The sequence below is a fragment of the Hyperoodon ampullatus genome, assembly GCF_949752795.1.
Source record: "Hyperoodon ampullatus genome assembly, chromosome: 2".
NCBI lineage: Eukaryota > Metazoa > Chordata > Mammalia > Artiodactyla > Ziphiidae > Hyperoodon > Hyperoodon ampullatus.
Genome location: NC_136915.1, coordinates 106474979 through 106619157, shown reverse-complemented (window position 1 = coordinate 106619157; position 144179 = coordinate 106474979). Strand labels below are relative to the sequence as shown.

The 144179-nt window shown below is 38.7% G+C and overlaps 1 protein-coding gene across 4 annotated transcripts; it reads left to right on the top strand.

Moving 5' to 3' along the window:
* Positions 1–49144: 49144 nt before the first annotated feature.
* WARS2 (tryptophanyl tRNA synthetase 2, mitochondrial) lies at positions 49145–132144 on the top strand (the record flags this gene model as incomplete). 4 transcript variants are annotated; one of them, XM_079697627.1, is made up of 6 exons in its annotated part: positions 49145–49234; positions 88918–89004; positions 113308–113388; positions 117063–117148; positions 129998–130116; positions 131696–132144. In XM_079697627.1, 6 exons carry the CDS (start codon positions 49145–49147, stop codon positions 132142–132144), a joined length of 912 nt encoding a protein of 303 aa, XP_079553753.1. The 4 variants fall into 4 exon arrangements, with proteins under 4 accessions (XP_079553753.1, XP_079553752.1, XP_079553754.1 ...); XM_079697626.1 differs by having other exon boundaries at positions 88918–89175; XM_079697628.1 differs by lacking the exon at positions 88918–89004.
* Positions 132145–144179: the final 12035 nt, after the last annotated feature.

The window sequence follows — 144179 nt, the reverse complement described above, 5'->3', positions numbered from 1 at the left end:
AGCCTGTGCTCCGCAACGGGAGAGGCCACACCAGTGAGAGGCCCGCGTACAGCAAAAAAAAAAAAAAAAAAAAAAAAGAAATTACCTTGAGGTGTTTTAAGGTGAAAGTATTATACCAATCTAAACCATATGCTTGTTTACATCCAATCTAAGAGATTGGATATAAACAATCCAAGAGACAATTATTAAAAAATTGTACCTAAGAGAGTCTACTTTTACAAAGCCAACGAGTGGTTCAAATAGTGAAGTGTGCAGTTTATTAAAGGCCAAATTAAGTAAAATCACACATTAATACAATGTGGACTCCTTCCCTTCTTTATCACTATTTTTGAGATGAACAACTCTGAATGGTTGAAAGAAATCAGGTCACTTTTGCCTTAAACCCTCCTTTATCTTAGCTCTCCCATAACTTGGGTAATTCGGAAAGAAGGTTTAAGAAGTCTAAGATTGAAGAAGCCTTTTTTCAAACAACAGTTTAAGATATTGCGCCAGTTTCTATAGCAGAAGAAATCACCATAGGGACGTCCCTGGTGGTACAGTGGTTAAGAATCCGCCCGTCAATGTAGGGGACACTGGTTCGATCCTGGGTCCGGGAAGATCCCACATGCCGTGGAACAACTAAGCCCATGCACCACAACTACTGAGCCTGTGCACTACAGCCCACGAGCCACAACTGCTGAGCCCATGCACTGCAACTACTGAAGTCCGTGCACCTAGAGCCTGTGCACCGCAACAAGAGAAGCCACCACAATGAGAAGCCCACGCACCGTGATGAAGAGTAGCCCCTGCTCGCCACAACTAGAGGAAGCCCATGCACAGCAAGGAAGACCCAACGCAGCCAAAAAATAAATTTAAAAAAAAAGTAAGAAGACAATAACATTTACTTATATATATAAAAAAAGAAATCACCATAAGTTCTCCATTTCTAGGCAATTGGAGAACTGATCATTAGGATTTGGGGCTGGATTTTGAATCTGAAGACAGACTGGCAGAGGTAACAACACAGCATCTTAAGCAGAAGTCAGAGGAAACCACTCAGAAATTAATTAGTTCACTCCATTAATATTTACTCAGTGCCAAATATGGACAGGCGATATATTTGGCACTGAGGATACGACAGCAAACCAGAGAGACATGCGTTTTCAAAGAAATTGGATGACTAGAGATTTGTTCGGTTTGATAGTAACAAATACTGATTCTGGGACCTTTTAGTGGCATGTTTTATATTTTCAGAGAAAGGAAACATGGAAGTACAAATACCCACTGATGAATCTTCACTCTTAGTCCTGAGATATTCAGTCAATGTTTTACATACCCATAGTGCTTTCCTTATCTGGGATCCAATAACCTCATTTATAGCAAATATGATTCACTCAAATTTCCACTGACCTACTCCCTCCTAACTTGTCTTTGCCTCCTACTTCACCATGAAAATTAAAGTCATTAAACTTGTACTCTCCTGACTCTTCACTTTGCTACCTTCGAATTTGTCTAGATCATACATTTTTAATGCAATCCCAATAAATAACATATATAATATATCAGAAGAAACTTGAAAATGATATTAAAGTTCAAGTCTAAAAATAACATGTGTGGATACTCAAGGAAATCTTGAAAATAAAAAGAAATAATTAGCTCTACTAGATAATGCAATATATTTTGAAACTTCAACAAGTAAAAAGGTTTGCTATTCCATAAAATGGAAAATCAAAGGGACAGAATAAAGAGTTCAGAAACGGACTCAAGTATCTATGAAAGTTTGGCTTATGATAAAGGTGACATTTCCAACTGGGTGAGGAGCGAAGGGAAGAATTCAAAATATGATTTTGGGCAACTGGCTAACCATTGGAAAAAATATTAAAACTATATTTCTCTCAATAAAAAAATAAATTCCAGATGGATTAAAGATATAAATGCATAAAGCAAAAGATTTGGAAGAAAGCATGAGAAATAACAGAGACTTTACCTTATCTCCTGAAACACTGAAAAAAAAAAAAGACAAATATAGGAAGCAATGATTTTAAAACATTGGCTATCAGGCAACAAAAGACAGCAGTCTCTGAGATGGAAACAAATGAGTCCCAAGATTGCCCCAGCTCACTGCATGGAGAGAGTTTCAAGGCTGCAGAATAGGGAAGGGGAAGCCAGTTATAGTCCAGTGATCTCTCTGAATTGAAAAGATGCAGCTGGGAGTCCAGGGAGGCCAAGGTAGTTAGAGTTTAAGGGTGGAGTACTACAGAGAAAAGAGCTGCACAGTGACAGCTCTGGAGATCTTCAGAGGGTCCCCTTGCAGGTAGAGACCTAGAAATCATAAAAAGACACAAATCAAATTTCTAGGGGTGAAAACTACTACACACATCACATCTTCTTTATCCATTCATCTGTTGAAGGACACTTAGCTTGCTTCCATTACCTTGGCTATTGTAAATAATGCTGCTATGAACATTAGGATGCATATATCTTTTCTAATCAGTGTTTTCACTTTCTTTGGTTATATACCCAGGAGTGTAATTGCTGGATCACGTGGTAGTTCTATACGCAATTTATTGAGGAACCTCCATACTGTTTTCCATAATAGCTGCACCAGTTTACATTCCCACCAACAGTGTTCTAGGGTTCCCTTGTCATGTACCAGTTGGCCATCTGTATGTCTTCTTTGGAAACATGTCTATTCAGGAATATTGTAAATCAACTATACTTCAATCAAAAAAAAAAGTTAAAAAAACCCAGAGAACAAAACAAAAATATCTATTCAGGTCTTTTGCCCATTTTTAATCAGGTGATTTGTTTTTTTATATTAAGTTATATGAGCTGATTAGATATTTGGGATATTAACCCCTTATCAGACATATCATTTGCAAATATTTTCTCTCATTTAGTAGGTTGTCATTTTGTTTTGTCAATGTTTTTCTCCTTTGCTGTGCAAAGGTTTTTAAGTTTAATTAGGTCCTATTTGTTTATTTTTGCTTTATTTCCCTTTGCCTAAGGAGACAGATCCAAAAAAAAAAAAAACCAAAACGCTATGACTTATGTCAGAATGTTTTGCTTATGTTTTATTCTAGGAGTTTTATCACTTCTGGTCTAACATTTAGGTCTTTAGTCCATTTTGAGTTATTTTTGTATTTAGTGTGGGAAATGTTCTAATTTCATTCTTTTACAGAGAGCTGTTCAGTTTCCCAAGCACCACTTATTGAAAAGACTATCTTTTCCCCATTGTATATTTTTGTCTCCTTTGTCCTAGATTAATTGATCATATGTGTGTGGGTTTATGTCTGGGCTCTCTATTCTGTTCCCTTGATCTATGGGTTAGTTTCTGTACCAGTACCATGCTGTTTTGACTGTTGTAGGTTTGTAGTATAGTCTGAAGTGAGGCAAGGTGATACCTCCAGCTTTGTTCTTTTTTATCAAGATTGCTATGGCTACTCGGGGTCTTCTGTGGCTCCATATAAACTTTAGGATTGTTTGTTCTAGTGAAAAGTGTCATGGGTATTTTGATAGGGATTGCAGTAAATCTGCTGATTGCTTTGGGTAGTATGAATATTTTAACAATATTAATTCTTCCAATCCATGAACATGGGATATCTTTCCATTTATTTGTATCACCTTCAACTGCCTTCTAGTTTTCATAGTATAGGTCTTTTACCTCCTTGGTTAAGTTTATTACTAGGTATTTTATTCTTTTTGATACAATTTTAAACAGGATTGTTTTTTTGCCTTCTCTTTCTGAGAGTTCATTATTAGTGTACAAAAAAGCAACAGATATCTGTTTCCCCCTTCCTCTTCTGTGTCCCCTGCTAGAGGTGCAATCCCAACCTGACTGCTCTCCTCTTTTCCCACTTGACTCCATGTGAATCTTTCTTTACAGCCTTGGTTATAGAAGAGCCTTTCTGCCAAACTTCAGTTTGTTTTCAGCAAGTGTTGCTCCACATGTAGATGTATTTTTGATGTGTTTGTGGGGGGAGGTGAGTTCAGCATCCTTCTACTGCATCATCTTGATTTCTCCTCTGAAGAAAAAATTTTAAAAACACATAACAGAATGTGTTGAAAATACACACAATATATTTAAGAATTAAAGGGTTAGCCTAAAATGATAAAGTTTCTTAATATCAGTAAGGAAAAAAAATGAGCAATTTATGGAAAAATTGGGGGAAAATGTTATATTAGTTATACATTGCTGTACTACAGATTACCCCAAAATTTAGCAGCTTAAAACAACCTACAAACATCTACTATCTCACAACTTCTCTGGGTTGGGGACCTGGAGTGCCTTATCTGGGAGGTTCCAGCTCTGTGTTTCTTGTGAAGTTGCAGTCAGGCTGTCCGCAGGACCACAGTCTCTGTAGGCCTGACTGAGGGAGGATCTGCTTCAAGCTCACTCATAGCATCGTTGTTAGGCCTTAGTTCCTTGGTGGCTGCTGGCCAGAGACCTCTTCCCATATGGGCCTCTCTCTAAGCTGCCTGGGTAGTTCCTTGGTGGCTGCTGGCCAGAGACCTCTTCCCATATGGGCCTCTCTCTAAGCTGCCTGGGTGTCCTCATGACATGGAAGCTTCTCCCAACGTGAGTGATGAGGGAGAGACAGACAGAGAGACAGAGAAAGAGAGAGAGAGATCTCAAGATAAAAGCCACAATGTGTTTTTTAACCTAATCTTGGAAGTGACACACCATTACTTCCACCATATTCTTTCTTTTAGTAACACACACCTATCCTGGTACATGTGGGAAGTACTATACAAGGGTCTGAATACTAGGAGTTGAGGATCTTGGGGCCATTTTAGAAGCTGCATACCACAAATATGAACACATAGTTCATAGACCAAGAAATATAACCGGCCAATAAACATATTAAAAGCTGCCTAATCTCACACATCATTAAAGAAGTATGGATCAAAACAACAATAAAGATATTTTTCATATATTAGACTGACAAGGATTAAAAAGTCTGGTTTTAACAGTGTTCAAAGGATGTGAAGAAATAGGCATATGGATACACTCACTCTAAGATAGGAGTATAAACTTTGGAGGGGTAATTACTGATAGCTTTCACCTAGATATTCAACCTCTAAAATTTTATCCTATGCATATATTTGTACAAGTACACATACACACAGTAATGTTCATTACAGTATTATTTGTAAAAGCAAATAACTGGACACGGCTTCAATGCCTCTTCCTTGAGTACTAGACTCAAATGAATTATGATAACCCATTCATTGACACATTAGCCAGCTATTAAAAGAGAATTCTAAGATATATTATTAGGTTAGAAAATCAAGGTATAAATTGTAAGAATGGCATGCTGCCATATATACTATATATACACACACATACATACATATACACATTCAGCTCTGCTTTTTTCTGTCTTTACAGGGTCAACTTCTCCACCTTTTCTCCTCATTCCACAAACTCATTCCCCCTTTGGACTCTAATCCCTAATTACCTACTCTACTGTGTCATTTCTTTTTCTCTTCTGGCCATTTTCATCTACCTACAAATGTGCTCATCCAAAAGTACTGCCCTCCTTCCTGTCCCCACCCTGTCATCCCAAGCTGTTGACTTACTGCTTTCTTTTCCACCACTTCACTTCTTGATGGAATGATAATAGCTACAGCCAATTGAACACTCACTGTGTGCCAGGCAGTAGTTTAAGTTCTTAATGTATAAGTCACTTAACCCTCAAAACAACTCGATGAGATAGATACTATTATCATATTTTATAGATATGGAGACTGAGGAAAAGCGAGGTTAAGTCCCTTTTAAATCTAAGATCACAGAGTTAGTAAACAACGGAGCTGGGATGCTAATGTTAGCAGTCTTATTCTAGGGTCTGTGCTTTTAACTACTGCTTCCCCTAAATAGGTTTTTATTTGTCCCCCACTTCTTCCCATTAATTTCTCAGACTTTGCAATCTGGCTTCTACTCTCTAGCTCAATCAACAAAATAGTACAAAAGTTTGTTTTCAAACTTTAGCCTACTAAATCTCTTTGTGGCCTTAATTCTGATAACTCCCTCCCTCTTAAAGTGCTTTCATTTATTTTTATAAGACACTCTTCTGTTTCTCTTCCCACTTCTTTTACTAGCCTTTTATAATTTCCTTTGCAGATTCTTCTTTCTTCAATCACCCTTTCCAAAGGGTTGTTCCTGAAGATTCCATCAGTGATCCTCTTCTCCATCTCCATGCCCCTCCTGAAGTGAGGCCCCATTCCATGCCACTCATCTCTAACCCTGCTTATTCTGTGAACTCTAGGTTTATACTCTCTTCAGTGGATATCTACAAAGGGGTGTTTCCTGGTCACCGAACCAGTAACTCCAAAAATCTCAAACCATATCCATCTTCCAGCTCCTCTTTTTGTCTTCCTTATACTTGTATTTTTATCAATTAGGTCGCTCAAATAGAAACTGCAGAGTCATCTTTTAATATCATTCTCCTCCTTCTTACCCATTTGCTTTAGTCCAGGTTGTCTGACTATACAACTGTACTATGACAGTACCTTCATGATTATCTTCCAGTCTGTCTCACTTCCAAGATATACTTCACACTGGTACTAGAATATTCTAAAAAAAATGTGTTCCCTCTATTTCCATATTTAAAGTCCCTTGATGTCTATTCATAGTTAACAACGACAATAAAAAGCCAACCTCCCTAGCTTATCATTCAAAGAATTAAATTATCTGCTTCTACATACCTTTCCAGCCTCATCTCCCATCAGTCCCTCTCACCTGCCCTAAGCTGCAGGTTCTTAGAACTACTTCCTTGTCGCCAATCACATGTCCCCATGTTTTCACACCACTAGGCTCTTGCACTTGTTATTCCCTCTGCCATGAGTTGCTTCCATTCTTTTCATGGTTGGAAAATTCCTGATAATATTAAGACTGGGTCAAATGGTGCTTCCCTCATGAAGACTTATTTAGATTTACTCGTCATTTTATTCTTTCATGTCAACCTGACATTATATACATTTATCTATTATAACATTTGTTATAGTTTACTTAAATTACCTGTTTACATGTCCATCTCCCCACTAAACTCTGGACCCATTGTTGCTAGGCCCCATATCTTATTTAGTTTTATATTCTCAGAACCAGGCACACAAACTTTTTTCTGTTATTTTGCAGAAATGGTAAATATATTTGGAAAATATTCTAATTGCATCTTAGGTATGTTTGCTAAAATATGGGCTCAAGTCATACTCTATCCAATTTGTAAAAACACACAACCAAAACCTATTCATCTCCTAGAAGTGAGAGATCCATAAGTTCGTTGGATTTTGAGTGAGATTTTTCCTCAGTTCCTATTTTATCTGGATCACTTTACTCAATAACCCACACTAACAAGCAAGTAATAAGCAATAAACTTGGCTTTGTCGATCAACAGGTTATTTTAGGTAGTCTTTGCAGGGAGGTAAAATTGGCAAAGGTTTAACGATAGATTAAACACAGCTGAAGAGAGTATTACAATGAAATAGAATCAGGGTCAGCAAATCTTTTGAATAAAAGGCCAGATAGTAAATATTTTAGGTTTTGCAGGTTCAGGCTTCTTCATAAGTAGTATTCAACTCTGCTGATGTAGCTCAAAAAGAGCCATGGACAATACAAACACAAGTGAGTGTGGCTATGTACTAATAAAATCTTTATTTATAGGTGCTAAAATTTGAATTCTATGTATTTTTCATGCATCACAAAACATTATCTTCTTAAAAGTTTTTTCAACCATTTAAAAATATAAAAGTCAGTCTTCATTCATGGGCTATAAAGAAAGAGGCAGTGATTCAGGTTTGGCCATTGGGCCATAGTTCACTGACTCCTGAACTAGAAAAAAAAATGGTTCTGTGCACAATTATCTAGAAATACAAATGGAGAGACAAAATGATGAAAAAATACACAAGAGATGGTAAGATACATAGAGAATATAGTGAGAAGGTCCAAAAGATGTTAATTGTGAGGCCCATAGGAAAGGAAAGAGATGACTGAGATTTTTCTAGAATTGATAAAAACACCATCCACAGGTTCAAGAAGTCCAACACTTCCTTAATGAAATAAGTTTTAAATTTATATATAATGTTGATATATCATACTGGAACTCCGGACCATCAAAAAATAATGAAAAAATCATTAAAGCACCAGAGAAAGACTTAGACTTACAGCTGATATTTCAACAGCAATAACAGAAACCAGAAAACAGTGAACTGATAACTTTAATAGGAGAAAACCAAATAACTGCCCACCTAAAATTATTTAGCCCTAAAATCCATCCTTTGAGAATGAAAAATAAATGAATTTTTAGACAAAACCAGAGTCTATCACAAGTTTTATATTTATATAAAACTATAAAGAAAAACAAGGAGGGGGAGGATTGTGATGAGAAAGGTATACACTGTTCTGCAGGCTGGTAATGTGCTATTTCTTAATCTGAGCAGAGGTTACCCATTATGTGCTTATTTTTATACAATACATTTAAGTTTTGTACATGGTTCTATACGTGTGTGGCATTCCAAAACTTGAAAAGGACTTTAACAAAAAATAAATAAGTCCAGCTAAATAAAACTACCACTAAATTCTGCTTCACTTCATAAAAACATGATTCAGAACAAATTTTGCCCCTTTGCATCATATATTATTCTATAGACAACACTGAATTCCATAGACAGGAATCACCCACAAACCTGACTAATAAGGCCCAGACTATTTAGATTCTCAAAGAGTCTACATCCAATAAATAAGAAATGATAGGAACGGATGTGTCCTACAAAAATATCTGACTTTCAATAGTATCAAGCCAGTCTTTTCAACCTGTTTTCCAATATTTCAATCAATACTTTAAATTTTGTAATAGATGATTTAGATTAATTTTAGTCTTAATTTTTCAGATAAAGAACCTGTATTCACATAATAATAATGAAGATAATAGCTATTACATACTGAGTGCTTGAGTTTTTAGTGAGAGTTTTAAAATGCATTGTGTTCTTGCTATGTTCTTGTTGCATCATATATGTGATCTCATCTAACCGCCACTGCAACCCTACAATGTAATATTCATAACTGTTTTGTGAATGACATTTACAGAGATTAGGTAACTTGCATATATAGCTAATAATCTAATGACTCTTAACTAGGATTTGAATACATATCTTTTATATTTCACTCTGTCACGAACCCAGCACAAATGTACATATTGTAGAAAATGTAAAAATGGCACAACACAGTTGAGAGTGTTAAGAGGGTGCCAGACGTGATACCATGCCTTGAGGAACATGTCAATATCCCTTCAAGCCTGAGATGCTATGACTCAAGCCAGTGGAGAAGATGGTGATCACACCGCTGAACAGCTAGAGAACATGCCAGACACCATACAATGAAAATCGAAGGTGTGTGATACAGAAGCAATGGATTCCGCCTCCTTCTCTTTATTATTTTTAATTTTTTTTTTCTGGCTGCACCACACAGCTTGTGGGATTTTAGTTCCTCGACCAGGGATCGAACCCGGGCCCTCGGGAGTGAGAGCACAGAGTCCTAACCACTGGACCGCAAGGAATTCCCTACTTTTAACTTTTAAATTCATGAGATTTGTATCTGTGACTGACTTCCACATGTAGCTTGGCCATGAACTATGAATAATCATCACTTCCATGGCTACCTCTAGGCATTGTTTGTTCTTATAACAGAACATTGGGCTTTAGTTATTCCCACTGTTGTGATTAGACCCAATAGTGTCTAACAGAGCAGTGGGTTGGGAGCAGGTGGAAATAATGAAGACCTTCCTTGGCTTATGGACTAAAACAATGCTTCTTAATCAGAGGCAACCAGTAGAGGTAAGGAATGCTGCTAAACATCCTACAATGCACAGGACAAGACCTCCATCCCCACCTCCCCACCACCACAGCAATGAGAATTATCTGGCTCAAAATGCCAATAATGCAGAGAGGAGAAAACCTGGCCAAGAAGAACCTCTGAGAGAAACTCAGACAGAAGAGAATTTGGGAATGTGCCTGGTGATTACAAAATTAATCAGCAGAAAGCAAAAGCACATACACACACAATTGGTTAGAAGAGATGATAAAAGATCTCAATTTATAGTGGCAACCAAAAAGATAAAAAATTACCAAGAAATGGGAACAATGTTTTTTGGGGTTTTTTTGGTTTTTTTGTGTTTTTTTTTTTTTTTTTTGCGGTACACGGGCCTCTCACTGCTGCGGCCTCTCCTGTTGCGGAGCACAGCCTCCGGAGGCGCAGGCTCAGCGGCCATGGCTCACAGGCCCAGCCACTCCATGGCATGTGGGATCTTCCTGGACCGGGGCACGAACCCACATCCCCCGCATCGGCAGGCAGACTCTCAACCACTGTGCCACCAGGGAAGCCCGAAATGGGCACAATTTATAAAAATAAAGCTTTAAAGTCCTACTGAGAAACACACACACAATGAAAAAGTATATCATGCTCTTGGAAAGGAGCAAGCAATATCGTAAGCATGCCTACTTTACCTAAATTAATCTATAAATTTAACATGCCCCTGATTTCTTAAATGCCAAAATGATTTTTTTAACAACTTTATTGGAGCATAATTGCTTTACAATGGTGTGTTAGTTTCTGTTTTATAACAAAGTGAATCAGCTATACATATACATATATCCCCCTATCTCTTCCCTCTTGCATCTCCCTCCCACCCTCCCTATCTCACCCCTCTAGGTAGTCACAAAGCAACAAGCTGATTTCCCTATGCTATGCGGCTGCTTTCCACTAGCTATCTATTTCACATTTGGTAGCATATATAACTCCATGCCACTCTCTCACTTTGTCTCAGCTTGCCCTTCCCCCTCCCCTGTCCTCAAGTCCATTCTCTACATCTGCCTGTTTATTCCTGGCCTCCCCCTAGGTTCTTCACAACCATTTTTTTTTTCAGATTCCATATATGTGTGTTAGCATATGGTATTTATTTTTCTCTTTCTGACTTACTTCACTCTGTATGACAGTCTCTAGGTCCATCCACCTCACTACAAATAACTCAATTTCGTTTCTTTTTATGGCTGAGTAATATGCCATTGTATATATGTGCCACATTTTCTTTATCCATTCATCTGTCGATGGACACTTAGGTTGCTTCCATGTCATGGCTATTGTAAATAGAGCTGCAATGAACATTGTGGTATATGACTCTTTCTGAATTATGGATTTCTCAGGGTATGCTCAGTGGAGGGATTGCTGGGTCGTATGGTAGTTCTATTTGTAGTTTTTTAAGGAATCTCCTGTTTTCCATAGTGGCTCTATCAATTTACATTCTCACCAACAGTGCAAGAGGGTTCCCTTTTCTTCACACCCTCTCCAGCATTTATTGTTTGTAGATTTTTTGATGATGGCCATTCTGACTGGTGTGAGGTGATACCTCATTGTAGTTTTGATTTGCATTTCTCTAATGATTAGTGATGTTGAGCATCCTTTCATGTGTTTGTTGGCAATCTGTATATCTTCTGTGGAGAAATATCTATTTAGGACTTCTGCTCATTTTTGCATTGGGTTGTTTGCTTTTTAATATTGAGCTGCATGAGCTGCTTGTAAGCTGCATGAGTTGCTTGTAAATTTTGGAGATTAATCCTCTGTCAGTTGCTTCATTTGCAAATATTTTCTCCCATTCTGAGAATTGTCTTTTTGTCTTCTTTATGGTTTCCTTTGCTGTGCAAAAGCTTTTAAGGTTCATTAGGTCCCATTTGTTTATTTTTGTTTTTATTGCCTTTTCTCTCGGAGGCGGGTCAAAAAGGATCTTGCTGTGATGTATGTCATAGAGTGTTCTGCCTATGTTTTCCTCTAAGAATTTCATAGTGTCTGGCCTTAAATTTAGGTCTTTAATCTATTTTGAGTTTATTTTCCTATATGGTGTTAGGGAGTGTTCTAATTTCATTCTTTTACATGTAGCTGTCCAGTTTTCCCAGGAACACTTATTGAAGAGGCTGTCCTTTCTCCATTGTATATTCTTGCCTCCTTAATCGAAAATAAGGTGACCATATGTGTGTGGGCTTATCCCTGGGCTTTCTAGCCTGTTCTATTCATCTGTATTTCTGTTTTTGTGCCAGTACCATACTGTCCTGATTACTGTAGCTTTGTAGTATAGTCAGAAGTCCAGGAGCCCAATTCCTCCAGCTCCGTTTTTCTTTCGCAAGATTGCTTTCGCTATTTGGGGTCTTTTGTGTTTCCATACAAATTGTGAAATTTTTTGTTCTAGTTCTGTGAAAAATGCCAGTGGTAGTTTGATGTGGATTGCACTGAATCTGTAGATTGCTTTGGGTAGTATAGTCATTTTCACAATGTTGATTCTTCCAATCCAAGAATATGATATATCTCTCCATCTGTATGCATCATCTTTAATTTTTTTCATCAGTGTCTTATAATGTTCTCCATACAGGTCTTTTGTCTCCTTAGGTAGGTTCATTCCTAGTTATTTTATTCTTTTTGTTGCAGTGGTAAATGGGAGTGTTTCCTTAATTTCTGTTTCAGATTTTTCACCGTTAGTGTATAGGAATGCAAGAGATTTCTGTGCATTAATTTTGTATCCTGCTACATAACCACATTCATTGATTAGCTCTAATAGCTTTCTGGTGGCATCTTTAGGATTCTCTATGTATAGTATCATGTCATCTGCAAACACTAACAGCTTTACTTCTTCTTCTTTGATTTGGATTCATTATATTTCTTTTTCTTCTCTGATTGCTGGGGCTAAAACTTCCAAAACTATGTTGAATAATACTGGTGAGAGTGGGCAACCATGTCTTGTTCCTGATCTTAGAGGAAATGGTTTCAGTTCTTCACCATTGAGAATGATGTTGGCTGTGGGTTCATCATATATGGCCTTTATTATGTTGAGGTAAGTTCCCTCTATGCCTACTTTCTGGAGGGTTTTTATCATAAATGGGTGTTGAATTTTGTTGAAAGCTTTTTCTGCATCTATTGAGATGATCATATGGTTTTTCTCCTTCAGTTTGTTAATATGGTTTATCACATTGATTGATTTGTGTATATTGAAGAATCCTTGCATTCCTGGGATAAACTCCAATTGATCATGGTGTATGACCCTTCTAATATGCTGTTGGATTTTATTTGCTAGTATTTTGTTGAGGATTTTTGCATCTATGTTCACCAGTGATATTGGCCTGAAGTTCTCTTTCTTTGTGACATCTTTCTCTGGTTTTGGTATCAGGGTGATGGTGGCCTTGTAGAATGAGTTTGGGAGTGTTCCTCCCTCTGCTATATTTTGGAAGAGTTTGAGAAGGATAGGTGTTAGTTCTTCTCTAAATGTTTGATAGAATTCGCCTGTGAAGCCCTCTCGTCCTGGGCTTTTGTTTGTTGGAAGATTTTTAATCACAGTCTCAATTTCAGTGCTTGTGATTGGCTTGCTTATATTTTCTATCTCTTCCTGGTTCAGTCTTGGAAGGTTGTGCTTTTCTAAGAATTTGTCCATTTCTTCCAGGTTGTCCATTTTATTGGCATATAGTTGCTTGTAGTAATCTCTCATGATCCTTCATATTTCTGCAGAGTCAGTTATTACTTCTCCTTTTTCATTTCTAATTCTGTTGATTTGAGTCTTCTCCCTTTTTTTCATGAGTCTGGCTAATGGTTTATCAATTTTTTTATCTTCTCAAAGAAGCAGCTTTTAGTTTTATTGATCTTTGCCATTATTTCCTTCACTTCTTTTTCATTTATTTCTGATCTGATCTTTATGATTTCTTTCCTTCTGCTAACTTTGTGGGGGTTTTTGTTCTTCTTTCTCTAATTGCTTTAGGTGTAAGGTTAGGTTGTTTATTTGAGATGTTTCTTGAGGCAGGACTTATTGCTATAAACTTCCCTCTTAGAACTGCTTTTGCTGCATCTCATAGGTTTTGAGTCATCATGTTTTGTCATTTGTTTCTAGGTATTTTTTAATTTCCTCTTTGATTTCTTCAGTGATCTCCTGGTTATTAGCTAGTGTATTGTTTAGCCTCCATGTGTTTCTATTTTTTACAGATTTTTTCCTGTAATTGATATGTATGTAGTCTCATAGCATTGTGGTCAGAAAGGACACGTGATATGATTTCAATTTTCTTAAATTTACCAAGGCTTGATTTGTGACCCAAGATATGATCTATCCTGGAGAATGTTCCATGAGCACTTGAGAAGAATGTGTATTCTGTTGTTTTTGGATGGAAAGTCCTATAAATATCAATTAAGTCCATCTTGTTTAATGTATCATTTAAATCTTGTGTTTCCTTATTTATTTTCATTTTGGATGATCTGTCTACTGGTGAAAGTGGGGTGTTAAAGTGCCCTACTATGACTGTGTTACTGTTGATTTCCCCGTTTATGGCTGTTAGCATTTGCCTTATGTACTGACGTGCTCCTATGTTCGGTGTATAAATATTTACAATTGTTATATCTTCTTCTTGGATTGATCCCTTGATTATTATGTAGTGTCTTTCTTTGTCTCTTGTAATAGTCTTTAAAGTCTATTTTGTCTGATATGAGAATTGCTACTCCAGCTTTCTTTTGATTTCTATTTGCATGGAATATCTTTTCCATCTCCTCCCTTTCAGTCTGTATGTGTCCCTAGGTCTGAAATGGGTCTCTTGTAAACAGCATATATATGGGTCTTGTTTTTGTATCCATTCAGCCAGTCTATGTCTTTTGGTTGGAGCATTTAATCCATTTACATTTAAGGTAATTATCAATATGTATGTTCCTATTACCATTTTCTTAATTGTTTTGGGTTTGTTATTGTAGGTCTTTTCCTTCTCTTGTTGTTTCTTGCCTAGAGAAGTTCCTGTAGCATTTGTTGTAAAGCTGGTTTGGTGGTGCTGAATTCTCTTAGCTTTTGCTTATCTTTAAAGGTTTTAATTTCTCCATCAAATCTGAATGAGATCCTTGCTGCATAGAGTAATATTGGTTGTAGATTTTTCCCTTTCATCACTTTAAATATGTCTTGCCACTCCCTTCTGGCTTGCAGAGTTTCTGTTGAAAGATCAGCTGTTAACCTTATGCGGATTCCCTTGTATATTATTTGTTGTTTTCCCCTTGCTGCTTTTAATATTTTTCTTTGTATTTAATTTTTGATAGTTTGATTAATATGTCTTGGCGTGTTTCTCCTTGGATTTATCCTGTATGGGAATCTCTGCACTTCCTGGACTTGATTATTTCCGTGCCCATATTAAGGAAGTTTTAAACTATAATCTCTTCAAATATTTTCTCAGTTCCTTTCTTTTTCTCTTCTTCTCCTGGGACCCCTATAATTCGAATGTTGGTGCATTTGAAGTTGTCCCAGAGGTCTCTAAAACTGTCCTCAGTTCTTTGCATTCTTCTGTCTTTATTCTGCTCTGCTGTAGTTATTTCCACTATTTTATTTTCCAGGTCACTTATCTGTTATTCTGCCTCAGTTATTCTGCTATTGATTCCTTCTAGTGAATTTTTAATTTCATTTATTGTGCTGTTCATCATTGTTCGTTTGCTCTTTAGTTTTTCTAGGTCCTTGTTAAACGTTTCTTGTATTTTCTCCCTTCTATTGCCAAGATTTTGGATCACCTCTCCTATCATAACTCTGAATTCTTTTTCAGGTAGACTGCCTATTTCATCTTCATTTGTTTGGTCTGGTGGGTTTTTACCTTGCTTCTTCACTGCTGTATGTTTCTCTGTCTTCTCATTTTGCTTAACTTACTGTGTTTGGAGTCTCCTTTTCAAAGGCTGCAGGTTTGTAGTCCCCGTTTTTTTTGGTGTCTGGCCCCAGTGGCTAAGGTTGGTTCAGTGGGTTGTGTAGGCTTCCTGGTGGAGGGGACTAGTTCCTGTGTTCTGGTGGATGAGGCTGGATTTTGTCTTTCTCATGGGCAGGACCGTTTCCAGTGGTGTGTTTTGGGGTGTCTGTGACCTTATTATGATTTTAGGCAGCCTCTCTGTTAATGGGTGGGGTTGTGTTCCTGTCTTGCTAGTTGTTTGGCATAGGGTGTCCAGCACTGTAGCTTGCTGGTTGTTGAGTGGAGGTGGGTCTTAGCATTGAGATGGAGATCTCTTGGAGAGCTTTCCCTGTTTGATATTACATGGAGCTTGGAGGTCTTGGGTGGAACAATGTCCTGAACTCGGTTCTCCCACCTCAGAGGGACAGGCTTGACACCCGGCCAGAGCACCATGACCCTGTCAGCCACATGGCTTTTGGGAAGTCTGAGGTCTTCTGCCAGCATTCAGTAAGTGTTCTGTGGGAGTTGCTCCACATGTAGATGTATTTCTGATGTATTTGTGGGGAGAAAGGTGATCTGCACATTTTACTCCTCTGCCATCTTGAAGGTCTCCTCTGATATTTTTTTTTGAAATAGACAACCTGATTCTAAAATTCATATAAAAAACCAACAAGGAAAACAGGAAAATATCTATTTCTATTAGATAATAAAACAATTTTTTAAAGCTACAGATAATTAAAATAATGTGATACTGGCATGACAAATGGTACGGACTAGGAATATCAAAAAGAGGCACCAATGCCATGGAGATTTTATATATCATAAAAGTAACATTCAAATCTGTGAATAAAAGATATCTATTCATAATGGTAAATTTTCTATGTGCCCTTGAAAATAATGGTATATGTAGTTTGGGATATAGTGTTTTATATATGTCAATTAACTAAAGTGTGCTACATAAGTTTAAATACTCTCTTTTTCTAGATTTTTGTCTACTTACTCTTTCAGTTATAAAGAGATGTATATTAAAATTTTTCACACTAAAAAAAAAAAAGATATGCATTCCATAAACAACGTTGGGACAACTGGGTAGCCATCTGGAAAAACAAAGTTTGATTTACTTGTCATTTATATGAATACCAGAAGAAACCATGGAATTTCTTAAAAACAATATCAAAGTGGGAAAAGCTTATGTAAGTATGTCACAAAACCAAAACCCAGAAATCATGAAATAAAAGGTGAATATATTAATATATGTAAATAGAAAAGAATGGCAAATAGGAAAATATATTTGAAAATTATGTCACATGGATCTAATCTCCCTAATTTATAAAGGAAATTCAAATAGCTCTTAAATTTGTGAAAAGAAACCAACCTCACTTGCAATAAGGGAAATACACAAAAATGATTTACCTTTCCTGCCATCAGATTGTCAAAGTTCTAAAATTTCTGTATTTATGTGGGTATGGAAAAACGGGATTTATGTGGGTATGGAAAAACACCCATTTATAGTGATGGGTGTATAAACTGACAAATCGGCCAGCTTTGAGCTAGACAGCCTGATGCACGTACCTTTTAACCAGGGAAGTTCACTCTACGTATCTACTCCCACATGTGTAAAACGTTTTAAGTTATTCAGTGAGTCACTGTCGGTAATTTAAAAGAATGGTAAGATCCCTAAATGTTCATTGATAGTAACCATAAAAAATCAGAGAGAATATAAATGTTCATTAATTGTGGTCTACAAAATTAGAGCACATTAAAGATACTTTGTAGCCATAAAAAGTACTTAAGGAGCTATTCATGTGTGAATATGGACCAATCTCCAAATCTCCAAGATATACTGTTAAGAAAACGCAAAGAGGAGAGCAATGTGTGTAGTATATCACCATTTGTCTAAAAATGGAGGTGGAGAGATACATGGACACACAGATATAAATATATATTTGATCGCGTACATACAATATCTCTGGAATTATACGTATAGAAACAAATAACTTTGTTTGTTTCTTCAGGGTTGGTGACTCGGTAACAGGAATAGGAGCAATACTTTCCATTCATTTTATATACTTTTATATCTTCTAGATTCTGAACCAAATGTGACTATCACTTATAAACAATCAACCAACTAATCAGTCAGTCAATAAGAAAATTTAAAAACAAACCCAGCACTATCAGCATGGTCTTCCGCTGTGGCCACCAAAGTTTCTTGCCCCTTTTTCCTACCTCCCCTGGCCTTTTCCAGGCTGTCACTGCTGAGGAAAACTGGGAATAGAGAGTTTAAAACATGGGCTTATCTTTCCTCTGTATGCACCAAACCCAGGCTAGAACTCTGCATGGGTTTGCAACAGCCTGCTTTTAAATCCACAGGGGTGGAGAATTTAGCTTATTTTTAAATTGGGTGGAATTCAGAAAAGAACTGCCAAAATGATTAAATAGACTGGAGAGACTGGTTCATAAAGAAAGATGAAAAGACCTAAATGTGTGTAATTTGGCTAAAGGACAGCAGGGCCAGGCCGTGGTTAGAGCATACAAGTATTCAAAGTGTTCAATCACCAAGAAAGGAGAGGAATAGTTGAGGATGTTAATAGGAGAAAGACGAAAATATGAAAAGAAAAACAAAGTGTCTCCATCTTTCTGTGTATCTCCAGAGCAGCCTCTCCAGGAAAGCCATGGATGTTCCTTGGATAACATCCTAGGAAAGCTTTTCCTTTGCAGAGTTACAGGCCCACACCAGCTCCCAGACCAGAGCGTGAGATGTCACCGCAGAAGCCTTTTATCTCTACCTAAGCTCCCCTTCCCCACTACCCATCTCCTTGAACCACTGCTGTCCTGGATCCAAGTGGGCACTTTGCTTGCTTTTTCTCTCTTCCCCATGCATACTCAATGAGGGTCAGTCTTTGGGGTGGGGGGGTTTGTGAAAAGTATATTAATCATTCATTCGTATTTCAAAATCTTGCTGGGTGCCTATAATTAGGCTGGAGAACAAGATTGCTGTTCCTTGCTACTCTCAGGGAGTTCACGACAGCTTATGAGAATTCTGCCATCAAGAACTGACCAGTGAGATAACCAGGTTGACACAGACCAGCTTAGCAACAGCACTGGGCTGTGCATTAAGCCCATCTCCCTAATCAGCCTCTTACTAAGCCTATCGTTGGAGCATATACAAAATTTACTTTACTGCAGTGCCATTAAAAATAAGTTCCATGGGGGTTGCTTTGCTCTTTTGTCACCTCCCTGCCTACCCTTTTTAGCTGCTATATCTACTCCATTCCTTACTTTTCCTATTAACTAAACTTCAATCCATATTCCTTTGAGCTTGTGTATCAATGTGCCAAGTGTATGTTTAAGGGTGTATATATTGATGAAGGAGCATATACAAGCATCTATGTGTGCATGTATACTCATGCACCAGTCTGTGTGTGCATTTCTGGGTTCATATTCATGTATTGCTGTGTACCTAAGAAAATGCACATATGGGTAGGAAGAGCCAAAAATAAGATGAGTCAAAAATAAAATTTAAGAAGCACTCTGGTAGAGATCCCAAAACTAATACCTAAGAGGATATTTTAAAACCACTTGTGGTTTATATTTATTTTAAATGTTCCCCATTTATCAGATGAAGGAATTGAGCTGTGGCCGAAATGTGAGCTCAATGTGCTTATTACTGGCAGAAGCAGGTGAGGCCACACCCCTGTGGGCAGAAAGTAGGGTCTGGGGGAATAACCATTATAACTCAATTATCCTAGGAAAGAGGCAGCTTCTGCATCAGGATATGAAAAATTGGCAGTTGGGCCCTTCACTGTGGGTAAGGAGTTCTCTCTGGGCTCTGGTTCTCTTGGGAAGAGGCTCTGAAAAGTCTAGAAGTGCTGAAGCGTGTTCCTAAACAATGGAGAGAAACTGGACTCTGCCATATGCAACCAGGTCAGCAGCTAAGCAGCCTCGTAGCAAGGGAGGAAGCAGGCTCATTACTGCTGTGCCATGATTAGGGTTGCCTGTAGATTACAGAAAACCCAAACACACACGAAGAAGTACAGAACTAATTATTCCAAGGATTCTGTGGTGACTTCACCAAGTAACTGGTGACTCCACCTCCTTCTCTCTGCTCTACCATCCTCAGCATTTGCTTCCAGCCTCAAGACCACCTCATGTTCCAAAATGACTGCTATCAATTCTGTCCTCACATACTCAATTTCAGGTTCAGGAAAGGCAAAAAGGAAGCATCTCCTAGTTGTATCAGCTCCAGCAAGAAGCCTTCCCAGAATTCCACCTCTGTTTCATTAGCTAGAACTTAGTCTTGTGACCATACCTAGCTGCAAGAGAGGCTGGGAAAGATATCCTTTTAGTCTGGTTCATCACCATCTCAAATGAAATTGTTTTTCTACAGTGAAAGAAGAGGAGAGAGTGGATATTGGATGGAGTTTTTCTGCAGTAGCTGGGCAGAAATGTGGCCTATAGCAAACTGCATGAGGATGTATAGTTGCCAGCTAAAGGATGCTTTTGGTGTATGCTTCCTTTTGGTTATACCTGAGCCTGTACAAAAAAAAGTAATATTAAGTTCTGTTCTTGGCTGCTCTGTGGGGTGTTAAAGAGAGTTTCTGTGTCCACTCTTGGGCAGAGGAGAGAGCAGCACTCAGAGGCTTTGGTGGTGGCTGCAGTGGCCACAGAGAGCTTTCTGGAGCAGCAGAGCCACTTCACACTCAGAGACAATGTGTCTATGCTGTTACTACTGATGGCAGTGGGGGGGGTGGGGGTGGTAGACACAAGCTAGACATCTTCTGGAGACTCCCTGAGACATACCAGAGGGTATACCACCTCAGAAGTCAGCTGGGGTCCTACTGTCCCACAGGTGAGGGTTACCTGGTCAATGAACTTTGTGCTGAACCACATATGTGACCTCATTTATAACCATGAGCAGGTGAGACCTGGAGGATATTTGCGTGACTTGAAGTAAAAGACATATTTCAAAATCATATGTTTTGTAAAGAAGGAATTGGTTAACAAAATGTGGAGGCATGCATTTTAGACTAAGTTCCACCTTTTTAAAGTGAGTGCTAGTTGGTGTTCACTTTGGTGACTGGTAAACTTGGTGATTTTCAAAGCACATTTCATGGAACTCTTGTTTCATGGAGTACCTCAGAGGCCAGAGTGAGGCCAAATGAGCTAGGTATTGGTCCCCAACTCCTACCGCTTACATGATATTCATATTTTTGCATTCCACATAACTTTGTATTTGAAAAACAATTTCCAGTGCTCAAAAAATTAGAAACTACTGGCTTAAGTATTAAACTTATTAATAGTGATCACCAGTAAAGCTGGTCTAATTATCTTAAACGCAGCAGTATTGCAGAAAAACTGAATAAAAGGACATGAATATACCTACCCTTCTAAGAAAAAAACCCCAGCCTATAGCAACATTAACTGAGATAAGCAATACCAGTCACCATGATTTAAGTACTAAAATAGGTTCTGAACATCATCAACTAAAATATTTAGAAGGAGAGAAAGGGATTCTCCATGAATTCAAGTTTTGAAAATTCCTGTTTATCCATCTGGGAAGATGAAAGTGGTGGTGGGGGGAATGGACAGATGAGTGGAATATATAATAGAAATCTGATTAAAGTTTTCCAAGTCATGAAGGATATAGAAATGGGGAACCAGAGATTCTTTAACCAAATCCTGGAATACGAGAACTTGATGAAACTCCTTGAGTTTGAAAGAAGCAGATACACTACAAACAAGAAGAAGTACTACCCTATGAAGCAGGTGGTGAATTTATGAATCGTATTATTTTGAGTGAGCATACAAGGTGAAAATAGAAATTGGATACAGAAAAGATTTAGATACACGATGGGCCACATCAGTTCTTCAGGTCCTGACTTCAGTGAATTGATCTTGGAAACCTGAAATAGGAATTTGAGATAAGCTAGAAATGTCTTGAAGTCTATTTTAAACTTTTGGGGCCAGTATTTTGTAGGGTAATCATTACTTTACACACAATCCCATAATGCTACTTTCAGACTCAGATACTGGTCTGGGTGGACCACAGACTGACATGGATTCTTATGAGTGTTTATATAATGGGAAGTACTGGCATTTCCTCCATAGCCAAGTTTTGCTAAAGCAATGGGGTATAACATCAATCAAAAACACAATTTATAATATACTGCTGTTACTCTCAGTGTAAGAATATATGCCTGCTTTGCTTGATTGGCTTTGTGTTTTGTTTATCATAACATGGATAATAATTATGACAAGCAAGTATTTATGTCACACTATGTTAATAAGAGCACTTTATCACCATAGGCAGGTCATTCCTCCTGATTAAAAGTGAAATGTCACTGAATGCTGGCTTTGTACAATGAATTAAAATATTATAGCTATATACATATAGTTTTTATCAAAACTACTTTTGTTACTGAAATTCCAGCAAGAAAAAAATTAATTTTGTTACTGCAAATCCAAGCCTCTATCTTCTAGCACTGCATTTCCTTCTGAAATAATGATATTTGGGACACACGAGGTTACTTAAGAATATAATTATTGCATGACAACAGAGCTGCCTGCAGTTGAGACTTGTAGTAGGTAGCATATCATAATCAGCAGCAAGAGATAATGATTCATGAAAGAGAAGAGCAGGCTGTGATTCAGGATACTCTGGAGAGACATGAGTAAATCCCCTTAAGACGGACTTTGCTCCAACACTGTGAGACGTGTGGCCCTTCACAGAAAAGAAGGGGATGGCTGCTGAATTTAAAAGCTGCAAGTGACCTTCCAAGGTCATCTAGTTCATCCCCTTCAGGCAGAAACCCTTAGATTCCATAGTAATTCGAGGATAAGGCAGCCTGAGAGAGAGAGGGCGCCTGCATTCCAGAATCACTCCAACATTAAGAACTTCACTGCCAAGAAATTCCTCTTGGGTTTAAACATAATTTTTCATTTCTATGGCTAATTTGTTTTTGTTTTTGTTTTCTCTTTTCTTCTCCTGAGAGACAAATAAGCTGGTCAAGTAAGACTAAAGAACCAAAGAAGGCCAACCTGCCTAGAGATGGTGAATTCAAAACTAAAGAACTCATTATGTATCCATTCTTTCCCTCAGGTCTGAAGAACAGCAGATGCTTTTCTTGGCAGGCAGAGGGTACTGGCAGGGGGCAGCTGGTCTACCTGTTTCTAGATAACTAAAATTCTTTAAGGCTCAGGGAACAACACACCAGGGAATCATTTGCTAGTGCCTACCAAAAAGAAAAAGAAAGAAAAGAAGACAAAAGGAGAAGGAGAGCAGCAATGTAAAAGTCTATAAAAATACTGAGCTCCATGGGTCTGAGCCTGGTGCTTGAGCATGGGGGTGAGCAGGAGGTCTCTTTTTCACCCAGGTAATGACTGTATGAGCCCCATAAGGAGATGGTTAAACCAAACACTGAGATGACTGCTCTTAAGAGGGGAAAAATATGTCAATCACACTTTGCCTTTGACACAAGGAAATTCCTTGAAACTGAGAATGGAGAGTGGAAGGGAGGGAGAATGTCTCCTGATGTGGGTGGCCAGGAAACCAGGGGCCAGGAAAGCATGAGAGGAGAGAGGGAGAGAGAGAGACAGAGAGGGGAAAAAAACACAAGATTGGATTCTAATCAAAATGCTATGAGGCGTTCACACCAGGCCTTGAGAGAATATTAACAAGGTTACCCGAGGGGGGGCCTTTAGCCCCAGGAATTATTAGTGAATATGGAATTATATTTGCACAAACATTACCAGATGCAAGGAGCTAAATGTCCTGCAGATGTGGAAGGAGCCAGCGTATGTTCCAAATAGGCAGCAACTTTATTTGCTTTACCCTTCTTACGAGAGCCTGGGCAGCACATTTCTGAGGGGTTACATTTCTGGAATGACCACCACGCCACTAGGCCCTGTTTTCTAATGGCTGCTTGCAGCAGCCTTGAAAATACCTCTGCCTGGGACCATGTGGAGTGGCCCTGAGGTACAGCATGCCTCCACCACCTCCACGTATCACAGTGCTCCAAGGGGGTCATGGGGCTCTAAGAACGGATTTTCTGAAAGAGGGCAGAGTTCAGAGTCAGGTAAATCACAGCAATTTCAAAGAGGAGCTTTGAAATCAAATGTAACCAGCTGACGCTGGGGTGAAAAAACAGCAAAATTCAAGAGAAACAAAGAGCTCCTTCTGATGTGCCACCATCAGATCCTCAAGACTCTATTTAATTTAGATTCCCCATTGCTGAAGGGGACACATCCCACCTCTGTGGTTGGACAAGTTGTTGCCTTCAGGGAGTCTCCTGAATTTGTTACCCCAAATCCCCACCACCATCTTGCTCACTTCGAGGAAGACTTGCCAGTAGGGAGGACAGAATTATTCTGCACGTCGCTATCACATGCAGGGGAAGTTGACCACGAGGTTAATGGCATGAGACCCTTCCAAGGCCCTGCTAGGGGCTCTATCAGTGTGTGGGCATGGTTATATGTTTTTTATAAAGTTTACAAAATTAAGGTAGTTAACACCAACTAGTTAATACTGCTCTGACGTCCCCTCTGTCACACTTGCTTTTGTGTAAGTTGGCTTCAGAGTTGAGTTGAAGATACACTCAGCTTGAGTAGAGTGGGATGTATTATGTGTGATACACATCACTTCTGTGTATAATTGACCCTAGCCACCCAGTTGTAGGAGTGGAGTCCAGAAACACTCCTACCATTGTCTGTTCACTCAAGGAGCTGAGACCAAGGTATGTCATGCCGAGGTGTGAATGCATCCTGTAATGAGCAGCCTCCAAATTAGGAGGATAATGGAGGAGAAACAAGATTTGACATATATAGTCAGAAGCTAGTCCAGGAAGACTAAATCTTACAACACTTTCATGAAAAACCTTTGTAAAAGTTTTCCCAAATTTGACAACAACCGTAAAATTTTGCAGGACAGTAGAAGCAACAAGTTGTGCTGAAAAAACTCTTCCTAAACTATCAGTAGTTAAAAACAAATTTTGATGAATCATATTAGAGGTAAGTTGAAATGTTTCCATTCTCTCTATACAACGTATTACAAACTTTTTGTCATATGAAGAGGCCATCAGAATATATACATAGACATACACACACACACACACAGCAAATAGAGATATTTCAGGTAGTTAATAAGTTAAAACATCATGATGTAATGTTTGTGGATTCTGTGATATCCGTGGTATTTATTGGTTTGTTGGGGTTTTTAAAAGTGTGATTTCTTTTCTCATTCTAAATAAATATTTGCTTTAATTTGATAACCAGAATTGTGTATTCTTTTTCTTAAAGAAGGCCTCCAATATTGTAAAAGCTTCAGACTCAGTATAACCCAGATTTGCCTCTCGTGCCATGTACCACGTAAACATACTTTCTTTTATTTCACTCATCAACTTATAAGGTAGTCATTGTTCGTACCATTTTAAAAAGGAGGAACCGGAGACTTTTAGTCATGCAGCTTCTAAATAGATTTGAATCCAAGGTCTGTCTTATGCCAAAGGAAGTAATGAATGCTAGTCCTAACCATATTCCCCACCCGGGGGCACACTGCTTCCTGAAGTCACCATTCTGGGCTTTATCTAGTCTAGTTTAAATGGGCTCTACTGACGCCTCCCCTGCCACCCTAACCATCTGCCCCTGAACTACCTCATTGTTAATAGATCTGAAAGATCTCACTGTCAGAAAACGTTTCTTCATTTCCTTTCCATTACTCTGAAACGTGCCCTTGTGGACCCCTCAGTCGATTCCTCCTTCTTGTGATATTTGACAATTTTTTGGTAGTGTTTATGCTCCTTGGAAAGAGACAAGAAAGATATTTCAAAGCTTCTGGGCTGAAGGGCATACTGTCTTTGAAATCTTTTTTTTTAATTGAAATTCAAAACACCCCCCCCTCCAGGAAGCCCACCAGATTAATTCCAGGCAGCAAAATTCCCCTGCTAACCTCTCGCAGTCCCTTTATAACTTGCTATTGGCTAAACGCAACCACACTGGACGTGTTTGCTTATATTTTTTCTTATTAGAAAACTCAAGATTAGCAATGCCTTACAATCTTTACTACTTAAACTTAAATGCATATTTGGATTCCAAATTTTTTGTAGGAACTCAGTAAAATGTTCACACTATATTAGGTAAGGAAGTAAAGCCTGTTTTTTTCTTCAGCACACCTCAGTATCCATCGTGTTGCTTTCAAAATGAAAAATATGCAAATTCGTTTTGTGTAAAAACAGAAAACCTCACTTCTATGGTGGAACAAAAGTTCATCAAACTCGCAGTCTGGTTTTCCTAAATTCTAATGCATGGCTTTAGCTCCTTCAGTGTGTACTAGTGGCACTAGTGCTTCAGTATCTCTCTCTGTAAAATAAGAATTGTGTTATTTCTTTCCCATTTACTTCACAAAAGTCTCATGGGGAACAAGAGTTAAATGATTAATGACCGAAAGCTCTTGGACAAACACAAAATGCTTAATAAAAATAATCCCTCATTGCCACAGTGATAGGCACCCATGACCTGATGCTAAGCCTTGACCGAGATTGAAGGCAACTCGGATAAACTGTGGGCCCTGCCCATGAATCCAGGTTCCTTTTCCCCTTGTGAGGACACTCTGGGCTCATGTTCTTTGATCTCCTCTGCCAACGGGCCCCTGTTCATGACCCTCCCAGGCTCAAACCCAACCCCCAAGTAACATGAAATCTGGCTTCCTGGTCGTGGAGAAGTAACATGTGGGGAACTGTAAAATGCACCATTGTGAGGGCAATATAATTTTATCCTCCCTTTCTCAGGGAACACACCTGCTCAGCCCACACCACAATATTATTAGGAAAACGATTTGAGATCAGAACTCAATTTTTTGTCTAGTTTAGGCCCTTCCTGAGAGAAGCCTTTGCGTAGCTACGGAAAGAGTCTCTAGGTGAAACAGTGTTCCCTGTTGTGACTGAAAGAACTGGGGTGTGCTTGAAGAGTAAATACATCTCTATGGGTAGAAACTGCAAAGGTTATTTTACAAGGGAACTAAGGGATTCTGGCATATTCTTAGTTTATTGTCTTGAATGAACGTAATCTATTCCTGGTCTGCAGGGGTAATACAGCCATGTGAAATTGCCCTGGACTCAAATCTGATCCCTGAGAAATTCAGAAAACTCAAGATGCATACTTACTCAACTGCCTTGTCCTAAAACGACTTTCTTTTTATTCCCTTCCGTAAGAGAATGAAAGAAAAATAAGACAGTTCCTGTTAGAGAAATGAACCACTAAGCTTCGTTATGCATTATGAAACAGCATAAGTAATATGAAGTAATACAAGGAGCTTTGGCTTTGGAATCAGATAGAACTGAGTTTGGAATCTCAATAGTGTCAGTTACTAGCCGTGGGATCCTGAACAAGTTATTTACACTCCCCTGAATCCATTTCCTTGTCTATAAAGAGAGACTAAAAATCTCTCTATCACAGAGCAATAGTGAAGACTGGATTAGATATTATATAAAGTGCCTGGCAGAGAGCCTAACGTAGAGTAGACAGTTAATACACAATAGCTAGTCATAATCATAACAGTGAAAATAATACTATATTCCTGTACTACCAACAAATCCACTATAACAATTCAACAAATGATTTGGAAGATCTATGTGCCGGGCACTACGGGGGAGGAAATAAAATGACTCACACACTACCCTCAAGGGTCTGACCAGTTAGTTTCAGTTTTGAAAATGTTAGTAAAAACATATCTTTTTGTATTTTCTGCTTTTGCTTAAGGTATATGCCAACCATAGCATATGTCCTTAAATTGTATAGGTTATAACTGTTATACTACAATATACTCATTCCTCAGAAACACTGTATACCATAAAATTGCAGGTTAAAATAGAAGGGAAATAGAGAAATAACATATTCAACTTTGTAACTAACAAAAACAGTAATAGTCCTGTGGGAGATAACTTGAACAGCTCAGGAAAAGCCGATCAGCTGGAGGTTGCCTCAGGGGAAATTTTTAAATGCACACGATGCATACAAACTTCTCCTGCTTCTGCCAAGATGGAGTGTCAGGGACTAGGTTTACTCTGCTGTGTAAACAACAACAACAACAATAACAACAAAAGGCTTGGACAAATATATGAATCAAACAATAGCTCTCAAGATATTGGAAATAAGCAATGAAGGTCAGTGATCTCTGAGAAAGCCCTATGATTGCCTAGCTTACCGTCTGAACAGAGTTTCCAGTCTGTGATGCAGAGAGAAGAGTTGAGGAGATGGAGCTGGGAGTTCAGGTAAGCCAATGTGGCTAGAATTCTCAGAGTAGAGAACTAGAGAGGAGAGAATTGCACAGAGAACTGAGAACTACAGTGTCCCTTTCGAGGTTTCAGTAGGTAACTGATTAAACATGTCAGTGAGTAAACTATCTGAGACTAGGAAATGAACCGCCTTATGAAATAAGAGCAAGCTATTCAGGGGTTCATACAGGGTCAGGAGAGTGGCCATTCCCATCATCCAGAGTGGAAAATTTCATAATTCGTGAAGCTGAGGTTAGTAATAAGATTCTTGACTCAGGAGTGGGCAAGAATTAACCCTAGGCTAAATATTGTTCTGGTCCCACCAAACAAAGCCTAGAAGCAAGACCCAAAAGTATCAACTGTTTCCAAATAACTTAACCATATCCCAGAACAAAGAAAGATAAATACCGTATGCTAACACATATATATGGAATCTAAGGAAAAAAAAAAAAAAAAAGGTCACGAAGAACCTAGGGTGGGGGGCTTCCCTGGTGGCGCAGTGGTTGAGAGTCCGCCTGCCGATGCAGGGGATACGGGTTCGTGTCCCGGTCCGGGAAGATCCCACATGCCACGGAGCGGCTGGGCCCGTGAGCCATGGCCGCTGAGCCTGTGCGTCCAGAGCCTGTGCTCCGCAACGGGAGAGGCCACAGCAGTGAGAGGCCTGTGTACTGCAAAAAAAAAAAAAGAAAGAAAAAAAAAAAAAGAACCTAGGGGTAAGACGGGAATAAAGACACAGACCTACTAGAGAATGGACCTGAGGATATGGGGAGGGGGAAGGGTAAGCTGTGACAAAGTGAGAGAGTGGCATGGACATATATACACTACCAAACGTAAAATAGATAGCTAGTGGGAAGCAGCTGCATAGCACAGGGAGATCAGCTCGCTGCTTTGTGACCACTTAGAGGGGTGGGATAGGGAGGGTGGGAGGGAGGGAGACACAAGAGAGAAGAGATATGGGAACATACGTATATGTATAACTGATTCACTTTGTTATAAAGCAGAAACTAACACACCATTGTAAAACAATTATACTCCGATAAAGATGTTAAAAAAATATATATAAAAATATCCGACATCATGCAAGATAAAATTCATAATGTTGATCATCTAATCAAAAATGTCCGGACATGCAAAAAATCAGAAAAATAAAATCCATAATTAAGAGGAAAAACCAATCAATCAAAATATACTACAAAATGACATAGATGATAGCACTAATAAATAAGGACAGTAAAACAGTTATAACTGTATTCCATATGTTCAAAAAAACTTAAAGAAAGATTGAACATATTAAAGACATGGAAGTTTTTTTAAATCGAATTTCTACAGATGAAAACTAAAATGTCTAAAATGAAAAATACCCTGGATGGGATTAACAGCAGATTAGACATCATGGAAGGAAATTAAGTGGACTTGGAAACATAGCAATAGAAACTATCTAAAACGAAGCACAGAATTTTTTTTTTTAAAGAACAAAAAAATAAACCATGGGACAACTTCAAAAAGCCAACTATGTGTGAAATTGGAGTTATTAAAGGAAAGAAGGCAAGGAGGAAATACAAAATATCTGAAAAAGTAATGTCTAACGTATTTTTAACTTCGATGAAAAATATAAACCCATAGTTCCAGGAAACTCAATGGACTTCAAACACAAGAAACATGAAGAAAACTATACCAAGGCACATAATCAAATGGTTAAAACTAGTGATAAAGGGAAAATGTTAAAAGAATCCTGAGAAAAATGATTCTTTACATTCAGAGAAACAGCAGTAAGGATGAAATAGATTTTTAGATAATGTAGAGCATCTTTAAAGTATTCAAAGGAAAAAAAAACCTGTTAAACTAGAATTCTGTAGTCCATAAAAATTCCTTTAAAAACTAAAGTAAAATACTTTTTCAGACATATAGAGGCAAAAAAAAAAAAAAAAAGACTAAAAAATGATCTATTGGGGCTTCCCTGGTGGCCCAGTGGTTGAGAATCTGCCTGCCAATGCAGGGGACACGGGTTCGAGCCCTGGTCTGGGAAGATCCCACATGCCGCGGAGCAACTGGGCCCGTGAGCCACAACTACTGAGCCTGTGCATCTGGAGCCTGTGCTCCTCGACAAGAGAAGCCATGATAGTGAGAGGCCCGCGCACAGCCATGAACAGTGGCCCCTGCTCGCCGCATCTAGAGAAAGCCCACGCACAGAAATGAAGACCCAACACAGTCAAAAATAAATAAATAAATAAATAAATAAACAAACAAACAAATAAATAAATTTTAAAAAGATTAGGAATCTGAGCTAATGTTTTTTAAAAAAATGATCTATGATTATCTCAAAAGACAGAGGGAAAAAACATTTCACAAAATCCAACATCCATTACTGATCAAAAAAAAAAGTTTCAGTAAACTAGAAGAAAACTTTCTCAACTTGATAAATAGCATCCACAAAAACCTACAGCTAATATCATACTTAGTGTTGAAAGACTAAATACGATTCCTCTAAAATCAGTAAAAAAGTCAAAGATGTCTGGGCCATCACTTCTATTCAGCATCATACTGGAGGTTCTAACTAGTACCATAGGGAGGGAAGGAAGGGAGGGAGGGAGGGAGGAAGGAAGGAAGGAAGGAAGGAAGGAAGGAGGGACGGAGGGGGGTTCCCTTGGGAAGAAGTAAAACTGCCTTTATTCACAGATGACATGATCATCTATATATAAAATCCTAGGGAAGCTACAAGAAAGCTACTAGAACAAATGAGTTTAGTAAACTTGCAAGATACAAGATCAATACACAAAAATCAATTGTACTTCTATGTACTAGCAACAATTAGAAATTTTAAAATACCATTTAATATAAATACAAAATAGTGATAAACCTGACAAACGATGTTTAATATTTATATACTGCAAACTACAAAATATTGCTGAGAGAAAATTTAAAAGACCTAAATAAATGGAGCAATACACAGAATTCACGGTCACAAGATTCAATATTGTCACGATGTCAAACAACAAGGTCCTACTGTATAACACAGAGAACTATACTTGATATCCTGTGATAAATAATGGAAAATAATATTTTTTAAAAAAAGAATGTATAACTGAATCACTTTGCTGCACAGCAGTAATTAACACAACATTGTAAATCAACTATATTTCAATTTTAAAAATGTAGGAAAAAATGTCATTTCTATGCAAATTGATCTATAGATTCAATGCTTTCCCAATCAAAATACCCACAGGCTTTTTTGTAGAAGTTGATAAGCTGATTACAAAATTTATGTGAAGTTGTACACCTGAAACTAACATAATATTGTAAATCAACTATACTTAAATAAAAAATATAATAAAAGTTAGGTGAAATGACAAGGCTGTAGAATACTTAAAACACTTGGAAAGGTAGAACAAAGTTGGAGAACTTATGCTACCTGACTTTAAGACATCTTGCAAAGCTGTAGTAACCAAGACAGCGTGGTACTGGTGTCAAGGAGGATAAATAGGTCTATGCAACAAAATAGAAAGGCCAGAAATAGACCTACACGCATATGGTCCACTGATCTTTGACAAAGGTACAAAGGTAATTAAGCATAGAAAGACAGTCTTTCCATAAAAGCTGCTGAAACACTTTTATAATCACATGCAAAAAAGTGAACCTCAATCCATAACTCACACCATATACTAAAAAATAACTCAGTATGGATTATACATCTAAATGTAAAACATAAAATTATAAAACTGCAAGAGGTTATTTATTCGCTGAACCATTTAAGTTACAGATACAAATCATGACAATCCAACCCTAAGTACTTCAGCAGGTATCAGAGAAATTAGGTGATTATTCTATGGGTTGGCCAAAAGTTCGTGCAGGTTTTCTACATTAAAGAAAAACCCGAACGACCTTTTTGGCCAACCCAATATCTTTCCATGTTGTTATCACACCAATAAAATTAACCCTGACACAATAATATTATCTAATATACAGCCCATATTTAAGTTTCCTTAATTGACCTAATAATGTCTTTTTCTTGCTATTTTTTTTCAATCTAGGAAATCTAGGGTTTCAAATCAAGTCTTATGCACTGTATTTAGTTTTCATTTAGTTTTCATCTCCTATGATCTGAAAGAGTCCCCCTCCCCCAAGTCTTTAAAAATTTTTATGGCACTGACCTTTTTCAACAATCCATGCCAGTATCTTGAAGGATATTCAACAATCCGGATTTGACTGACTGGTTCCTCAAGTTTGTATACAGGTTGGATATTTTTGGCATGTATCCTACATAGGTGATATACACTTCCCACTATAGCATGGTAGATATACCTAATGTCATTTGTCCCATTGAGGATGATAAGTTTAATCATTTGGTTAAGAGGTATTTGCTGAATTTCTTCACTGTTAAGATATCTTTTTCCCTTTGTAATTCATAAGCAATCTGTGATGTAATATTTTGAGTTGTATGGATACTCTGCTCTCCAATAACAGTTTACCACTGGTGATCTTTTTTTGTCTATTTTTAAAATTGAGATATAACTGACATACAACATTATATTAGTTTCTGAGGTACAAAACAATGATTTGATGTATGTATATATACCGAAATGATCCTCACAATAAGTCTAGTTAACATCCACCATTGATGAGCTTCGCCTGATTCAATTATTGCACTGATGGTTGCAAAATGATAAATTTGTACTTTTATCATCCCTTCTACATAACTTTCCTCCCACTTCCTGCCTTGCTTTTTTGTAGTATCACTATGGACATAGGCTTTTTAAAAATTCAATGTGTTACATTATTATATTAATGTTTGTATGTTATTCTTTGGGATGCTCAAATTGTCTCAACTGTGGCCATTAGCAGTCTCTTCAAGACCTCGTCTGTGTCCATCAGACATGTAATTTTTAGTCTTTGAGCACTCCCTTGATTTCTGGTACTATATATTCTGGGGTTATCTTATGCTTTCCCTGCTCCAAACCTAGACCTGACCATCTGCCCAAGAAGCCTTGTTGTTTTTTGATGAATGGTATTTAGAAACTAAGACCTAATTTCTAGGTGTGCTAGACAGAGTTCATAACGGTGTCCTCCAATTTCAGGGTTCTTTCTTATCTTTCTTCACTGCATATTTCGAGTTCCCAAGTATCTCTACACATTTTTTTTCTTGCTCTGTCCTACAATGCAAATAAAATTATTTCAGTACTCCAATACCAATGCTAACAACAAACCTACTAAGTTCCAGATTTCCTTACAGATCTTTTGATCTTTAGACTGCATCCCATTCAGGTTACTGTGTTCAAAAGTTACCTTAATTCTTTTTAGCTGCATGGTTATGTTTATCAACTTGATAAACAGTTAGGTTTATTTTTTTCTGATGGTATTCAATTTTAGGGTTAACTTCTTTCAAGCTTTTCTTTTTTTTATTAATTTTTATTGGAGTACAGTTGTTTTACAATGTTGTATTAGCCTCCACTGCCTGACAAAATGAATCAGCCATACACATACAGATGTCCCCTCCATTTTGGACTTCCCTCCTACTTAGGTTAGTACAGTGCATTAGGTAGAGTTCCCTGTGCTATACAGTATGTTCCCATCAGTTGTCTATTTTATACATAGTATCAATAATGTATAGGTGTCAATCCCAGTCTCTCAATTCCTCCCACCCCTCCCCCTTTACCCCCTTGGTATCCATATATCTATTCTCTACATTTGTGTCTCTATTTCTGCCTTGCAAATAAGACTTTCGATCTTTTCAAATTAATTTATTTTTGAATTTGTAAAACACCTATGTAATTCAAAATTCAAACTACATGAAATATATACTCAGGGATATCACACTCCCCATCCCTATCTTATTGAGCTCATTACCTATCCCTTACCCTATATCAAGTACCACTGCCATTTTTAAAAATCTTTCCTCTGTGTCTATTTTGTGCAAAAATAAGCAAATACACATATTTTTATTTCTCCTTTCTTCTAACACAAAACGCAATATACTACATATACTCAGATACACCTTGATTTTTTTGTTCGTTTCACTTAAGAGTATATCCTGGAAATCACTTCATACCAGTTCACAGAGGTCTTCCTCACTGTCCTTTATGGCTGCATCATACTCCATTGTATGGATATACCATACCTTACCCGTCTCTTGTGGAAGGAAATTATGATGTTTCCATTTTTTTTTTGCTATCATAATTATCACAATGAATAATTTTAATTATATATTGTTTCTTTTTTTGTGGCAGTATATCTCCAGAGTATACATCCAAGAGTGTATTAATTTGCTAGGGCTGCCATAAAAAAATACTACAGACTAGGTAGCTTAAACAACAGAAATTAATTTTTTCACAGTTCTGGAGGATAGAAATCCAACATCAAGGTTTCCATAAGCTTGGTTTCTTCTGAGGCCTCTCTCCTTGGCTTGCAGATAGCCACTTTCTTGCTGTGTGTTCACATGGTTTTTCCTCTTTCTGTTTGTTGTCTGTGTCCTAATCTCCTCTTCTTACAAAGATACCAGTTGTATCGGATTGGGGTGCACCTATAGAACCTCATTTTGCCTTAATTACCTCTTTAAAGGTCTTTTCTGCAAATACAGTCACATTCTGAAGTACTGGGGGTAAGAACATTAATATATGAATTTGGGAGGGGACACTATTTGGCCCAAAATCAAGACTAAATGCTAGGTACTGTTAAATTCCACTTCATTGGTTTATACAATTTTGTACTACCACCAGCAATCAAGCACTTATTTTTAAATTTCTTAAAATACAGCTGAAAGAACTATTGCTTAGCAGTAGCCACACTAAAAATTTTTCCTTTCATCCTGAAGGTTATAATTTTATTCCAGCTATTCTAGCTCTCCTTGCCTAGGAAAATCAAGTTTGAGTTCTACAAATTCCACGTTATTTTCTTATTTACCAATTGCATATGAGATACTTGATGTTGTAGAAACATCTTTGGTAGCAGACCAGATTGGGCTTTAAATTGTTATGATTCAGATATTTTACCCTGAATCTGGATACTGTTTTACAAAGAAATCTTGCCCTGAAAAAAAAAAAAAAACTCTTCTACTACAGTAATGATTCTGAGAGTGGGGCATGTGGATTTTCTAAACTAAAGAAAATTTGTAAAGCTGGGGATAGATCCAAGTTTTCCAGTCTATGTGAGGAAAAGAGGAACTGAGCAGACTCTATTCCCCAAAAAACTTAAAATGAGAAGCATAGATTGTATTGTCCTTAGACTTGTCCTTTGCATTATAGGTGTAGCTTGTAAAAATAAGCCCTCATTCCAGGGATTATGACCTCGTGGGAAGATAGTAACATTTCAAGAGATTTACAGCTATCTCTGGGCTCCTACATCTTGATACCACAGAGTTACGACCTCTAGTTCTCACAGGTGAGTAGCCTATAAGGTATATTCCCTTCCCCTCCATCAGCCTGCTCGTATCAAACAGAACTCTGCCTCTGACTGCTCCCTCCCATGGTCTTCTTTTGAGAATGGTCTCATATTCTGGGCTTTACTTTACAAGTGAAATTTTATCGCCAAACAGTTACAACCAAGTGTTCTGAATCTTTAATCTTTTTTAATTACAAAAGAAGACATCATCACTGTATCAAATTTACATAGTACAGATGTCTATGAAAGCAAAAAGTAAAGGTCCTTTCTTGAATCCCAGATGTAACCTATGATAGTGTTTATATGTTGTTATTTCTAAAAACAAATTTCTAGTAATGAGAGCAGGTGGGAAATGCACTCTCATGCACTGTTGCTGTGTGTACATATAGGTTAACATCTTTGGAGATAAATGAGGAGATAGTTTTCAAGATGCAAATACACATAATCTCAGAATTCACTTTTGGAAATTAACCCTGTAGATATTAGATTTATTTTGTCATGTGTACAAATACTTATTTACAAAAGTGTTCACTGAAGTAATGTTTGCAATGGAAATGACCTAAAAGCAATCCAAAATGTCTACCAAAAAGAGATCGTATAAACAAATAACGATACTCTCATTTAATGGAATACTATGAAGCATATCATTTTCTTTAAAACTGAGTTATAAACGTTTACTGATACGTTAAGATGCTCATGACACAATAAGGGAAAAAATGAAGTTGTAGAGCTTGTAAGGAAGAAAAGCATGAGGGTTTTGTGACATCTTTGTCATATGCACAGAATACTTCCAGAAGGATGCATAACAAATAACTAACAGTTCTTCTTTGGGCAGCAGGATTCAGGATCTGGGACAGGATATTGGAGAAGAGAATTTTTACTTCTTGTTTTGTATTTTCCTTATAATTTGAATTATTTTTGTTTACCATGTGCATGCATTCCTTTTTAAATTGAAAAAAAAAGATATTTTCAAGAAGCCATTTCCATGTTCTTGTGCATGACTCTTACCCACAGTTCTCTGTTACGTAGATCATGATGCATTTGTTTCTCACTGTTTCCTGAAAGTTTTCTTTTTCTACATCTTTCCTTTTCAGTAGCCATTCTACATAATGGAAGAAAATGGCTGAGTTTTGTCTAAATTATAGTAGGACTGGAAGGGAAAAGAAAAGCAAGTTGGGCTTTGTCTCATGTAATTTTTTTGTGTTATAATAAAACATCTAAACTCCCAGGCAACACACCAAGATAAGCTTACGCAAAAAGTAAAAAAGAGCGAGAAATCTGAGGTGGAGAGCTTGGGATGGAGATGCACAGAATGTCTGCCTCCCCGACCATGATTCTAACATTCCTAATTGTTTGTTATATGTTTACTTTCTATACCCTGGAGACCAGGAAATAGTTTTCTCATACCAAAAATTACATTACAATTGTAAAATGTGCTTAGTTATTTTGTTATTGGAGAAGATTTGACGATTGAGAAAGATTAAGAATTACTAGAACTCACTAGAATAAGGCTTTATGAAATAATATCTGACCATCTTGGACCTATAAAATTTTTTACAGCCATACAGAAAGATAAATATTGGTTAACCCGCACACTAGCCAAGGTGAAAATCGGACAGCACTGGACACAGGACCATCAGCATCTTATTCTGAGAACTCACAGCTGTATTTCAGAGCTGAAACATATGACGGTTGGCCATGTCATTCCACAGTACTGACATCTTCTAAAAGTACTGGATGGCATATGTAAATTAAAATAAAATGAATATTTAATTTCATTTTTAGAATATTTAAAAGTATTTTGCAATTCCCCTGGAGAACTGCAGGCTCTCTGGACTGTTGCAAAGCCAGGGCTAGCGATCCCTGCCAGGGAAGACAACTGGCGCCAGCTGCTTCGGAGAAGTCAGGGATGGTATGAAATGGCACCAAGACGTGTCACTGTCACTTGCTTGATTGGAATTTAAAAAAACGAATCAAGCAGTTGACCTCTCCAAGTAGGTACCTGAACAGTGTTATTGTTCAAAGATTTCTTGAAAGCCTGCATTGCCAATTCAGTGAAACCATGCCTAAGCGCTTCCCCCACCATCCCTGACCAATTCTAGCAATGGAAAACCATCTGCATCCTGGCTAAGCCCAGAACAATTGAATTCTCTGTGCAAAAAGTAACCATTCCTTCCACCATTCCTGTGTCCCATCCAAACACTGATGTCTGCTTCAGTCTGCAAGGGACTGAGGGCATAGGCAGTTTCTGCTTTAGTTGTGTGAAAACATAAACTAACATCTGCAACTCACTTTAGAGTTTTCAAAGCATTTTTCCCTCATATATCCTATGTTTTTTCTTTACACACAGCCAAAAGTTAGAGGGCAATTAAAATATAATTTTTATTATGTACGCAACCTACATTCCCTCCTCAGCCTCTCAAATCAGGTTGAAAATGTCACTGGTGAATATTAATTTGAGAATTGTGCGAACATTTTTGTTTTCTTAGAAATAATAAATTAAAATTGAAAATGATTTTTCAGCCTTCCAAAATGAGAGTTTGACTTCAGATGTTTCAAAATTTGCCCAAACTAGCACCTACACTGTATTCAGTGCAATTAAGCAATTATTTATTGAACACTCCCTGTGTGCAGGGCATGTGCCATACAACCTCAGGCAAGACTGGTGGATGCTCTAGAAGGATCTTAGGAGTCCCTAGGAGAACACAGACAGTCATGGGATTGGGGTAGGGTATGAGAGACTGTATAAAATATGGGCGCACATGGTGCTGAAGGGAGCACCAGGAAGGGTGCTAACTCCATCTTGGGAGAAAAACATGTCTCGTGTGGCTTTCCAATAGATAGCCACCACATCTTCACGGTATGTTAAGGAGAAAACATACTGTTTGGATTATGGAAAGTGGTGTGAAAGCATCTTGTTTGGGGAAAGCAAATGAAAACATGCATATTTCCCCCTTGGCTTTGTCCACGTTCATCATGTTTTCTTCCAAGTCCCTCCCTTATCTCACCATGAGCTGTGACTCCTCTTGAGCTGTACAGGGTGCTGGCTCTAAACATATTCATGGGAAAGGGCCTGAAAATGCCTGTGTCATGCCAGGGCATGGGAGGCAGTGAGTGAAGGGACCAGGCAGGGAGAGCAGGACAGTGGGGAGAAGGCATTCACAAAACAGCTGGCTCTGGTTAGCAAAACACCCGATGCCAGGGATAGGCAAACCTTGATAAGGAAGCAACTACTCAACTGAGATATTACTTTTGGGATTCTCTACTCACCACCCCTCCACTGCAACGCTGTCCTCCAGGGAGGGTTAGATTCCCCACTCTGGGCCTCCACCGAAACCCTGCTTCCCTCCCTGGTGACATTTGCTTGAGGTGGGGCAATCTGATTCTCTGTTCACTTGTCACCCCTATAAAACAGTAAGTGTGTGTAGTTCAAGACTTTTCTTTTATCTCCAGTATCTACCACAGTGTATGGCTCAGAGTATCTCTCAGAAAATATTCTTTTCTATCTTTTAAATTAAAAAACACTAGAAATCCCCAAAGTAAAATTCCATGGCTTAAAAAACACTACATAGAGATGTAAAAGTTACCCTTTCTTTTTCTTCTGCTAAAACAGATCTATCAATATATATAGTAAATATTGGTTGAGTGAATTAATAAATGAGTGAATAAATAAATCTAAGAGTTGAAGAGGCTGAGGGAAGGAATGTCAGAAGTTAAGCCAACAATCCAAAGGATCTCCCCATCTCAAGATCCTTAACTTCATCACATCTGCAAAGTCCCTTTTGCCATATGTTTCTGGGCTTTAGGATGTAGACATCTCTGGAGCCCATTATTCTGTCTACCATAGAGTCTGTGGAACAGAGAGACAGAAGATCTAAGTCTTACTAAGTCCAGACTCTCCTTCTAAGGAGAACTTTGACCTCATTCACTTTCTTTCTTTGGATCTTAGTTTCCTAATCCACAAACTGGAGAAATTCATTTAGCAAGTATGTTATTAGTCATGCACTTTCTAAATTTTAGATACAGAATAAAACAGACAAAAGTCCCTGCTTTATGATGCTTACATTCTAGAGAATGAGAAAGTAAATTAAGTAAAATATGTTAGATGGTGATAAGCATTGAGGGCTGGTGAGGAGACCAGAGTGTCCAGAGCAGAGCAAGGTAAAAGGAAGGCAATAGGCAAAGAAGTCAGAAAGGGAGGCTGGGATGGAGAATACAGATCATCTGGGCCTTATAGGTCTTGGTAAGGACTTGGGAAGCCACTGGAGGGTTTGAGCAGAGGAGTGACCATGATTTACAATAACACACTTTTTTTTTTTTTTTTTTGCGGTTCGCGGACCTCTCACTATTGTGGCCTCTCCCGTTGCGGAGCACAGGCTCCGGACGGGATGCGCAGGCTCAGCGGCCATGGCTCACGGGCCCAGCCACTCCGCGGCATGTGGGATCCTCCCGGACTGGGGCACGAACCCGTGTCCCCTGCATCGGCAGGTGGACTCTCAACCACTGTGCCACCAGGGAAGCCCAATAACACACATTTTAATGGGTTGCTCTGGCTGCTGGTTGAGAATAAACTGAAGGGGACAAGAACGGATGCAGGGAGACGTGTTAATACCTTATTCCCCTATCTTCACTCCTCTGTACGCCTTCCTATTTGCATATCCATGCTTCCTTCACGCGTGTAGTTCTCGCTCTTAAGAGCATCCTGCTCCTCTTTCCAATTTGAAATTCCATTCACCAGTCAGCTCAGTGCTCCTCTCAGAGCTGTCAGGGCACTTGGGGAACTTGGTATCTTTGGGTGAGGAAAGCGGGGCAAATACCCTTCGGAAGCCTGTCCATGGTCATCCAAATAGTAAATAGTGGATCCAGGACTGTCCCTAAAGTGTGATTTGTAGGAAATTAAAAGATCTTCTTGCTATAAAGACACCTTCCCTGTAACAGTTTGTGTTTGCAGTTTCCCTCATGAAATTGTGATCTGGAAGAGCACAGATAGTATCTTATTCGGCTTTGTGTACTTAGTGCTTAGCGTGGTGGCTGGCACGGGATAGATACCCAGTAAGTTTTTGCCAGATGAGTAAATAACAGAATGTCAAGCCCTGAAGAGTGTGTGTTATTAGCATCATGTTGTCAAACTTCACCCCACCGCCTCCTGGTGTTGAGTGTCAGACAAACGGAAATGTCTAAGAATCTATGAGACCTAGGCTGAGCGTTCTAGGAAAAGAGACATTATTTAACAAACGGAGCTGCAACAGGATTGGAGAGGGATCCTCCTAACCCAGAAAAGATCAGAGCCAGAGACCCCCTTCTTTACCTTCCCTCGATTCCCTAGTGGTTCTAAGACAAGAGGGATAAAGTAAGTTCTAAAGGGGTGTTATTCTTTGAGGAGGAACCACAGTCCTATTTTGTGTGACCTGTGCCCTAGGCATGTGGATTTTGTTTTTATTTAGGTGACTACAGTGACAATAGAATTGACAGGTGTAGCCGGGGCTGGTGTGGGAGCTGTGCATGTCGACCAGAAGGGATGTCCCAAGAAGTGCATCCTTGATCTGTCAGGGGCTTTGTGGACTCATAGTGAGTGTGATCTGGTTGCCATTTTTTAGAAATTGGGGGACCTGAGTTTACACTACCATGTCCATGCTCTAGAATGGCACCTATACTGTTGTATTTTAGCAAGTTTATAAGAAATCTTCCCTGCAATACTCAAGCTTCTCCATGGTGGAATCCATGTCTTTATCCTCCATGGTTCCCCAGTACCTTAGACAGTCTCAGGTTAACAGTTGGTGGTCAATAAGTGTGGGAAGAAGGTAGGAAGGAAGGGTGGGAGAGAGGCAGGGAAAAATGCTGGCTTTCCAAGTCCTCTGTCTCTGAGGTTTCAGAGTGGGAACTAAGAAACTAGAGCCAAGAAAAGAAGGCGGTACATGTGATAACATAGAAGCATCATCGCATGGTACCTGTAGTGATACAAAGATTACATTTTTAGTCCTTCAGTTTCATGGGCATGCAGTAAGCATACGTTAAATGATTTTTGAATGAGTGAATAGTATGAATCAATAAAAGTACAGCACATTTGCTGGACAACCTTTACAGTTAAATGATCTCCCATCTCCTCCAGTTCTTACTCTGCCTCTAGGTTCTCTCCCTGATACCAGCTTCCAAACGCCATCTCCCCCTACTCCAATGCATGTGATAATAACAGAAGACTCATTTTTCCACCTTTGTTTTGGATTTATTATCTAATGATTTTCTCACTAACAACACTCTTCAAGTTAGTCACAGTTTGGTTCGATTCCTCCAACACGCTACTCAAGACACAGTTTCTGGATCTTTCACAGATTTTTAATGAAATGATTAAGGAGTCACTGAGGTCCCAGCGGGACCATCTGTCAAAATGTGAAGATAGTTCAGCCTATCAGCCTGTAGATGTATTTCCAAAGTACTGGGAGATCTTTGGGTTAAACATGTAACACCTGCTTGAGTGTAAGCTTATATAGTTAAGGGCAGGAAGGAACCTTGAACATCATCTGCTTCAACCACCTCCATTTTTTCAGATAAAAAGCAAGCTGAGAGGTTAAGGACTTTTCAGTGTCACTTTGCAAGTTATGGCAGAGCTGGGAATAAAGTTCAGTACACCCATTGCCTCTTGGGACACAATCTCTTCTCACACAATCTCTCCTCTCTTGCTTCCGGTTGCTTCAACCCTCCTGACGGAAGTTTATCCTCTGAGATGCAAAACCGATATGGACAAATCCTTAAAAAGAGATGCCGGCAAAGAGAGAACTTGATGATAAATAGGGAGATGATGCAAGCACAAGGACTGAATCCAGAAATAAATCATATCTTCACATAGTGTTTACTGAAGTTGCATTTTGAATAATTTCCATAGAAATTATTTTACCCACCACAGGAATGTTACTCCCTCCCACAGGGATTTGACCAAACAGAAAGAGAAGCAGAAGGGAAGAAGAGCAGTAATTTAGATTTATATATAAAACATTAGCTGGAACCTAAGTAATAAGCCTCAACTAATCAGAATATTTTATGCATTCTGCCTGTTAATGGAAAAAGCAAACCACAAGAAAGCAAGCATATATCAGAGATTTAAAAAAATGCTTCTAGGGCTTATTTTAGGCTTTACATTTTTTTCCTAATTCCCTGCACTATCTTTAAAATATCCCACTGCACACCTCCCTCCTTCTCCTCACGTGTTCATTTGTTCATTTAATCTATCTGCCAATATTTATTGAGCCCTTTTCTGATGTCGCAAGTACTCTGCTAAGTTAGAGATGAAAACATGGTTTTCCATCAAGTTTAATGCCTGCTTAAAAGTTTTCCTAGGGCTTCCCTGGTGGCGCAGTGGTTGAGAGTCCACCTGCCGATGCAGGGGACACAGGTTCGTGCCCTGGTCCAGGAAGATCCCACATGCCGCGGAGCGGCTGGGCCCGTAAGCCATGGCCGCTGAGCCTGTGCATCCGGAGCCTGTGCTCTGCAACGGGAGAGGCCACAACAGTGAGAGGCCCGCGTACCGCAAAAAAAAAAAAAAAAAAAAGTTTTCCTAAAAAAAAAAAGTTATCCTAAGAAGACTGGGAGTTTTTTCACTTTTTTTTTTACAGTTATATTTCTAGTTCTATAAATGGATAGTTCTGTACTGAATATTACCATTTGGCCGTCCAGATGCACGTGTACCATTTTGCAACCTGTCGTGTACTTCTTGGGGAGTAGAGGTAAGGACTGACCTTTATGGAGCAGATAAATCATGTTCCTTTGCCCTAGAGTTCAGCAAAAGTGAGGAACCAACAGGTCAGAAGATCAGAGTGTGGGAGGAGAGACAGGCAGGGCTATTCCCATTCCCCACACCTGCCAAGCTGTGGATGGACAGTGGCTACATTCCTCTCCTAAAGATCACAGCATCTGTTAGGTAACCCTCCCTAAAACTCTTGGATTAGCAACTGTCCTATAAATCATTGTGACTGACAATTACAAAATAATGAGTATATTTCTGAGAAACAACAAAAAGCAGTGTAGTTGGGAGCTAAGCAAACTGCTACCTAAAGTAGCTACAGAGGATGAAAACAGGTCAAGATACACTTCCCACCTACCCTTTGTCTTTTTTTTTTTTTTTTTTTGCGGTACGCGGGCCTCTCACTGTTGTGGCCTCTCCTGTTGCAGAGCACAGGCTCCGGACGTGCAGGCTCAGCGGCCATGGCTCACGGGCCTAGCCGCTCCGCAGCATGTGGGATCTTCCTGGACTGGGGCACGAACCCGTGTCCCCTGCATCGGCAGGCGGACTCTCAACCACTGCGCCACCAGGGAAGCCCCCACCTACCCTTTGAAAAGTGATCTTCGAAAAGCCACTCATGTTCACAGTTGGGTGAGAAAAGGTTCATATTCTCTGTTTTTCATAAACCTAACCCTGCCATGCCAGGATGACAAGTAGGTCCAATTTTATTCGGTTGAGAGTAGCTGCCTGGGGCACAGTCTTGAAAAACTTGTGAGGCCTGTTCTCAACATCTGTATGTCAGTATCTGCCAGGGACATGGGTCAGGGCATATGCTTGAAATATGGATCCTGACTCTAATACCCATCTCTATACTTCTAAATGAGTCTGATTTGGGACAGTTAGATTCTGGGACAGAAACTAATTTCTAGAATCACAAGAGTTACAATTTATGGCATTTAGCCCTCCTACTTTTTACTCATTTTACACAAGGAAAAGAGACACATGAAGATTAAACAGTTCACTGAGATCAGTAATGGAACCACCATACAAATTTTCTCCAAATTCATGCTCGGTTCTACTTATTAAGGACAAAAAGTTAAAAAAAAAAATCGCTGATTGCAACTGTCAGTTGAGTTTTGGAAAGTCCAACAGAATCTAACTGGTTAGAGATGGGATTTGACGGAGACAGTGAGGGTAACACCCTCCCTGTTTTTAGAGAGATTAAGGTATCTTTTGGTGTTGTTTTTAGAAAGATCAAGACCTAAGGATTATGTCTGACTTTCAGTGGTCACAGCTAGGATCCTAGAATCACACCAGACAGGTACAGAGTGGGCAGGAATCTGATTACATAGACAAAATAGAAAAGAGCTTATCTAAAGACAGTCCAGGAAGCTTTTTGGAGACCTTGCTATAGTTCTTTTTGTAAAACATAAATCCAGAAGAGGGGAGCCTACTCACCCTAGTTTTGAAGTAGCTGAAAGCAAAGGGTGGTAATTTAAAAATAGCATGAGTGTGCAGATAACATATGGATCTTGTCTTTAGGGCCATACCACCTGGAAAAGGTATGGCATGCAAAGAGAGATAACAAAGTAAGATGTTCCTTCAAAACTTTAATTTGCTCATTGCTAAGCTCCATTTCCTCCATGGAACATTATGTCCTAAGACTGTGGGTAGACAGTGGGGATGGGGAACATTGAAAAAAATCTCTTACATTACTCCAAAATTATGCTTTCCATTCTAGATCCATACTTAAATAAGGCAGCAATTCTCTGTCTTCTTTGAAGATCTGTATTCTAATGTTGAAAAGCAGTTTGAAAAAGAGTATGGAGAGAAAACATGAAAAATGAACAGGAATCCCAGGGCCTGCAACACTCCCATATAATCAGTCTTCTTCCTGGTACTGCACACGACGGATTCTACAAGTAATGGAGTCAGTTGTCTGAAGATCAATAACTGTAAATTATTCACTTATGTCTGCTCTGGCTCTCCCCATCCTCACCACCTTCTCCCAACCCTGATCAAAATGTCTTCATTGTTATGGAGTCGGAAAGAGGCCTTAAGGTAAGAAGGTGAATCTAGAAAAGACTATGGCATTGGCCCTTAATTTTAAGAAAAAGGTACTCCGAGAAAAATTCTACTTTGCTATCCACATCACCCAGCCTCTCCCCTGATTTTACTTTTTTACCTTCCAGGAAAAAAGTGATAGTAATGCCACCCTTCAAGCACCTAAGTAGCCTTCCCAAAGACCAGATAAGCCTCCTGATTACCACCCTCATACAAAGAAGATGCTACAATTTGCACTTCCCCAAAAATTACTAGGGAAAAACAGCATCTTTTAATGTTAGGGGTGGAGAAATGAGAGCATCAACGCTTTAAAACTCAGCCATTTAGTTGCTCTGACTTTGAAGCATGACAAGGATGTGCCCTTCGGTGAAACTGTTCCTTGCTTGGACCAGCCCCAGCCTCAGCTCCTTCAGCGTTACAGTGGTGTCACTTAAAGTAGAGCACTCACCTGGAGGTCAAAGTTCTTCCCATTCCTGCACTTATTTGTTGTGTGGTTTTTCATTAAGGTACTTAATATCTCTGGACCAGTTTCATCAAATATAAAATGAGGAGTAGAACTAGAATTAAGCCAAAGGTGTAAAAGAACAATCTCCACATCATTATTATTGTTTCCCATGTATTTTAGTGACTCTTGGAAACTATTTCACTCTAAGGGAGACTCTGCCTCAGTTTAATTTAGGTCACAATGAGTCCAGCATAAGACAGTATGGCCAGAGAACTGTGGTTGTACCCCAGATTATGAAGCAAAAGGTTTGCCTTCATTGTGGAATCTCTCCCTCTGTATTTGAAAAACATATTCAATATAAATGAAAGGTCAGAGGTGAATGGATTGTGCTTCAAGTAAGTTTTGAACATAGATGCCATCTAGTCTTTGCATTCTGCAAAATTCTTCTTTAAGTGAATAAATGTGTAGGGTAACTCTCCATTACCTTGATCAGCATCTAATACCAACCTGACACTTAGAATTAAATTAGAGAAACAAAATTGGATACTTTGAGACTGGAGGGCTGATTATACTACCACAGTTAAGAGTGGATTTAAACTCTTTCCTTATCCCATTTAAATCTAACTAGATATAAACTCTCCATTACTGAGGAACAGAGGTGTGTCTGCAGAGGTGGAGGTTCCCCTTGATGTTCTTGGTCAAGGAAACCTAATCCTTTCTTCTGACACACATGGTTGCAATAGAAAGCGTTCCCAACTGCCAGTCTGGTTTTAATCTATTGTTTCAAGTAAGATGGGATTTTCAGGGAATGTTAAGGAAAGAGCAAAATTACTAGAACTTACTATAAAATAAAACTGTTGATGAGAAATCAAATTTTAAACAAGTGTTCAAAATTCTAAGCATGAACATATGTAGACATACAGTGCATGCTACAAGTATACGAAAATAAAAGGTTTTAATTATAAGTATATCTAAAGTCTGCTTTCAATACAACATTTATATCTCATTTTACTAAAGCTCTTTGGCTTACCAAATGATAGCCATGGTAAAACACTGCCAATAAATACAGTGGTGCTTCATTTAAACAACACTGTTGGACAATGAAATATTCCATAAGTGAACTTCCCATGTAATCAAACTAACCCTGCGTTATACAAACCTTTAAAACGTTAACCATTTTATATGGAAACTTCTCAAAAGTTAAAAATTTTTTCTTTAAAAGGTACACTGAAGAACATCTTTTCCTGAAGATTCAGGATTAACATTTACAATACTCATTAAAATATGCTGAATATACTGCACTTCTTAGAAGACCAGAAGATGGTGAGCTTAGATGATGGTGAGCTTTTTTGTGATACTTTTGCCAACACCAAAAGGTTTCAGACCGCCATTGTAAAAAAGTGCAAAAGCAGACAAAACTAGCTTGCTTTTAATAGGTCTAGCGTCTTTTCTGCTGTCAGCTGTCCCTTCTGGCTAAAAGCATACCAACCTGTCAATTAATCGCTTACTTCGTCAAAATAAAATTTAGATTTAAAAGATGTGCCTACTTTGTGCAAGGTACTATACCAGGTGCTAGGGAAATGTTAAGAAACGCAAAAGAAATCATCATGCTGGCTGAGTGACACTCAAGAGTCACCAGGTCACCACTGTGGTGGGAAACACAATTTATTCTAAGTTTGAAAATAACTTTTTTTTTTAAGTACAGTTGATTTACAATGTTGTGCTAGTTCCAGGTGTACAGCAAAGTGATTCAGTGTTATATATACACACTTATATATACACATTTTCAGATTTTTTCCCTTATAGGTTATTAAAAATATTGAGTATAGTTCCCTGTGCTATACAGTAGGTCCCTGTGAAAATAACTTACTTTTAAAAATATGGATATTGAAGTGATTACACACAGCTGTCCTGATATACCTCCTTCAATGGGAATGTCTTGGAAATATCTCTCATGAAAATATTATCAGTCATGTATGTGAGTCTTCGGAGATAAAAGACTAAACTTACTGCTTGAGGAAATAAAGTGGGCAGGCCCTGTGACAGCTTTCTGCCGAAACCCTCATATCATTGCTAGGCTTTATCTTATAATCCAGGTGGCTGAGGATGTCAGAAGTCTAATCTTGCTAATTCCTAGGGTCATCAAATCTAATTAATATATCTGTAAAAAACTGTATTTTAATGCTTTGCTGTATATATGAGTACAAAACATTTAGGCATTTATAAAACTGCATGTTTACAAGAGATACCTTGTATCTTTATAAAGATCAATCATCACTTCCACTGACAGGGTCTCTTTCCTGGATTTCAGTAATACCTCATTTTGGGGGCTTTTAAACATTATTTGACTACTCCTTTCAATTTCCATCATCCGACTACTTTTATTCCACAAACTGTACCTTGTAGTCTCAAAGATTTCATTGGATTTAGTTACCATCTGTTTTGTAGCTCAGACCTCTCTCCTGAGGTCCAGACTTATCTAATTGGTGTCATATTTGGAAATACTACAAGAACCTCAAATTTAAAAGAGACAAAACCAAACTGATTAGTTTTGTTGAAGAATGGCATTTGATTTCCTTAGTTTTATCCTTAGTTTTGTCCTCATTCCTACAATTCCTTCCCTGCTTATTTCTGTATTACATCACTTATGCTTGAACTTCACCAGTACTATGTGCCACTCTTAAGAGATTTTTACTGTATGTTTTTAATTGATAAACTGATAAGTTTTGTCTTACCTTGTTAGATTTCAGTTCCATTAAGAGTATCAGCATCCTTACTGCATTTATCTCCTACCTCTTCCTAATGAATAAATACAACAAAACACATAAAGGAATTCTGACGAATCTCTCCCAATTATATTTTTACTGATAGATTTTTGGGTGCACTAACAGAAGCAGGAGTACCATGTTAACTCTTCTCATAATTTAAGGCAAAACTCAGAACAATTTCTTCTATCAAGTGTCATCTTCTTTCTGAAGCCTCCCTTGGACCAGGCTGAAGCACCACAGTCATAACCACCCCACCTCCCCAATCTCGGCATTTGCTTCTTTAACACCTCAAACAGTGCATCATTTATTTATCTGCTACCCCATTAGCCCGTACACAACTTGAAGGCAAGATATATCTTTCTTTGAACCTTCAGTACCTAGCCGATGGCAGGGTTCAACAAACGCTTGCATATCGAATGCATTAATGAGGCCACATAGGTCTCAAAAGACCACTTACTGCCCTCTAACAGGACCGGGGAGGTCCCACTCCTAGAGAAACTTCTTAAAAGCTTGCCTCAGGACGGCCAGGATACAAAAGGCAACTCACTTGACTTCCTTCCAGTTTAAAAAACACTGCTACTAACATCCACGTAGGAGACTGTCCCTTCACGAAACCTGCGCAAACATTAGGTCTCCAGGGCAAATGCTAAAGCCAAGCCCCACCCCGTTCCTGACCCCGCGACCTGCTCTGCGAAGACCGGACGCCGTCAGGCACCGGCACAAAGGCCCGCCCCGAGGTCAAGTGCGCATGCGCAACAAGCAAAAACGCTGCGAATCTTGGACTTCCTCTCTGAGCAGATGTCACTCAAGACTAGACGGCTCCGCCCCTCTCAAGATGGCGCTGCACTCAATGCGGAAGGCGCGTGAGTGCTGGAACTTCATCCGGGCACTTCATCAAGGACCCGAAGCTGCTCCCGCTCCCCAGGTAACCGAAGCTGGCCCTTCTTCCACTAGTTTCCCATCCCGCTAGGTCCTTCTCATCCCTCTTTCCTCCCTCCGTTTGCTTCTCCCTTCCCGTTTCCTCTGGAGAGTACCAAACCCTTCCGCTCCTAAGGTCGATTTGCCTAAGACTGCCTTCCTACTCGGAGCGTAGCGACGTTGCAAGGATTTGCGGTGACGTAACGCGCCCCTGGTGGGAGGAACGCGCCGCCGCTTACCCACTTAGTCTCGGCCCCTCCCCCTCAGCACCCTGAGAGCGCCGTACCTCCGCTGTTGCCCGGCAACGCGGGAAGCCCAGCAATGTGTGAAGTTATAGGATACCAGAGGTCCGGTCCCTCCGGCACTGCACACCTTGTTTTGATCCCGTTGCTGCTTTTACTCTGCTTTCCCTAATAGCAAGCCAAGGGTCCAGCGGAGAAATTAGAGAAGATGTCTTGTTAGGAATCGACCCGTTTAAGTAGGTGCACCCTCTTGACGTCCTCCCTCAGGCAGTGCGGTACTTGAGCAAGTGTCAGTGCATCTTCCACTCTGATTTCTCCTCATTGCCGCGAAGTAGACCTGTATCTAGGAGGTTCTATGAAAGAATTTCAGCAAGCTGCCAAAGGCGTCGTCCTGTCCTGGCAGCACTCCTGTTACCATTACTCTGTAGTGTTGAGAGCATGGACACGGCCTTCAACCCGTCCCGTCAGTATTTAGAATTTTACCCTCATAGCAAAAGGGAAAAACAAACAAACAAACAAAAAATATATATATACACACTCTTTCACTTATTCAGATATTGACTTCACCCAGACATTTACTAAACGTCTTGCAAGTGCAATCTCAGTGGTAGACACTTTGCCATACATCTCTTGGGAGATAGCTCTTGGGAACTAGGGAGATCTTAGAGATTCTGTGACTGTTAGGTGATTTCCTGGCATCCTTGCATATTCATTGTCATAATGTGTAAGTGTGAGGAGCATTTTGTATGGTAACTGGTGTATTAGAGCACTAGACTGAAAGTTAGGAAACTAGAAGTCAAGGGATTTGTCTGCCACTTGCTAGCTGTGTGGCATGACAAGTTATTTAATCTCGCTGGACTTATTTTCTTTAGCAAAATGGGTGGAGGAAGGGTTGGACTGATTGACAGTGTTCCTTCAAGCTTTGGAAAATCTATGGCTCCATGATTATGAAGCCAAAGTAAAGCAGTGAGATTAATTATGAAAAACAAGATTTAAGTTCAACTTGTTATTTTAATTATCCCATAAATTACTTAACTTTCTGTACCTAAGTGTTCTTCACTGATATGGGCCTCACAAGATTCTTGTAAGGATAGAGGATATTACGCTGGAAAGTTATTTGTCAAAACAACTATTTAAATGTTGTTTGAAATTTCAGGCAGCATTGTTAGGTAAAAATTGATTCAAATTTAGATAGATACATCAAATACTCCTCTCTTTGAAGTTTGAGGTTTGATTCTACAGAACCAGAATTGGTTATTGTATTTATGGCTAATAGTAGCATATTAGAACCTGTGGATTCAGAGTAACTAAGTCTTACTTTTTTTTTTATTGGAGTGTAATTGCTTTACAATGTTGTGTTAGTTTCTGCTGTAGAACAAAGTGAATCAACTCTATGTATGTATGTATATATATATCCCCTCTTTCTTGAGTCCCGCCCCACAAAGTAACTAAGTCTTAGACCCAAACTTCCTCTTGTAACAAACTCAAGAGTTGAGGATGTCATAAGAAGAAAACAAACAAACTACAAAACCCACTAATGCTTGTCCTAGGGAGTTTAGGGCATTAAATCATTATAAATGCTAAAGAATAGAATTCTTAAATCTCTACTATTGTTTCAGCAGCATTTATGAATACAGTTATCTTAATCAACTGTTAATCTAGATGGTCTCAAGATGTAGAATTTCCAGAACAGATTAGTGTTTCAAAACCTTTAATTTAGCTTTGAGTAGAATATGAATTAAATGTAAGCAAGAGCACTTCTTAAAGCATAGTTCTACATATAAATTAAAATTTTTTTTTATTGAAGTGTAGTTGATTTACAATGTTGTGTTAGTTTCTGGTGTACAGCAAAGTGATTCAGTTATATATGTATATATATTCTTTTCATATTCTTTTCCCTTATAGGTTATTAGAAAATATTGAGTATAGTGCTGTGTGCTACACAATAGGACCTTGTTGTTTATCTATTTTATATATAGTAGTTCGTATCTGAAATCCCAAACTCCTAATTTATCCCTCCCACACCCCCTATAATTTTCAGTCATTAAAAATGATGGTTTGAAAGACTAGTGCAGTCTTTTGAAAGACCAATTGAGAAAAGATATAAAATTGCATTCATAATGTAATTATAATATTATATTTGCAAATAAATATTTATATAAATATATGTACAAGAGAAAAAAAGACTGGAAGGAAACAACTATTCTTAACTTTTTTTGTTTCTCTTTGGTTTTCCTAAATAGTGGATTAAAAGTGATTTAAGTTTTCTTCTTTAAGCTTGCTGTATTTTTCACATGTTCTAAGTTGAAGATATATCACTTTCAGACCCAGAATAAAGTTTTAAAACATAAATCTTCAGATAAATGTATAATCATTATATCATCTGTGATGTTGTAGTTCTCTGAGAGAGATATTTACTTGTCCCACAGTGCTGTTATTAAAATGGCCTTAGAAAAGTTATTAAAATGGCTTTGGAAAACTAAAAATTTATGGCCATTTTTCCTGTATGTATCTTCTTTTTCTCTTGAAATGCTTCCTTTGAAGTCAAAGAGATTTTGTGAACAGATGCAGAAATATGTGAAGGAAGAATTGGATCCTTAAACCAGATGCATTAGACATTTTTATGATATCTCATAACCTTTGTAGAAAACAAAAATTATTTTGCAGGGGTGGAGAGAAATGTATATTTATCACATGAGTGATTCTGTCAAAAACTAACAAATAGCAATTTGCTTGTTATTAGTTTTGGCTGCACCAGTTACTCCCTGAGGTGAAAAGCAAAAGCGTATGAGCCACAGGAGTACTTTGCTAGAGTAATGCAATTCCTAGGTTGTTTTAATGTTTCCTTAAAAAAGCAAAATCTTGGGTAATAAGCTTGGCATTGGGGACCTTTAGTTATCTCAAGAGCAGGCTTTTGCCCCTCAAGGCTAAATGTAGAATCAAGTTTAAAATAAAAACTAGAGAGAAAACAGAAATAAAAGTGTATCAAGGCATACTCATTATGAGATGTCTACAACTTATATGAAAGTGATTTATTTTGCCAGGTGTTACCTCACAGAAAACCGATGAAGTCTGACAAGACAAGAGTAGTCACAGAGTCAGAGGAATGAAGATCTGACATGTTATGTTTAAACGATGATGGCGTTAGGTAAATTTAAGCCTGTCATCATTGACCAAACACAGAATCCAGACTTCTTTAAGCACTAACTCATGACTGTATTGTGCAAAGAGTGAAATATTGATGATTAGAAGACTTGTGCAAGAATATTTGTAATCATTCAGGTGCAGTGTAAAGTGTCCACATTTTTATCACAGTTGGACAACACACTTCATTATTAGCTGTCCCAACCTGGGTTTGGCCAGTATTAACATACTGTTTCTACTGTTTATGGCTGCTAAATGTAGCCATTCAATGAAGGAATTGTACCTGCAAAAAAATAGGCAATGTATTAAATTTTTTATCTTGTATTTAGTTCTCATAACAAGGCTTTTTAAAAAATTGCTCTCTTTTTTTTAGCATTTTTTAAATTTTAAAATAATTTGAGATACACAAAGTTGCAAAATTAGTACAGAGTATTCCTATATACCCTTCACCAAGCAGCTTCTTCTTGCACAATATAATACAATTATCAAAGCCAAGAAATTAAATTGAGACAATTTAAAATTTCACCAGTTTTTCCACTAGTCTCCTGGTTTATGATGAAATCTGGGATCCCATATTGCATTTAGTTGTAATGTCTCCTCCAATCTATGGCAATTCCTCAGTCTTTCATGACCTTGGCCTTTTTGAAGAGAATTGGTCAATTATTTTATAGAATGTCTCTCAATTTGGGTTTGTCTGATGTTTTCTCATGATTAGACTGAGGTTATGGATTTTGGCAAGAATACTCCAGCAGAGATATTGTTCACAACAAGGCTTTAAGGCAGGTATTAAGACCTTATTTTAAACATACGGAAAAAAAGTAAAAGACCTTATTTTAAACATATGGAAAAAAAGTAAAAACATATTTTACTTTTTAGTTAAGTAAAAGCTAATTAATTATGGAATTAGGATGGTAAAATTTACTGTTGGCATTTCACTCCATATTTTGCAATTATAATGTGTTATTATAGGTTTCTATGGTCTTAATGGCATTAAATTGGGGTAATGTTCCCAGTGACTTTTCCCTTAGCTTTTCTCTGCCTTGTATTGTTCATCCAACATGCAACATGAGCCACTCAGCTTGGAAAGCTATCAGGAGCTGCTATGGCCATCTGGGAATTTTACTAGTTGCTAACTGTGCCAGTTTGATCAGGCTACCTCATCTCTCTGTGCTTTTCTTAAATAAGGTTGTTGCGTGGATCCACTCTAAAGCTCCTTTTAAGCTTAGTCTATGAGTCCATTTGTTTAAAATGCTTTTTAGGTTGATTTTCCTTGTGAACTGACTTAGCTCATTCAAAACAAGAATTATTTCAATTTGGAAATCTCTTTGCGTAGCTGATGGAAACAACTGATGGTAACTGCTAAAAATATAGAGGAGGAACAGTTGATAAATGCTGAGCATTTATGCTAGCAAGTCTTATGGCAGCCACAGCCAGGAAATTATGAAGAGGGTGAGGCTGCTGACCCCCAGATCCTTTCTCAGTATACCTGTTGCATGGCTGCGGGTTACAGAACTGTCCACGGAGGCTTACGCATATATATAAGATATATATATTTGTATATTTAAGCCTGTATGCACGCATATCCCAGTGTCTTTCAGAGAAGGAACTAACATTTAGCTAAGGCTTGTTATGTGCTAAGGCTTCTTGCTATGTACTATACATGCTTTATCTTATTTACTTCTCACAAAGATCCTGTGAATATTATTCTATCCATTGTATAAAACAGGAAACAAAGGCTCTGAGAGATTATTTAGTAATTATAAATTATTCTGGTAATTTTCCCAAGTCAGAGAGCTAGTAAATGGCAGTGCCAGGATTCACTCTCAGCCTTGCCTGTGCTTTTCCCACTCGACCAGTAGTAGTCTCTTATCAAATAAAATCTTATGTGAATCCCTCTTAGATAAAACAGATAAAAGTAGAGCTTTTCTGATTTAAGGAATAGAAAAGTAGCTACAGCCCTGCTTGCTTGGCCCCTCCCAGCCCCGCCTACCACCTTCCCTCCACATACAACCAGGGACCACCGAGATAGTGCCACCACGGTGTTGGACTTCTTAAGATGAAGTTTGAAAAATACTTCAGCTTCCTTAAACATCCTAGTGAGTTTGTTGGCTTAGGACCACATATGATGGATGGATTATTTTTAAGGAGCTACTCTGTAAATTAGTACTTTGGGAGTACTTACTTTGGTATATATGTATTTTATCAATAAAATGCAACCTTTCTTCGTTTATCTTAAGCTATGAGAGAACTTGAGATAATAGCAATCAGTTTTCTTTCCTTCCTTCCTTCCTTTCTAACTTCTTTCTTTCATTCCAAACACAGCTTACTTCTGCATAATATGCTGATGTTTGTGCACAAAGATGATGCTATGGACCACTCCGTCATTGTGACGAACCTGGCCTCAAGTCTCCTCCCAGAGAGCACTTACTCCAGTTCTGCTCTTGATTCTGTTTTACCACCACCAATCAGGGGTTCAGGAATTTCTCTTCTAGAGACTGCAGCATGAGGCCTAAGCCTTCTTCCTGAATTTCCACCAGAGAAATGTACTCACTTAGCATAGAAGTTGCTCTGGCCATGTGAGACACTAGAGGCAGAGAGTTAATTTATAGGCACAAAGATGATACACTGACTCCAGCTTGACTGAATTTAACTCTGCTCAGCCATTTACAGTTTTCTCTCTATATCATTTCTTAGCAATACCCTATCTTTTATTCCCAGTCAAAGGCTTAACACTTTTTCTTAACTTCCCTGCTTACTGAACAAAGTAAGGTCATACCTAGGTTCGTACCACCCCATCACCTGACTTCTAATGGTCCTGTAATCATTTACCAAAATTCGTCTACAACTCTCTTTTTTCTTGGCACTCAGCCTTCCTTGCACTGAACCTACTTCTGATTGGCTAAGAACTGCCTTTTTTGTTTGTTTTGTTTTATTTTGTTTTTGTTTTATTGGAGTATAGTTGCTTTATAATGTTGTGTTAATTTCTGCTGTACAGCAAAGTGAATCAGCTATACATATACATATATCCCCTCTTTTTTGGATTTCCTTCTCGTTTAGGTCACCAAAGAGCACTGAGTAGAGTTCCCTGTGCTACACAGTAGGTTCTTATCAGTTATCTGTTTTATGCATAGTAGTGTATATATGTCAATCCCAATCTCCCAATTCATCCCACCCCCCTTTCCCCCATGGTATCCATACGTTTGTTCTCTACATCTGTGTCTCTATTTCTGCTTTGCAAATAGGTTCATCTGTACCATTTTTCTAGATTCTACATATATATGTTAATATACGACATTTGTTTTTCTTTTTCTGACTTACTTCACTCTGTATAACAGTCTCTATGTCCATCCATGTCTCTGCAAATGGCACAGTTTCGTTCCTTTTTATGGCTGAGTAATATTCCATTGTATGTGTGTACCATATCTTCTTTATCTCTTCCTCTGTCGATGGGCATTTAGGAGAACTGCCTTTTTGATTGCCCTTTTGTCTCTTCAAAAGCACAGTCGAGGGCTTCCCTGGTGGCGCAAGTGGTTGAGAGTCCACCTGCCGATGCAGGGGACACGGGTTCGTGCCCCAGTCTGGGAGGATCCCACATGCCGCGGAGCGGCTGCGCCCGTGAGCCATGGCCGCTGAGCCTGCGCGTCCGGAGCCTGTGCGCCGCAACGGGAGAGGCCACAACAGTGAGAAGCTCGTGTACCGCAAAAAAAAAAAAAAAAAAAAAAAAAAAAAAAAAAGCACTGTCGAACTACCCTGATTTCTAACCCACAGAGGTTCTCACAACTTCCACTTTTACATTCCCTGCCCTCTAGGCTGGGACACCAACCTGGGGACAGACAGAGATGTCAGTTTCTCCTTCACATTCCTGTCCTGGTGTTCTGGCTGTGACTCTATAGTGCCAGGCAACTCCATCATGGATGGAGCCCTGAATGACCTTGTTTAAGGTTCTTGGGATAATAGTTGTAGATTTTTCATCAAGGCATTCAAAAACATAAAATAAAATAACAAATCTCACCTTGTAAAACATTTTCAAGTGGAATCTATTATTTCCACTAATAATAATATTCTGTTCTAATACAACACTTTGTAGTTTTCAGAATGCTTCACATATTCTCATTTAATCCTGAGGACACAGTGTTTCACTATTTAGCCATCTAAAACTTTTACTCATTGATTAAGTTTTCATTATATCTTCCCATTTTTTTACCAGTTTTATAGTGATGATTAATCTAAATAAGTAAATATCAGTATTCTTTAAAGTTTTAGTTCAGTGGATATTATTTTCTTATTTGTACTAAAATTGAATTAACATTTAATTCATTTTGGGGCCCTGGTCTGATAGGACTGTGATAATTTCAGTTATTACTAAATATGATGATGGCAGGGGGAGATGGTACCAGCACATATTTATAGGATGCTTACCATGTACCAAGCACGGTTTGAAGCCCTTGACATGCATTAGCTTATTTAATCCTAACAACCCAATGAGGTGAGTGTTAATATTAGCCCCATTTTATAGATGAGGATACTGAGAGGTTAAATAACTCACCCAAGGTCACATAGCAAGTATTAGAGCCAAGATGTAACCCCAGGTAGTCTGATTCCAAACTCTGTGTATTAAGTGTAATAAAATACGTTAAATTCTGAAACAAATTACCCATGTTAATATGCTGATAACTGCCATGCAAACTTTCAAATCTGTTCCATGAAAGCCATTTATATATCTTGCCATGGTGACATGCAGAGTAGAAATTACAAATCATCCTTTGTTGTTGCTGTTCCTACAGTCTTGTTTGGCTCAATGAATTATGAGAAAGGAGCAAAGCTGCCTTGTAAATTTATCTCCGTGTCTCTATTTGGCTACTGCCACTAGGATTACCCTGTGTAAAATCAGGGCTTTTAACACATAAGTCCCAAGGTGCATGCAGGAAGTTGTATTTATACACAGTCTATAGCTAAAAGGTCAACCTGTCCGCCGCCTTGCAGGCAGAGGGAAGGTGGTGAGTGCTGAAGCTTACGGATGGCCAGGGGACCACTATCTAGGGTCTAGTTGGGATTTATAGCTAGAGTATTTTCTTCAAAAGTAACAGAGGTACAAAGTGAGAAGATGGGAAAGATTAAAGTAATTAGTGTTATGGGCCATTTCAACAAGGGATAAGTAAGAATTTTATTCTAAAAGATTCTCATTCCAAAAGTTCTTAGAGGAGTCTGTAATTAATTGAGTTAAAGTGAATTATTACCAATTAGTACATTAATTGGGATGCTGTTGAGCCTTTACAATTAGCAACAATGAACACTGAGTTTATTTTATACTCCAGACAAAGGGCTTCTCATGAACATTTTCTATACTCCCATGAACATTTCCTATACTCCCATGAACATTTCCTATACTCCCATGAACTTTGCATGGACCATTCTATTTTATATTCATTCAGCCTCACTCTTACTATATTACTTTGGGCCCCTTTTGGGAAAATAGGAGAATGTAATTGTGAAGGGAAATGGAGCTGTTTACTTAAATCCCTGATTTGGATTCCTGTCCTCCCATGGGGAGAATGGTCTGAGCAGCCAGTTAATAAATTTACTGGAAGAGAGAAGAGCCTCTTGGGCTGGGGTAAGTATGTAGCATGAAGGTGGAGTCCCAGGGGAGATGTTAAGGACCAGACTACATGGAGCCCTTGCCAAATCCGGGGAGACAGCCAGGTTGGCCCCCCGTGGTTACTGGTTACCTGGCCATCTTTGTTGTGAAGGGAAGTACTTCTGTGCAGGCAACGTTGGCTTCTCCCATGGCTGGCATGTTTCCAGAAACCCCCATGCCACCAAGCTGTGAAACTCAGTAACCCAGAGAAGCAAGCGTCTAAAGGATCAACAGTCACATGAACATCATACTTGTCTTTTTTTTTAAATTTAATTTATTTAATTTAATTTATTTATTTATTTTGGCTATGTTGGGTCCTCGTTGCTGCGCGCGGGCTTTCGCTAGTTGCGGTGAGCGGGGGCTACTGTTCGTTGCATTGCGTGGGCTTCTCACTGCGGTGGCTTCTCTTGTTGCGGAGCATGGGCTCTAGGCACGCGGGCTTCAGTAGTTGTGGCATGCGGGCTCAGTAGTTGTGGCACATGGGCTAAATTGCTCCGCGGCATGTGGAATCTTCCCAGACCAGGGCTTGAACCCGTGTCCCCTGCGTTGGCAGGCGGGTTCTTAACCACTGTGCCACCAGGGAAGCCCTGTACTTGTCATCTTAAAGTTGACTGACTTCTTACTAAGAGAAAGTGTGGTAAAGCAGAAGGGGCATGGCTTTTGGGATCAGTCAGGTCTGGCTCCACTACATGATAACTGTGTGATGTCAGGCAAGTTACTCAACCTCACTACGCCTCAGTTTTCTCGTCTGCACAGTATTAATAGTAATACTCACATGGTAAGAACTTTATGTGGATTTGAGATTCTGCCATATGTATAAAGGCCCTTGGCCAGTGCACAGCACCTAGTGGGTCCTCTGTGCTTGATGATGATTATTTCTTCAATAATATATAATTCTCCTCAGCAGCCTTTCTCTCCTCTACCCTTATCAATCTTAATAGCCTTTGATTCCTCCCATCCCCACACTATCCTCCCCCTACCCTGCAAAATAAAATCAGTCTGACCAGATTAACCTCCCAAAAGCAGTGTGCTAATTATGTTGTTCCCTTGCTCAGAACCTTTGGGAGCTTCTCATAAAGCTTAGACTCCTTATACCCCCACCTTCAAGACCTTCCACAGCCCAGATCCAAAATACTTCTCTAGGCCATTGCTGTCCTACATGGATCCTATGCCCTGGAGTTAAGAGAATTTCCAAGTTTGCTCAGAGCTGTTTCCTTTTGCTTCTTTGTTAATGTCACTGTCTCTTCTTGGAAAGACCTTTCTTCCCATTCTAATTTGTCTGTATGCCACCATTCTTTAAAATAAAAAACAAGCAAACAACAAAAACAAAACTCATAGATAGGTTCCAGAAAACTTTGTTCTTAAGCTGGAAATGATTGCTCCCATTTTGAAATTTTACAGGACTTTGTACCTTTCTTATAGAAATTAACAAATCCTGCCTTATATTCTCTCTGTTTATAGACATTTGCTTTAGCACAGATGGAGAGCCTGGGTTTTTTTTGTTTTGTTTTGTTTTTTTGTTTTTGTTTTTTATTTAGACCTTTTGTGAACACTCCAGCAGGAAATAGTTTATGATACATACGTTGTTCCACAGGTGCAGCCTCAGGCTGCCACTCAGCAGGCCAACCTCACCAGGGGAGTGTTCCTGGAGGCCTCCCCCAGTTGTGAAAGACGGAACAGGAAGAATTCTTCCTGTTGAGCCCTGGCTATGATAACTAAATGTGAGAGAAAATGAGTTATTACTTAAACCTTTGGCATAATAATTCCTGTAACAGAAAGAGGTCAATAAGTATCTTTTGAGTGAATGAATTCAGTGAAAAATAAATCTAATAAGGCATGAGAAAGTTCATACCATTGGCATTTAGCCTATTGTTAATTTAAACCACACACTTTTATGTATATTTTTATGTATTGAAATACAGAAGATTTTCAATGTTCACTGCAGTTAATAAGTGATCTTATTATTGCCTAAAGTATGCAGATGTTTATAAGTGACTGGGAGATAATACTGGTTTCATTTCAATAATTTTCCAAGTAGGCTGTGAATTTCCAACTTGTTGCTATAACTGACTTTTACTGTCACTCTGGCCCTAATTGTATTTTTCATAGGTGTATCTAACTATACTGGGGTTTGCTACGTCTATATATTATACTAAAGATTGTAGACTGAGGATTAAGATGAGAAGTTTTTATTTTGAGCTTAGTTTTGCCTCAAGAGGCTGTCTGGTTCAATAAATGTGCATATTATCTATACAACAACCGACATTGTGCTTTATCAAGAGTATGCTTTCAACTCATGAAGGAAGTAAAAGGCTCATTTATTGTGGCAACATTGCCTTTTTTCTTAGTTGTTCATTTTAAGTCCCTTTAAAGCAACCTGTGAAGGCATGCCTAGGACCTTTACTCTATAGATTTTGGTATGCTCTGCAAAGGTATAGAAAACAGCCCTAAGTCTCACTGCACTGTTCTACTGTGTAGACAGGCCATTTGTAAGCTTCCCATCTAGTGCTATTTCATTTTTCTTTGCACCATGATAAGAGTAGAGTAGTATGATTCAAGAATTTATGTCTACAGTACAAAGAACTTACATTTTTTTCTTTTAAAGTGGCCTAGTGGCATTTTAGTAGTTAAGGAAAATTTATTGTCATGCTTGCTTACCAATTTATCATTTACATGTTTAATAAAACCGGAAATCAACCTAGCCTAATCATAGAACGGTTATAGAATGTCATGTCTGTTAGACGGGGTTTGATTGCAGCATCTTCCTGATAAGTCCGTGACTATAGGGGCCAAACATCTTGTTAAACCCAGAACCAGTTGTACCCATCAATCTTTAAAATGTCTTGGAAATTCCAATGTTTCAGCATCCACATGACATCTCCCACATTGTTTTTCACATTCTAAAATGGAACAGAAATTCTTTAGCAGACCATGTGTCCTTAATTTTGATTGAGAATATATTAACATATCTATGACTCAAAAGTAGAGACACAGCTTATCCCTTCATCTTATTTTTCTGTCTAAATAGCAGACTTTTGGTCAGTCTTCCATGACTCCTGTCTTCCTGAGAGTCAAATGCCTGCCTTTACACGGACTGTGGAGGTAGGGTCATCCAGCTTCCATGTGGACCACATGTTAGAAGGGATGGGGAGAGAGAGGAGTGGCTCTTCAAAAAAAAAGTAACAAAGCCAAGACCACTGAGGGGATTACTGTCAGCTGAGTAGCACTTAAATTTATGTCTTTAGAGAGATCATCAAGAAAAGCCTGTAAAGTGGGAAAATTTTTTAAAAATCAGGGGGTTTTAACCCTTTGTAGTCTCAAATTGAGAGAGAGACCAGTGTTGAAAAATCCAACAAAGAGAGAGATGAGTGAAGAATCATTAGTGTGGATCTAAGGATCAAAGGGCTAGAGAATTTCAAAGAGAAAATGAAGAGCAAGATAGTGCTATTGGGGGGGGGGTGATGAACTGGGAGATTGGGATTCACATATATACACTAATATGTATAAAATGGATAATGAATAAGAACCTGCTATATAAAAAAATAAATAAAATTCAAAAAAAGATAGTGCTATAATATTATAAAGACTAAAAATTATCCCTTAGAGTTTATAATTGGTGTATCACTAATGATATTAACAACAACAGCTTTAGAGGAGTTATTGGTGCAGATTAATGATGGTGAGATGAGAGGTGAGGAGGTTTGAGGAGCCTGAATGAGAAGGAGGTGCCAAGAGAGGGAGAAGGGAGCTTTAAAGAATGGCCTGACCAAGAGAATTTTTTGGAGGTAGGATCTTTTAGGATGGATCAAACTTGAGCATGATTATAGGAGCCAGTGAAGATGGAGAGACTGAAGATACAGGAAGAGATGGAAAGAAATGGAATCCAGAGCAAATGATTGAACACTAGGCGAGACAGATCAACTCTGAGACTAGGAGAAATAGCTGTGGGTCTAGATGAGTTTGCTGGGAATGGGATGGGAAATTCAGGAACTCTAAAACCTGATGGATATAATTCTCTCAGGAGGCTTCAGTCCTGAGATGATGGAATAAGTTAGTGCTTTAGTAGATGGGTACTGAAGTCAGACTGCCTGGGTTCAAAGTCAGGTTCTTCTACTTGGTTACTGGAAGTCATTGGGCAAGTTACTGAACATCTCTACCTCATTTTCTTCATCTTTAAGATGAGTTAAAAGCTTGACCTCTATAGGCAGACTGCCAGATTTGGAGCTAGTAAGCTCCCCCACTAGCTAGCAATATGGCCTTGGCAAGTCACTTAACCTTTCTGTGCCTTAATTTCTTCATCTGTAAAACGGAGACAATAATAGTGTCTACCTCACAGAATTACTGTGAGCATTAAATGAGTTAATATTTATAAGTGTCTAGAACAGTACCAGACACATTGTGAGTACTATAAGTTTTTAAAAATTGTTCAATAAGCAGTGTTGAGAGTTGAGGGCCTAAGGAACTATAACTTAAATTTATAGGTAGATTCTGCATTGTTTTAAGATTTTTCACCTAAAGTGCTCAGCTACCAAAGTATATAAGTGAAGAATGAACTTTCTAGACTTGATCCAGGATTGGAGTTTTTTCATGGCTGTCAAGACATTATTTATGGCAAGGGGAGTTGAGGTTGCTAATGAGAGCATAGTCCACGTGATTGACCTTGGGGCCAGGCTGGGTAGGGAAGAAGAGAGATCAGATAGGGACCGCTGCACCAGGAGAGAATGGAAAAATCAAAGGCTCTGATTTCTAAGTGAGCTTGGAGAGCAAGTATAGTGGGAATAAAAGCATGAAAGAGTTGAACGGCGGAAGGTCATAGACTGAGTAGAATATTGACATTTATGATTTCAAAAACAGAGGAATTCTGGGTGATGACAAGGTCCAGGGTGTGACCATGGGACCAGGTAGTTGAGGTTGAAGAGTTCAAACATGTTTTGAATGCTAGAATATTGGATGGGTAATCTCCCTGATAATTGAACTCTTTCAGATAATGGAAGTTAGGGTAGAAAGAGAGCCAGCTTGCTAAGCCTTTAATCAATTTAGGAGGTGGGGAGAATACAACAAAGTGCTGAGTAAGTGTAAACATCTATTCTCCCATTTATATAGTCATGTCAGACATTTTGGACCATTTGTACCAGTGTTTCCTGAACTATTAAAAGATTCTGTTCAGTATATTATTTGGATATGTCACTTGGTGAAGTATGTCCTCATTTCTAATTCATGGGAGTAATAAGGTCATGAATATTGTACATATATTGATATATTAACAAATATTGAGCACTTACTATGTGCTAAGTGTTGGAGATAAACCAATGAAGAACACAGACAAAATCTTACACTCCAGAGAGAGAGACAAGTAATTAAAATATATAGTATGTTAGATGATAATGACTGATATGGAGAAAACTAAAGCAGGGGCAGGAGATGGTAACTGCCACAGGGTATTACAGTTTTAAATTGGGAAGTCAGCAAAGGCTTCTAAGAAGGTGAGATCTGAGAAAAGACCTGAAGGTGGTGAGAACATATACAAGGTAGATATCTGCGGGAAGATGGTGCCAGGCAGAGGAAACAAAAATGGAAAGGCCATGAGGTGGGAGACTTACCTGGCATGTTTGAAGACCAGCAAGGAGGCCAGTGTGGCTTGAGAAGAATGAGCATCTTCTTTATTTTACAAATACTATATAGTACTAACTATGTTGGACAATTTTCTAATTACTTCGTACATATTAACTCATATAATGCTCAGAACAACCCTATAAAGCAGTGCTATTATTGGCCCCATTTTACAGATGACGATCTGTAAAAAGATGTTAAGTAACTTGTCACACTGACAACAAAATGCAGATAGTTAAAAAGGGAAAGGAGCCAGGGTCTTAACCTCAGGTTGGTTTTGCATTATGCTGTCCATTATAGTAGTAGGACATGAAGTCACATGGCTCATAGGAAGGTGGAAGTAGAGAAGTCAATTGTATAGAATCTTAGAAGCAACTGTAAAGACTTTATCTTTTACTAGGATTGAGTTGCAAAGCCATTGGAAGTCTTTGTTTGGAGAAAGAACGTGGGCTGACACAAGTTTTTAAACTTCACCCTGGCTGTTATGTTAAAAATAGAAGAGCATGATAGAAGCAACGTCTTGTAGTTAGACGTTAGCACAAGATCCGAGAAAGGGATGATAGTGGCTTGGACAAGGATGAGTAGTAAAGATGGTTTCATCAAAGATGAGAAGTGGTCACATTCTTGATATTTATTTTAAAGAATATAGAGCCAATGAGATTTTTTTTTTTTACTGATTAGATGTAGGATGGGAGGAAAGAGTCAAGATTGATTCCAAGGTTTTTGGCTAGAGCAACTGGAAGAATGAATTTGCCACTTACAAAGATGGTAAAAACATCAAGAGGAGTAAGACTTTGGGGGTGGGAGGGAAGATCAGGAGTTGAGTTTTAGACGTGTGGAGTTTAGATGCCTAGTGAACATTTAAGTGGAGAAGTCAGGTAGGCAGTTGGATGTATGAGACCAAACCTCAAGAGATGTCTAGATAGAGATATAAATTAGTAAGTCTTCAGACTGCTTAAAGCTATGAGATTTGGTGTGATCATTTAGGCAGTGTTTTTGGAAAGAAAAAAGATGTCCAAGTACTGAGCCTTGAGCATTTCAACATTAAGAGATTGGGATGATGAGAATAACCAGCCAAGATAGTAGTAGCCAGGTAGGTAGGAGTCCAGTTCACACACACACGTGCTTGCAGGTGCATACATGCACACCATATATCATATATGAAGATAGAATGATCAGGAGTACCAGCTACTTTTCTTTACTGATTACTTGCAGGAAAATTTAATTTTTTTACATGCAGGAAAATTTAATTGGGAAGCCACATTATTAAATAAGGTAGCTTGATGGGTGTGGAATCAGAACAAAGTGTGGGAGGGTGTTCATTGGATCACCTCATTGGCTAGTGTAATTAAGCTACGATAACTCAAAGCTCCATCCCCATTTTGGAACATACATGCCCCTTGGGCAATATATTCCTGACAGTTGTCATAGCACCATTTCCCTTGGACATCGCTTGAAAACACATGGCCAAAGTTCTCCCAAGAGAGCTGCTTTTTCTAAGCTTCCACCCCTCCAGGAGGCATATTCTTTCTTTAGATATGTTAATATACCTCATCTTGTTTTCATTAAGTCTTGTCCTCAGAGTTCTTCTACTTTTGGGGGGGCATCACTATTTCCTTTCATTAAAATATGGACCTTCTACCTAGCAAAATATGTACATAAATTCTCAAAACTTTGTGTACAGTTTTACAAGTCCATGAACCCAGGTTAAGAACTCCTACTTTAAGTTGACCTATCTGTTTTATTGACTCATGGAAGGTAAACTTACTCTCTTCTTTCAAAGCCCGCTTCCTTATTGTCTCCTCTACCACTTACTAATTACAAAGCTGGTCTTATGATCTACACCATAGGACTTTTGTGTGAAATTGTTTCATAGTGAAGTATTTCTGGTACTTCAGCAAGTGAAATCTCTTGTCTGAAGAGGGAGGTACACTGTCATACCATATGCCTCTGTGTTCAAATGGCTTCATAGTGAAGTTCTAGTGTATGCTTATACAATAACACAAATGTGTAAGGCTCATGATAGCCAATTCTGAAATTCAGCCTTTAGTGGAGGGTGTGTGAATCTTACTATAAAATGCTGCTGCTTAAACATTTAAGTATATATATATATGTATTATTAAAGTTTGAAGGAAATAGAGGAAGATTGAAAATATTTGCTTGAAAGGTAAAAAAAAAAAAAACTGTCTAGAATATTAAGAGCAACACCCATCTGAACTTCACAGAAAGTGTCATGAGAGTGCCAGTGATTAGAACTGATCAGATATTTGGCTGTCCTTTTCAACCAGAAGATGGATTTAAACCAGATTACCACATCCACGGTTTAGTTTTGAAGAGAGGAAAAAAAAAAAAAAGCCAATTATTTGTCTCTTTTTTCAAAGGCCTTTTTTGTATTGTAGATCCCTGAGAAGCTGGTAGAGAAGCCAGGCTTTCACATCCATTAAGGTTAGCTCTGAAACTGTTGAATTTGATCTCTTCCATTTGCCATCTGGATACAGTAGAGAAAAAGCTATTCTGCACTGGGTTGCTGGACACCATCCAGAAAATAATATGTCAGGGGCATCAAAGGCTTGAGGCACTTGGTCCAGTCTGTCTAATGATCACAGGCAGGATCTGCTCTCCAGTTTTGTAGTATGTTTTATTTTTGCAGTGACAATATATATCCCAGTAAGATAGATCACAAGGATTACTGCCAACTTGTCAAAGCTAGGATTCTTCCATCAGACACTTCAAAAAAAGGGCCAGTTTTAACTGGGCAAAGCTTGATTCCCAAAACTGAGGAAGCTCCATCTCATCACAACCTATACCCTTTCTTATGGAGAGCACTTAATGCAAGGAGGATTTTAATTCCTAGATTGTTTCATCTCACACCCAAATGCCAAATTTAAAGTCTCCTTAAAATTGACCTCATTTAAAGTCATATTCCTTACCCTTTTTATATGTGGGCTCAGTATCTGGCCAGCTAATGACCATGCTGGCAGCTTTCCAGGATTCTGACAACCACATCTCATTATTCACACCAACTGGAGCCAATTGTGGCTGGATTTTTTTTTTCTTCTTTTTATTCTGTTATTTAAAAATGTGGATAGGAAGCAACAGCAAGCAATGGCATGTCGTTTGGTCTCCTCTGGGATTGGGGAGGAGTCTTGCATAATAGGACCTGTAATATCAGGGAGCATATGGCTGTGTTTTAAGGTAGCTGGAGGCCATCTAGCTCTAAGCTCTGATACAGCAAGCTTAGTTTGGGTCTTTGCAGGATGTACTTAGGGATGAATTTATAGCTTCTGCAGTAGGTAAAATCGTAGGGCAATTGCCGTTTTGCCTCTTACGCCAGGAAGGGGTGGCAGGAGGAGTTTCAGAGCCCTAACCATGGACATTACTTTTCTTTGCGGACAGGAATGGTCGACAAGCTGACCCTAAATACTAGGGCCACTCCCAAGTCTCCCACGCTGACCTAGGAAGCTGGTGAATCCCTGTCTGGGTTCTAGCCAGCTACTAAAGGGAGTGTCGTGGACAGCAACACTCTGGTTGTGTGCCTTGTGCCAAAGTTATTATTTATTCTGCTCCAAACTAGTACTGTCCGCATGCTCATCTTATCATCCAGGGACTTTACTCTCAGAATTTTCCTGTTCTTCTTTTCTCTCTTCAGATATGGTATTGAGAACAACAAATAGTTCTCCTACACTAAGAACCACAGATGAAATCTCCAAACCATACATCAAGCAAAGCAGTGTTGATGACTCTTAGCAGCATTATCCCTGCTAAGCTTTGTGCACAGGCTCACAACTTCTCAGCTTACATTTGGTCACTCCCAGGCTGGACTGTCCCTTTCTGTAGTTGGCGAGTTGTTTTTCCTATAGTTTTTGCCTGCTCTGAGATCCCCTCCCTGGCTTAAAAACAAAATAAGGGAAAGGCTGTGATGTCAAGTCATTATTAGAGCCAGACTTCTGGCTCTAATAATGACTTGACATCACAGTTATTTACCCCCTCTGTGCCTTAGTCACCTTACCTGTAAAATGGGACTAGTCATAGCACCTACTATTTTGTTGTTAAAAGTTTGTTGTGACAGTTAAGCAAGGAATGTGAATAAAAGAGCCTGGCACAGCAGAGTGCTCAATATACATTTACTACTGTCGTTGTTATTGTTATTATTATATGATGTACTTTAGTATGAATGGATTTCATCATTTTTACCTCAACCAAGTATTTAACATTTTGAGCCCTTTGTTATTTATTGAACATGAAAAGATTTTTGAGTTCTGCCAAAAGAATTTCAGGGATTTGCAAGCAGGACAGATTGGAGCAAGGGAGGTCCTTCAGGTCACATTATTGCCCTGGTGGCTTTAAAGCTGCAGCAGGGCATAGTGTGTTGGAGGAGCTGAGTGGCCCCATACCCTGCTGGAAGGTAAGCTCCAGGGTGCAGGGATTACATCTTTTCCTTCACCGTTGTCTTACCAGCATCTAGAATAGTGCCTGATCTCAGCTCAGGCCCTCACAGACTCCTGTGATTTTTTTTTAAAGATATTTATTTATTTTTGTCCTTAAAAAAATTTTTTCACTACCATTATCCGTCTGGACCCCTTCTTAGTTTTAAAGAATCCCCTCTGAGTGAGCTTTGGTGGATATGGTGGCCTATGAGAATTAAAATACTGTTTTATTATCAACTTAGCATGGGCCTGATACCCCAGTGTGTAGCTCTGGTAGACTTGATTAGGCCCGAGACTCTTTACCTAAATCCAAACCCAAAAGTTGGGATGTGAGTTACCAGCTGCCTGTGATAGAGGGTGCAAAAGATCAACTTGATCTACCGAATGAGGGAAGAGAGAGTCTGGGGAGCCAGATCTGGCCCCCAGGCAGGCTTATAGGGATGACAGAAAGGGCAGGATTCATCTGGTAACAAACATGACCCAGGCACAGTCCTTGAAGCTGATCAATTCAATGAGCCGTTCTTTGACCCAAGTAGAGAACAAGAACAGTGGAAGAAGGGAGGCTCTCCTTTCAGTGAGCATTACCTGTCATAGCAGAAATAAGTTGAAACCTGCTGCTATGTGGTAGGACCCCATTTAGCAGGTAAGAATAGAAAATCAGGAACCAACAGAGATAAAATTGGAGATACCAGATAGGCTAAAATATAAGCAACACTGTAGTTTTGTGGAAATCAAGGAGTGTTTTTTTTTGTTTGTTGGGTTTTTTTTTTTTGCGGTACGCGGGCCTCTCACTGCTGTGGCCTCTCCCGTTGTGGAGCACAGGCTCCGGACACGCAGGCCCAGCGGCCATGGCTCACGGGCCCAGCTGCTCCGCGGCATGTGGGATCTTCCCCGACCGGGGCACGAACCCGTGTCCCCTGCATCGGCAGGTGGACTCTCAACCACTGCACCACCAGGGAAGCCCTCAAGGAGTGTTTTTAAAGTATGATAATAAAGAGTGTCAGTTGGTAGATTCAAAGAGATCATTGAAGAACAACAAGACGGAAGGGGCTGTTGGACTGAAAGATTAAGGGACCGTTACTGGTTTTAGAAAAGCTTTAGTAACTTGGTGGGTGAGAAACCAGATTATGGGGAGTTAAAGTGGTGGTGGCAACAGGGTTCTCATGGCAATATTGGGGAAGAGTAGGGAACGGAGAAATAACTCCAGATAGGGCTAGACCTCTTTTTATATTTCTACATGATAGAAAGTGTTCTTGTTCTCTACTTGGGTCAAAGAATGGCTCATTGAATTGATCAGCTTCAAGGACTGTGCCTGGGTCATGTTTGTTACCAGATGAATCCTGCCCTTTCTGTCATCCCTATAAGCCTGCCTGGGGGCCAGATCTGGCTCCCCAGACTCTCTCTTCCCTCATTCGGTAGACCAAGTTGATCTTTTGCACCCTCTATCACGGGCAGCTGGTAACTCACATCCCAACTTTTGGGTTTGGATTTAGGTAAAGAGTCTCGGGCCTAATCAAGTCTACCAGAGCTACACACTGGGGTATCAGGCCCATGCTAAGTTGATAAGAGATAAAGATTTAAGATGGAAGAAAGCAAAAGAAAACTGGATGGAGAAATAGTCTTAAGAACACAAGAAGGGATAAAATCAGCACAGTGGGAAAAGGTTAATCTTAGAGGGATTTTCCTCTCTAAAACAAAAGAGAGGAGAAGATGGTTATCTACATGGAAATATTTGGCAGTACAGAGTAGAGAAGATGATGCCACATATTGAACTCAGTAAAGAAGAACAGGAGTCATCTGATAAAAGGAAGGAAGCTCCTGGGGCTTAAGTAGACTAGAGGTTTAAAATCAGTTATAAATAAAATGGACCAGTGAATTGCTAGGCATGGGATGATAGTCATTTTACTGCAGAATTCTCAAGGGCAGGGATTGTATTTTATTACTCTTGTATCCCCACTGCATAGCACAATGTTTAGTTCATGGTTAGTGCTCAGTAAATATTTGAATGGATGGGTGCAAGGATGGATGGATGGATGGATGGTTGGCAGGAAGGAAGGAAGGAGAGATGGTTTGTTATCTAGATGTGCTTATTGAAAGTTTATTTTAATTGAATTTAAACTACTCTTGACCCCTAATGAGGGCCTAGATGAAATTAAATATAATCATTAGACTAAGCCCATAACAGTTTGCAGTTTGGAAACAGGACTGAATAGACGGAACCTTTTCTCTAAGCCACCAGTTTTTTGTGTTGGTTTTCCTTAGGATGAGGGATGGCAGTGGTATTTTGTTTTGGCAATGCTGGCTGATAGGGTGAGTTGCTAGATCTAGCACACATTATTCTGCTGCTTGTAGCTTCTGGTCCAAGTTCAGAAATGTCATATTTGGGCCCATATTTGCAGTTTCAGTGGCCCCCAAGGAACCTGCACCTTCCTGCTTTTGCCTCCTCATCCAAGTTGCTAAATTCTGGTAACTTAGATAGTTCAGATGTCCTTACTTAAAACTGAATGACTAGCATGTGTGTTAGGGAGGCTTGGAACCCATGTTAGGAATCTTGTATCAGATGTAATAAGGGAAGATCCAGATTTCACATTTAATGGCTTGTGCCTTTCCTTCAGTAGAAAACTGAAGGGAAAGGAAGACAGGGACAGACAGCACTTGAAAAAGAAAAGAAAAAAGACTTCCAGTCTTTTCTTTTTCTAAGAGAATAAGAAAGAAACTGGTGATGACATTCTCATGTAGTCAGTAATTATATATGGAGCACCTGTGGTATGCAGAGGCCGCCTCCTTCAGATGAGGCTAGTAAAAGGTAACTTGTTCACTGGGAAAATTGTTTTATAAAAAGTAGCATGGGCTTGTTTTGATTTTAAATCAGTGAACTAATATTCCAAATTGATTATTTCCTAATAAAGGGAGGTTGAAATGATTCTGATACTGAAACATAACATTTCTCCTCAACTTGCCAGTTAACATTAGGAGTTTGCTATTTCATTACTACCAGGGACACTAGTAGGACCAAAGCATTTTTCTCCATGTTGCTTTTGGTTGTTCAGAAGTATCACAGTGGATACTGGCCCCTTGAACCATAGCAGCAGCAGGTCAGCAAAGGAGGAACTAGGTTTCAAAATATTTTGTTTTAAGAGGTTATTTGTCGTGTTGAAGTCATCATACAACATCTGATGTTGATTTAGAGATTGTTAATTTATCCTTTTTAAAGATTCAGATTAAAAAACATAGCCACATTTCCACTCAGTTTTCCCATAAATCCCATCCCCTTATTCAACTCAAAACATCCTGATCCTGCAGCGTTCTGCTGTGTTTGTGCCCCTGCTGGATTAGGTGTGCTCCTGGGTGCCTGGTGGGGTGCACACAGTGCTTGTCTTCCAGAAAAAGGAAATAGTGCTGTATTATAGGTTAGACACACTCTACCTAAGGGCAGAACTAGTCAAAAATCAAATTGAATTTACACTATGAACTTCCTGTATGCTTGTGAATGCCTTCTAACTGCACCTTGTTAGAATAAAATGTCAGGAAATTATCACATAAAATCCACTCTCAACCTTAAGGTAAGATTGCTCGCATTCTGAAGAGAGTTGAACAACTTTATAAGGGGTTCATAAAAATAGTTTTATCACCACATTTTATTCTAATAGTATTTTATTATAGATTAAACTAAAATTACAATATGTTAAGAATTTGGAAAGGTGTTCTGATAGTTGTAGGTATTGTTGACTAAAAGATGCCTGGCATTTACACAGGTAACCTGGGAGGGGATAATTTGAAAATGCCCTGCTAGTCTTGTAAATATCCTTTCCTCATCCTCTTCTTCCCTGGGGCTACTGAGTGCCAGGGAAGGTGAGACCAGACTTCCAGCTCCTGCATTCTATAAGTGGCATATAGTTCGTATTCATTTCTACCTCATTTGTATACATGTATAAAACCTCCACCCTGTTGATGTTAAGAATGTTAGGAAACATGGATCTTGCCCTTGAGGATCTCACTGACTGGTGAGGGTCGTAGACTTGCAGGAAAAGTAAATTACAGTACAACCACATGCTGTAATAGAGGGAGAACAAAGCACTGTAGGTACTTATAGGAACAAGTAACTCAGCTTACCTTGGGAAGATGGGGAAGACTTCATAAATGTGGTGACATCTGAACTGGGTCTTAAAAGATAAATTGAAATTTGGCAGGTGGAGAAAGGCACACCAGGCAGAGAGGAGTGAATGGGCAAAGGGTTAGAGGTTAGAAAGAATATGGCTTCTTCAGGTAACTAAAAGAAGTATACAATTCATGGAGTAGATCCGTGGAAGAAAAAGGCTGAAAAAGTACACTTGGGTCTTATTAACTCAGCAGAGCTGATGGGATAGGGACCAGCAAAAAAGGCAAAATTGCTCGAAACATGAGAGAACTTGCAAAATACTGTTATGTAAATCATCTGATAGGTCATTGGGCTATTTTTTCTGCAACAGTACTTTAAAAAAAAAAAATTGTTGGGCTTCCCTGGCAGCGCAGTGGTTAAGAATCTGCCTGCCAATGTAGGGGACACGGGTTCGAGTCCTGGGCCGGGAAGATCCCACATGCCACAGAGCAACTAAGCCTGTGCACCACGACTGCTGAGCCTGCACTCTAGAGCCTGCGAGCCACAACTACTGAGCCCATATGCCACAGCTACTGAGGCCCGTGCACCTGGAGCCCGTGCTCCACAACAAGAGAGGCCATCGCAATGAGAAGCCCATGCACCTCAAGGAGGAGTAGTCCCCGCTCTCTGCAACTAGAGAAAGCCCGCATGCAGCAATGAAGACCCATTGCAGCCAAAAATAAATAAATTAATAAATTTATTTTAAAAAATTGTCATCAAGATGGAAAATAAAAAAAGAAAATCATATATATATATATATATATATATATATATATAATACTTTACTATAACTCAACTGATGACATTTCAATAGCATCATTTTTACGCAGTTGGAGTTCTGCCTGTCTACACAAAACATCTGTTTCACTTGGTACATACATTTCTTGCTCTTCTTCATTACTTGATGGTTAAGACACAGCATTTGCAATTACTTTCTCAGTAACTATGATTATTTAATAGTAATATCAAAAAATAAGTCAGTGTTATTTTTCACAAAAATGTCCAAGAGTTGAGGCAAGCAATAATGTCACTTGTGGTAGCAAGTATTTTATCATTAATCATTATTCAATATATAGTAATTTGTCATCTAAGTAGTTGAAAAATAGTGTACTACTTTCAAGATGTACTTTCAAGCCATATGATTGAAATTGTTGAAGGTAAGAGCAATACTCTGTTATTTACACTAATTATCTTACCTACTAATATTTAGTCATAAAGGAGAATTATGTACAACATAAAAAATTTCCAATTGGAGAGGAAAAAGGAGTCTCAAAAATGCAGAGGTAAAGTGCATTTAAAATCATTACCGTTTGCATGTAAGTGCTGATTTTGTGGTGAAGTTGTTGAAAATTTTTCATTTTTGACTCAAGGCATGTTTATCAAAATAGAATATACCCATATAAAGAGATAAAATATATAAAAATAAAATCAGACTTGAAAGTTTATTGGAAAACAGTGTTTACTGAAAAAGGGACATTATAAATATTCATTGGTGGATAAAGGCAGGTTTTTGGAATTGGAAATCGAACTAAAATATAAAATAGAATAATTATTTTGGTTTATATATTCACAACTTGATCAACACAAAAAAGCACAAATTCCAAATGAAACAATTGGAATTAGAGAAATGAAACTGTGATGAGGCTTTACCTTATAAATGAGATAACTGTTTCTTCAGCTTATTCAACAATAAATGATGAGACAATTTAAAGCAGAATCAAAAAATGTCATCAATTTGTATAAACAAATCAGAAAAAGCAAGGCTCCCTTAATTAAAGAAATATTCTTGAATTTTGTTATGCACAATAGGAAAACTGACTAAGGAATGTAGAATTATTTTGTACATGTATACACACACACACACACAGTGAGTGCAAATCAGAACTATGACGTTTCCATTAAACATGAATAGAAAATTGAATGTGGGGTGGTGAAGTTTTAGAGGAAGAGCTAAGTACTCGACTGTGCAAAATTCTAAGATTTATTAACAAGTGTGAGGAATTGGAAACTCTGAAATGACCCCCATACTGACACTTCTTTGACAACAATCTCTGCATCTACATAAGTTACCAGTCTTTTCAGAACTTATATAAGAGGCCCAAAGATGTGACAGGCAGAAAACTGTATGGCATGTCAAAAATATGTTGGACTGTTTGTTCTCTGACATTGTGGGCTATCATCTATAACTTCCAGAGATCTTTCAAATATAAAGAGGGATGGTGAATTAATGATTGGCTGACACTGGTTTCCCAATGTGAATTTTTCCCTTTTTTTCCCCAAGCTTATTTCACACAAAGCATTATAAGAATTCTTTCTAGGGAATTCCCTGGCAGTCCAGTGGTTCAGACTCTGCGCTTTCACTGCCAAGGGCCTGGGTTCAATCCCTGGTCGGGGAACTGAGATCCCACAAGCCGTGCAGCACAGCCCGCCCCCCGCCGAAAAAATTCTTTCTAAAGAGCTTCAAAGAAAAATTATAGACACGTTTTCTTGGTTTTTAAAATAAATAGTTCACTGTTTATTATCTAAGAAAACCTATATCTCAAAACCATTTGGACTGGGGTAATTATGCCAAAAAATAATCTCTTAAGGTTTCAAAGAAAAAAAAGTCCTTTCAGAGGAGAACAACAATAGACCACGGCAGTTCAAATAGTGTGTATCATACTACATCATCAGAAAAATTGCTTAGTAAGTCCCCTACGTAGGAACGGATCCCATTCTGAGAGCATGCTAAGTCCAATTTGTTTTTAAGTCCAACGAAGTTAGCCTAGGTACCGAACTAACACAATCAGCTACATAGTACTGTATTGTAGTAGGTTTATAATACTTTTCACACAAATAATACATAAAAAACAGACACACAAAATAAAGAAAACATTTTAAATCTTACAGTACAATACCTTGAAAAGTACAGTAGTACCAGCTCTATCACAGCTGCTTTTACGCTTGCTTCCAGACATCCTGGGCTTGAAATAAAGATACTGTACAGTACTGTACAGTTAAGTACACAAAAGCACAACCACTTGTAGAGGATGCACGCACGTGACTGCTCCAGACACACAAACTAACTTACGTGATTGGACATGCAAACGCACGTTCACATCTTTGAAAGTTCACAACTTGAAGGTTCGTATGTAGGGGACTTACTGTATTTCATTCTTATAATAATCCTATGAAATAGTACTATTAAAATGTTGATTTCTGATGAAGAAACTGAAGCACAAATACTTGCCAAAGATCACAAATCTAGTGATTGAAGGAGGCAGGATTTTAACTCACAGAATCTGGTGAGGGAAAGGAAAGAATCTGGGGTGACTCCTACAGTTGGGAGACTTGAGTAGATGGTTCTCTCATTAGCCAGGATTGAAAATACAGACCAGCAGTTTTGTGGGGAGCAGACTGGAAGGTTATGAGTCAATAGATTTGGTTTTGGATATAGTATTAAGTTTGAAGAGCTGCTGGTGGGAAATCCAAATGGATATGCCTTGTAAGTAGTTAATAATAAGTACTAGAAATAATATTTAGTGTTAAAATTCATCTTTTCTCAAAAAGAAAATACTGTGTTTTAATGTATACATTGTGCAGCTGCGGTAAAACGTGAAAAATTGGTGATACGATCTCCGAACTCTAAAAAACTAAATGAGTGCTTTTATCCGGGTGAAAAATCTTTTTGGGTGTGTTCTCATGTCCTTTTTACATTGTTAGGTAAGTAAATAGCTATTTTACCTGGAATTTTATGGCATTTTTCAGCCAAGCAGAAGGAGGAGAGGAATTCATTCGTTATGATTTGTACCCACCTATCACAAGTGAATTTACTTCATTACAAACTCCCCTTACCCTCTCACCCTTTGCTCCACACATTCCACCAAATACACCCCTGCCTGCTCTAACCACGGGATATTCCAGTTCAAACCCAGCAGTTTATGGGAACTGCTTTTGTTGAAATCATTAAAGAAAGAAAGGCCTGTGAGTTCTCCTTCCGAAGCACTGCCTGTTTTCTGTGTCATTTCAGTCTCATTAATCAGCGTTGCAGCAAGGTAGACATTGTGCTGTGTATTTTACTGTCCCCAGCACAGCAGCTCCTGCGTCTCTGCCCCCAGGCCGACGCATTGGGGAAAAAGAGAGAGGGAAACCATCAATCTTCCCAGTTGCACATGTCAGCAGTGATTCTTTCCGCCTTCCTGTTGGCTGTCTCTCTCACCACCTGTGTTTAGAATTAGCACTGAAGCTGATGCCCAGATGAATAAGAACCACTGTCCCTGTCACCTGCCCTGTATGGGCTACCACTTCTAAATGAAAACAAGAAGTACACAGGGCAATTATCTTTACTGTGAATGGTGCAAGAGGAAGAATCACACGTCTCCTTCGAAGTTCATTATAACATAAAATTAAAGCAGATTTGAGGTCGTACATTCTAGGAGGTAGCATCATTTATTAGATCAGAGGGGTAAAAGCAAATAATTTCTTGAGTGCCTTGCTGTATTCTCATAGTCTCCCTCTGAAGTATCTACAGAGAGTCTGGCCTCGAGGGGAGGCTGGGTGCTGGCTCCAGGCTTCCACTCTGTCCTGCAGTGGATCACTCGCCTTCACTCACCCACACCAGCTCTCTGGACCAAATGAAGTATATACAGCTGAATTTGATCTATTTATGTTCGAGTCCTGACCCCACTATTTATTAGCCATGCACTACTCACTGAACCCCTCTGTGCCTCAGTTTCCTCATCTATAAAGCAGAATTGATGATACTACCTACCTTATAAGGCTTTTTGTGAGGATTAAATGAGATAACGCATTCATAGGTCTTGCTAGAGTACTTTGTACATAGTAAGCACTCAATAAATATTAGCCATTACTATTGTTAACCTCATTGTTCAAATAATAAAACTGAGGTTCAGAGAGATTAAATAATTTGTGCAAGGTGCTAGGAGATGTAGAAGGAATTTGAACCTAGCACTGTCTGATCCTCAAAACGGATGTCTTTCCTATTACACTATATTGTTTCCATTCTAGTTCCATCTTACAAATAACTTCATGTGTGAGCTTAATAAATCACTTCACTTTATTCATGTCTTTATTTCCCATTATGTAAAATGAAAATGATAATAACTGACTGACATTCCTGCTGGTATGAGACTCTTGTAATTATATGTCAATTAATTATCATCAAGTCATATGCAGTAAAACTAGGCATATTTTTTAAGTTTGGCTGCAAAAAATGTTCATGCCCTTAAAAAAAAGTTAAATAGTACAAAAGTGTCGAAAAGGTAGTCATTATGTATTCCCATTCCTCGGGGTAATCACTGTTAAGTTAAATGTGTATTCTTCTTCCTTGTCAACAGTCATCTGTTTAACAAATGTTTATATAGAACAACTGTGGGCTAAGCATTGTTCTCAGGCCTTGAGGAGGGTGCTATTATTATACCCATTTTACAGATAAGGAGGTTCTGTGACTTGCACAAGGAAACACAGCTAGTACGTGCAGAGCTAGTATTGGACTTGGTGCTCTGACTCCAGAGTTGGGACTCTTCACCTCCACTCTGCTCTCACTACTTACAGTCTTCTTATCTGCTGCATGGTATTCCATCATATAAAAAATAAAATTGCTATTTATTTTATATGTTCCCTACTAATGGACATTTAGTTGCTTGTAGTTCTTTTGTTATTAAAGAGTCATATGGGTTGTGCCAGGTGTCCTTACATTCTAGTATGATTATTTCTGTAGGACAGATTTCTGTATGTTGGATGGTTGGGTCACAATATTTAAGCACTTAAAATTTTGACCTCCATAAATGATCAGATAACTTATGGAGAACTTACTACATGCCAGGCACTAAGCACTTTACATGAATAAACTCATCACAATACCCCCCATCTACCCTGTGAGATTGGTATATTATTATCCCCATTTTGTAGATGCTCAAAAACATATAAGTAGGGCTTCCATGGTGGCGCAGTGGTTGAGAGTCCACCTGCCTATGCAGGGGACACGGGTTCATGCCCTGGTCCGGGAAGATCCCACATGCCGCGGAGCGGCTGGACCCGTGAACCATGGCCGCGGAGCCTGTGCGTCCGGAGCCTGTGCTCCGCAACAGGAGAGGCCACAACAGTGATAGGCCCACGTACCGCAAAAAAAAAAAAAAAAAAAAAAAAGAAGAAGAACATATAAGTAATAGAGCCAGGACTTCAACCCAGGCAACCTGGTGCTAAATCCTGCTGCTTAACCATGGTAAATAACGAGACAAGTTATCACAGTCATATTTTACCGCTTGACTTTGTCATTTTTCTAACTTATTCTAAAGTTGACTTAACAATATGAGCTGACAGGAGGGTCTGAACAGAAGCAAATGCTTCAGTTGAAACAACCCTGGGGATTGTGTCAGTCTACAGGTTGCGTGATGAGAAAGGGAGCCATGGTTCACTGGAAAATGAGACTTCTTTCTCCTAGTAGTGGTCAGAATAGTCAGCAAGATTTTTTTGGTGAAATATCTTTATGCCTGGAAAATAACTTTAGAATCCTTTTCTCTGTTTGTAGTATTAGTACCTTGTAAGAAATTCACACTGTCTCTCAAAGGATCAGAACACTTGAGAAGTCATGGAGTTATTTCATTTATTGGGTATAAAAATTTCTGGCAGGGCTTCCCTGGTGGCGCAGTGGTTGAGAGTCCGCCTGCCGATGCAAGGGATGCGGGTTCGTGCCCCGGTCCAGGAAGATCCCATATGCCGCGGAGTGGCTGGGCCCGTGAGCCATGGCCACTGAGCCTGCGCGTCTGGAGCCTGTGCTCCGCAACGGGAGAGGCCACAGGCCACAACAGTGAGAGGCCTGCGTACCTCCAAAAAAAAAAATTTCTGGCATCTTGGCTTTGCTTAGCCAAGGCCACCAGTTGTTAGTCCAGGTTTTCCTCAACCAGCTGAGCTGACCATGAGACCTGCCTACAGCTGCTTGAGTGTTGAATTTAGACTCTCTGTAGGGATTGGAGGGAGTCAGAGAGTTTGCCACACAGGGAGATGGGTAGAAAAGAGCATCCTATGCAGAGAGAATTTTGTATTTTATCCATGACAATTCTGATGTCAGAACCTTCTTAGTGGGATCATTTTCTTAGTGCTGTCTGGGCTACCCATGCTTCTTAAATCCCTGAGCCATAAGGATTTATGGAACTGGGCATTGTTAAGTCAATTTACCTAACGGTGGAAGATGGTGTGCTTACTTGTCACAGTGTCTTTTCTCACCAGTGTAGACACACTAGCCACATCTTTATAAGCTGTTGACCATAATAATCTGCTGACCTTCAGGTGATACTAGAGCTGCCTGAAGCCAAAGGGGCCTCTGACCATGCATTAATACATAAATGCTCAGGGATTTTATTACCTTGAAATGTAAATTATAAACAAGTGAACTTTTCAAATTTTTACAGTCTATTTGTGTGTTTGTGTGTTTGTGTGTGTGTGTGTTCCCATGTTTCCAGTCAGATTGGCAGTTTTGGAGAATAATTATGTAGTAGTTGGCTTGGAACAGTGGTTTTTCAATCCTGGACACACAAGAAATCCCAGTGCTCACGCCAAATCCCAAACTGATTAAATCAGAATCTCTGAGGATGGGACCCAGGCATTGGTATTTTTTAAAGCTCCCAGGTGATCGCTGTGCAGATAAGATTGAGAACTGGTGGCTTAGAAGGTATCTTCTATTTTTTATTCATAGTGTTTTCATCTGTACCTCATTTTATATAGTTGAAGTGAACTTTAAGACTAGATATTGGTGCCCCAAAGCCTGTCTCAAACTGGAGCAGGCATCAGAATCCCCTGGAAGGCTTGTCAAAGGACAGATTGCAAAACTCTTATCATTTCTTTTCCTGGGATAAGTCCACCCATAGAATTTCTGAGTCAGTAGGTCTGGGTTGGGGCCCAGGAATCTGCATTCCTAACAAGGTCCTTGTTCGGATGATGTTGCAGGTACGGAGACACACTGTGGGAACCCCTGCTGTAATGCCTTCCTTCCACCTTCCTTCTGCGCCTTTCTTGCCAACAATGGCGGCCAGGGCAGCCGCCTCCAGGACAGTCCATATACACACAATTCAGTGTTAGGAATGCTAATAATGCTGAAGGAAGTGCCCACATGTTGCCCCAGCTCCAGATTATCATACATCTAATTTTAAAAGTCTGTATGCAAATACAAGCTGCTCTTCCTACCAGATTGCTCCCCTTAAGCACTTTCGGCTTTAAAATCAGAGCCACCACAGGGTAGGTAATTCTCTAGTGTCCCAAAATAGAACTTGGATTTCACTTTCCCACAGAAACAATTTTATGAATGGTGTTTAGGTGCAGCTGAAATGGTGCTGTTAAAACCATTCTTCAGAAATACTGTGGGTTCAATGAGGCTTCGATGGGCGGCCTTCCAAGACCGTAACTGCCATTTAAAGAATTGAGTGTCTGAGTTTCAGAAAACCAATTTTCAAACGAGCTCTTAGAACCTAACTTGTTTAGGAACTGCCTATAACTGGAACATCTGGTTCATTTTGTGTGTAGTTATTTCGCCCTTTATATGGAGCCAAAGTGGGGAGTAGGGGTGGGAGATTTGTCATTTATTCCACTAACATTTATTAGATCCTCACAATGTACCTGACACTGCTATATACTGGGGATATAAAGATGAAAAAGGCAGCCCCAGCCCTAGAGAGCTCATATTCTAGGTGGGAAAATATTTACTAAGCAAATAAGAAAATATTTACCAAGTTACCCGTGTGATATGTGCAATGATGAAGAACCGATGAAAGAGGGATCTGTTCTGCTTGGAGAGAGAGACTGACTCAGTATATGTGTGTGTGTGTGTGTGTGCGCGCGCATGTGCGTGCGTGCGTGTGTGTATGCATGCGTGCGTGTGTGTGTGTGTGTGTGTTTGGTAGGGAGAAGGTATGTTTAAGAGGTTTAGAATCAAGGAGAGATTGTTAGGCCTTGAAGACCACGGGGAGTTCTCCAGGCAGAGAAGTGGGCGAAGGACATCCAGGATGAGGGAACAGTCCGAGTGCAGAGGGGAATGAGCGATACAAGAACGGCAAGTAACTAGGTCAGCTTCTCATGGAGGATGATGGAGGACAGCTGGGAAGGGGATTAACTGCCACATAAACTTTGAACCCTAACCCAGAGGAAGAAATGAGAAGACTTAATGCATAGAGCTAAGTCTGTGTGTGTGGTATGTGCATTTTTGTCCCAGACTTTTTTTTTGAGAACTTTCTTCTGTATATTTCCCACTACCCGGAGGAAGAACTTTTTTTTTTCAACAAACTATTAATATTTTTTAAATGTCCTGAATCAAGTTGTTTTCAAACCTGTGCTCCAGGAAGCCCCTCAGAGGCTGGCAGGGGTAAGAGCGGACAAGCCCGCAGGGGGCTGCCTACTGGGGCTTCCTCACTGACTCTCCTGTTATCCATACACCAAGCATTTCTTTGGGCTCTTCTACATATTAGACATGTCTGGTAAGAATATTACATTTGAAAATGGGCATGTAACTAAAAAAGAGACATCTTAAAACCACACATTTAGTAACAGTCTGAGGACTTAGGTGTGGAGAGCCAAATCTCTCAGCGGCTATAAAAGGATAAATGTTCTCAGGTAGTCAGCTGAAGATGGGACCACCAGACAGGCATGGATCTGTGACCAAAGATAATGGGTAGGATATACCTTTATTTGGCCACAAAAGGCAATGATAAAATCATATCTTTCCAGCATGATCTCTCTAACACTTTAAGATCAATGTTCAAATTTTCTTATGAGGAAAAACTAGTATTTTCGTAAGCATTTCAGATCATTCTTTATACTTTAAAAATTTTAGTACTTCTTGATCTCTTGCCTGTATTTACTGTTCCATCCAATATAAAAATAAATTATGTAGTGGTGGTTAAGATGTTTATGTCAAGAATTTGACCCTGGCTGGTTTGGTTTAGGAAGCAGTATTGTCATTAAAAATTAAAAGTGTTTCTCACTACATATCATATTATAATTATTTATGTTGTGTTTAGATAATATATTAATCTAGTTTTAGTCACTTTTCCAATAAAAACTAAAAGGACTTGCCAGTTTATTCTGTACCTACATATAAGTTTTGCATTTAAACATAACTTAGCTGCCCTGAGGTGACAATGCAGTCTTTCCTAGGAGGCAAAGTCCCCAGATTTTATATTTCATCATCTCTGTGTGATGGGGAGACATTCACTGAGGTGCTATTTGACAAGTAAGAAAGAAAACAGAAAAAGAAGGCCTGAAGAAAATAAGCCCAAAGAGATGCTGAGTTACAAAAGAAATAGCTGCAGAAGAAAAGAACGTGATAAATATGCAAAAGCGTCATGTGGTCTGGTGAGCAGAGCTCTGGAGGTCTGGATTCTGGTCCCAGGTGTGCCACCAGCTGTGCGCCTGGGCCTTTCAGGAAACGACTCTGTGGCATACCTTCCCTTTCTGAGAGCATATGTGTGTGGAGGGGAGGTGCGGGTGGGAGTGAAGATACTTAAAGGCCAGACCAACCATGAAGTCAAGAAGTTCTAAACTGGATGCAGCCCTGTGCACATGAAGGGGACAGAGCTCGGTGTCCAGGGCTGAGAGCTGGGTTCCAAATCTAACCACCTGCCTGTGATCTTGTGAGGGTTACTTAACCATGCAGTGTCCTTCCCTGGAAAGTAAGGCCAGTAATTCCTACCTCCTTCACATCCGATGAGGTCCATGCAAGTGCCAGGGAATGTTTCTGATAGCTAAAGTTCAGCACAAGAAAGAAAATCCATCTGCAAAAGCATTCTACTGCATGATAGAAGGATAGCTCAGTGCACTGAGGGAAAATAGATGCACAGCTCTTAAAATCTGGAAGTGGCTTAAATAAGTCTGTAAAAAACTTTTTTAAAAAACCAAGTTTATTCCTTTCAAACTATTTCACTGACCTAATAATACGTTGCTAAGTGCTTCTCATCTATGCCTTTATGGAACTCACAGTCTAGTGAATTAGTCACTCCTTTATCCTTTTTTCTTTTTAAAAATAATTTTTTCCTGCAGTTTTAATTGTTGGCCAACATATTGCTTCTTGTTTGAGGGTGACATAAGACCTGCTTTCTCTTACATTGAATTAATATTTACTATGTTGATTCCTAGGTCTGAGCATCTGGTTTCATTTCTAAGCAGAAATGAACCCAGTTTTTTTTTTTCTTGGTGCTGAGTCAGCATTTTCTCACCAGACCCAGAGCCCTCTGTACTTTCTGGAAGAAAGAGCTGACTGTGGCAGAACAATGCTGAGCTGTGGCCAAAGAAAGCTTCAGAGAAGCACCTGAATCCTCCCAGCCAGGACCGAAGTGCTATTTTTCTATGCCGGGTCTCCTATGTTTCAGCTCTTATATCACTAATTGGTGATGTAGACATTTTCAAGAAAGTGTTGAACACATATGCAAGGGGCCTAGGATTGAAATAGTAGGGTGGCATACATGATAGAATTGAGAAGCACCAACAGAGCTTCTTAAGCTGTATTTTTTATTTAGAAGAATAAATAGACTTACAAAAAGAAATTTTCAACCAAATTAGTTGATAATGTTGTTGATTCCTTTTTTATCGCAATCCATGATAACATGCCTTTCATGGAACCAATTAGACATAGTGCTTGCTCAGCCAAGTTTTTGGTCTGCCATCGACTATAGTTAAAACAGGTGTGATGAATGCACAAGTGATGCTACAGCTGGACACAAGCAGGACTTTGTAATAAGAATCTTGAAATCTTTAGTTGAAGTCTTTGGTTCCCACCACCATACCAAAGTTGAAAGTGTTTCAAAGCTAGTAGGCAGCCTTCTTTTGATGTATTTTATTCACTTGGGATTAAAATCAGAAGCTCTCTTTAGTTAATCACAAAAAATATCTTTTGCCATGATTAGCAGCTTGGGATTTTTTTAATTGCTTTTGGGTGCAATAATTGAAATTATGATAATTATGAACTTGGGATATGCTCAGTACCTTATGACAGGAATGCTTTTAGCTACATCTGTCAGATTGATAAGTTTGTTCTCTCTTTGATTCAAACTCCCACCCTGTCTTCTGGAACATATCAAATCCTGGGGCTGAAGCTGCCCATTGGTAATGCTGATTCTGTTACAAATTGAGCCAATGCATGTATTGATTGGAAGTGGCGTTTGCTAAGGAAATACACCTGAAATAAAAATGAAGACCTATTTTGTAAAATGCGCCTTTTTTTATTCTCTGTGCATTGCGATGGGATTGCAGGTTGATGCTCTAGACTTCCCCATGAGCGAATGCCTGTGGGCTAGTCTTGAAGCTGTTTTCTTTGTGGTTTGCCTCCTGTCCACTGGGAAGCCCATGCTCTTTTCATTTTCATTCTTTTCCAACTCTAGTGCTTTTGAACACAGAACCCCCATCCTCCCACCACCCAAACTCCACATTCCAGCCCCATGATTTCATGGTACCAGGCATATCTCCCCTGCCATGCTGTCAGGCTGCCTGCTGACTCTTGCAGGGGGAACAGACGGGAACATAAACTCACCGCAGAAGTGCAAGACACTCTCTGTATATTTTTAAGACCAGGAATCCAGTTCTCATTTAGATCCTGTATTTTTTTAATAGCTCCTTGAAAATTGAACAAAACATTTCTTGTTGCTCTTACTTCTTGATAACATCATTCCCTCTGCCTGGATATATAGAATCACAGAAACTAGAGAATGAAAAGGATGTATTAGATCATGTCTAGTTCATTCCCACTGGTCACAATTCTTTTTTCTCATAGTCTGTCCTCTAGTGCTTTTCTCTTCTAGTTTTCCCAAGGATTAGTTTCTCCATCTCTCAGGGAATAATTTCTTAGTTTGAACATGGAGGAATTTGTGTGGAAATATTCTTTTTTTTTTCAGCTTGATATTACTGGTCCTTATAATCCTTTATATGACCATAAACAGTCCCCTTTCATCCTAGGTCAAGCATTTCTGGATGGCATTTTTTTTCCTCTTCATTTATTAAGTTCAGAGCTTGTTTTTCTGCTTTGCTTTCTCTCTTCATCAATCAGTCCCTAAAGCCCATTAATCATTTTTTACCTCACTGAAAGCTCCTTTGCTTATTCCCATATCAGGAATCCAGGGCTGGTTAAGGTCCTAAGGTACTGAAGGAAGCCTCACTGATATGTACTTATTCTCTGCTAACTCTTCTCTCTCCCTTTCTTTCTCTTTCTCTCTCTCTCTCTCTCCCTCAGCCTCAGTTCTCAGCTACAAACTATTTTTAAAGTAATGTCTCTAAATTATGATTTGGGGAGTCAGTCATTTGACAGCCTCATGTGTGTGTATGTACATGTGTATGATTTTAAGTGGTAATATTATATTTGTTCTCAGTTACTTAAAAGGTATTTTTCATATTCTCAGAGCTACAAACCTCTTAGGTCTCCTGAGTACTTATATCAAGTACAATTCTAGATCATGGAACTATGATGTAGCATTCTATTTTAGGGCTGTTATCTCAGGAATAGAGAGGAAAATAAGCAGATATAGGAAAATAGACTGTAGGATTTGAAATTCTTGGGAAAAGGGAAGAGCAAAATATAAGTAGTCTTGGCACTCACATATCTAAAGTAGATTAGCTCTTAGGAGCTTATATTAGATATAAAGATAAAGACTTTTTAAATGTTACATTCTTTTTTAAAAAAATTCAACTTTATTGATGTATAATCGACAAATAAATTGTAAGATATTTAAAGTGTACATATACCATGGTGATTTGATATACATTGTGAAAAGATCCCCCCCACCTAGTTAATTATTAACACAACCAACACCTCACATATTTGTCTTTGTGTGTGTGAGAGAGCATTTGAGTTCTACTCTCTTAGCAAATTTCAATTATACAATGCAGTGTTATCCACTATAGTCATCGTGTTTTACCTTAGATCCTCATAAACTATATGGTTTTCTAGATGAGAGGACCCAGTATTATAAAGATGTCAGTTCTCCCCAAAGCAATCTATGGACTCAATGTAATCCCAATCAAAAACCCCAACAGGTTGCTTTTTTTTTTTCTCTTGGAACTTGGCAAGATGACTGTAAAATGTATTGAGAAGTATAAAGGACCAAGGGTGGGTTAGATACTCTTGAAGAAGAAGAAGATCGAAAGACTTGCTCCACCAGGTCCCAAGACTTATTAAAAAGGCAGCTGCGGTACTGGTGCAGACATAGACAAATAGACCATGGACCACTGAGACAGAATAGAAAGACCAGATACAGACTCAGACATATAGAGATACTTGGTTTATGCTGAAGTGACATTCCAGAGAGCAGTGGGGAAAGGATCTTTTCAATAAATGGCGATGGAACAATTAGGTATCCATATAGGGGGAAAAAAAGGAGAGAAAATAAAGTAGATGTCTACCTCACACCATATGCAAAAAACTCCAAATGGATACAGACTTAAATGTGAAAGATAAAACTTTAAAGCATGCACATACATATGCTTTATATATGTATGTATGTATATACACACACACATCTTCATGAACTCAGGATATTAAAAGATTTCTTCTCTGACAAAAATCTGGTCAAAAATTATATATTTGAAGAACATCTCTTCATCAAAAGATAACATGAAGGCAAATAGCCACATAATGAGAGAATATATTGGCCACACATGTAACTGACAAAATATTAGGATCCAGAATATACAAAAATTCTTAAATCAATGAAAAGATAATCCAAGCTGAGAAAAATAGGCAAAATAACTTGAATAGCCTCTCCACAGAAGAGGAAATAAAAATACCAAAAACCATGAGTTCTCAACTTCTCTAATAAATAATCAGAGAAATGCAGTTAAACCATAATGAGATTCTACCCTATATCATCAGTTAGCTAAAAATAGAACTACTGGCAAAGTGTTGGTGAGGATGTGGAACAATAGGAATTGGTGGTAGAAACTGCAAATTGTTATGTACTGATACTTAGGAATAGTTTAGCACACTGTAGTACAATTGAAGGTACATATGCATACCTTATGATCCAGCAATTCAACTCCTAGCTACGTACACTGGAGAGACTTGGCACTTAATACACAAATACACGTGTAGAGAATATTCTTTTTCTTCCCCCATGACTTTTTTTTTTTGCAACAGAAAGGTTGCAAAATAATGCAATGAATGTAATGAAGTCTTAATAGGTGGTGTTTAAGCAAAACATGGTAGCTAGTGGAAGGAGCGTACATGAGCTTTGAAGTCAGTAATACCTGACTTGAAATTTCAGTTCCACCTATTAGGTGTGTGGCCATAGGCAATCTATTAATATTTGTGAGCCTCAGTTTTCTCATCTGTAAATTAAAAGTAATCATATGCCTACCATATTATATATTATAAGGAATAAATACATTAATGCATATAAAGCACTGAGCATAAATGCCTGAAACATAGTAGCTGTACAGTAAATTATGGTTGTTATTAGTAATTTTTTATTATTGTTAAAAATGATAATGGTGTATTTTATCATTTATCTGTATTAAGGACAGAAAATATTTTTTAAAAAGTTGTTGCACTCAAAAGCTTACAAATACAGCGGCACATTTTTTTCTTCTCATTTCCTATTATAACTTCAATAATAGACAGTATACACCAATGGGATAGCATGACCATGTCAAAAATGATTTTATAATTTTAAAAATTATGCAGAATTAAAAACTTCATTTGAAGAAATAAAAAACCAACTATAACTTTATCAAAAGTAAATGGATACTGAAGCGTGAAAAAGTTAAATAACTTTATCAAGAAGCAATATCAGAAATAGAGTATAGGTTTCCTAATTTTTAGCCCAGATCCTGCACATTAAATTATAATATCAGCAATTATTTTTATTTTTTTATTTTATATTGGAGTACAGTTGATTTACAATGTTGTGTTAGTTTCAGGTGTACAGCATAGTGATTCAGTTATACATATACATGTATCTATTCTTTTTTCAAATTCTCTTATTTTTAAAGAAAACTGAATTAAGTAAGAGTAGCCTTTAGCCCTAATGCTAAGGCCTTCATTGCCTTAACTGCAAAATGAATGAAGTCACGTGAAAAACCCCTGGAGCCCCTTTAATCTCCAGTGAAATTTGATTCTATGTCTGAAGTCTCTGTAACTGACCACCAGAACCACAGTCATCTTTTCCTCTTGGGAACTCTTGCCTGTACCCTACTATTTACCTTTCCAAACCAGTCACAATTGTGTTGTCATACTGTACTGTTATTTTATTTTCATAAGCATATCCTCTATCTCCAGTTAGATTGGAGATACAGACCTTTTCTTATGTGCCTTTGTGTTTGTAAGCTTTTGAGTGCCAAAAAAGATTTTTTTTAATATCATTTCTGTCTCCTAATAGCACCTAACATAGTGCTTTACAAAATAAATGCATTTAAGGATGATGACTGTCAGATTGCAGTTAAAAAAATTGCGTAGCCATCAAACATGGGCATAGGATTCATAGATTCTGCTTCAAAAACAATTTTGTTTGTTTTCCTTTGTTCCAGAAAGATTCCGTGAAGCGAATATTTTCTGGCATTCAGCCTACAGGAATCCCCCACCTCGGCAATTACCTGGGAGCCATTGAGAGCTGGGTGAGATTACAGGACGAGCATGACTCCGTGCTGTACAGCATCGTTGACCTACATTCCATCACTGTCCCCCAAGACCCAGCCGTCCTCCGGCAGAGCATCTTGGACATGACGGCTGCTCTTCTCGCCTGCGGCATAAACCCAGAGAAGAGCATCCTGTTCCAGCAATCTCAGGTCAGTTTCTCAGATTAGAACCGAGAAAACATTTATTTTCAGATTGAGGAAAAAATCGAATGGTTTATATAGCTCCTGTTTTTGATTTTTTTTTTTGACCCTTCAAGTGTGACTTCATCAAATGCAACTGTTTTGTTTTCATGTTTTCCCTATATTCATATCATTGAGTATTATTATAATGCAATAGTATTTTCAACTTTCCCTCCACTGTACTAGGTAAGTTTATAATGCTTCATAAACCAAAAAGTTGTATCCCATTAGTACTTCTAACCCTGGAATTGTTTTTCTGTACTGGGTTGCATTCAGACAGATGAATTCATGCTGTTGACTAGTCTCCTGGTGATGAGGGATAGAATTTAGTGACCAATGGTTTTACATAACTACAATGTTGCTTTATTGGGTATTGCATTTGGAAGGTCTATTGGATAATTCCCATTGTTCATTCTTCGTATAATAATTTTTGAGAAGATTTGAGAGAACTAGCTGGGAAATTGGAAGACAATGTCCAGTGTCTTGAGTCCAAGCCAAGAAAGGCTTTAGAACAAAGCCAAAATATTTGACTCATATCTTTACTATCGATGAATCAGTTTTCTCTTGGACAGGCAGATAACCTGGACTAGAGACAAGGCACTTAAGAGACTCCCTAGCAAAGAAGATGAAAATTTTAACTGGATCATGCCCTTATTACATGTCTGCTTTAACCTGGTAACAAAGCCCCAGCCAAGGAATGGTATGTTATACATGTTTTGGCACATGTTGACATGTATGCATGTGTGGAACATGTTATACATGTGTACAACTCCTTTCTTGATCATAAACTTCTGACAATCATTATTTTTGTATATATTTAATCACCCACAGAACTTAATGTAATGATTCACACAGAGCAACCATTTAAAAATATGTAATCAATGAAAAAAGTATCTTCAAAAAATAAATGCAGTTATCAACTTAAACTTGTTACCAGCTTAGAGATAATGTGATAGAATAATAGAATCTAATCATTAAAATGACCATAAAGGCAATTTACCTCAATTTCCTTTTATACAGTTGGTCAGGAAGCCTTTCCTTACGTATACTTTTCAGATTCAATCTTGGACAGATGTAATTGTTATCAAGTACTTGCTTATATTGAGCAAACACCCGCCTCCCTGTAACTTCTAGCCACTCATTTAACTTCTCGCTAAAAATACATAATAAATCAACTCTGTCTTCCACATGACTACTCTTCCAAACTTGGAGACATTAATTGTGCACCATCCTTACCCTCCAGGTCCTTGTTCCATAGGCCTTACCTTCTTCAAACTAGCTTACCCTAGATCTCTCACCCTCTTGGTTGTCCTACCTCAGAAGCACTCCTACCTTCTCTCTGAAAGGAAGGTGCCTCTCATATTTCATGAAACAATGTTTATCTAAACTCTTCACATCCACCTCTGACATTATAATGCTGGTCATCATTAGAGCCAGTTTTGGAGTCACCCAATGCATTTTCCAAAGCATACCATCTTCACTCCATCTTAGCTGTTTTTGATACAAGCTCTCTTTTAATCCTCATGTGATATTCTTTTTAAAAATTGTATTCTCAGTACTTATTTCCATACTTCTTGTAGGTGAAAATGTCTAATCTCCACAAAGTAACCACTTGTCAGTTGCTTTTTAAAGTGACCTTTAAAATTAAAGGCTTATTTACAATCACATCCAGTACTTGCACTTTGAGCTCATAGCCCCAGAAATGATTACCATATTCTAAAAATGTTCTCCTTTGTAAAGGATTTTTGGCAGTGACCTCCATAAATGTATAAAATTTGCAGTAATTGAGGTATCTTCTTCCACATGGACATGGTACATTGTTGTTCAAAATAGCAATTGAAAGAGTAACACACAATATGGGAGACTTTGTAAGAACGTTCTCATAAGTGAGGGATAAAAAAAATCACCTTCCCTTTGGTGTTTTTATGTTACATAATGAGCTCACTGGTTCCCAAACTAGTGAGCTCATTATGTGGGTCTAGGTCAGAGAGTGGAGGCAACTGGTGTTGCCTGTTTCCTCAGTGGCCTCTAAATTGGCTCCCAGTTCCCCCTCCTACCATCCCTGACTTCAGCTCCCTTGGGGGAATTTCAATAGTTTGCCAGGAAAATTTGAAAGAAGTACTCATCAGCCCACATTCCACAATTTGTCCCACAAAGACAGTATTAAAGACTTCCTCAGGTGTCTTTCTGTCCTCAAGACATGCTTGGTCTGGGCCATTTCCTTCTTTAACTCGGGCAACCAACCTTATTACAACTCAATGGATGGACTGGATATTTTATCAGATTTTCTTTCCTTTTTAAAATATTTAATAAAGAAAACTTTAAATATATGCAGAAGAGTAGAGAGAAGAGTATACTCTACCCCCATCATTTACTAACATTTTGTGATTTGTCTCACCAATGTTGTTTTCTTTGTTGAAGTATTTTATAACAGATACCACACATCATGACATTTCATGCCCTAAATATTTCAGCATGCCTCTCTATAAACTAAGGAAATTTTCTTACATAACCACAATACTGTCATCACACCTAACAATTTAATGATAATTCCATATTATCATCTAATACCCAGTCCATGTTCAAATTATGCTGATTCTCCCAAAATGTCTTCCAAAATGTTGTCTTGTTGGAATGATGATCCAACCAAGGTCTATGCATCACATTTGATTATGGATCTTAAAGTCTCTTTTTATTTCATGCCTTTTGATTGGTTGATCAAGTTTTATTTCCTGTAAAGTTAATCCTTCTGCACTTAAAAAAAATTTTTAAACTTTGGTTTTGATGCTCCCACTTTTTTCTTTTTTTTTTTTTTCCTTATGTGGTATGTATTTTTTTAATTGAAGTATAGTTGATTTACAGTGTTGTGTTAATTTCTGCTATACAGCAAAGTGATTCATTTAACATTCTTTTTTATATTCTTTTCCATTATGGTTTATTACATAAATATTGAATATAGTTCCCTGTGCTGTACAGTAGCACCTTGTTGTTTAAGCATTCTATATATACTAGTTTGCATCTGCTAACTCCAAACTCTCACTCCAACCCTCCCCCACTCCCCTTCCCCATTGGCAACCACAAGTCTGTTCTCTGTGTCTGTGAGTCTGTCTCTGTTTTGTAGATAAGTTCATTTGTATGCTCCCACTTTTTTCATGCCTTTGATATGTTAATCAGGTTTTCATTTATTTGCTATAAAATTAGCTCTTTTGGACATAAAAATAAACCTTAATTTTTTGTGCTTCCTCTTTTCACTAATCTGTGTTAGCTGATGTTTAATGGCTATAAACTGCCATCCTACATAGTTGCTTATCACCATTTATAATAGTTTGACTAGAAACGATGCTTACTTAGTGCCTATGGAGTGCCTAGAAAGGAGTGCCTAGATATCAGTTCCTCTAGAATGCTGTAAAGCTTCAAGCTGTTCATAGAGGATGATGGGAAGTTCTTCCTGATGCTTTATCTTGAAACTGTGAAGGTGTGTATTGGGTTTTGCTTCTTAGGACCATTCTCAAGTAGAATTATTTTAACTAAGCTAGTCACCTTGAAACAATTATTATTTTAAAGACCTGGCCCCATATTTGCCATGTTCTAGTAGGTGAAAGAATCATCATGGTGTTTGTATTTTATGTCTTGCTATCCAAAAGTCAATTAATTAACAACTGTCTTTATCAACCTGTGGAGTTTTCAGTAGAGGGGGATTGAAAAGAAAATAGAGCATCTTTAAACATGTAAGATTTACCAGCCGTTTCATGTATATGACCTCTCTTTTAATCTCCAAAACAGTGCATGAGTTAGGCTTTACTGTTTTGTCACAGATGAATAAATTAAGGTATAAAGAGATTAAGTAATTAGAAAATCCCTGAGAGGTGCCTGGTACTTAGTAAATGCTTAATAATATCTTCTTAATTAGCTACCTGAGATCATAACAGCTTGTAGGTGGCAAATCCAGGACTCTTTTTTTCTTCCTAAGACACTACTTTTGGAAGCTATATAGACAGTTTCTGACTTACAGTGGTTCAACTTATGATGGTTTGAAAGCAATATGCATTCAGTAGAAACTGTACTTTGAATTTTGGATGTTGATCTTTTTCCAGGCTGGCAATATGTAGTACGATATTCTCTTGTGGTACTGGGCAGCAGCAGGGAGCTGCAGCTCCAGGTCAGCTGCGAGATCACAAAGGTAAACAACCGAGACACTTACAACCATTCTGTTTTTCACTTTCAGTACAGTATTCAATAAATTACATGAGATATTCAACACTTTATTATAATATAGGCTTTGTGCTGGATGATTTTGCCCAACTATAGGGCTAATGTAAGTGTTCTGAGCACGGTGAAGCTATGATGTTCGGTAGGTTAGGTGTATTTATATGCATTTTCAACTTAGAATATTTTCAGCTTAACCATGTTTTTATCAAGACGTAACCCCATTGTAAGTTGAGGAAGATCTGTACTCATGGGGAGAGAACATTTTTCTGTCTCCCACCATGCCTTTGCCTCAGGAGCTGATGGCAGAGGGGCAGTGCAGAGCCAGAGCTGACCTGAAGACCCTGGACTACTAAATTACCCTCTCACTCCTGCTTCAGTCTCACAAATCGATGGTCCATTCCCCACACTGTAGCCATGGTCATCTTTCTACTTAAAATACATCAGCACCTCTCTCCCACCCTCAAGGTAAAAATTTAAACTCAGTTTCTAGAAAGCCCTTAAGCATGAGGCCCCTGAGAACATCAGGTCAGTGTTTCTTCCACTCCACCACTTTTTATCACAGGTTATTTTGTGTTCAAATGACCTGATTAACTTTTACCAATAATTCTTTAAAGCAGAAGTTAGAGTATTTTCTTCTGGGTTTTTTGTTTGTTTGTTTGTTTTTATAAATTTATTTATTTTATTTATTTATTTTTGGCTGTGTTGGGTCTTCATTGCTGCGCGTGGGCTTTCTCTAGTTGCGGCGAGCAGGGGCTACTCTTCGTTGCGGTGCGCGGGCTTCTCATTGCAGTGGCTTCTCTTGTTGCGGAGCATGGGCTCTAGGTGCATGGGCTTAGTTGCTCCGCGGCATGTGAGATCTTCCCGAACCAGGGCTCGAACCTGTGTCCCCTGAATTGGCAGGCAGATTCCTAACCACTGCGCCACCAGGGAAGCCCCTCTTCTGGTTTTATTTTGAGAAAATTTGATAAATCAATTCTTAACTTATAAAACATAAATTAGAGATTATTTGTGTAATTTTAACAAGGTTTTTATTGTTAGTTTCTTTATATTGGGAATTTTGCAGTACATTTAAGCATTTAGTTGATCACTGAATATGATAGGAATTTAGAAAATAATTAGAATTAAAGTGTTGGGAGCCAATACCAGTTAAAATTAGTTATAACTACATCTCCTCACAGACAATTATTTCCAAGTAAAATGAAGAATTTTTGAAATTGTGAGTTAGAGAAAAATATTTTTTATATTATGTAAGGGCTCTTTTCATGTATATCCATTGTGTTAAGCAAAGTACTTACAGATAAATATAAAGACTAGTTCCCCAGGTACCATTGTTGGACAACAGAGTAAGTTCTAGTAATTATTTGAAATAGGGAAAGAGTTTAGCTATGTTATAATGCTGATTTTACCAATAATTTTTATCTCCAGTCCTTTGCATTCTTTCTCAGCGGTCTGACTGGAACGATTTAGACTTACTGAAGATTTTTCTCATTATTTTCTTTTTCTTTCTTTCCCACCGGCCTCTAGTCATGGTGCTTCCCCTACAATATGTTTGCCATATGTGGGGAATTTTACAGAGCCTCTCCTCTGAAAGGTGTGTGTGTGCACGTGCGCATGTGTGTGTGTGTGTGCATGCGCGCATGTGTGTGTGTGTGAGTGAGAGAGAGAGAGTGGGAGGGAGAGGGAGAGGGATCGCCTGCTTATGTGTGTGTTTGGCAGAGGTTTCCATGCCAATGCCAAAGTCAGTGGTCTCTTATTTCTAGCAGGCCCGAGTGCAGATCCAATCTGATTCCCACAGCTGCCTCTGAGGTGCATGTTTCCACATCTTTAGTTGTTACTTTGCTTGGGATTGAATCACCCTGCAGATGGAAGATAAAAGCTGGAGTTCATAGCTTTAGGCACTGGCTTTCTGCCAAGGCTGGGAGAAAAGGACAGTTTCGACCATCAGACATCATGTTACAGAGGGTCCAAAACAGTCCAGGGAAGAGTCCAGGGAGAAGAATGGAATCTGCAGCTTTGGAATGTGGCCTCATTCTCTAATTAGAGGTAGGTTTTGTTTCCCAGGAAACTAAAATCAATAATAATAATAAAGGAAAGGGGGCTATGGAGGAACCAATTTCTGAATAAGGGCCAAAGGAACTGACTACATGAATCTTGGCTCACTGAATACAAACAAAAGTTGTACCTGACCCATTCATTGTCCCTTATCTTAGAGGTAAAAAGCCAAAGCCTAAACTAGGACAGAGGATCTTTTGTGTTTTCACTTATCCTAGTAATTTTGGAAGCATATTTGAGTACATACTTGTATTTGTTAAACTCTCAAGTTGTTAGGCTACCAACAACAGGTGTACATTCAACTCGTAATAGGAAGGAAGCAAACAAACCTCTATATAGGTTAATGGTCTTGAGGAATCTATTGGTAAAATTGGTGTTACTTCCAAAGTTTCCAGGGAGAGACAAAAGTTCTAAGTGGCCCATGGCATAAATAATAAAGAGAAGTTAGGAAAATTATTATATAACTCAAACTCCTCATGTTATTTCCTTCTCTAAAAAGTTTCCACTAGTACCACTTCCTTGCCTAGATCTATACTCATGTGTGACTTGATGAGAAGCTGTAGTATTTGTGCTGCTTGCATCCTGGACAACAGGGTTAGGTCATATCTTAATGACACCTCCAAGAAGAGTTATTTTTTACTATCAGGGCAGTAGTGGAAAGAGTGTGGGCTTTGAAGCCAGATACAGTTTGAATCTCACTGTGATCTCTTCTTGTAGTGACACACTGGGCAAGTTACTGAAGCTCTCTGAACCCCCTTTTTAATGTCTATAACAGGGATATTTAAATAATATGATGTATAATTCCTGGCAGATGTTAACTTTCTCTCTCACCCTACATCACCACACACATACTGTCCCCACCCCAGGCTCCTTGATTTGTTTAAGGGTAGAGTGGATTTGGAAGGTGGAGATCAAATTAATGACAGTGCCTGTCTTTATACTCAATAACAAAATATTTTCACAGGAGTTTGTTATCAAAGCTTTTTCAGGACTTTTTAAGAAATATTTCAGACATTCAGAAAAGTATGAAGGCAAATGGCTGCTTTTTGAAATGCTAACCTTTTGGCATACTTGCTGCATGTAGTTTCTGGGGTTTTTTTAAATTAATTGTTATTGGAGTACAGTTGCTTTACAATGTTGTGTTAGTTTCTACTGTATAGCAAAGTGAATCAGCTATATGTATACGTATATCCCCTCTATTTTGGATTTCCTTCCCATTTAGGTCACCACAGAGCACTGAGTAGAGTTCCCTGTGCTATACAGTAGGTTCTCATTAGTTATCTGTTTTATGCATAGTGTCAATAGTGTATATGTGTCTATCAAATGTTACAAGTGCAGTCGAAACTTTCTGTTTAGCTCTCTCTAATCCCATTCTGTTTCCTGCCTCCCCAGAGGTAACCACTATACTGAATTTAATACTCATCATTCCCATATATGTGTTTCTATTTGTATTGCATATAATTTGGCCATAACAATCCATATCATTTATTTTGTATGTTTTAAAACTTTATGTAAATAGCATCATGCTGCACATATCTTCTTACATTTATATTTTTGTGTGCAACATTAGTTATGTGTTTGAGATTTATTCATTTTGACTGCTCTACAATATTCCATTGTCTGGCTCTATCACAATTTATTTATCTATTTTCCTGGCAAAGGATATTTAGATTTTTTCCAACTTTTTTGTTACTGCAAATAATACCACAGTAGGCATACTTCTGTATGCTTTTTGTGTACATCTGAAAGGCTTTTCTAGGTGTACATACATAAGAGTGGAATCATGAGGATATTTGACATGTATATATATCATCAGTGTTAGTGGATATTGCTAGATTGCTCTCCAAATTGGTATTCCAATTTACATTCCCAACAAGTGAAGAGTTCCTTTTGGTCTATGGCAATATTTGGTATAATTAGACATTTTATTTTTGCCATTATGAAGGATAGAATATGCTATCTCGTTGTTTTAATTTGCATTTTTGGTTTTGTGAGCCTCTCTAACATATCTTTCTTTTCTATTTCATTAGTTTCATTGTTTCCTCTCTTGCTTCTGTTTTCTTTGAAATTACTTTGTTGTTATTTTTCTAACTTCTTAAGTGGACCTCATTAATTTTTAGCCATTCTTCTTTTCTAATATAATTATAAATACTCACTTCCTTCTAAGTACTGTTTTATCAGCATCTACAAAGTTGTGATATATAGTATTTTCACTATAACTCATTTGTAAATGATTTCTAATTTCTATTATTTCTTGTTTGATCTGTGATTTATTTAGAAATATGTGTTTTAATTTCCAAATACATGACTCTTTTTCTAAAAACCATTTTACCCACTCGAATGACTAAAATTAAAAATACTGATAGTGCTAAGTTTTGGTAAGGATGTGGAACAACATGAACTCATACATTGCTGTTAAGAGTATAAAATAACAATTTCTTATAAAATTAAACATATACTTACCAAGTGACACAGCAATTTCACTCCTAGGTATTTACCAAAGAGAAATGCAAACATTGTCTGCAAAATGACTTGTACGTAAATGTTCATAGTGTTTTTGCTCACAATAGTTCCAAACTAAAAACAACCCAAATGTCCATCAATGAATGAATAAATAATTGTAGAATATTCAATTAATGGAATATTATTAAACAGTGAAAAGGAGTCTGTAACAACATGAAGGAATAGCAGAAACATTATGCTGAAAGAAGCCAAGAACAGAAGAATTCATATTATATACTAACATTTATATGATATTCTAGAATAGGCAGAACTAATCCATAATAACAAAAAACAGATCAGTGGTTTCCAGGAGCAGGGGTGAAGGAAGGGTGAGGAATTAACTGTAAAGCTGTGTGAGGGAACTTTGGGGGGACATTGAACTGTTCTATATCTTGACTGGTGTGATGGTTACACATGTAAAGATTTGTCAGAACTCCTTGGACTGAGCAGCTAAAATGGGTCCATCTTATTGTTTGTACATTATGCCTCACTAAAGTTGATTTAGTATTAAAAAAATTTTTTTAATGAGTAGGCACTTGGGATGTATAAGTCAAAAGAAAAGAAGAACCCACAGAACTGTGTGAGAACACTTCAGGTAGTTCAATATAGCTGTCATTCCAACATTTAAAATGACAAAGGCAAAATAGATATGGCATAAAAATTTCATCTGAGCTTTGAGTCACCCATTCACAATGAAACCAAGAAACAACCTGCTCACAAGTTTAGTCAGTAAACTAATTATTTTGTTTGCTGTTGTAACATGTTTCCTAAACTTCTTGTAAAACCAGCAAAAAGCCGCATGAAACCAAGTGTTGCAACTGTTGACCCCACTCCAAGGAAAGTATTAAAAGAGAGTAGCTCTGGGACTTCCCTGGTGGCACAGTGGTTAAGAATCTGCCTGCCAATTCAGGGGACATGGGTTTGAGTCCTGGTCCGGGAAGATCCCACATGCCACGGAACAACTAAGCCCGTGCGCCACAACTACTGAGCCCATGTGCCACAACTACTGAAGCCCACGCGCCTAGAGCCCATGCTCCACAACAAGAGAAGCCACCACAATGAGAAGCCTGCGCACCACAATGAAGAGTAGCCCCCGCTCACCACAACTAGAGAAACCCCGTGCACAGCAATGAAGACCCAACGCAGCTAAAAATAAAAGTAAATTAATAAATTAATTTTTTAAATAAAGAGAGCAGCTTTGCCAAGGATAGTGCTTTGAATTAGACTGAAGGGATCTTTACTGCCAAGAATTTTAGGGAATTTTAGTCAAGAGTTATAAAGAGTTTAAAATAAGAATATGAAAATCATCTTATGATTTAAGACTTTCATCATTTTTGTTTGTTTTTAATTCATGTTTTTCCTTGTTTAAACATTATTTATCCAAATCAAAACAACAACAAATATATGTAGGGAGAGACATCATTTACAAACATATTTTGTACTTATTTGTTATATACTACAGGATAAAGAACACAACCCAGGGTTGTGTTTTTTTTTTTTTTTTAATGAAGCACAATGTGACCTCTAATTTACCTGTACTTAGTCTTTTCTTCTTATACTTCTTTATTACTCTGATTCATTGATATATTAACTGCTCATTCCTTTTAATTTCCAGAATTCTGTCCTGAGGTAGCTAGGTAGATAGATAAGTAGATAGACAGATAGACAGGTACATAGATAGATACATAGATAGATCTATTCCATATATATATATTTTTTTTTTCTGCCCTCTTGAAGTCTCATCTACTTCTATAACTTTCAGCCATTTTCTCTCAAATCTTGTCTCTATCCCTAACCTTTCTTCCTAGTTTTTTGTGTTTCTAGCAATCTTCTAGACTTCTCTCTCTGGATATCTTTCCAAAATCTCAATTTCAACATATCTGAAACCAGATCTTTCCTTTTTACCTCTAACCAGCCCTCCACTTGAATTTTTAAAATAATTTGGGATGAAATTCACATAACATAAAATTAACTACTTTTTCCCAACCTTAGATATATGTTTATATTTTTTCTTTACACAGACTTTTTTTAAAACTGAGGTAAAATACATGAATATAAAATGTACCATCTTAACCATTTTTTAAGTGTACAGTTCAGTAGTGTTAAATATATTCATGTTACCGTGCAACCAATCTCCAGAACTGTTTCATCTTGCAAAACTGAAATTCTGTACCCATTAAACAGCAATTTCCTCCCCTCCCCCCAACCTCCAGACCCTGGCAACCACCATTCTGCTTTCTGTCTCTATGAGTCTGACTGTTCTAGATAATTCATATAAGTAAAATCATACAGTATTTGTCTTTTTGTGACTGGACTCATTTCACCTAACATACTGTCCTCAAGGTTCATCTATGCTATAGCATGTGTCTTAATTGCCTTCCTTTTTAAAGCTGGATAATATTCCATTGTGTGTATATATCACATTTTGTTTATCCATTCATTCATCTGTCAGTGGGTATTTGGGTTGTTTCCCCCTTTTGGCTATGTTTAATCATGCTGTTGTGAACATGAGTATACAAATAGCTCTTTAAGATCCTGCTTTGTATTCTTTTTTTTTTTAAATCAAAGTATAGTTGATTTACACTATTGTGTTAGTTTCAGGTGTACAGCAAAGTGATTCGATTATATTAATTCTTTTCCATTATAGTTTATTACAAGATATTGAATATAGTTCCCTGTGCTATACAGTGAATTCTTGTTGTTTCTTTTGTGTATAAACCCACAAGTGATATTGCTGGATCACATGGTAATCTATTTTTAATTTTTTTAGGAATCACCATACTGTTTTCCATAGCAGTTGGACCATTTTATGTTCTGACCAACAGTGCACAAGGGTTCCAATTTCTCCATCCTCATCAACAGTTGTTATTTTCTTTTTTGTATGTGTGGGTTTTCTTGGGTTTTGTGGGGTTTCTGTAATAGTAGCCTTCCTAATGGTATGAGGCCATATCTCATTTTATAGTTTTAATTTGCATTTCCCTAATGTCTAGTGATGTTGAGCATCTTTTCATATGCTTGTTGACCATTTGTATAACTTCCTTGGAGAAATGACTCTTCAAGTCCTTTGCCCATTTTTTAATCAGGTTGTTTTTGTTGTTGTTGTTGTTGAGTTGTGGTAGTTAGTTCTTTATTTTCTCCCATTTCTCAGGTTGCCTTTTCACTTTGTTATGTCCTTTGATGAACAAAAGTATTTAATTTAATGTAGTCCCCAAAATCTTCATTATTTTTTAGGACCTAAGTTTTGGGGGCTATCATATATACCCACATGAAAATTTAACATAAAATTTACTCAAGAGATAAATTTTATAAAAACAACAATAAACTGTCTGCCATCATGTCCTCTACAGGATAGCTCTCATTCTTCCTCAAGGTAGGAATTGCTGAGGGGGTGCGTGTTTATGGTAGATTGTTATCATTCCTAATTATTCATGTTCATTTCCTGTAAGAACAATGATCAGAAAACTTTTTCTGCAAGAGCGTAGATAGTAGTTTAGGCTTTGCAGGCCACATGTGCTGTCACCACCCTCTTCACCACCAGCTCTCCTCCTCCTCCAATTCTTTTTCCTTCTCCTTCTTCTCTTTTTTTATATTTGACTACCATTTAAAAATGTAAAAACCATTCTTAACCCATAGGCTGAATAAAAACAATCCACAGGTCAGATTTGGCCTGGGAGCAGCAGTTTGCTAACCCATAGGTATGAGGATTATATGTCCTCATCCATTGCCACATGACTGACAGTGCCTTCGATAGGAGAAACATCTGTTCCTACTCCACTCATGTTGGGCTTGTCCACATGACTTGCTTTAGCCAATGGAAAGTGAGCGAGCATGTTATACACCATGCCCAAGCAGGATCTTTACAAGCCATTCCATGTTTGTTCTAACTCTCTTGCTCTTCCTTCCTTCTAACTCCTTCAGTTTGGGTCCTGGAATGAGAAGGTATGTAAAGCAGAGGAAAAGCCAGCCTACAGCTACTAATATGTGATGTGAATGAGAAAGAAACCATGGCTGTGGGCCGCTTATTTAGGGTTGTTACCGAGCATAGCCTAGAAAAAGCTGACTAATATACTGCTATAGGTAAAGAGGTACATATGTATACGCATACACACACATATACACACTAATCAGTAGGACTTAGATGGAGGTGACTTTTAAGTCTGGAGCAGGCTTATAGAAGCTGCTTATTTAGCTTTGGAAATATTGGACTAAGAAAAAAGCATAGAAGAATCCAAATGTGTACAGATAGATATTCATTGGCAAACATAAATACTGACAGGAGGCAGACCAGTTGAAGAGAGTGAGAGTTTATCATTGATAACAGAGTTCTTTTAATTTAAATTGATCCCCAAACAAGGTTCCTGTTAAGGGGATTTGTGATGAGGATGATAAGAGTCTAATAAAAATAACTCAGCGTGAAGTTGCTAGTTTCCGAGAGGAAATGATAAATGGGAATTTGTGAGTCAGAATAGTCTTCCAGGTGTCCTAACCAAAACTTACAGTACCTGATTCCTGGGAAGACAACATTTATATAGGAAGTAGTAAAATCCTAAGGGACACTTAGACATTTGATCTAAGATTTACTGAATCAGCTAATTGCTTGAATGGCTTTGATTGATACCTAGCAGCTGTATTTTTTTTGAATCATGCTATCCTGTACTCTCCTTGCTAATTAAATGTTTCTGAAAAAAGTTTAAATTCAGCAAAACACAGGGGCTAATATAACAGACATTCATGTTCCCAACACCAAGGATGAATATTGTTGACATTTGGTCATATTTGCTTGACTTCCTATATTAAACAAATAAAGTTGAAGGACCCTTTAATTCTTTCCTTGTCTACTCCTTTCACCCCTCCTCCCTACATCCCTTTTCTCTATCCCCAGGCAACCAAACCTTGGACTTGACCTATATCAATCCAGCCAATTTTTCACACTTGTTTTCATGTGTAATCCCATGAGTAAATATAGTATTTTTAATTGTGTAGTTTAAAAAAAAATGATACAAGTGGTGCCATATTGTAGAACCTTTCTGCAATTTTCTTTTTTCACACAGCGGTATGTTTTTGTGATCTCATGTTCATACATCTAAATCTAGTTCATTTCTTCTATTTGTTGTATAGTGTACCATTATATAAATATGCCACACTTTATTTAGACATCACCTTATTAATAAACCTTTAATTTCATTCATGCATTCATTTAATAAATATTTATTGAGCACTTACCATGTCCTAGGTCCTGTGTTATGTACTCATGTTACATCAGTGAAGAAAACAGACAAAAATCTTTGCCACCATAATACTTACATTCTGTTGGGGTAACACAACATAAATAATAACTATAATGAATAAGCCAAACATAAAGTATATTAGAAGGTGATAGGTTATATAGAAAAAGATTAAGGGGAATTGGGAGTGGCACTGAGGGAAACATGTTGCTATTTTAAACAGCGTGGCTTCGTGAACCCCCTTGATAAGATAATATTAGAGCAAAGACTTAATGTGAGGGAGTTAATGACATGAATATCTGGAGGTAGAGAATTCCTATCAGAGAAAAGGGTCAGTGCAAAGCCGCTGAGGTGGGAGTATGCCTGGTGTATTCAGGGAACACAAGGAAGTCAGCATGTCTGGAGAAGAGGGAACAAAGCGGGTGAGAAGGAGGATTGGAATCCAGACGTCACAGGGTTGAAAGGGAGGAGATGATCATGATAGGCCATTGTAAGGACTTCGGCTTTTACTCTGAGGAAATGGGAAGTGCAGGAGGAGCAGAGAAGTGACACAATCTATGTTTTAAAAGGGTCACTTTGGCTATTGTTAAGAATAGACCGCATTGTAACTAGGTTGGAAGCAGGGAGACCAGTTAGCAATCCAGGCGAGAGTTGATCGTGCCTCAGACCAGAGTGGTAGCAGCAGAAGAGGTGAAAGTGCTAAGAGATTCTGAATATATTTTGAAGGTAGAAGCAACAAGATTTGCAGATGGATTAGGCATAGAGTATGAGAGAAATAGAGGAGTGAAGAATGACTCCAAGGTTTTTGCCTAAGTAACTGGAAGGGTAGAGTTGCCACCAACAGAAAGGACAGCTGTGGTAGAGCAGGTTTGGGAAGGAGGGTCAGGAGCTCAGTTCTGGGTAGACTGAGTTTGAGATGTCCATTGGATATCCACACAAATACGCTGAACGGAGAGTTGGATATATGAATCTGGAGCTCAGCAAAGAGGTCTGGCTAGAGTTATACATTTAGAAGTCATCAGTTACACAGATAGTAGTTAAAGCCATGAGATGAGATGAAATTGCAAAGAGAGTGAGTGTAAAAAAGAATGTAAATAAAGAAACAAGGACTAAAACCTGGGTGTCTGCAATATTAAGGTCAGGGAGAAGAGAAGGAACCACACAAAGAGACTGAGAAGAAAACGTATTGAAACTGGGAGAAACACTACAATAATGCAGTGTCTGGGGAGCCAAGTGAAGAAAGTGAATCAAGGTGGAAGAAGTGATTATTTGTGTCAAATGCTGTTTAATATGTCAGTAAGATAACAACTTTATCTTAACCATTAGCATTGCTGACTGTGGTGAGGGTAGTGGAGCAGTGGAGGTGAAACCTGATTGGAGTGGGCTTCAGTGAGAAGGGGAGGCTCGTCAAACACAGCAGCAGCTCTGGCATCTTTTTCTTCACTGATGAGAACCCATTCTCCCCACTCACGTTTTGAAAGCATCTGGAGTTGGCTTTTTGATTTGAGGGCCATCTATTCCTGTGGGGAGAAAAATTCCTGTCTGGAGGAAAGTGGAGATCATGCCAAAGATCAGAAAATCAGGACTACTCAAACTACATTATCTTTATTGCCACAGAATAATTAATGGATGATGCATCAAAGAACAGTTGTGATGAATTCCACCTGCATAGTTTTCTAAACAGCCTTAGTGAGATAAAATTCATATACCATACAATTCACTCATTTAAAGTGTACAATTTGATGACTTCTAGTATATTCACAGAGTTGTGCATCCATCGCCACAGTCAAGTTTAGAGCATTTTCAGCACTCCGTGATGAAACCCAGTACCCATTGCCCCCTACCCTCTCCATGGCAACCTCCAATGCACTGTGTCTTCTGTGCGTTTGCCTTTTCTGAACATTTCATACAAGTGGATTTTGTGATTGGCTTCTTTCACTTAACATAATGGTTTCAAGGTTTGTCTATGTTGTAATATTTATCAGTACTTCATTTGTTTTTATTGTGGAGTAGTACTCCATTGTATGGCTACACCACATTTTGTTCATTCATTCATGATGAGTCAGTGAACATTTGGGTTGTTTCCACTTTTCCAGATGTTTTCCACATGAAAATGCTACTCTGAACTTGTGTATAAAGTTTTTGTATAGTTACATGTTTTTGGTTATCTTGGTATACATCTAGGAATGGGATTGCTGGGTCATATGGTGACTCTATATTGAACATTTTGAAGGACTGTTAAAGGGTTTTGAAAGTGGCTGCACTACTTTGTATGAGAGTTCTACCACCAATGTACAGAGGGTCCCTGACTTAGGATGGTTCAAACATACGATTTTTCGACTTTACAATGGTGCAAGAGCAATAAACATTCAGCAGAAACGGTACTTCGAACTTTGAATTTTCTTTTTTATTTTCCTGGGCTAGCAATACGCAGTTTGATACTCTCTCATGATGCTGGGCATCAGCGGCGAGCCACAGCTCCCAGTCAGCCACAAGATTACGAGGGCAAACAACTGACAGACACACTTATGACAGTTGTGTACCCATACAACCAGTCTGTTTTTTGCTTTTAGTACAGTATTCAATAAATTACATGAGATGTTCAACAGTTTATTATAAAACAGACTTTGTGCTAATTTTGCCCAACTGTAGCTAATGTAAGTGTTTTGAGCATGTTTAAGGTAAGCTAGGCTAAGCTATGATGTTGTGTATGTTAGATGTATTAAATGCATTTTCAACTTAGGATATTTTCAACTCAATGATGGGTTTATCAGGAAGTAACCCCATTGTAAGTTGAGGAAGACCTGTATAAGGATTCCAAGTTTTTCATTTCTTTCCCCAAATTTTTTTGTTGTCAGTCTTTTTTTATTTTAAGTATCCTAGTGAGTGTAAAGTGGTATCTCAATGTGTTGTTTTTTTCAATGTGGTTTTGATTTGCAATTTCCTAATGACTAATGATGTTGAGCATTTTTTCATGTGCTTATTAGTCATTTGTATATCTTCTTTGAAGAAGTGTCTTTTCAAATCCTTTGCCCATTTTAAATTGGATTATCTGTCTTTTCATGGTTGAATTATGAGTTTTTTACGTAGTCTGGATACAGCTACCTTGTCGGGCATGATTTGCAAGTAACTTCTATTTTGTGAACAATCTTTCACTTTCTTGATGGTGTCCTTTGAGACACAACATTAAAAAAAAATTTTTAACATCTTTATTGGAATATAATTGCTTTACAATGGTGTGTTAATTTCTGCTTTATAACATAGTGAATCAGTTATACATATACATATGTTCCCATATCTCTTCCCTCTTGCATCTCCCTCCCTCCCACCCTCCCTATCCCACCCCTCTAGGTGGTCACAAACCACCTAGCTGGTCTCCCTGTGCTATGCGGCTGCTTCCTAATAGCTATCTATTTTATGTTTGGTAGTGTACATATGTCCATGCCACTCTCTCACTTTGTCACAGCTTACCCTTCCCCCTCCCCATATCCTCAAGTCCATGCTCTAGTAGGTCTGTGTCTTTATTCCCCTCTTACCCCTAGGTACTTCATGACCTTTTTTTTTCCCTTAGATTCCATATATATGTGTTAGCATACGGTATTTGTTTTTCTCTTTCTGACTTACTTCACTCTGTATGACACACTCTAGGTCCATCCACCTCACTACAAATAACTCAATTTCATTTCTTTTTCTGGCTGAGTAATATTCCATTGTATATATGTGCCACATCTTCTTTATCCATTCATCTGTTGATGGACACTTAGGTTGCTTCCATGTCCTGGCTATTGTAAATAGAGCTGCAATGAATATTTTGGTACATGACTCTTTTTGAATTATGGTTTTGCTGGGTCGTATGGTAGTTCTATTTTTAGTTTTTTAAGGAACTTCCATACTGTTCTCCATAGTGGCTGTATCAATTTACATTCCCACCAACAGTGCAAGAGTGTTCCCTTTTCTCCACACCCTCTCCAGCATTTATTGTGAAACACAACATTTTAAAATTTTGATGAAGACCAGTTTATCTGTTTTTTCCTTTTGTTGCTTGTTCTATTGGTGTCATATGGACTAACAAATCACTGCTTAACCAAGGTCATGAATACCTACTCCTATTTTTTTTCTAAGCAGTTTATAGTTTGGGCTGTTATATTGAGGTCTGTGATCCATCTTGAGTTAAGTTTTATGTATAGTGAGAGGTAGGGCTACAACATCATGCTTTTGCTTGTAGATATATGCCTGTAGATGTTTAGTTGCCCTAGCATTATTTGTTGAAGAGACTATTCTTTCCCCCAGTGAATTGTCTTGGCGTCTTTGTTGAAAACCAATTGACCATAAAGGTAAGGATATACTTCTGGACTCTCACTTGTTTTCCATTGATCTGTATGTTCTATCCTTATACCATACATTTTCTAAATTACTGTAGTATTACACTGATCGATTTTTGGATGTTACACCAAGCTTGCATTTCTGGAATAAATCCCACTTGATTATGTTGTGTAATTCTTTATATATGTTGCTGGATTTAATTTGCTAGTATTACGTTGAGGGTTTTTGCATCTATGTTCATGTCATTGGCCTATAGTTATTTTTGTTGTGATGTCTTTGCCTGGTTTTGGTTTCAGTATAATACACGCCTCCTAGAATGAGTAAGAAAGTGTGCCCTCATCTTTTATTTTTCTGGAAGAGATTGTGAAGAATTGGTATTAATTTTTTCAATGTTTATGGCAATTCACTAGTGAAATCTGCCCTCCACCCACCACCTAGGATTCATTTTTGTTGTTGCTATGTTTACTCAGTGACTTTTCTGCAGCAATTCTATAAAGTCTGTCTTCATAGTCATGTGTGGCCACTGCAGTCTCTGCTGGGTTAGCTTAGTACTCAGATAATGATTGAGCAGAAATGTCTAAATGCTTTGGTCCTATATTTTCAACCCTTTGCTGAAGGGCTTACACAGGGCCTCAAGGTGAGCTAGAGGTAAGAGATTAGGGTCTTCTTAGATCTTTTCTGGACGTGTGCACAGCTGTGCACATACTTGTGGCCTGCTGGAGGCCCAGGAATGTGTCAGGTCTTTTCAAAGTACTCTATAAGCATATCATTTCCCAGCTTTTCTCCTTAAGCTTTCTAGACAGCCTCTTGTTTTCTCCTTCTGGTATCAGCACCTCAGGCAGCTGTAATATTAAATCATTGCTGATGATTATATTTGAAAAGTGTCTTAGGGCTAGGGCTTTTCCCACTGAGTGAGCTCTAATCAGGTCAAATAATAGCCAGCCCTGCAAATGGGGCTTTTCCCCATTTTCCAAATGGAGAGCTGTCAGGTCGAGTAGTGATGCTTCTCTGGGGCTGGATCTTTATGAGGAGCTCCAAACCCTAATATTTCCTTCCAGTGGCTGCTAGGCTGCTCTTTTCATGACTACCACAGATATGGGGAGAGGCTAATGGGAATCGGGCAAGTTAAAATGCCACAAAGCTCTCTGTTTTTACTGGGATTTGGATGTTTTTCTTAAATAAATACTCTTCAGATTATTGCAAGCCTTTGGCTAATTTTCCAGAGTTTTGTAAAAGTTGACTTTGACAATTTTTGCTTGTGTTCTCATTGCTTTTATGGAGGAACAGATTTTCAGAGGTTGTTGCTCTGCTATTCCATAAGTCCCTCCACCTTATTTTAAACACCAGAAATGTTTTAACTTTTATTCAAGGCCAAGTATGGTTAGATTTACAAGCCTTTTACCTATTTTCACCAACTGAACACACCCGTGTACAAGTTACATGGGTAACTTGCATTGCTCTTTATGCCCCTTTCCAATCACTAAACATCCCTTCCCTAAGATAACCTGTTTTTAAACTTAATATAATTTGAACCATTTAGTATATACTCTTTTATGTCTGTCTTCTTTCATTCAACATTATGTTTGTGAGATTCTTTCCCGTTGTTAAATGTAATTCAGTCTTCCTCATTGCTGTAGTATTCCGTTGAGTGAATATACCACAATTTATACATTCTCTGTAGGTGGACATTTGGATTACTTACAATATGGGGCTGTTACAGTATACTCTTGCACAGATATTTTTGTGAACATATGTAAACATTTCTGTTAGGTATATACCTAGAAATGGAATACCTGGGTCATATGTTATATGAATGCTGAGCATTAGTGGATACAGTCAATTTTCAAAGTTGGTGGACCAATTTACATTCCCACAGCACTGTGTAAGAGTTCTGTTTACTCAATATCCTTGCCATACTTGGCAGTATTTTGGGTTTTTCATTTTAATCATTCTGGTTAGGGTGTAGTGGTATCACAGTATGACTTTAATTTGCATTTAATGTACTTGGCTAATTTGTATAAGGTTATCTGCTTTTTTCCTATAAATTTGTAGGTATTCTTTTTTTTTTTTTTTTTTTTTTGTGGTACGCGGGCCTCTCACTGTCGTGGCCTCTCCCGTTGTGGAGCACAGGCTCCGGACGCACAGGCCCAGCGGCCATGGCTCACGGGCCCAGCCGCTTCGCGGCATGTGGGATCTTCCCGGACCAGGGCACGAACCCGTGTCCCCTGTATCGGCAGGCGGACTCTCAACCACTGCGCCACCAGGGAAGCCCTGTAGGTATTCTTTACATAGTCTGTGTACCAGTATAATCTGTATAGGTTTGCAAATAGCTCCTCCCACTCTGTGACTTGCCTTTTTTCCCTCTTTTAATGGTGGTGTTTGATAAAGAGATGTCATTAATTTTAATGTAGTTTCATTTATCAAGATTTTTGCTTTATGTTTAGTACTTTTTAGATCGTATTAAAAATCCTTACTGACCAAAGGAAAGATGCAATCAACTGATTTAAGTTTTTCTGCAAATTTAAAAAAAATTTTAAATATTTAGGCAGAACATTTTAGTCTACCCTGAAGAATACCAGTGTTTCCCCATGAGTGTATTTTACAGATGATTGTCCTCTTTCATTCACAAAAACACCAGCAAAGCATCAAGTCTGATACAGCTCTATTCCAAAATATCTTTTATTCCTTCCTTTCAAACCCAGCAATTCCACTGAGTATATTTCTTACCCCATTTATTTCTAATCAATCACCCTGTCTTCTGTTTTCAGAGATAACAGAACCCATTAGAGTTGAAGTTCTCTCACTTTCTGCTCTCCACTCCTATCCCACAAGATAGATCCTCATCTATATTTATTTTTCCTCCTCCTATTTCAGTGGAAGATGTAGGTCTATCCCACCTTAAAAAACAAAACAAAATTTTTATTCTTAATCCCTACTAGTTACCTTCATTTCTATACTCCTTAAAAAAGAAATGTCTTACACATGTGATAAAATTGCATTGAACTAAATACACCCACACAATGAGTAGTACATGTAAAACTGGTGAAATCTAAATAGGGTGGATGGATTGTATCAAATTCAATTTCCTGGTTGTGATATTGCACTATATTTATGCAAGGTGTTGCCACTGGGGGAACCTGGGTGAAGGGCATACTGGATCTCTTGGTATTATTTCTTACAACTGTATGCAAATCTATAATTATCTCAGAATAAAAAGTTAAAAGAGTCTTCCTAAAAGTTATCTATAGTCATAATAACTACCATTTACTGAGTGCTTACTGTGTGCTAGGTACTGTACTAAGCACTGTCAGGTGGATACTGTTGTTAATCTCATTTTATAAATGATGAAACTGAGGCACAGAGAGGTTAAGTCATTTACACAGGGTTACCCAGCTACTGAGTGGCAGAACTAGCATTCAGATCTGGTAGCCTAAGCTCAGAGAGAGAGTTCTTATCCACTCTGCTATACTTCTTGTATGTCTGCCTTCATATTCTGCCTCCTAGTCATGCTTCAACCCACCCCTCTGTAACAGATTTAGCATTCATCCCAATCACTCCCTTGAAACTGCTTTTGCCTGGATCACCAACAAGTCCATTGCTAAATCTAATGGATTCTTTTTGGTCCTAACCATTCTTTCTGCAGCCTTTGTTATTGTTCATACATTCAACAGATATTTATTGAGCACCTACGGTGTGCCAGATTCTTGTTTTACAACAGTGAACAAGATGGGCAAAACTGCTGTTAGCTGAAGAATACATATATCTTCACTTGTTATAATTAGGAGGTCAGAAATCTTAAATCACTGCTGACTTGTTTGTGGATGGTCAACAGACCACCTTATTGTTCCATGCTTTTGTTTTTCTGTGGCTAAACCAGATTATATTGTTATTTTGTTTGTGATTTCACAACATAAGGCAGAATGTACTATATTTAATACCATTTTCACCTTTCTCCAGATAGAAGTCTGACCTTTTCCAAGCAGTTGCCATGAATATGAATAAATTAAGAGAGCTAAATCCTAAAGTGTACTACCCTTCTTGTATAATTATTAATGATATATTAATTTATATTATAAATTATAATATTATAGATAAATTGTGAAAATTAATTGCCTTTGACCTTTTACTTACTTTTCCCAAATAAGGATAATTGAATTAATTAATGCCACATTATTTGGAAACACCAGGAAGATCTCTGCAGAATATTCAATAAGTTTCATTCCATATAGCCAAATAAAAAGCTACTGGAAAATACTTGACTTCATGGAGACATCATGGTAGCTGTTTGCATATCACCAAAGCTGAGCTCTTGAGCCCTAGTTGAAGGAAAGAAATCATCTTGTCTCTTTCCACATGTCCATGGTTATATTCTGTGTTTTTATTCCTTTCCCCAATTCAGTAAAGAAGAAAAAAAAATCTCTCCTACTTCTTCATGTCAAAAAACAGCTCTTGTTTTATTAGTTCTAATGGGAATGTGTTTTGCTTGGTGATTGGAAGCAACTATAATCCTCTTGCTTCCATCCAGGGTTACTGTTTCTGTCTGATAGCTGTTTGTTTACAGCAGCAGTTAGCAATTTGCATGGACAGTGCTGTCAAAGTCACTGCCCTCAATGAATCCCAAATGCCTCTTGGAAGAAAGATGACAGATTCAACCCAGCGACTTGCAAAACTTTAAAAGCGATTCCTTGTCAAACATGTGAAAAACAGCTCTTCCCTCTCCATGACTTGAGGAAAAAAAAACGAGAAATTATCTTATGCCAGATGGCGATTCCTTGCTAGTAAAATAGGCCTGGGCTGATTCAGCTTCATTCCTTTATGTTCCATTTGCAAAACCCACAAAGAACACATTTGGGGCCACTTTTCAGAGCTGGCAACAGCCTCTGCTTTTTAAGGAAATCAGATGGGCACACACACAAAAAGCCACAATGGATGAAGGGCTCGGAATCCCCAGGGTCCAGAAACAGGATGCATAGGCCTTAAATTCTAGGTCACCAATTAGAACCTGGCCTGGACCCAAGAATCATCCCAATTGTTGCCAGATTTGGTGACTTGATTGAATTTGGTTAAAACAAAAACAAATTGGGAAAAGGTTATATTTTCTTGTTGACTAAACCTCTTCTTAAAAGAAAAAAGAAAAAAAAGGAAGAAATAGAAACTACCTAAAAACATGCTTTCAGATGATAAAGTGATTCCTAAATTTCAAATTCCTCTGGGTCTAAAGGACTCAGTCTTTAAGTCCAGTACCTTTCTTTGCCATTTACATTAAGATCTTACAGCTGCTTTCATATATTTAGAATTCGTTTAGAGAGGATTTGACCAGTGTGCATGCGTGCATGTGTGTGTGTGTGCATGTGTGTGTGTCTTCTTAATTACATTGGCTTTTTAAATTGACATATAGTTGACTTATAATATTATATTAGTTTTAGGTGTACAACATAGTGATTCAATATTTTTATAGATTACACACCATACAAAGTTATTATAAAATATTGACTAGATGCCCTGTGCTGAAATAGATGCCTCAGGACATAATGAAACCCTCTCACTGTCAGCTGCTTGCTAGGGATGTTGTGAAGAGGATTTAAACACTAAACTAGTAATGGTATTGGTTAGTTTTGAAGATGTCTTCTTCGTCTAAAATTCTATGCATTATGAATTAGCCCCTTAATTTTTTTAATTACCCTCATTTGGGGTATTTTTAGCCAAGGTAATACCTGTTGTCTGTTTGGTTTTGCCTTATATGCAAGAAGATATTGACCACCTTTGTTAATATTCTATTTTATTTCTTCAGGTGTCTGAACACACACAATTAAGTTGGATCCTTACCTGCATGGTCAGACTACCCCGATTACAACATTTACACCAGTGGAAGGTAAATGCCAGTGATCTGATTAATAAACAGAAAGAAGTTCAGTCCCCAGTGCAGCTATTTTTCCTCTTTCTATTTATTTTTGTGTTAGGCTCCGGGAATCCTGAGTTTGCTGCCCTCCCTGGTCTGTTACTCTAGCGGCTAGCTAGACCAGCATCTTTAACCTCACCGCCTCAGGGTATGAAACGGATAGTAAGAGGGTTCTCTAAGATTCTTTCCAACTGAAAAACTGGATGAAAATATCCAGCTTATTAATTATTTGATTTTATCTGTGCATGGTCGGTCCTGAGTGACCTTTACATAGACTTGGTAATGACTTTGAACGTGCCACATTCTAATTAACAATCACCATTTCTGGATTACTGGACTCTGAAGTTGCCTCCACCGGAATTAACTGGCATTAAGGCCAGAATGTTTTCATTGTGGGGAGAAGAGACAACATATTTTATTTAATATTTAAACAAGTTGAGTCCAAGCAACAGTTCAAACCCACAGAAAAATTAAGCCTGTTCTTTTTCTAAGAAGTTCAGCAGAGAAATATAAATTGGGCAATTCAAAGTACTTTACTCCCATGTATTTTTGCAATTGGATAACCTGAGGGTAGGTGGCCCGCCACTATGTCAACACTGATATCAGTATCAAGCGTCTTCCCAGCATATTTTCAGGGCCATTTATTTCCTATTTAGAAGGCTTGACATATGCTGCAGAGAGAAACAGACAGAGCTTTAATGTGGCAGTGTCTAAATAGGAGGTACTGGTGATGGTGCCGGATCGTTACCTGCCAGGAGTTAGAAACAAAATTTTGTAATGTTCTCTACCGTATTTTGGTTTGGGGCAAGACGTTCCCATTTTATCGTAATATGGCAATGCTAAGCTGAACACTGAACGCTGAAATCCTTTTATAAGAACTGATTTAATGGGAAATGCTCCCACTTTTTCTTTTTTTCTTTTTTCTTTTTTTGGCTGCGTTAGGTCTTCATTGCTGCACACAGGCTTTCTCTAGTTGGGGCAAGCAGGGGCTACTCCTCGTTGTGGTGTGTGGGCTTCTCATTGCGGTGGCTTCTCTTGTGGAGCACGGGCTCTAGGCACCTAGGCTCAGTAATTGTGGATCGCGGGCTCAGTAGTTGTGGCTCGCGGGCTCAGTAGTTGTGGCTCACGGGCTTAGTTGCTCCACGGCATGTGGGATCTTCCTGGACCAGGGATTGAACCTGTATTCCCTGCATTGGCAGGTGGATTCCTAACCACTGCACCACCAGAGAAGTCCCTCCCACTTTAAAATAGTGTCTAAGGACCTCCTGGTAACACGTTACTAGTGAATGATTCCGTAGAAGGCTTCTACTAGTCCGTGATTTCTTATCTTTGGGGAAAACATGGATTTCAAAGCCAGTCTTAATCGTAGAGCATGGTATACTGCCTTCTATGGTCATTCCTTCATTAACAAATACTGGTGATGCCTTCTGCTAGTCTCATATCACACTAAGTGCTGGAGGTATTGCTGTTACCAGGATGGATGGATGCAGCCCCTTTCATGAGGCTTATAGATTATTTGGGAACAGACAGTTAAACAAACAATCAAAGTGTAAAAAGTTTTAGGAGGGAAAGGTTCCAGTTCTATGGGAAGAGCTAAGAACCCCTAGGTTGGTTTTGATTGGGGCAGTGAGGGACAAAACAGTGGGGAGGAAGGGTAGGGTCAGGGCTGGAGAGGTCAGGGTTATTTGGAGGATTGATGAGATAGCACAGATGTGAGGCATCTGGGGCCCATAATAGGCATCCAATAAGTAATAGAGCTCTCCACACCTCCCCACTTCCTTTGTAGTTTCAAGGTCCAGTATTCTAATATAAAAAGACTATAAATCTAATACAGTAGCATTTTTCTTTTTTTTTTGAAGTACGCGGGCCTCTCACTGTTGTGGCCTCTCCCGTTGCGGAGCACAGGCTCAGCAGCCATGGCTCACGGACCTAGCCGCTCCGCAGCATGTGGGATCTTCCCGGACCGGGGCACGAACCCATGTCCCCTGCATCGGCAGGCGGACTCTCAACCACTGCGCCACCAGGGAAGCCCGACAGTAGCAATTTTTAAAGACTGGGTTCTTTTCCCATTTGCTCATTTCCAAATTAAAAAAAATTTTTAAGGGAATTCCTTTATTTTTATTTTTATTTATTTTTGGCTGTGTTGGGTCTTCGTTTCTGTGCAAGGGCTTTCTCTAGCTGTGGCAAGCGGGGGCCACTGTTCATCGCGGTGTGCGGGCCTCTCACTCTCGCGGCCTCTCTTGTTGTGGAGCACAGGCTCCAGACGCACAGGCTCAGTAGTTGTGGCTCACGGGCCTAGTTGCTCCACGGCATGTGGGATCTTCCCGGACCGGGGCACGAACCCGTGTCCCCTGCATCGGCAGGCAGACTCTCAACCACTGCGCCACCAGGGAAGCCCCCCAAATTAAATTTTTATTATAATTACCCTATGATCATTGCAAACTGGCCTTTATCATGAACGTAGTAATAAGGTGTACTGGAGGAATTGTATGGTCAAACTTTCAAATTTCCTATGAACGGCCTATAGCATTAGTAGTGCTGTAAGCCAGAAACTACTTGAAGTAACTAGAAAAATTTGTAACTAAATTATGGAACATTAAGATGATTAAAGAGAGAAGCTGTTGTTTTCAGACCCAGTCTCAAAGAGTGTGTCTGCATTTTGTTTGGGGAACCCTGAGTTGTGAGCACGTGAGTTTGGTCCTCAGAATCATGCAAATTTATAAATTGAGTTGTTCATTTCATTCAGGAATCTTTGGATTTCAGGGAAGTGATTCATATTAACTAAACAAATGAAACTTATCTACACACCAAAATATACCAAAATATCCATTTATCATTTTACAAGATATGGTATACCTAGGCCTTAGAAGCAATTACCAGTGAACTGCACACAATAGTTCCTGCTAATAAGTAGCTCTGCTCAGAAAGCCAGATTCCCTGCAGCAAGGGAGTTAGTATCACTAGGGCTCACATTCAGCACCCAGTGCTCGCCAGTTGTTAAATATTTCTAGTATCACCTCCAGTGTTTCCATCAGCTTCCCTGTTAAGGAAATATTTTGGTTTATACCACCTGTACTGTTTGTTGGATCACTTTGCTCTCAGGACAGATAATTAGGATTGGTTAGATGAAGTTTTCCCTTAGTTTCATTGTTTTTAATGCCATGATTTTTAGGTTTTTTGTTTTGTTTTGTTTTAATGTGATTTTAAGGGAACATTACAGTTTTGTCAACAGCAGAGTGTGAGACTTTCTGGGTAGTTTCCACAAACAATTTGATGTTAACTAATGTTAATTTATAGAAATTTAATTTCATGGTATTTTCTGACCTTCCCTGTGAAATCTAGAATTTATCTGATTTGGAACCTAGAAAATCTTATGTCCTTACTTTAATAAAATGAAAAAGAAATAGTGGCAGTGCAGGATCGTTTCAAGGGGCAGTGGGGAAGCGGATTCACCTTATTCCTGCCTAAGGCTGGAGCATGGAGACAAGCCAGCCAGAAGATGGCCAGAGTTACTAACAGGAACTGAGATAGAATGTTGTTACAGGTGGCTTCAAATCACCCCTTGCTTGCTTTAAAGATTTCCTAATTTAGCATTATAATTAGGTTCATGTTGGATTTGTTTCCCTCCTCTCCTTCCACCCCCGCAGGCAAAGACTGCCAAGGAGAAGCAGAATGGAGCCATGGGCCTGCTCACCTACCCAGTACTCCAGGCAGCTGACATTCTGCTGTACAAGTAAGGAGCAGAGTTCACCCCTCGTCCCAGATGTAGTCATGCTGACAAGAGAATGTCTCACCTATCTTAAAAAGATTTGGTTCATGGGGAAAGATGGGTACAGAAAGGATCAGACACATGAATCTAGTTGTGTCTATTCCCTGGTAATAATACTAAATTATAGAAGTATGTTTTAATGTGAAACTAATAATATTAAGAAGTAGCCCTTAGGGCTTCCCTGGTGGCACAGTGGTTGAGAGTCCGCCTGCCGATGCAGGGGACACGGGTTCGTGCCCCGGTCTGGGAAGATCCCACATGCCACGGAGCAGCTGGGCCCGTGAGCCATGGCCGCTGAGCCTGTGCGTCCGGAGCCAGTGCTCCACAATGGGAGAGGCCACAGCAGTGAGAGGCCTGCGTACCGCAAAAAAAAAAAAAAAAAAAAAAAAAAAAAAGAAGTAGCCCTTAAATAGCACTTGCCATGTGTTGGAAACAATTATAAGTGCTTTACATACATTAAGCCATTTAATCCTCACAACAACCTTATAAAAGCTATACCATCATCATCCTTAGTTTACAGATGTGCAAACTTAGGCTGAGAGTGGTTAGTAACTTGCCCAAGGTCATGTGCTAGCAAGGCTTGGACCCAGGATTTGAGTCTAGAAAGTTTGGGTACAAAATCTATGCTCTTAACCACTATAGAATATATCCTTCCCTAGTAATAATTACACTTCAAGAGTTTTAAATGTTGATTTCTCACATAATCTAGACTCTCAAGCAATGCTGTCCCATAGAACTTGCTGCAGTTATGGAAATGTTCTCTACCTGCGTTAAGACCATAGCTGGTAGTCACATGTGGCTATTGAGCACTTGAAATGTTGACAGAGGAACTGAATTTTAACTTGTATTTAACTTTAATTAATTTCAATTTAAATAGCTGCCTGTTGTAGTGGCTACTGTATTGGACCTGCAGGTTGAGATCAAGTTTTTCAACATAGTATAGGGTGCCCTCACTTTTCTTGGACCCATAATCTATAAGTCAGCTACTGCTGCTACTTACAGGTCTCAAAACGATACAACTAGAGGATACGTGCCCTCTCTGTAGGGCTGGCCAGGGCTTCTGACCCCATTCCTCTCCCGATTCTTCCCTCCTATCCCTACATCACCTCTCTCAGCCCCCATTTGGCCTTCTAGAGATAAAGCCTCCCAGTCAGCATATAGTCGTGGCCAAACCTTGCTACTGTGAAAGCTTCTGAGGAAAAAGAGAAACTATATGGGTCTTTTTTATCCCTTTCCCCTAAAACCTTGACCCCATAAAAGTGATTCTTCTGGGCTTCCCTGGTGGCACAGTGGTTAAGAATCCACCTGCCAATGCAGGGGACATGGGTTCGAGCCCTGGTCCAGGAAGATCCCACATGCCGCGGAGCAACTAAGCCCGTGTGCCACAACTACTGAGCCTGTGCTCTAGAGCCCGCGAGTCACAACTACTGAAGCCCGCGTGCCTAGAGCCCGTGCTCCACAACAAGAGAAGCCACGACAATGAGAAGCCCATGCACTACAACGAAGAGTAGACCCCGCTCACCGCAGCTAGAGAAGGCCCGCGTGCAGCAACAAAGACCCAACACAGCCAAAAATAAATAAAAATAAAATAAATTTATAAAAAAAAATAGTGATTCTTCTGTGGGAAAACTAGAATTCTTTGCCTGTAAATGTGATAATAGCATGGAGATGACAGTATATGTACCTTGTGACATGACCTCAGAGCCCTCATGCAATTATGATGGAAACAGCTAGAAGAATAGCTGCTTAACTTTACATATAAGGAACGTCCATTAGTACATGCAATCTATCTTTAATTCTGATTCAAACTTATATGTTAGGATTATGTGTCTGTTTGATATATTAACTTCAATGCTGGACCCCTGATAGCATTTATTATTTATAATAAGTAACTTTTGACTTATCCTGGGAAATCTAGAACACTTTTCTCCAGGAGCAGCAAATGAAAGTCTAATGAGGGTCTAATAATATATTTCCCAGTGAAGTAGCATATTTACTTAGAAAGGTTCTGTAAAGAACTTTGATTTTGTCACCTGTAAAGATGAGAAAAATCATTATTAAAGGATTAAAATCTGTCACTTGGCTATGATTGATGATGATGTCTTTGACTATTACAATCTTATGTCTAGTTTCATCTTCAAGAGCTACTTCTTCATAGAACCAAAGGCTGATTTTTCAGCACCAGGATTTGGAAGCACACAAGCACAACAGATTTCTTCAACAGTTCAAGAGCTATAATGGGGGAGTCCTCTAAGTTCAGGGCTGTGAAAAAGAGTAAACTTGAACAAGAATGATTGCCCTCTGTGATACCATGGAGCACAGAGTGGGAAGGAACTTTAAAGGGCCTCTTCTTCAACTCCCTTGCTTTACAAATGCGGCCCATTTGTAAAGGTTAAGCAATCTGCCCAAGCCATGCAGCCAGACAGTGGACAGAGGAGCCTCAGAGCGTGATTATGGTCTCCCGAGGCCAGTGCTCACCTTCCTTAAGGAGCCAGTCATTGTGTTAGGAAACAAGATCATCACATGAATAACCAGAGCAATATAGATAATATATAACAAAGTGATGATGAATTTATTTTTATCAGGTTCCCCAAAATACAATTGTCAGAATGATAAAAATTCTGCAGCTTCTTTCGTTCATAAAGTGCATTAATGGGACATAGCTCAGGGGGTTATTAAACAGTTTATGTATGAATTGATATCACCTAGTATATACTCAATACAAACATTTTAAGAGCACAGGCAACATTTTAAAAGGCTGATACTGGCAGAAATATCTCCTTAACATCCCCAAATCTGTCATATCATCTACCTTTCTTTCAACCCAAGCCTGAAGTTGAGAATGTCCTCTTTTCTTACACAAAAAAATAATTATTTCAGAGGGGGCAGGTAAACACCAAGAGCTTTCCGATAGCTTCCTGTCTGTCTTACTCTGCCCAACATCAGCAGGTTCTCACAGTCGGTTAAGGCTTCCAAGGATAAGTAGTTCTTCTCCAGCCTCAGTAACCCCAGCCTACCCCCAGTAGCAAAAAAATTCCCATGCTATAAATATTCCTTCTTTAACACTTGTTGATCTATTTGGTGGTTAGAATATGTATTAAGAATGCCATAAGATGCCTTTCTTTTTCCTATTTTCTGAAAAGAAAATTATCGTGGCATATGTTTTTCTATCCCCATCAGGATTCTGATATTTTATATATAACTTGTTAAACAGACAAAAGTATTTTTCTATAAAACTAAGTAATTATCAATATTCAAGATGATTGTCTCCTACCTTAGCCTAGAAACTAGAAACTATCTACCTGTAATGCCACGATTAGATCAAAGATGTGGAACTGGTACCTGCATGCTCCTTTTCTAAAGAGAGATAGCCCTACGTTTCTTTCCTGTCTGGTCTCAGGCTGGACATACTGCTACCAGCCACCATGCTCCATTCCACAGACTCTGTTCCTTTGAGCTTTTTCCTCCTGCCATCTTCCTCAGACTGTTCCCCGGGGCGCCATTGCCACACCAGGGCATATGTGTCATTTGGACCACTGCAACGTGTGCAGACAAGTACAGTAAAATCAGCTCTCTCATCTATATCACTGTGCTTCCTTCCAAGTTTAGAAACTTCCTAATTGCTTGATAATAAGTAACAGAGGCAGGACTCAAACCCAGGTCTGATTTTTAGCCTGTACCATTGTTTTGCCTATAACAGAGCTCAAGCACTTGGGGTTACTTTTTGTTTGGCTTCGTTTCAAATATTTCTGGATTTTGAAAAATAGCGTAACTAGAATGTCTATGAATATATACATTATAAACAGATAAATACAAAAAATAAAAATAGATACAAAAAACATTCATATTTTCTCTCACCAGAAAATGTATATGTGGCCTCTTCATAAAATGTTGATGTGCAGGGCAATTATAGATTTAATGTTTGCTTTTGTCAAAATCAGCATTAGAATGAGTGGTACATGGTGGACTGGAGAACAAACATGAGGGAAGGGAATGGAAGAGGAGCCTTCCAGATAAGTGTATTAGAGATTTATGTATTGTTTTGGCAGAACTTCGTAAGGAACCCAGGAATGGAGACCTGAGACCATCTTAAGCTTGAGAGCATAATAAAATAGCAGGTATTTGAAGAGAGACAAAATACTCAAAAATAACAAGTGTTTATAATTTTTTATTTTATATCTACATTGTTATTCTGAATATCTAAGTTCCAATAGCTAGATATATATATTAAGTAAATATTTCTCTCTCTCACTCTCTCTCTGTATATATATATATATATATATATATATATATATATATATATATATATATACACACACACACACACACACACATATATATATACACACATACATAGTTTTTATTAACATACAGCAAATACTTGTTAAGTAACTGTAATGCCACTAATCTAGAAAAATGCACTATGCATGGACTTGAGGGAAAGGGAAGAAGGAATTCACATGTGAGCATTATTTGCTAGGTGCCGTGTTGGCTGCTACACATTATCTATTCAGATTCTCACAACACCTCTGTAAGACAGTTAAGTGGTGTTACTCCCATTTTACAGATAAAAAATGAAATTTTAGAGAGGTACCACTAAGTCTGCTCAACTAGAGATGAGAGTGATTACCTGGGCTACTCAGTTTCTCTTTCTCAAGAACTCGAACAGAGAAATACAGGAAGAGGATAAGAAGATAGTGAAAGCAAAAGCTGAAATGACATAGGAAAATGTGGAAACAGAGGCCTCAAGGAACTATGAGTAAGCAGAACCAAAACCAACCCCAAGCCAAGAGTACAGAGAGTAAGATGATTGGTCGGAAATGTCAGACTTGGTAATTCCAGAGAGAAGCTGAGTTGCTGTAATGTCTGAGGATCAGACCACTGCCATTGAGAACAGTTGAGATAATTCATTCCTAAAACTGCTTTGGAGACATCTAGTTTTTGCATTACATTCTTTCTTTGCGAAGTCAGTGTGTCCTGAATGTTTATGAGATTCTGAAAGCTGCTGGCCAAATGTCATTTCAGTACTCTGCTGAGGTTCACACACTTACCCACAACAGCAAAAGCAATCATTTCTTCTCTTTCTCTTTCACTTTTGAGCTATCAGACAAGTGCCTACAGTAAACCAGAACCCTACTGGAAAGCAGTCTGAGAAATGTAGCTTACAGGCTGCTAGCCCCTGAAAATCAAGAAATAACGTAGAAGGAAACAATGATGCTGAGAGGTCAAGAGACAATCCAGTACACTCTTCTAAAAGCAGGGGGAAGCCATTTGTGCACTTTTAAGGACAGAGTGAAATGATTTGATTTGTACTTTTAAAAGAACTAATTAAAATACACAGAATGAGTTATAGGGGCACAAGAGCAGCCAGGGTAGTCTATTAAGAGGCTCTTTTGTTAGCCTGTTTAGACCGTGATGGTGACAAGGAAGATGAAGAGAAGAGACAAATTTAAGAGATTTTAGGATATAAAATGGATAAATTTCATAATGGATTGGATGTGTATGAGAAAGAGCTATCAGGGATGTCCCCAGGTTCCTGACTTATGCAGCTGGATTGATGGTGTTGCCATTCACTGAGATAGGAAATACTGTAAGAGGACTAGCCAGAAGAATTTATAGCTTCAGTTGGTGTTCTCTCTCCTCTTGGAAGCTTTAAGTCCCTAGAAGTTAAAACCTTCTTTATATCTCTCATAGTACTGGCACCAGGCCTTGCATAGCATAGGTCTTCAAAAAATAATTGCTAAATTAAAGAGTCATTACAATATATCCAACAAGCAACCAGTGGTGGTGAATTAATCCTTTACAAAAGGAAAAACGGCACCAAACTCCTATTGCAGCCAGGCTGGTTAAAGGCAGTAGCACCGAAAATGCATAAACACAGCCAAAGAAGTAGGAAAAAAAATAAGAGAACAAATTTCTGTGAGCAGATATTTGTAGGCAATGATTATTCATCTGGACACTAATTCTGCCAGAGGGGTGGGGTGGATCCCAAGTAAACGTAGATGCTACAAGGAACTAAGCAAAAGAAAAATGGTTTAGTCACCAAGGAAGATGATCAGACGCATTATTGTGTGACAGAAGTTGTAACAATCAAAATTATGAAAGACTTTTGTTTTATGTTGTGTCTAAGAAAGTACAGTCAGGGTAAGTAAAAAAAAAAAAAAAAAGAAAATGGGGAAAAAGAGAAGACATATTAATATGGAGATCATTATGTAGGGTATAAATTTTAAAAGAACAGCACTAAATTATTTGAAGTGAGAGGAAGAGTGTGAGTAGAGAGGTTGAAATGTGAAGAGAATCAGCCCCATAGTGAACAGAATCAAAGACAGACTGAATTAATGTAGAGTGTAAACTCAATGGATGAGAAGTAAGGGCCAAGATAAATTACAGGAGGTGAAAGGACCAGCTGGAGCAGAGGGAGGAAAGACTAGAAACAAACAAACTAAAATCAGATGAAAAAGCCAAGTGGAGCAATAGGTCCAGGTGAAAAAAATTAAAATTTTTTTAATCCTTTTTTGAAAAAGCAAAACCTCACAGAATTGTAAGAAAAGAGGCTAGGATCCGACATAAGGCAAAGACACATGCAGAGTCATTATGAAAACTAAATGTGTTTTCTGTTTAGTTTGGTTGCTTGGTGAATCTGGAACCACTTTGACATGTGGAAATATTCATTTTGATGTGCTTAAAGTGTATTGATTATGGTAATTGTTTTTTCTGTGTTAGTTGCAGTCCATTGTGATTTCCTATGGGCTACTGTAATTGCTTTTTAACCTGCCCTATTGGCTAATTTGGTTTGGGGGAGTCAAGGTAACCTCTGCGTGTCAGCCTCACTATAATTACAAGACAGGAGTGCCAAGTCCAGTCAAAGGACAGGAATTTAGGAAGGTGGGTGCATGCACGTACATCTCAGGAGCACGTACAGGGTTGTGGACATGAGGGGAACATAAAAAGGAACATTTTTGTTTTCGCCACTTGTCAATCCAGTGACTTTCTTCTCCAGGCTGTGTGGAAGAGAGCACTGGACATGGCCTAACAATCATTTTGTAGAATTTCCTAAATTCACTTACTGACCTTAGAAAAAGAGAAACTACTTCCTGATCCTTTGTCATGGTCCATGGATTGTCCCTTTGCCTTCATTATCCTGCCTCTGTTTTCCTTAAATTAAAAGACTCCTCAGAATTCCTATAACATACCATTTATATTTGGGTATAACCTAATCAGATATATGAACTATCAGTTTGAAATATTTCTTCTTCCCAAATCAGGATTGCTGCCCAGGTCTGTGACTGTCTCTGGGATTTTATGTTGATATTTATGTTCGTGGTATGAGTCAGCTATCAAAAAGGAAAATGGTCCTGGTTTGAAAAAAGCCACAAGGTACCTCACATCAAGGTCCCTAATATACCTTTCTTGTATCATTTTGTCCTTCATGGTATCAGATATTAATGAATATATGTTATAGCCAGTGTTGATTGAGCTCTTACTATCAAGTATTGTGCTATGCTTGGTTAGCTCATCTAATCTTTGAAACAACAGTAAGAGGTAAGCACCATTATGATCCTCATTTTGTAGAGGAAATGGAGGCTTAGGAACAGTAAGACACTTGGCTATGGTAACTCGCTAGTAGCTGTTAGAGCTATGATTTAGATTCAGTCTGATCATAAGCTGATTTTATTATAATTTTTCTCTTGGTATATAACTATATACATTATACTTACTTCCTCTTAAGATCATTCATTTATTGAAGAAATATTTGTTGAGCTTCTCCTACCTACCAGGCAAATCTAGTAGGTGTTGGAAATAGATTGAAAAGCAAGACAAGTTCTCAAAAAGCTTATTTGATAGCAGGAGAGAAAACAACATACAATTAAATAAACAAACAAATGATGTAAAATAATTAGACTAGGGTTAATACTATAAAGAAAATAAATAAGATACTGTGAAAAAGAATAAGAGGGGGAAGCCAACTGTGGAGACGGTAGTTAGGGAAGTCTTCTCCAAAGAGGTGATATTTAAGCTTAGACCTGAAATCAAGGCAACAATAGGCAGGATTTAAGGGAGGAACATTCTGGTAGGATAGAAGAGCAATATGTTCAATAGATCCAGCTCCCTGCCTTAAACATTTGAATTGTAAACTTTCCAGGATACACCATTTTGTTTTCTGTCTTTATAGGGTCTAGTGGTAGGAGAGTCAATGGTCTCTCACAGGTTCATTTCAATGTTCTAATATAGTTTAAGCATTCTCTATTCAACAGGAAAAAGTTAAAAATCACTGCTACTATTTCTGTTCTTTTTAACATATTGGTGCATTTCCTCCAAACCAGTTTTTGAAGTTAACATTCCTTGTTTGCACACTGTCTACCAGGCATCAAACTGTGAGCTTTGCATGCATTATTTTACTCACTCATCAAGCAACCCCATGAGTAGGAACTTATTATTAGTCAGCTTTAAAAATGAAAGAGATTTAGGTTGAATACCTCTCCCAGGAACACGCAACTGGTGAGTGGCAGAGCAGGAATCTGACCCCAGAACTGCCTGACAGCAGAGCGCCCCCTTTAACTGCTGTGGCCTCTCCTTTATCTGAATGCACATTATATGTATTTTCCAAAAAGCTTGAGTCCTAGGTTTTTGTTTTTTTGTCTTATATTTTCCCACATCATTAAATGTTTTCTGTTTTTATTGATTTTAATGTTTTCTTTGTTTTCTACCTTTTGCTATATAGATTGTGGGTTTTTTTGCTTTTATGTATTCCAATGATTTGGAAGGTGTGCTTTCTGTTTTTAATTCTAGCAGTGACCATCTTTAAACAAAGACCACCCAAATGAGAAAACAGCCTTTCAGAACTTATAGCAAAAGACTCAGCCACCATCACTTGTGTTCTGCAGGCAAGCAGGGGAGTACAGAGGCTTTATAGGAAAGAAAGTCTTCAGGGATGCTCTGTTTAGAGGTTGTTGCCATGGGGAAGCTGGAGGCTGACTAACTAGAAATGGGGCATCTTATGTGATTGGTTTGGGAAGCATATTTGACTTTCTCTGGTTGGTCCTGAGTTGGACAAAGCTAGGACAAAGAACTGGGACGTTGGCAGTCATTGACCAAGTCTTGACCATGCTGGGCCGATTGCTGCAGAGACTGTGGTTTGGCCTCCTGAGCTAGTTGCTCCAGAGGTTTTGGGTCCGTTTTTTGGCCATATAATGTCTGGCCATTGTCCAATTATATGCCAGTTTCTCTCTTTTCAAAAATATGTTTTTGAATATTTTGCTAATCATTCCAAATAAAAAATGTTATCGTGATATCATGTGGTAAGATGGGTTATTAATCACACTTGTAGATCCTCAGTCTATACTCACACTTCGTTTTGATTTTGTAAACCTTGGATTTTCAATAGATTGTTGGTATTTAAATGGCTTGATTTCAGACTACATCATTTTCTATTTCAAATTGTAACCAAAATTTAGACTTTATGTTTTTAGTCTTTACAGCCAGTCCTTATACCTCGGCATCTCCATTTCTGAGTTCTTTAGTCCGTAGATTTGCTTCAAATTTTTTTCCAGTCCTTTACATGCCTGAGAATTTCTTTCTGTTCAGCTTGCCTCATCAGTAAAATGGGATTAAGTACAATAATAATACATTAAAAGTGCTTAACAAAGTGTACAGCATATAGGAAGTGTTCAGTAGCTATTAGCTACTTTATTATCATCATCAAAATTATTATTATAGTTCACATATAAAACACAGCTTGGCTAGGTTTTTAATACTTTTTTCTCACAACCCTATAAACATTGTTCCATTGTTGTATTATCAACCTGATTTCTCTTATTTTTGTCTTTATTTTCTGACTGTGGCATATAGGATTTTTTTTCTTTAACTTGTCATTTAAAATTTCTTTTGGGTTGTGTTTTGGTATGATTCTCCAGTCTTTTTTTCCTGAAACTTGTTGAGTTCCTTCAATACGTGTACTCAGTTTTGTTTGCTTACTTGTTTATTCTTAATTCAGTAAAGCCTCCTTCTGTTTGAGGTTATTGCTTCGTCCAGATGGTCTTGATGTCTTCCTGAGGAGGACCATAATCTTAGATCAGAGGATGGTCCTCCAACCTGTCATTTGCTCATCCCACTTCTTTTTTTCCTCTTGCTCTGAGTTCCTGAAGAGCCTCAAGTTTCTTATCCATGTCACTGATATGACCTGTCCTTAGGATTCTGCTCCTACTTCTCCCAATTATTCTATTATGTGTTTGGTTTTGTTTCATCATTTCACTTTCCCTTCATTTTATTGTTTTCTATCACCACCTATGTTTTTCTCCTTTTGTGATTTCTTGCTCATATCTCATAAAAGCCATGCGTTTTTTAATCCTATTGAGGTTACCCAGCAATTTTCTTTAAAAAACAAGACAGAACTATCTGTTTCTTGTAAAAGTTCTTTTTCAAATGTTTGACCTTCCTCAGGGTCTGAAGGGTAAAGTTCCCCTTCCTTTGTTCCATGATATTTTTCATAGGCCCTGTTATTGGGGCCTTTTACTTGTCTGTTTGATCAATTGATTTTTATGTGTTGGGTTTTTAAAATCCATATTGGAACAAGAAAACTATATTCAAATAGTGTCTGCCCATAGACAAAATCTATGAAAGGCCCTTGTGTCCACCTTCTGTCTACCTGGATGCTAGTTGAATTCCCTGCTCAGAATTAAACAGGAGAGCAGAATAGTGCGCTGTGCACCTAGCCCAATTGCTTGTGTTGCTCAACTAAGCAACACAACAATACTAGCAACAATACTATCTAAGGTTAGTATTTCTGCCTTAGATTTTCTCCTACTCCTGTCTGCCTGGCTCTTTCATTCTCTGAGCAGCTATATCACATGAAAAAGAATAGTCACCAGGATACACTGCTACCAGGTCTCATCCTGCTTCATTCTCTCATCTTCAGCACTTTACTTTTTAATTCTTTCACAAAGAAGCCTTTTAGTTTGATGCAGTCCCATTTGTTTATTTTTGCTTTTGTTGTCCTTGCCTGTGGAATCAGATCCAAAATAAATATCCCTAAGACCAATGTAAAGAAGATCACCACCTATGTTTTCTTCTAGGAATTTTATGGTTTCAGGTCATACGTTCAAGTCTTTAATCCCATTTTGAGTTAATTTTTGTATATGGTGTAAGTTACTGATCCAGTTTCATTCTTTTGCATGTAGCCATCCATTTTTCCCAACACCATTTATTGAGGAGAGGTTTTTTTTCTCAGTTGTATATTCTTGCCTCCTTTGTCATAGATTAATTAACTGTACATGCATGTGTTTATTTCTGGGCTCTCTATTCTGTTCCATTGATCTGTGTGTCTGTTTTTCTGCCAGTACAATCTGCTTGATGGTTGTAGCTTTGTAGTATAGCTTTAAATCAGGGATAAAGTAGCTAGTCTTTATGCTAGTCAAAACTACCTTCACTTCCTCATGCTCTACACAACTATTTTCAATAAACCAGTAGCCTGTGGACAGTAATTCACAAGGAAAATAATATCTCTTCCAGTTTTTCAAGGACCACTAATTAACCACGAGGCTAGGAGGTTCTCTCTATAACAAAGTACCATAGTTTTCTAGCAGTTTTTCTTTTCTGTGGTTGTTTTGAAAAGTTGTTATTGTTCTACTCATATGTACAATTGTCATTTAAATATTCAAGTTTACTTTAAGGCTGCTGCTTTCACAGGCAGAATATTAAACTTCCTTGATCAAGATACTACAGCACTTTATTAACTATACTATCAAATGTCAACTCCTAGCCAAACAATAAATACTTAAAATCACCTGTCTCCTTCCCCAGTAGTATTTCAGTATAACATTTTCTCCATCAAGACTTCTCTATAATGGTTAATTCTTCCCTTGTTTGATGTACCTCCTCATGATCCAACACTGCAAACTTTATATATGGGACTAAACTAATTATAAATAAAGTCCTCATATGTTGATAATTTTCATTTTACATCTTCATTTTTTAATAAAATAAAATATTGCAGCTAAAATCAAGGTCTCCTTTGTCCCTTTCCCCAGACCCATTCTCTTTCCTTCTTTAAAGGCAGCTATGATCATGAATTTGTAGAGGAGCTTCCAGTATGTTTTTATACTTATGTATGCATCTGTAAACAATATATAATATTGTCATATGTACTTTTAAGATAAATGTTCATGTACTCTACACATCTTCTGCGACTTGCTTTTTTTCATTCAACATTGTTTTTGAGATCCATCAACATTGTACTAATAGATTTTGTTCATTTAAGTTCCCTGCAGTATATTAATTGTTCTGTGATTACAATTTACTTGAAAACGAAAGAGCATATTCCAAAAAGATCTTGAGTTACTCGTTGTGTGACAGGGAAGGAAAACTCTTGCCCAAAGAGCTTTCTGCCATCTTTGATTTGAAGAGTGGGGTGGAGTGTCTTTCAAGTGTGAGTGCAAGCTCTGAAGTAGAAAGCATCTGGTCAAAGCTAGGATAATATGTGCTAACTGGGTGAGGGAAAGGGGAGTGGTTTAAAATACACTTATGCTTGGAACATGTGCTACATAAGATACCATTCCTCCCTCCCAGCAAGATCCTGTCACCCTGCTGTTGAAGGCTGTATTCTTCTGCTATGGAAGAAACAGAACTAGAGTAGACAAATGTCTCCTTGGCGTTTGTCTGATACACAGATAAAGACTTGGGTCTCAACATTCCCTCTGTAGCTGGTGAACATTTGTTGAACATGAGCAGTGAAATAGGCATGGGAAATGCAGCTGCTTGCAATATCATTTTAGTATAAGCAGGAGCCTTGCTGAGTTTCTCTGTCTTTTATTAAAGGTCCACACACGTTCCTGTTGGGGAGGATCAAGTCCAGCACATGGAGCTAGTTCAGGATCTAGCTCAGGGGTTTAACAAGAAGTACGGGGAGTTCTTCCCAGTGCCCAGGTCCATTCTGAGTAAGTAAGAAACATACAACTTTTAAATCAGGATGCATTTTGAAGAGAGGATTGGATAACGGACTGAGAAGCTTGGAACTTTCTTGGGACTAAACTTGGCTTCGTTGTGAACAGATTTCAGGATTTATAATGAGAATCCCATCTTTTTCTGTAATGTAGGACTAGTAGACCTCATTGGATTATTGACTAAAATAACCAAAAGTTTGAAAAGTATGGGAGAGACTAGAAACTACAAATAATCATTTTCATTATAGAGTATCTCATATATATATACATATATATATATATATATGTATATATATAAACATATCTCATTTGGTAGAGCAGGTATCTTTCCCTATTTCATAGATGAGTAAACTAAGGTTTGGCAAGCCTGACTTTGTATCCAAGTCGCGTATCTAGCTGGTGGCAAAGCTGGGCCCTGCATTGAGCTCTTCTGGTTCCAAAGCCAGCTGACCTTGCCTTCTCTATTCACAGTAGAACAAAAGTCATAAGAGTGAGAACTGCTGGATCATAATCTAGATAAAACAAGAGGGCATTGATCATCCTCTCACTTTGCCTTCTTAAATACACAACTGAGATAGAATGTACAATCTACCTACTGAATCCAAAACCTCATCTGCTTGCAAGGCTCTGCTAGTCTGGAATCTTCTCGAGAAAAAAAGCTGTAAATCTCTATCAACATTTTGGTAGCAGTGTAAACTTGTGGCAGGGGCAGAGATCACTGAACCTAAGCTCTGCCCATCTTTATTAAGGTGACTGCATTTTAAAGAGTATAACATGTACCTAGTGTCAATTTAGAAGCATAAGGTGGATATAAATTACTAAGTTATTCCAACAGTTCACCCAAGTAAATTCAGGGCACCCCATGCATTGAAATCAACCTTCTTTTAGCAATGAGGACTATTTTAATGCTTTGGCTAATTGTTGTTTTACCTATTTCAACTTTAGATGTTTCTGTAATAGCCATAAATTAGGCAATTATTAATAACACAGGTTTTATGAAACACAGCTTAACATCTTGATTCTATCAGAGCAATAAACAAGTCACTTCTCTCACTCTTGCATGTGTGTGTGTGTGTGTGTGTGTGTTGGTAATTACTTATATAATCATGGGTAGAGAAATGGAAAGATGCCACAGGTCGTGAAAACTGGCATGGGGGTAGGAAGGGCAGTGGTTGTGGGCAGGGGGTGATTAGCCAATAAGGAAGAGCAGAGAAGAAGGAAATAGACAATACTTTTTTTAACAGGTATGCACAGCAAAAACAGTATGATTGATACAATTTCATTTGTGTAAGATTATATGTTTTTATGTGTATATATGCATTAACAGATGCATGAAAATATGATCAAAATATTAACATTTTATTACACATTTCAGATACCTTTACTTTCATGCTTATAGAAATTACTAATTTATTACAATGAGTATAATCAGATAAAAATAATAAAGTTACTTGGTGTTCTTGGCACTTTTTAAGATCTAGACACTGACATTCCTATTGGTGTTTTATTGTTTTGTTTTCTTTTTGTGTTTGATTTTTGTTTCTGGTACGTGTGTGTTGGTGTTTTTACCTAGCATCAATGAAGAAGGTAAAATCCCTGCGTGATCCGTCTGCCAAAATGTCAAAATCAGACCCTGATAAACTGGCCACTGTCAGAATAACAGACAGCCCGGAGGAGATAGTGCAGAAGTTCCGCAAGGCTGTGACGGACTTCACCTCGGAGGTCACCTACGAGCCAGCCAGCCGAGGGGGCGTGTCCAACCTGGTGGCCATCCACGCAGCAGTGACAGGGCTCCCTGTGGAGGAGGTGGTCTGCCGCAGTGCTGGCATCGACACCGCTCACTACAAGCTGGTGGTGGCAGATGCTGTGATTGAGAAATTTGCTCCAATTAAGAGTGAAATTGAAAAACTGAAGATGAACAAGGACCACTTAGAGAAGGTTTTACAAGTTGGGTCAGCAAAAGCCAAAGAATTAGCATATCCCGTGTGCCAGGAGGTGAAGAAATTGGTGGGGTTTCTATAGGAAGTTTCAACGAGTCACAAAAAGTCTTTTCTATCTTGTGATCCACGCACTCCTATTAAGGCAGCTTTCCTCACAAGTGAACAATTATAGTTTGGGGACACAATTTGGTATACCCGATCATTGGCTTCCTTTGATGAATAATGATTTGTAGCCTTCAAATAGAGCAATGTTCTAAATCCCATCAGTGAAATTCTGTGGGAAAAAAAAAAAAAGAGCAAACAAAGAAGGCATAGCTATCTGAATCCTCAATTATGTGAGGCACACTCGGCCTCATTTATTCACACAAATGTGATTGAGGTAAGTAGCAATTTGGCAAGTGGGTGTTTCATTTTTGTCTCTCTCTGAAGTCTTTACTGTCACAGGTGCTCACTTTATCTATCCCACCCCTTTTAAAAAGTAATATGTAGAAATCTTAGGCTTATAATCCTTGGGATGCCATTTGAACCAATTTGTGTTCAGATCTCATAAAAATAAGTTGATGATTATCATTCATTTGTCACTGAGACGGTACCTACTTTATTGTATTTAATCTGTTTATTTCCCAAGAGACCACACTGACTATTCTAGCAAGTATTATTTGGGTTTTTTGTTTGTTTTTTAAAGTCAGAGATACATGGTATGACCTTCTGAGAAGGTTACATTATTTCAGCTTGATTTATTTATTGTACAAAAGCCCGAGTCCATACATTATGTTCTTAATAAGTACTTCCTTGCATTTGTCTCTCACTTTAATATCACCAACCCACTGTGAAATCTATAGGAGAGGAATTGCCATTTACATACATTTACAGGAGTGTGAGGCTCAGAGAGTACAATTAGGTTGGACAGTATCTCTCCGTGAGTAAGAAGCAAATCCAAGATCAAAACCTTTACTCCTTATTCCCAAGAATAGTGCTTTTTTCATCAGCACAGAAGTCAGAGAAAAGTCACAGAAGTCAGCATGTTTGAGACTCCAAGCATTCTTGTTTTGAAAGTGGGTACTGGAAATATAAGACCTGAACTACTGATATTGTTTATATCAGCAAGTCAACCAATAGCTGCCAGCTTTAAACCTGGATTCAGCCAACCTTGGTCACATTTGTTACTCAGGATCCCCAAGGCCGGTCCCAAGTTCTGTCTCCTATGCTTATTTCAGAGACACTTCAAAGTATATTCTGCCCGACTGCAAGAGTAGTTGGCCTGACAAGTCAGATTTTCCCAGTGAACGGGAGCTTCTCATCTTACCTTTACCTCAGTCTAAGTAGTAGCAAGTCACTCTAAAAACTACCTTCTCTGCACATCCCTTTCCCACACCTGAAAGCAGAAATGATAATTGTGACTCAGCACACCAGGGCCTGATTGATTTTGTAACAGAAATTACTTGTAAGTTTTTTGCCAATTGTCACCATTTATATATGAGTGACGAGCATGTTGGGCAAAGAATTTTTACTCGTTTCCTAAGAGAAGAAAGTAGAGTGGTCCTATTATCAGAACAGATGTAAATACACCTAACACTGCATCCCAGAATCCAAATTAAAAGACCCTTTTTGGATCTTTTCTTGGAATAGGTTGACTAGAGTGGGCTCTAAGGAGCCTCTTTGGCATATTTTCTGCAAGCCTCTTTTTTTTGTTTGGTTGGTTTTTTCCTTTCAAAGAAACCCTAGTATGAATACTGGAAAATGACTAAATTAAAGGTGGATCTATCACACTGTCCATGTGTTTTTTTTACCCCCTTGCCACACCTTTCATCCAAAGAACTAAAGGCACCATGGAAAGAATCTCAGAGGAGGAAAACTAGATGACTTGTGGTAACTTCTAAGGAGCAAATCCCTGTACAGAAGAGGTTGGGCTTGTGAGAATCCTGTTGTTGTATGAAAGTGACCTGAGGACTCATCAAGTCTAATATCCAAGTCCATAATGATTGAGAGAGGTGTCCCTTGATCTCAGGAAGCTGATAAAAGAGCCAAGGCTAGAACCTAGATTTGTTTTTACACCCCTTCCACTTGCCATTTAAAGGACTCAGCACAATCTTTTAATCGAGATGAAAAATTGGAGAGATATCCAACTTGTGGCTTACCTTCTAGGTGATTTTAATTGTTTTTTTCTGTATGTTTTGTGGAGAGTTGAAATGAAAAACACTTGGTGGTAATAATGCTCAGGTAACTTGGTGCTCTGTAGCTCCACCTACTGACAAACCATACTTCAAACCCATCTTGACAGACTGTCACTCAAAATACAGTGGAGGTATCTTGCCTTTTGTAGGTGCCTCACAAACATCTATCAAAATAATGTCAGAACATGGGCTAGAGAGTCCTAATGAAGTATGGATTTTTTTGTAAGAAACCTTCTTGATGCAGACCATAAAAATGCTAATCATAAAACAATAACTAACACCTGAGTCCTCACTATGTATCAGGCACCATTACTCAATATCTTATAACAGTGTTTTTCAAAGTGTGGTCTCCAGACCAGCAACATGAGCATCACCTGGGAACTCATTAAAGATGCAGATTCTCTGGCTCTACCCCAGACCTACTGAAGCAAAACTTTTCAGATGAACCCAGCAATCCCTTTTAACAGCCGTCCAGGTAATTCTAATGCATGCTAAATTTAAAGAACCACTGCTTTTATATATATTCTCTCATTTAGTCCTCATAACACAATAAAGTGAAACTGTTATCAGTCTCATGTTATTAAGGATGAAACCAAGACTGAGGGGGTGGTGAGTAATTTGCCTAAGATAGTTCAGCTTCCAAGAGCTAGAGTCAGGTCATCTGATCTAGAGTCCCACTAGGCCACAGTGGCTCCTGCACAATGTCTTCTGCTGTATGTGGGGTAATGTGCTCTGAAGCTGCACTGTCCAATATGGTATGTGCCCATTTAAATTTGAATTAATTAAAACTAAATTAAGGGGCTTCCCTGGTGGCGCAGTGGTTGGGAGTCCGCCTGCCGATGCAGGGGACACGGGTTCGTGCCCCAGTCCAGGAGGATCCCACATGCCGCGGAGCGGCTGGGCCCGTGAGCCATGGCCACTGGACCTGCGCGTCCGGAGCCTGTGCTCCACAACAGGAGAGGCCACAACAGTGAGAGGCCCGCGTACCGCAAAAAAAAAAAAAAAAAAAACTAAATTAAAAACTCATTTCCTCGGCAGCACTTTCAAGTGCCCAGTGGCCTCAATGGCTATTGACTAGTGTATTGGACAGTACAGATGAGAGTATTTCAATCATCACAAATGTCTCTTGGACACTGCTGCTTTAAGACATTCAGCTTATTGATTTTGCTTATAATAGGTCAAGCACATACAGTTGAGGACTCTCCCTAGAGAATTCTTCAACTGGAGAGTTCATGAAGGTAGTAAAAGGATTAGTTGAGAATGACAGACCTTATAGTTTCCCAAACTTAGTATCTATAGTTTCTTAGATAATAAGAGCACATATTACATACTTGCTGTATGCTGGGTACTTTGTGTGTTTATATGTGATATCTCATTTACTATTTATATCATAAGATAGAAACTATTAGTGCTATTTCTTCAAAAAAGTAAAGAAAGACTCAGTAACTTGCCTAAAGCCACACGTTATTATTAGTCTGTAGTTTCTCCTAGTTAGGAACCCAGTGGTACCTCTTAACTATAAGTGTGCCCAAGGAAATGGTGTACCCCTTCTTGACTAGTCTAGATTCTGTTCCTCTCCTGCATGTCCCATTGTCTTAGCCCTCACACCTCCCTCCCTGCCTTCTGTCTTCCTTCAATGCTCTTATAATTATTCCCCCAAAGGTCTTGGTTTGTGCACACAGCACAGTCTTTAGGCTGCTTTCTCCCAGGCTTTGTTTCCTGCGGTTTACTCTGTCCAGCACTGTGTGCCTGTGTTACTAGGTAATGGGACTGTGCCATGGGGTAGCGCTTGGTCTCCTCTTTAACATGATGACTGTGTTCTCATCGACTCTGTGTTTTCCCTGTGTGACCAACATTCTCTTTTCACTCTGTCAGCTGGAGGGGTCTTTGGAAATATTTTTGGCTGGGAAGAGTCAATTCCTCTCTGAAATTGAGCTGAAAACATTGCTTATTGCTAGCACGTGACATTTTCAAACACCCCCCTAGACAGACAAGCTGGAGGCTTCACCGTTAATCATTTAAGCCCTCATATGTTCTAACAGTTCTGTTATATTGGCTAGGCTGGGATTATCTTATTTCTCTAGGAAGGAAACTGGGACTCAGAGCATTAGTGACTTATCCTCAGATATGTAATTCAGCATTATGACAAAAGTTTATGTAGGGCCTGCTTTGTGAAAAGCACAGGGGAAATGCAATATGCCTATAACTTAGAGGAGAACACACAGAGATACTAGCTAGCACATGTTGGTTGAGCACAGGAATGAGCAATTAACCAAGATGTTTAGGGAAGGAATAAGACAGATATAGGATAGGAGAAAGGGCTTTCCAATCAGAAACTAGGACACAGAAACATGAAATTTGCATTTAGGGAAAAGCAAATCCTTACAGTATGTGAGCAAATTGAGAATGGAAATATTAGAATGAACCATATGAAATTGTCAGTATTTGATTATTACTTTTTTACCAACAAAGCTGGCAGTTCCATGTGGATCCACCTGATATAACCAATGAACAAGCATTTTGTGGAGTGCCTGTTTTGCAGGCACCATCCAAACACCAAGAATTAGAAATGAGACACAGTTCCCATCCTCAGAATCCTCCCTGTCTGTGTGGAGATGAACATGGAAAGCCAATGAGAGGTAGCATATCAACTAGAGCCAAAGTCTTCTGAGTCTTGTACCTCCCCGGAATACATCAACTCAGGCATTCACTCTTAATTATTTGAAATATGGCTTCTAAATGTTGCACTCAGTGGCTCTCGAATAGAATACTTAGTGTTGGGTATAACCATGTTGGCTCTGTGGAATGCAACTCGTTTTTTTTTTTAATGTTCCTTCCCCACTCCTACCCACATACACACAGTAAAACAGGATGACAGTCATCATTTTCTAGAAGTGTTTCTGAAAAGCAGATGATGACATGACTTTATATGACTCTATAATAAAGTAATCTACTTTTACCTAGTCACTGTCTTATTCATCATATCCACCTTAATCCCTTTTTCAGATAAGATGTTCAGATACAGAGTCTTCCTGGGAAGAAAGCCATGTCCCATGTCCTATCTGTGAGTGCAGGATGAAGAAACACGTGTGCCTGGCATTTACCACCACATCTCCCTGCACTTGCCTGGCCCACTGGGAAGCTCACTGACAGCAATGGTTAGTTCAAACACATAGTTTGAGAATCAGTAGGAATAAGGGTGAAATCTTTCCTTGAGTGCTTGATCTGAGAAGAAGCCAGGCCTGTTCAAGGACCAGAGAGAGGAAGGCCCTCATTTCTCCACTCTACCCCCACCTTCTGAGTTAGATCCTACTCTTGGAATGCTTTGTTTGTTTATTCCTGTGGCTATCAGAATTACGTTGTCATTTTTGTTCATGGCTATATCTCCTTTGTCTATCTAGAACATTGGCAACAAATAAATGCTCAATAAATAGTTGAATGATTTTTAAAAACAACATAGTTTGTCCAGAGAGTTGCTTGAGTTTTCAGCAGCCTCCACCACAAAAAAAGGAGCTCCTGTGATAATATTTTTTAAAAAACTGTGTGGCTTGTCCAGATATGACCATGGGAGCCAGATCTGGGGAGAGAAGTGTTCCCACCATGAACCAGCCAGCCAGTGAGCAAGAACGGCATTATTCCTACACTAGAAGGGGAGGTGAGTACTCATGGGAATTCAAGGCCAGAAATTGCTTTCTGATGGATTCCTCTCCTGAGATTAACAAATAGTGGAATTTCTGAGCTTGGTGTCCCCTCAATGATTATTATATTACATTGTTTTCACGCTTGCCTTTTCTACTCACTATTTTCTAGTCATCTTTAAAACCCCTGCAAGCTCAGTACGAAGACAAAGAATGCCCTGGTGATTCGTGTGCACCACATCATGCAGAATGAGCATGTGCTTTTGCTCTGGGGCGTCTCTTCCCCACTCCCCATATCTAAATGGACGCCCAACCCAGCTACTGCTGCTGCTTTTCTTACCTATTGTTTCTACTTATTTTCTAGAGAAACAAATAAACAAGACACCTTTCAACTTTGGCATTCTTCTAGCTCAGTGCTTCACAACTCCCACCCCTGCTGTTTCAGGATCTTCCCTGATGCCTGTGTAGGTTTCACTTCTCTTCAAGTCTCCCTTCATGTCTCACACCATGACAGCCAACATAAGGTACCTCCACCAGTTCATATTGTGTCTGGGCATCTGTGTATTCCTTCTTATTTCCTTCCCACTGTTCTGCAATAACTACCACTGTGTTATCACTCCTACCCACTCTCAGCCCCACTCTCCTTTCTGCACCAGCCACTATCATGACTTCAGTGCCATTCTCACACCTTCCAGAATTTCATATTCATCAAACCACCTGTTCCTCCATATTCCTCCTTTGAGGAAAGAACATTCTGGTGTCCCTTTGATGTACTGGCATATTGATATGTCAAGGTAAATGGAAGAGTTATTGCCTTTTGATTCATCTTAATTTCGAAGTAACAACCTCTGTATGAAGCATAAATGCTTCTCCACCCCACCCCGTCCCACCACCCCTCCCAGAAAACAATATGTGCAGATACACAAAGAACTCTTATTGTATGTATGGATCAGATTTTTGTCACTTTATATGTGGATTTGCCATAAAGTTGTGGCAGAGACTGCTAACTATGCCCCAGTATCCAATCTCTGCTGCTTCCCTTTTGGAATGGAGCTCTCACCCTTAATTTTAGTAGAGCACATAGTCTCAGGTAGAAACTACATTTCCCAGCCCACCCTGCAGCAAGGTATAAATTTGTTCTAGCCAGTGGTATGTGAGCAAAAGTGATGTGTGCAATTTCCAAGTCACATCTTTTTAAAGGAAATTGCTTCCCCCTCCCACTTCCTGGAACGGCACATTAGACCCATTGATGAAAGCCGCAAGAGAAAGATGGGGAGGGTCAAACCCCAGCTTGGGTCCCTGAACTTGGCAAGCAGCGCTGCCTTTCCTGGATTGCCCACCTACCTCAGGACTGTTATGTGAGAAATAGACTTTTATCATATTTAAGCCACTTTAACTTGAGATCTCTTTGTAATAGTGCCTTAGCTATTATCCCAGCTAATACGCTAATTCTTAACTGGCCTGTTTGTCTCATGTCCTCCTCTGACTGGATTACGTCGATTCAACCAGCATTTTGTGCGAGCCTTCTGTGGTGAGGCGGTGGTTTCCAAAGTATGGCTCCTAGACCAGCAGGGTCATCCTCACCTGGGAACTTGTTAAATATGTGGACTTGTTAGATAGTCCACAGACTCCATTCCAGGTTTGCTGAATGAGAAACTCTGGGGGTCAGACTCAGCAATCGGTTGTAACAAGCCCTCCAGGTGACCTGGATACACACTAATGTTTGAGAACCACTGTACTGGGGGGATAAAAAAGGAATAAAACCCGGCCTCAGTCAAGGAGTTTACATTGGAGTGAAAGGGGTGCAAATAGATAGTCAGCCATAAAAGCATAATTATTGTCTTGACTTTCTGCTATTTCCTGTCTGCTCACCTTTTTCATCAGATTAACTCAAGATAATTTAACTCAGATGATTTTTTTTATATATGTGATTATTTATAGACAGCCAAAACATTTAGGTCATTTGGGTCTATGCAAATCCTAAAAGGGAAAATAACTGAAGTTACACTTGTAGATAAGTGTAGATAAGTTACTCTGTAAACAGAGAATTGGTCATCAATATTAGAAGCAATGAGAATCCCCTGAAGGCAAGAGAGACATAAGAAAAGGGAGTTATTTTACACCGTGGGTAGTAAAATTACACTACTTATTACCCTATAAAGGGTTATATGGCCTAGAAATAAAAACAGTTGAGTGTGGATTAAATTTATGAGTGAGAAATTCATAAAATTACATTAAGCACAGGTTAGGAATGTTTAAATTATTTCTGAAAGTATCACACATCAATGTCATAAAAGAAAACTACCATGTTTGCTGTCACCACTCTTATCATCCTATCATCAGTGTCCAGAACTCTAGACTAGACCAGACTAGGCCATTGTGGTATTGGTGGTGGGCTGGAAAGGCGAATGCCTGAGAGTAAGGACACCTGTACTTAGCGTGTTTTGTATAAAACCTGTACACACTTCAGATCTGATGGGTGATAAAGGTGGAAGAAATAAGGGAGACAATTGATGTAGTTCATAAAAGAATTTGTTATGATTTCAGATGAAAGCCAGTTTGACATTATTCTTATTAATAAGGGACAATCCATGGGAATTCCCTGGCAGGCCAGTGGTTAGGACTCAGCGCTCTCACTGCCAAGGGCCTGGGTTCTATCTCTGGTCGGGGGCCTAAGATCCCACAAGACCAAGCCACGCAGCCAAAAACAAGAAGGGAGGGGGACAATCCAGATAAATCTGTAGATAATCCAAAAGCTAAATAAAGTATTATTACCACTATACACAGCACACTGATCTTATGTTTTTGGTGCAGGAGCTAAACACTCTGGATAATGCACAGATATTGAAGAAGTGTGAGCACGTCCCCACACTAGCCAATCTTGAGACTCAGAAACTCTAGACTCTTTGTGGTAATGAAGAGGTGGCAGTTAGCGTTGCCCAGCTTCCCCAAAGTTATTTGAATCTTTAGAAGAAAGGGTTTAATTTCCCCACCCACTATTAGGAACACAACATTTGCTGCTAGAAATTATGTTAGCCCTGGCTTATACATTTTCAAAACCTTGCAGTGTCTTTCAACGACCATCCAGTTTGGTAAAATACAGCCATTTTATTTCCTTCATTTCCTCCTTTTTCCCTTTAAAGATATTTCATCCATCTTCTTCCCCTAAATACTGTCAGTCAGGATTTCTATTCCAAATAATTTGGAGTCAAAAGCATTCAGCAGTGTGAAGGCAAGTGAGCTTTTTACTGCATTTTTATAGAGAGTATATTGAACTGCATGGGGCAGGCTAGAGAGGGGCTCCTCTGTGAGGCTCCAGCATGCCCCACCAGTGCACCCCAGCAAGGACTCATGTTACAAGAATTATGTCACAGTAATCTGCTTATATTGGCTGACCAGACCCACCAGACCCCTGTGCACTGCCAGGCAGGTTAACTCCTTCTTCATCCAGAAGAGAGAGTTTATGTGACCCCAGAAGTCTCTTTTTTCTTGTGAGTTTTCAGTCTTTTCCAAATTTACCATATGAAGAAGTGTTTGATAAACTATAACCATATTTCATCTTCACAAACCTGTATCAAGTATGAGAACTGTTATCCCCATTTTACAAATAAGTTTTCCCTGTGTACTTTGGCACCCCTTAGTCTATTTACTGCACTTGAAGTTTGTGCCATAAATTACTATTATTTTTATCTTATATGTACTTGTTTGTAAGTGCCTTTCAGTGCATACCATTGCAAAAACATTGTTTTTTTTTATTATTATTATTATTTTTTTTTTTTGCGGTACGTGGGCCTCTCACTGTTGTGGCGTCTCCCGTTGCAGAGCACAGGCTCCGGACACACAGGCTCAGCGGCCATGGCTCACGGGCCTAGCCGCTCTGAGGCATGTGGGATCTTCCCGGACCCGGGCACGAACCCGTGTCCCCTGCCTCGGCAGGCGGACTCTCAACCACTGCACCACCAGGGAAGCCCTATTATTGTTTTTGTCCTGTAAACTATACTCATAGTCTGGAGCACAGTACTGGGCATAGACTAGATGCTAAATAAATGCTTATTGATTGAAAACAACCCTGGGAAGAGAGAGAGAGTTTAGGGGCTGCCAAGTTCAATGGCTCCATGAGACAGATAACTAAGTAAATTCATTAACTAATTTAACAAACATTTTTTCCTTACTTGCTATGCCCCAGGCACTGCCCTAGACACTGAGGGTACAGTGGTGAATAAAATTGACAAAAATCCCTGCCCTCTCTGAATTGACATTGTAGCAGAGAGAGACAATGAACCAACAAGGAAAGTAAATGATAGGTCATAAGGTGATGAGTGCTATGTAGAAATATAAAGAAAATGGGGGTGGAGTGTGTTATGGATTGAATTGTGTCTTTTCCCCCACCCCCTGAAATTCATAGGTTGAAGCCCTAGCCCCCAGCACCTAAGAATGTGATTTTATTGGGAGATAGGGCCTTTAAAGAGGTAATTAAGTTAAAATGAGGCTGTTAGAGTGAGTCCTAATCCAATCTGACTGATGTCTTTATAGGAAGAAGAGATTAGGACATGTAAAAAAAAATCAGGGATGCTCACACACAGAGAAAACACCATGTGAGGACTGTGCAGGGGGAAGGTATCCATCTGCAGGCCAAGGAGAGAGGCCTCAGAAGAAACCAGACCCACCAACATCTTGATCTTGGACTTCCAGCCTCCACACTATAAGAAAATTAATTTTTGTTGTTTAACAGTCTGTGGTATCTTGTTATGACAGCCCTAGCAAACTAATATGGAACACTTCTTTTAAATAGGGTTATAAAGGATGGTTTTGCTGGACTTAAATTTAGGCAGAAAACTGAATGAGGTGAGGAAGACAGCAATGTAACATCTGGGGAAAATCAGTGCAGACAGAGGGAACATCAAACCCAAAAGCCTTGATGCAGGAGCCTGCTTGACATGTTAAAGGATAGCAAGGAGACCTATGTGGCTCCTTGATAGGGGATAGGGGTAGATGAGGTCGGAACTGTAGCACGGTCAGGGCCTCACAGGCCATTGTAAGGATCTTGGCTTTTACTTTAGGGCAATGGAATTGGGAAGCCATTGCAGGTTTAAGTTATAAAAGTTTCATGTTGGCTACTATGTTAGGAAAAAGACTACAGGGGTCAGAGATGGAAGTGGGGAGACCAGTTAGGAGGGTATTTTAATCATCCCTATAGAGAGAAGGCTTGGAGTAGGGTAATAGTGATCGAAGTTGTAAGACATGGTCAAATTTGCGATATTTGTGAAAGTAGAGCTAACAGGATTTGCTGATAGATTGGTTGTGACATTTGAAAGAGAGAAAAAAGTCAAGGGTAACTTCAAGATTTTTGACCTAAGAAGTTAGAAGGATGGAGTCCCTGGTTACTGAGATGGGACAGACTGTAGGAGGAGCAAATTTGGAAGGATCAGGAATTTTGTTTTAGACACGTGGAGATGTTTAGTGGGCAGTTAGATATTTAAAACTAGAGGTCAGGGAGAGGTCCAGGCAAGGGATACTAATTTGGGAGACTTCAATATACAGATAGCATTTAAAGCCAAGAGTGTTGATGAAATCTCTAAACAAGTAAGTGTGGGCAGAGAAAAGGGGAGGTCAAAGGACTGACCCTGTTTCAAGGTAGAAGGAAATGAGAAAATAAGCAGCATTGGGACTGAGAAAGACCAATATGAAAAGGAAAACTAGGAGAGAGTGTTGCCTTGGAAGGCAAGTGAAAGAGATGTTTTCTGGAAAAGGACTAATCTGTGTTAAGTAAGGTAAGGACTGAAAAAACACCATTGGATTTAACAATTTGGGGGTCATTGGTGACCTTGATCAGAGCAGTTTGTGTGGATGGTGAGGTTAAAGTTGAATAGGTTTAAGAGGAAATGGCAAAAGAGAAATGAGAGATGGTGATCTTGACAGCCCTTGCAAGCAGTGATGCTGTAACAGGAAAAGGGAAATGGAACGGTGTTATATTGATATGGATTCAGGAGAGCATTTTATTACTTTTTAATTGTGGGGACAATAATTTCATGTGTTTATGTTGTTGAGAATGATCCAGTAAAGAACAAAATTTGATGATACAGGAGTGAGTGAGAACAATTACTGAAGTCCTTGAGTGAGAAGGGATGGGATCCAGAGCACATGTGACCAGGTTGGAATTAGACGGGAGAACAGAGAAGAGAAGGAAGAATATCTGGATGCACATGAAGGTGGATTTTACATGTGGTAGAAAAGCAAGTAGTAGGTCTTTTCATTGCTTCAATTTTCTTAGTGTAAAAGGAATCAAGGTCTGCAACAGAAAATTA